We start from the raw sequence: 108542 nt of genomic DNA, 5'->3' as shown, positions 1-108542 counted from the left end.
CCAGCAGCCGCAGTGACGGTGCCGTGGGGGGGTCAGCCGGGGCCAGCCCCACGGGGCACCGCAGTGCGGGGCCCTGCAGGCTGTGGGACCGTGGATGGAGGATGTGAAACTGGGTGAGCTGCAGCACAGCCCACAGCGGCCTTCCTGCTGCAGGCAGCGGTCAGGGCTGCTGGAGAGCGAGGGCTTCTGCTGGATTCTGCAATCACGGTCGCTCACGGAGCCTCACAGCCTGGCTGCCCTGACTAGCCAGGCACAGGGGGTCAGGCCACAGCCCCCGGCTCGGGGTGCCCGGTGTCTCACAAGCCAGCCCCGTGCATGTGGGGAAAGCCTGCGCTATCTGGGAGAAGCCAGGGGAAGCTGGAGAGGAGAAGCAGCCCCTCAGCCCAGCTGGCAGAACCCTCGCTGCTCTTGTGGAAGTGCTGAGTGCCTCTGCAGCTGGTGGTGCAGGGGGTGCTGCTGGTGCAGCTCGCGCAGAACAGAGTCCTGGGCAGGGCTTGGGATGGGCAGCGGGGGCTGGGGGTTGGTGAGCGTGTGCTGCAGGACAGAGCTGCAGTGCTGCTGCTGGTGAAACGTGCTGTGGAAAAACAGTTTCCAGGGAGACTGGCACTGACCGTGCCCGGGGGCTGCAGCAGCCCTTGGTGCAGAGCCGTGCTGAGGCGTTGCAGTGTTCCTCGACGTGACCACCCAGGCAGTGCTCAGCCGTGGGAAGGCAACTCAAGAAAACCTTTCTACGCACTTTTCCCCACAACTTCCTCAAGAAGTGGAAATGGCTTGAACGTGGCTTGCAGGTGACTGTGACACCGCTTTGGGGCCGGGGGACCCCTGCCTGGCTGCAGGAGGTGCCCCACGAGGCAGCCGAGCCAACCTGGGCTGAGCTGCAGCTGGAGGCTCTGCGGTGGCAGCGCAGCACAGCTGAGGTGAGGAAGGGGCCCGGGCTCCTGCAGGGACAAATCCTGATGGTGCAAGGCCCTGGTGCCTGGCCGCTGGGAGAGGTGCAGGAGCTGGGGGCTGCCCAGCAGCTCTGGGGCTGTGTGCTGGAGTCAGCCTCAAACACGGGGGACCGGCAGGGAGGGGAGGAAGCGCAGGAAATCTCGCAATGGCTGTATGGTCAGCACAGGGTTTCCTGTTCCTCTCTGGGAGCCGGAGCTGCGCCAGGTCCAGATTGCACCGGCCCCAGCCCCGGGAGCACACCGGCGCCAGCTCCGCGGCCGGGACCTCGCGGCACGCACAGGTTGGAGGGAAGGGGACCCCTTTGCGGGGCTGGGGGGGGTCACAGTCCTGTTCTTCTGCGGGGTTTTAGTCTGTGCGGGGACATCCTGCCCTGCATGGAGCCAGGCTCCAGCACCCTCCTACTCCTGGCTGTGCCCTCTCTGATGGGCTGCGCACCCTGGGGCCAGGCCTGGGCTGAATTCGGCTCCTGCTGGCCATGCCGCAGTTCTGTGTGCAGGGACACGTCCAGGCTTGGCACTGTCCCCCGTGGCTCAGTGCCCTGTCCCCCTCTTGCTGGCCTCCTGCCCGTGCCCTGGCCCCTGGGTGCTGTCCTGCCCCAGTGTGCCCAGCTGCCCCCGGCACGGGCACAGGGAGTGGGGCAGGATAGGGCCAGAGCAGCCGGAGCCCCATGGGGCCGGTGCTCCCGGCCTCGCGGCACACGGCAGAGCGGGGCTGGATTTTGACCCCACGCTTCCTCCTCCCTGGCATTGCCCCCGCCGCGGGCCCCGACTGCTGCGGCATGTTGGGCGCACACAGCCCTCCCAGCTGCTTCAATATGCCTTTTGCAAGGCAGATTGTGGAGGGTGTGGGTGACTCTGCCCCCCGCTGCGGGGCTGCCCCGGGCACCGCATGCCTGCTGCGGGGAGATGGGCGAGGGGAGGCAAAGGGCCCTGCCCACAGGTGAGTTCCACGCGGAGCACAGGGTGGCAGCTGCATCTCAGGCTGCCCTGCTGCTCTGCAGCCTCGTCCCAGGAGGACCACGGTGCCATGGGCTTCGGGCCGGAGCTGTGGTGCCCGCAGGGGCACAGCGCGCTGCTGCGGCTGCAGGACAGTGAGCTGCGCCTGCTGGAGCTGATGAAGAAGTGGATGTCACAGCGGGCCAAGAGTGATCGGGAGTACGCGGGGATGTTGCACCACATGCTGTCCCAGCTGGAGAAGCAGGAGGGCTCTGGGCAGCTCCGTGCTGGTGACCACGGAGGCCAGATCGGGGAGGTAGGGACAGCAGGGTGCAGGTGCACACCCCACAGACCCGGCGCGTTGCCAGAGGGTGGCCGTCACTGCTCTGTCCCTGATTCCCTGTCCCTGCAGTCGTGGTGGGTGCTGGTGAACCAGACGGAGATGCTGAGCCAGACCCTGCGGCGGCACGCAGAGGAGCTGGCGGCGGGGCCGCTGGCCAAGCTGAGCCTGCTCATCCGCGACAAGCAGCAGCTCCGCAAGGCTTTCACCGAGCAGTGGCAGCAGCTCAGCCAGGAGTACACCCGGGTAGGCAGGACCCTGTGTGAGTGGCTGGGGGGCTCGGGCCCTTGCCCCGGCCCCGCTCCCTGAGGGTGCCTCGTCCTGCAGACCACCCAGCAGGAGATGGAGAAGCTGAAGGCGCAGTACCGCAGCCTGGTGCGTGACAGCACCCAGGCCAAGCGCAAGTACCAGGAGGCCAGTAAAGGTGGGTGGCAGCCCCGTACTGTCCTGACACATCCCCCAGCCTTGTCCTGCCGTGCCCTCTTCTCCCCAGTCCCCGGTTCTCCTCGGGCCACACCGCGGGATCAGGGATGCCTGGAGCCACGGCAGCCCCATGGGACCCGTGGGCACAACCTCGGTGGGCCTGGGAGCTTGGGGGGATGCACTGGGAGCTGTGGTGCCGGGGCAGCGGGTGCCCCCATGGCCTCTCCTCGCAGACAGGGAGAGGGAAAAGGCGAAGGAGAAGTACGTGCGCAGCCTCTGGAAGCTCTACGCCCTGCACAACCAGTACGTGCTGGCTGTGCAGGCAGCCGCGCTGCACCACCACCACCACTACCAGCGGGCACTGCCCAGCCTGCACGAGTCCCTCTACAGCCTGCAGCAGGAGATGGTCCTCACTCTGTAAGAGCCCTGCCGCCCCTCCGGGCACCCCCTTGCTTCTGCACCCCCGTTCCCCTCCAGACCCAGCAACGCTCCCTCCCCCTGCTGGAGTCCCCAGCAGCACAGGCGCTGTCCTTGCCCCGTTGCCTGTGCCACACACGCCCGTCCCCTGGCACCAGAGCCATTGCGGACAGGGCAGCTCGGGGCCCTTCCCCAGCACCTCATGAGGGGCAGGGGCTGTGGGGACACTGGGACCAGGTGGCCTGGGCAGTGCGGGGCCAAGCCTGGGCTGCGGGGGTGCGGGAGGCCGGGCAGCCCCCAGCACCCGTGTGCCCGCAGGAAGGAGATACTGGGGGAGTACTACAGCATCAGCAGCCTGGTGCAGGAGGACGTGCTGGCCATACACCAGGAAATGGCCCGTGCTATCGAAGCGATCGACCCTGCCACGGAGTACAGCAGCTTTGTCCAGTGCCACAGGTAGAGATGGTGCGGCCGCGGGCACCGCACCGGGTACGGCCCTGCGGGGGTGGGCACCGAGCGGAGCAGAGGGCAGCTCTGTGCCCGGTGCCCGCAGGTACGGCAGCGAGGTGCCGCCAGCCGTCACCTTTGACGAAAACCTGCTGGAGGAGACGGAGAGCCTGGCGCCAGGGGAGCTGCAGCTGAACGAGCTGACCGTTGAGAGTGTCCAGCACTCGTGAGTGGGGCCGGACCGCGGGCGGGGGGCAGGCTGGGGGGCTCATGGCTCGGCACCCACCCAACACACACATCTCTTGCAGCCTGACGTCCATCGAGGAGGAGCTGGCGGCCACCACCGAGACTGTGAGCAGCAAGGAGCAGCGGGTGCGGGAGCTGCAGGCTGAGATCCAGGGCGAGGAGCAGGGGCTGAGGCCTGGGGAGCGGTGAGGTGCAGGGGGGGTGGCGGGGCGGGGGCTGAGGTGGCAGGGGCTGACCCCGCTGCATCCCGTCCCCAGGGTGCACTTGCTGAGCAAGCGCCAGGGGCTGCAGGAGGCCCAGCAGCAGCTCCAGAGCTGCCAATGCACCCAGACCAAGCTTCAGGCGCAGCGGGATGTGCTGGCCAACAAGCTGGCGGAGCTGGGCTCCGGAGACCCCCTGCCTGCCCTGCCCCTGCAGGAGGACCGGCACTCGGTCTCCTCCGTGGTGAGTCCTCCCCACAGTGCTCCGGGAGATGTGGGGCTGGGTGACACCGGGTTCTGGCAGCCCCACGCAGGGTGCCTGCAGGGGAACAGCTCACACGTTTCCCCAGGAGCAGGAACGCAGCGGGGCCACTGCGCTGGAGACCCTCAAGAACCACATCTCGGGCATCTTCAGCCCCAAGTTCTCGGTGAGACCCTGGGCACCTCCAGCCACCCTGCCCTGCCCAGCCACCTTGCCAAACCTCCCAGACCTTCAGATCCCCCTGCCCTCTCCTGTCGTGCCCCACAGCCCTGCTCCACGTTGCTCTCCAGCCCCTCTCCCCACCCTGCACGAACCCCTCTGGACCCTGCTCTCCCTGCCCCTGGGGGAATGACCGGTCTTGCTCTGTCCCTGTCCAGCTGCCACCCCCCGTGCCCCTCATCCCGGAGGTGCAGAAGCCGCTGTGCCAGCAGGTCTGGTACCACGGGGCCATCCCACGCTCAGAGGTGCAGGAGCTGCTGAGCTGTAGTGGGGACTTCCTGGTGCGGGAGAGCCAGGGGAAGCAGGAGTATGTGCTCAGCGTGCTGTGGGACGGGCAGCCCCGGCACTTCATCATCCAGGCTGCCGACGTGAGTGACCGCAGGCAGGGGTGGCACTGGGAGCGGCCCCTGCAGTGGGCAGATGTCGGGGCCCTGCCTGTGCAGCCACAGGACCCTGGTGTTAATGCACAGGATGTGTGTGTGCGGCTGCGAGCTGTGTGCATGTCCTTGCACGGACCAAGCACGGAGCACGAGCTGTGAGCCTGCATCGTGCGTGTGAATGCACGCTTGTGCTGCGTGTGTGTGTGCGTGTACCCCCATGCATGCACTCCCCCGGGTGTGCACCTCACGCGTGCACGCAGGCACGACCCCGCAGCCTCCCCTCCCTGCAGAACTTGTACCGGCTGGAGGGAGACGGCTTCCCCACCATCCCGCTGCTCATCGACCACCTCCTGCACAGCCAGCAGCCCATCACCCGCAAGAGCGGGATCGTCCTGGCCAGGGCCGTGCCCAAGGTGAGGGTGGGCAGCGGGAGCAGGCGAGAGCCCTGCGCAGGGCGTAGCCCCGGCCCCTTCCAGCTGCAGTGACTCATCTCTGCATGAGGGAGCTGCAGGAGCAGGAGGGGATGTGGGCTGGGGCGGCTCGCTGACCTCGGTGTCTGCTGCCTGCAGGACAAGTGGGTGCTCAACCACGAGGACGTGCTGCTGGGGGAGCGCATCGGCCGGGTGAGCTGGGGTGCGAGGGTGCCAGCGGGAGGGCAGGGCTGGCCGCGGGTGCGCTGTGGCAGGCTCGGGCGGTGCATCCGTGTCTCTCGGCAGGGTAACTTTGGGGAGGTGTTCAGCGGCCGCCTGCGTGCTGACAACACCCCCGTGGCTGTGAAATCCTGCCGGGAAACCCTGCCACCTGAGCTCAAGGCCAAATTCCTGCAGGAAGCCAGGTCTGTGTGACCGTCATGCTTGTCCTGGCCCATTTGTCTGTCCTGAGGTCTCGGTGCTGCCCAAACCCCACTGGGATTCAGCATCCCTCCGGCTGGGGGCTGTGTCCCTGCACCAGCCGGGCACAGCATCCTTGGGATGCAGGCGGTGATGGAGCTGGTGGGGGCAGCTGGGTCCCCGTGTGCCCACGGTGCTGCTCACTGTCCCCACAGGATCCTCAAACAGTATAACCACCCCAACATAGTCCGGCTCATCGGCGTCTGCACCCAGAAGCAGCCCATTTACATCGTCATGGAGCTGGTGCAGGGTGAGCAGCCCCATCCTGCGGTCCCTGGTGCATGTGTGGGGGCTCGCCCCAGTGCAAGCGTGTGAGCTCGCTGCACGGGGCTGGGATGGCCGCCTGCCAGCTCTGTGCTGCTCGGTGCAGGGGGGGACTTCCTGAGCTTCCTGCGCAGCGAGGGGCCCCACCTGAAGGTGAAGGAGCTGATCAAGATGACGGAGAACGCTGCAGCAGGCATGGAGTACCTGGAGAGCAAGCGCTGCATCCACAGGTGGGCTGGGGGGGCCGCGGGGGCCGGGCAGGGCAGGGGCAGCTGGCCCCCCCCCTGGTCCTGGGGACAGCTGGGTGCAGGGCTGACAGCTCCGAGCCGCCCCAGGGACCTGGCTGCCCGCAACTGCCTGGTGACCGAGAAGAACGTCCTGAAAATCAGCGACTTCGGGATGTCGCGGGAGGAGGAGGATGGGATCTACGCCTCCACGGGAGGCATGAAGCAGATCCCTGTGAAGTGGACTGCCCCCGAGGCACTGAATTACGGTACGGGCAGCACCGGGCACGGCCTGGGACCTACACAGCATTCGGGGAGGGAAAGGGGGAGGCTGTGCCGGGGGACCCGGGAGTCTGGGGGGCACTGCCCGGCACCCCACGCGTGGTGCTGGGGTGGGAGGCAGGCAGAGCCGGGCACCCGGTGGGGCGGTGGTGACGTGGGTGCCCCCCACCACTCGCCGCCCGGCCCGCGCCGTGTCCCCAGGCCGATACAGCTCGGAGAGCGACGTCTGGAGCTTCGGCATCCTGCTGTGGGAGGCCTTCAGCCTGGGCGCCGTCCCCTACGCCAACCTCAGCAACCAGCAGACCCGCGAGGCCGTGGAGCAGGGTGAGGGCGGCGGCGGGGCCGCGGGTCCCCCCCCCCCCCAGCCGGGACCTCCGGGGCCGCGGGGGCCGGGGCCGGTGCCGCGGCCGGCCCGACCCCAGCGCTGCCCCCCGCAGGCGTGCGGCTGGAGCCCCCCGAGCAGTGCCCCGAGGAGCTGTACCGCCTGATGCTGCGCTGCTGGGACTACGACCCCCGCCGGCGGCCCAGCTTCAGCGCCGTGCACCAGGAGCTCATCGCCATCCGCAAGCGGCACCGCTGAGGGGCAGCTCCGCGGCCGGGACCCCCCGGGGCGGCGGGGGCCGGGGGCGGCGGCGGGCGCGGGCGGGCGGCTCCGGGCAATAAACGTGGGCTCCGCAGCGCTGCGTCTGTCCTGGGCACGGGGCGCGGGGCACCGGGCGGGGAACGCGGGGGGCGGCCGCTCGGGCCCGGGGTCGCGGAGCTCCACCGGCGGCGGGGCGGGGGCCGGGGCCGGGGCCGGGGCCGTGCGGGCGGGGCGGGGCGGGGCGGGGCCGGGCCCATCGCGGCCGCGGCAGGCGGCGGGGCCCGGGCGGGGCGAGCGGCGGGGCCGGGCCGCGGAGCCGCGCAGGGTAAGAGCGCAGCGGGGGGGCAGCCCCGGGCCGGGAGCCCCCGCGCCCCTCCGCCCCCCCCCCCCGCCCCCGGGCCGCGCCGAGCCCCCCGCGGCCTGCCCGGCCCCGCCCGCTCCGCTCCGCTCGGCGCCGCCTTCCCCAGCGCAGCCCCCGGCCTGCTCCGGGCCGCCCCCGGCTCCCCCCGGCTCCCCCGGCCTGCAACGGGCCCGGCTCCTCCCGGTTCCCCCCCCCGGGCCGCCCGTCGCGGGGCCGGGCCCCAGCAGCCCCCCGGGGCCGTTCCGCCGGCGCCGCCCGGTGTCGCTGCCGGTCCCCGCATCGCGCCCGGCGGGCACGGGGCGGCCGCTCCCGGTGCGCCCCCCCCCCGCAGGCCCGGCCCCGCGGCCCTCCGGGATGAAGCTGAAGAAGCAGGTGACGGTGTGCGGCGCTGCCATCTTCTGCGTGGCCGTCTTCTCCCTCTACCTGATGCTGGACCGGGTGCAGCACGACCCCGCGCGCCACCAGAGCGGCGGCAACTTCCCCAGGGTGAGCGGCGGGCGCGGGGCGGCCCAGGGCCGGGCTGGCTGCGGGGCCCGGCGCCAGGCCCGGAGCTCGGGGCAGGGCTCGTTCCCCGCTGCCGAGAGCCCGCGAGCGGGGCCGGAGCCGTGCCGGAAGCCCCGAGCCGGGGCAGCGCGCTCACCGCGGCGCCCGTGTCCCCAGAGCCAGATCTCGGTGCTGCAGAACCGCATCGAGCAGCTGGAGCAGCTGCTGGAGGAGAACCACGAGATCATCAGCCACATCAAGGACTCGGTGCTGGAGCTCACGGCCCACGCGGAGGGGCAGCCGGCGCCGCCCCGGCACCCACCCAACAGCTCCTGGGCGCTGCCCCCTGAGAGTCGCCCCAGCTTCCTCTCCGTGTCCCCGCAGGACTGCCAGTTTGCCCTGGGGGGCAAGGGCCAGAGCCCAGACCTGCAGGTGAGGGGCTGGGGTCTCGGCGCAGCAGCGAGCACAGGGGGCGAGGGGCCCAGCCCTGTGATGGCGAGGGGATGTGCAGCAGGGTGCCTGCAGGCACCTGCCCGGTCCGGTGCCTGCCCCCTGAGCTCGCTGTCCCCTGGCAGATGCTGGCCGTGTACTCCCTGCTGCCCTTTGACAACCAGGATGGCGGGGTGTGGAAGCAGGGCTTCGATATCACCTATGAGCCCAATGAGTGGGACGCTGAGCCCCTGCAGGTGTTTGTGGTGCCGCACTCCCACAATGACCCCGGTGAGCAGAGGCAGCACGTGTTCCCCCAGCCCCTGCCCTGCTGGCTGGGGAGGGCTGGGCCCCGCTCAGTGACCCCCCACGTGTGCTGGCAGGCTGGATCAAGACATTTGACAAGTACTACTATGACCAGACGCAGCACATCCTCAACAGCATGGTGCTGAAGATGCAGGAGGACCCCCGCCGGCGCTTCATCTGGTCTGAGATCTCCTTCTTCTCCAAGTGGTGGGACAACATCAGTGCCCAGAAGCGAGCTGCGGTGCGGAGGTAGGGCTGCCCCGGCTGCCGGGCTCTGCTGCCTGGAGGAGGTGCTGGGTGTGGGTGAGGGGGGCGTAAGGGAAGGGCCCTTTGCCCCCTGGACTCGGCTCTGGCTGCAGCGTGGTGTCCGTGGGCTCCACGCAGCTCCCCACAGGAGCATGGGGAGAGTGTGGGCATCGCACCACAGCTGGCAATCGCAGAGGCTGCTGCCGAGAGCCAGGTGGCTCCAGGAGAGGGGGAGGCTCTGCCATGGGTACGTGGCTGACTGCAGGGCCCTGCCCCGAGCTGACCACGTCCCTGGTGCGTGTTTCTCGCAGGCTGGTTGGGAACGGGCAGCTGGAGATGGTGACGGGTGGCTGGGTGATGCCCGACGAGGCCAATTCCCACTACTTCGCCATGATCGACCAGCTGATCGAGGGGCACCAGTGGCTGGAGAAGAACATCGGTGAGAGCTGGGTGGGCTGCAGGGGTGCTGGCTGGGGGCGCTGCTCACAAGAGGTGCTGACGGGTCTCTGTGCCCCCAGGCGTGACGCCGCGGTCGGGCTGGGCCGTTGACCCCTTTGGGTACAGCTCCACCATGCCCTACCTGCTGAAGCGCTCCAACCTGACGGGCATGCTCATCCAGCGCGTGCACTACGCCGTCAAGAAGCACTTTGCTGCCACGCAGAACCTGGAGTTCATGTGGAGACAGGCGTGGGGTGAGGGCTGCGGGAGGTGACCGCAGCAGCGGACCTGCCTGGGGTGGGTGGCAGCAGAGGAAAGTTGCTGAACACTTCCCTATGTGGCCAGGGAGCTGAGTGCCGGGAGGCAATGCCTCTGCCCTGCAGTGGGCAGCCCCAGGGGGACCCCCAAATGTGCCAGTGCCTGGTGCTCGGCAAACTTGTGTGCTGGGTCTGCTCTGCCCCTCCTTGGTGTGCCCTGCGCCCTCTGCTAGGGGCCAGGTGAGGGAGAGCCTCTGCTGATGCTCATCTGTCCTCGGTCCTGCAGACCCAGACTCCAGCACTGACATCTTCTGCCACATGATGCCCTTCTACAGCTATGACGTGCCCCATACCTGCGGGCCCGATCCCAAGATCTGCTGCCAGTTCGACTTCAAGCGCCTGCCAGGCGGCCGGATCAACTGCCCGTGGAAGGTGCCGCCCCGCGCCATCACCGAGGCCAACGTGGCAGAGCGGTGAGTGCGGCGAGGGCAGGGCGAGCGGCTCCGAGCCCCGCAGCCCGGCCTCCGGCAGCCAGCCTCACGCCCTGGCCCCGTGGCAGAGCCCAGCTGCTGCTGGACCAGTACCGCAAGAAGTCCAAGCTGTACCGCAGCAAGGTGCTGCTGGTGCCCCTGGGGGACGACTTCCGCTACGACAAGCCGCAGGAGTGGGACGCTCAGTTCCTCAACTACCAGCGCATCTTTGACTTCCTCAACTCCCAGCCCCATCTCCACGTGCAGGTCGGTGCCGGGAGCTTTGGGGCCGCCGAAGGGCCCCGTGTGCCTGGGGCAGCCTGGGCAGGGGTGCGCAGAGCGGGGAGGGGTGTGGGGCTCCCCGCAGCACTCAGAGCTGCGTGTGCTGTCCCGCAGGCGCAGTTCGGGACGCTGTCCGACTACTTCGATGCCCTCTACAAGAAGGTGGGCATTGTGCCGGGCATGAAGCCGCCTGGGTTCCCAGTGCTGAGTGGCGATTTCTTCTCCTACGCGGACCGGGAGGATCACTACTGGACGGGCTACTTCACCTCCCGGCCTTTCTACAAGAGCCTGGACCGCGTGCTGGAGACCCACCTCCGGTGAGGGGAAGCAGGCTGGGGCCCTGGGGCAGGGGTGGTGCGTGGGGCACGGGGTGCAGGATGGTGCTGGCCGGGTGGCACCCGCAGCCCCAGCCTTTGCCCTGGCCTGTGCCCAGACACCGGTGTGCTGGGGATGGCCCAGGCACAGCTCAGGGGGGTGATGCTTCTGCCCTGCTGGCACTGAGGCTGCCTGTGCCAGCTGCTCCTTTCCTCTCATCTGCGTTCTGGCCCCGTGGGGCCCGGGGGTGCTGGCGGGTCCTGGGTGACTCTGTCCCTGCGCAGGGGGGCAGAGATCCTGTACAGCCTGGCGCTCGCCCACGCTCGCCGTGCCGGTGCCGACAGCCGCTACCCGCTGTCTGACTACGCCCTGCTGACCAACGCCCGCCGCAACCTGGGGCTCTTCCAGCACCACGACGCCATCACGGGCACCGCCAAGGAGGCCGTGGTGGTCGACTATGGAGTCCGGTGCGTGCGGGTGGCTGCGGCACAGCCCGGGGGCACGGCTGGGGGCTGGTGGGTGCGGGGCTGGGCGTGCCGGCTGCGCCCCAGCGGGATGTGGGGGCGGTGTAGGGGGATGCTGGGAGGGGGCAGAGGGCATGGTCCTGGGTGTCTCACTCTGCCCACTGCTCCAGGCTGCTGCACTCCCTCTCGAGCCTCAAACGCGTCATCATCAACGCTGCGCACTACCTGGTGCTGGGGGACAAGGACGCCTACCGCTACGACCCCGCCGCCCCCTTCCTCAGCACGGTGAGCAGCTCCCTGCCCCGAGGCTCCCCACGTCCCAGCCTCGTGCTGGGGTCTCCGTGCCCTTCCCCATGCGGCACAGCACCGCTTGCCCACCTGCTGCTGGTCAGGGCCCTGGGGGAGCTGCCCCAGCCCCAGGCTGCACCCCTGGCCAGGCGGGCTGAGGGCGGTGGGGACGCCGTGGCTGACCTGCTGCTTCCCCTAGGACGACACACGCCTCAACCAGGACTCGCTCCCAGAGAGAACAGTCATCAAGCTGGGCGCCTCGCCACGGTAGGGCTGCACGCGGGGCTGTGGGCTGCCTCCTCCTGTCCAGCAGCGGGGTCTTGTGGGGGCAGCGGGAGGCGATGGGGGGACCACGTGCAGGGGCACTTGGGGCTCTGTGAAGCAGCCTTTGTGTGTGCAGCTCGGGGGGTGCTGTGGAGCACAGGGTGTGAGGGGTGCCGTGGGGCTGGGGGTGGCTGTCCTGGTGCATCTCTGCCCTGCAGATTCCTGGTTGTGTTCAACCCGCTGGAGCAGGAGCGCCTGAGCGTCGTGCCGGTGCTGGTGGACACCCCGCATGTGCGCGTGCTGTCTGAGGAGGGGCAGCCCCTGCCTGCCCAGCTCACTGCCCAGTGGGGCTCCGCCACCAACATGGTGCCCGACGTCTACCAGGTATGGGTGCCCCGCCGCCCACTGCCGCCCCTGTCCTCACCCTGCACAGCCCTTGTGTGCCAGCCTCCTGCCCTCACACGCCGACACGCCATCAGAGTGTTCCTGCACCACAGCAGGAGCTCCCATGGCACGCAAGACCCCAGACTCCCACACACATCCACCACCACAGAGACCCCAAAAGTGGGGCCCGTGTGCTGCTGGCAGCCAGCAGGTTGGCTGCCCGCCAGGGAAGCCCTCGGTCACGTCTCCCTGCCGCCCACAGGTCTCCGTGCTGGCCCGCCTGCCCGCGCTGGGGCTGCGTGTGCTGCAGCTGCAGAAGTCCTTTGATGGCCAAGCCGTGCTGAAGTCCTCCGTGCGCCTGTACCTGCATGGCCGGGACCTGCCCGTGCACAAGCAGGAGGCTGTACCTGTGCACGTCTTCCCGACCGCTCCTGACGACTTCTGCCTGGAGAACCAGCACCTGCGGGCCTGCTTCTCGGGGCACTCAGGCCTGCTGCAGGCAAGCACAGGGCCTGGGGGTGGCACGGAGGTGAAGGAGGGCAGGGTGCACAGCTCTGCCTCGGGCAGGCTGCGCTCACTGCCCTGCCGGCCCGCACCCTGCAGAGCCTCCGCCGAGCTGGGGAGGAGCGGGAGCAGAGGGTGAGCAGCGAGTTCCTTGTCTACGGCACCAGGACCTCCAAGGACAAAAGTGGAGCCTATCTCTTCCTGCCCGATGGCGAGGCCAAGGTATGGGGGCCTCCTCTGGGAGCCTGGCCGGCGGCTGTGCAAAAGCCATGGGACAGTCCTGGAGGCAGCAGCCTCACTGCAGCCTCCTCCCCCCACAGCCTTACACACCCAAGGAGCCCCCAGTTGTGCGAGTGACGGAGGGACCCTTCTTCTCAGAGGTTTCCAGCTACTACCAGCACGTCCAGACCGTGGTGCGGCTTTACAACGTGCCAGGTGGGACAAGTGGGGCTGTGCCAGGGCGCTCCCCAGCCCGGGGCCACTGGCCGAGGCTCCCTGCAGTGCCCAGCCGCTCACTGCTGGCCCACAGGGGTGGAGGGCCTGTCCCTGGACGTGTCTTGCCTGGTGGACATCCGTGACCACGTCAACAAGGAGCTGGCCTTGCGCTTCAGCACGGACATCGAGAGCGAGGACACCTTCTTCACAGACCTCAACGGCTTCCAGGTGTGCCAGCAGCCCGGGGAGGGACGGCAGCTGCCCGCGGGGGCAGTGCTTTGCCCCCCAGCCCCTGACCCCCGGCCCTCGACAGATCCAGCCCCGCAGGTACCAGCAGAAGCTGCCGCTGCAGGCCAATTTCTACCCCATGCCCGCCATGGCCTACATCCAGGACATGCAGAGCCGCCTGACGCTGCACACAGCCCAGGCCCTGGGGGTCTCCAGCCTCAGCAGCGGTGAGCCGGGGCTGGGGGCTGTGCCACCGGGGGGCTTGGGGGGCTGCTGGCGGCTACTAACGTCCGGGGCTCGGGGCCCGCTCTCCGTAGGCCAGCTGGAGGTGATCCTGGACCGGCGCCTCATGCAGGATGACAACCGGGGCCTGGGCCAAGGGCTGAAGGACAACAAGCGGACCTGCAACCGCTTCCGCCTCCTCCTGGAGCGCCGCGCCACTGCCAACAAGGTGCGTGGGCTGGGGGCGCCACGGGACTTTGGGGGTCAGGGGCAGCGCTGCTGGGGAGCAGAGCCCAGCCCTGCCTCGGGACGCTGGGGGACGGTGGTGCACACAGAGCCGCGGGTGCAGCCGGGTGTGGGGTGCCCTCCCTGCACCTCACGGCCGTCCCGGCCACCACGCTGGCACTGCAGAGGGACGGGGCCGTGCCCAGAGCGGGAGGTGTGCGGGGAGGGCAGGACTGCGCGGCGGGGTCTGCCCCGCGTGTGGGGGCACGGAGCCCTCGTAATCACCGTGTTCTCATCCCATCCCTCGTTGCTCTCGATCCACGCACCATTTCACCCACTCAGAGCTCCAGCTTCTTTTCCAAACTGGCCTCCGTGTTTAAAGCTTTGGGCTTCCCTGGCGCCAGGACTGGCAGCCCAGAGGTAACGGCCGGCCCGGCCCTGCCGCCCCCTGTCTCGTGCAGTAGCTGCTAGCGACTAGCCAGGCCCTAGCGGGCTCGTAGCCTCACCAGAGCCCAGCCGGAACCACGCAGGCCATGTGGCGAGGCTGCTCTTTGGGTGCTGGGGAAGGAGGGGCCGTGCCTGGAGGCTCTGGGTGCCCGGTGCCGGGGGGTGCCTGTCCTCTGGGTGCCGTCGGGGAGGCCAAAAGGAGCGGGAGGCCCCGCAGGCCCTGGCGGGCTGTGCCTGGCCCCGCAGCCACCTGGCTCGTGCTGACTGCTTGCTCTTTGCCAGGCGCAGGATGGCCGCCCGGTCAGCTTCCCCTCCCTGCTGAGCCACATCACCTCCATGCACCTGAACGCCGAGGCCCTGGTCCTGCCGGTGGCCCAGGAGAAGCCAGCCCCGCCGGCCCTGCGCTCCTTCACGCCCCTTGCTGCCACCGTCCCCTGTGACTTCCACATCCTCAACCTGCGGACGCTGCAGGCAGAGGTGAGCCGTGGGCAGGTGGCGGGGGGCTCGCAGGGGTCCCCAGCACCGTGCCTCACGGCCCCGCTCCCAGCAGGACGACTCGCTCCCCTCGGCCGAGGCAGCCCTGATCCTGCACCGCAAAGGCTTTGACTGCAGCCTGGAGGCCAGGAACCTGGGGTTTAACTGCACCACCACCCAGGGCAAGGTAGGAGCTGCCGCCTGCACCCTCGTGGGGTCAGAGCTGGGCTGTGGCACCCTGGCACATCTGGCACCAGGCCTGCCTCGAGCATCCTGGGCTCCTGCCAAGCCAGGATTGGGGTGGGAGGGAGGGCCCCCCCCGAAGCCTAGAACCCGTAGCAGTTCAAGGGTCCCACAACGAAGGAGGCAGTCCCGCTCTGCCCCTTTTGCAGGCAAAGCTGGAGGACACTGGTTTTGCAGGAAGGGGGACTGGGGTCTGGAATGGGCCCTGCACCCTCCGATGCAGGAGGGGAAAGCCTGGGCTGGGTCAGTGCAGGAAGCCAGGCGCCTGTGCCACTCGCCCTCCTGCTCTCTCCCTAGCTGGCGCTGGGCAGCCTGTTCCAGGGGCTGGAGCTTGGCTCCCTGCAGCCCACCTCGCTCACCCTGATGTACCCGCTGGGCACGGCCTCCAACAGCACCGCCATCCGCCTGGACCCCATGGAAATCGCCACTTTCCGCGTCCGCCTGGGGTAGCGTGTCCCGCGGCGGGGAGGAGCAGACTGGCTGTGCGCTGCTGGAGCAGCCGCCGAGCCCCGCAGAGGCTGCGCCGGCAGGCCCGTGGCAGGCAGGAGGTGCCGGACCTGCGCAGGCTGCTGCCTTCTTAATTTATTAGTCCTGTGTTCTCAGATAGATTTCGGACAGTGAGCTGCTGCGGCAGGGCTGCGCGGAGGCTGCTGAATGCTGCCTGGTGCAGAGGGCGCAGGCTGGGCGCTGCTCTGAGCGGAGCAGGGCTGGCGGGGCAGCGGGACCGGCCGCGGTGTGCCCGCCGTGCAGCCCTGGGGCAGGGGCCCTGCTGGCGCCTGGGCTCCCACGGACCGGCAGGGCAGCACGTGGGCTGGCAGCGGCCTGGCCGGGCAGGCGCTATGGACTGGAGACTGAGCTCGCCTGGAGCTTGTAGGAAACATGAGGCTGTTTCCAGGAGCCCCGGCCTGTGTCTGCTTTGTGGTTCTCGCACCAGTGGCGCTGGGCAGCAGGAGGGGGGCTCTGCGGGTAGAGGCTCTGGGCTGTGCCCTGCGCCCAGGTGGGCTGGGAGGGCTGCGGGCGGCTGGTGCTGTGCCTGCTCTGCACTACGGGGCCCCTGTCCTGCCCCTCTCCCCCAGCTGAGCAGGGTGGGGAGCCCTCGGAGCTCATTCCCTGGTGGCATGGCCTGGACAGCCATGCGCAAAGACAAGACAGTGCCAGGGTGAGCCTGCCCATCTGGGGATCGCCCAGACTGCTTGTGTGTATGAGCTGGTGGCAGTGCCAAAGCGCCTCGGGTCTGTGGTGGCTCAGAGGCTGCGGGAAGCCGTGTTGCGTCCTGGTTGCTGTGGATGCTGCACTCCCCTGCCCCCCCCGGGGCTAATTATTACTGCTGGAGCACCGGTGGGCTGGGCTGCGGCACCCTGGGGAGGGCTGGGGGAGGAGGTGGTGCCGTCTGAGCTCCGTCTCGCTTTCCTTGCACCCCCCAGGCTCAGCCACGCGCAGCCACAGCAGCGACGAGGGGCAGAGCAGCTGGAGGCAGCGTGCCATGGGCACAGGGCAGCACGCCCCTCGCACCACCGCTGCTCAGGGTCTGGCTCAGGGTCCCCGGCTGTGGGGCACATGGTGCCGGGGGGCGGGCGGGAGCTGGCCGGGTCCTGCCCCTCTGCAGGGCACACGTGTGTGCCCACAGTGGCTCTGTCAGAGCCTGGCTAATGGCACAGCTGGCCAGGGGCCAGGCTGCTGCCTGCTGGGGCTCTCCTGCTGCCCGAGGGGCTGCGGCACATCCTGCCCACTGCCCCACAGCCACGGTGTGCTTGCCCTGTGCCCGTCTGGCCTGCAGCCCTCAGCCTCCAGCCGGGAGCCCGAGCAGGGCTGAGGTGCCCGGTGAGGGCTGCTGGACCTGCTGCCAGGTGGGGATGGTGCCTCCGGTCCCGGTGCTTGGCCCTGGAGAAGCTCATTAGCGATGCTCCCGCCTCCTGCCCGCGGTCCCTGCGGAGCGGGGCAGTGAGTGCAGGAGGCTCTAATGGCTCCACGAGGCTCCTGATGGGCCGCAATGGAGGCGGGAGCAGGAGGGGCTGTGGTTTCTGCCTCAGACAGCGCCGGAGCTGCCTCTGCCCAGGGATGGCGGGGAAGATGCCGGGTGGGCTCCTGCTCCGGCTGCTCCTCGCCGCTGCTCTGTGCCCCGGCATCCTCGGGACAGGTACGGCCCCTTTGCCCCTGCTCCCTGAGGCAGGGGCAGGCACTGCCCGTCCTCCCCCTCTTGGCTGGGACCACGTCCCCTGGGCTGCTCCCCGCCATCCCCAGCTGGAGGCTGTGCGGTCAGGGCGGGGAGGCGGTGGTCCGTGCTGGGGATGGGAGCCAGGGGTGGTGGTGCCGGAGCTGGTCCCGCTGCAGCACAGCTGTGGGGCGAGAGGCGCTGCCCTTGTGGGGCAGGAGGGAACAGGGAGACCAGCGTTGGGCTGCCGGGCTGGGCATTGCCCTCCCCTCCTGCTCGTGCCCTTCCCTGGGAGCGTGCCGGTGCCGCAGCCCCGTGCCCACCGCTCCTGCCGCAGCCTCGGTGCAGAACCTGCACCTCTGCGAGGGCTACGCCGGCCCCGACGGCCGCTACCACCCCGGCTTCTACTGCCCACGCCTGACCGACCCGGCCACGCACCGGTACTGCTGCCGGCCCAGCCCCCACGCCCTCAAGTCCTGCTGCTCACAGGGGGCCGTGGAGGCCCTCACCGGGGTGAACCTCTCCAGCCTCCCCGTGCCTGGCCTCCTCCGGTGAGCGGGGCCGGGAGGGGCGGCGGGGGCTGCGGTGTGGGCAGCACAGCCCTGGGGGGGGGCTGGCCCTTGGGGGTGCCTGGTGCTGAGCTGCCCCCGGTGCCCCCGGTGCTGAGCCGCCCCCGCCCGCAGGAACCCCCTGGCCCTGCCCTTCGTGGGGCTCTACGGGCTCCTCGTCCTCGTCCTCATGGCCCTCGACCTCGTCCACTTCTACCGCACCAAGCGCTGCAGCCTCGGCCGCCTCCTGCCCTGCGGCCGCTGCCCCCCCCGCGGCTCCCCGGCCCCCGGGGGGCTCCTGGCGCCCGGCCCCGCAGCCCCGGCCCCCCGCGCTCCCGGGGGGGCAGCGTAGGGGTCCCGGTGGCTGCTGCTTCTGGGGGACCCGAGGGCTGGGGGGGCGGCACTAGGGGGTGGGGGGGTCGGGGGGGCAGTGGGGTCACAGGGGGTGGGGGCACGGGGGCGTTACCGGGGGCACCGGGGGTCGCGCGGGGTCAGCGGGGGTCGCGGGGGGGCCCCGCCCTGCGCTGGCACCTCCGGGCCGCGGGGGGGCGCTGGGGGCTGCGCCCGGCCCGGCCCCGGCCCCGCCCCCCTCCCCTCCCCTCCCGTCACGTGACGCGGGCGGCGGCGTCCGGGTTCCCCGGGCGATCGGCGGTGACGTCACAGCGCGGCCGGAGCGGCCATGGAGGAGGCGGTGAGGGGGGGACGGGGACGGGACAGGGACGGGAGGGGAGCGGGGACGGGGACGGGAACGGACAGGACGGGACGGGACGGGAGGGGAGGGGACCGGGACCGGGACCGGGACTGGGGACGGGATCGGGATGAATTTGGGGCAGGACGGGACGGGACAGGACCGGGACGGGAACGGGACGGGACGGGGCGGAATGGGAACGGACGGGACGGAAGGGGACGGGACGGGACGGGACCGGGATCGGGATCGGGATCGGGATCGGGATCGGGCTGGATTCGGGACGGGCCGGGGCCGGGGCCGGGATCGGGATCCGGATCGGGATCGGGGACGTGGACGGGACCGGGATCGGGATCGGACTGGATTCGGGGCGGCACCGGGCGGGCCGGGCCGGGCGGGGCCGGGCTCGGGCCGTGTCGGGGGAGCGGTGCCGGTCGCGGCCCCGTGCCCTGGTGCCAGGCGCTGCCGTGGCAGGTGTCCGCGGGGCGGCTGCGGGCGGAGGGCAACGCGCTGTTCCAGGCCGGGCAGCACCGCGCCGCCCTGGCCGCCTACACGCGGGCGCTGAGCCTCGACTGCAGCGGGCCCGAGCGCGCCGTGCTGCACCGCAACCGAGCCGCCTGCCACCTCAAACTGGTGCGTGGGGACGGGACGGGACGGGGTGGGATGGGGTGGGACGGGACGGGATGGGCTGGGACGGGACGGGATGGGCTGGGCCGTGCTGGGCTGCCCTGGGCCGTCCCGGGCCATCCTGTGCTGCCGGCTGGGCCGGGCAGGGCTGGGCACCCTGCACAGCCGGCTGGGTGCCCGCACAGCGCCGCCAGCCCCCGGGCCAGGCACTGATCCCTCCTCTCGCCCCTTCCCCTGCCCCCAGCCCCCGGCTGTCTCTGTCCCATCTCCCCACGGGGCCGCTGTCCCCAGCCGGGGCATGCAGCCACCCCGGGTCTGCCCACCAGCCTTTGATTTCCAGTCACAAACCATGCCTGGAGCAGGGGAAAGCACCGAGAGCCTCAGGGGCTCAGAGGGGCAGGGAGCACCGCCACAGCGGGCACACGGAGAGCACGGGGCCTTAGAGCTCCTTGGAGACCCCCCGAGGGCTGTGCTCTGGGAAGGGCAGGGCACACAACCTCTGGTCCCCAGCTCCCAGTGACACTGTTTCCCCCCCCAGCCTCCCCCAGCTATTTCCCTGCTCTTCTCTCAGCGCTGGGTGCAGCAGGCGGGGTGAATGCAGCCTGCACGGACGGTGTGCCAGGTGCCCCCTTCTCACCCGCTCTCTCCCTGCAGGAGGACTATGCCGAGGCGGAGGCTGATGCGTCTAAAGGTACTGCCAGGGGTAGCCGGCAGGGACTGGCCGCTGTGTGCCACCTGCCAAGGCAGCCCGGGGCACGCCAGGGGCTTTGCGATCGCTCCCTTGCTCTCCTGCAGCCATTGAAGCCGACGGCCGGGACACGAAGGCGCTGTTCCGCCGAAGCCAGGCGCTGCAGAAGCTGGGCCGCTTGGACCAGGCTATCAGCGACCTGCAGAGGTGCATCAGCCTGGAGCCCAAGAACAAGGCCTTCCAGGAGGCCTTGCGCGCCCTGGGGAGCAGCATGCACGAGAAGGTGAGGGGGAAGGTGCTGTGGGGCGGCTGCTGCTGTGCATCCCTGCGGGTGCGGTGGGTGAAGGGGGAGCAAGGGCTGAGCTGCTCTTTCTGGTCTGTCTCAGATGAAGACCATGTCCTGCACGGACTCAAAGGTGGAGCAGATGTTCCAGATCTTGCTGGATCCTGAAGAAAAAGATGCCGACAAGAAGCAGAAGGTCTGAGCTCCAGGGAACGGGGGGCAACATGACTTGGGTGTTGGGCAAGGAGTGGAGGAATCATGCCTAGGTCGGCACTGCTGGCTGCGCTGTGCTGTCCTGGGAGCCCAGGCTTCCTGCCAGCAGAACACGCTCCCTGGAGACTGGGAGCGGGGCTGGGTGCCTGTGGCTGCCCCGTGGGCTCCCACATGAGGTTCGCTGTGTGCAGGGAGTCTGTTCTGGAGGGCGGGTGACCCAAACGTGCCTCTCTTCTCCCAGGCGGCGCAGAACCTGATTGTGCTGGCACGAGAGGAGGCTGGAGCAGAGAAAATCTTCCAAAGCGATGGTGTGCGGCTGCTGACGCAGCTGCTTGACACGGCCAAGGCTGACTTGATGCTGGCAGCCCTGCGCACCCTGGTGGGGCTGTGCTCCGGGCACCGCTCCCGGGTAGGTGCCGCGGGAGCTCGGTCCTCCTGCGTGTGGGGACCACGGGGACATCTGTGCTGGGCAGGCTCTGAAGTACGGTGGGCTGGGGAGCACCGATGGCCTTTGCCTGTGTTGTGCTGTAGCCCTGCAGCTGAACAGCAGAGCTCTAAGCTGTCACCTGCCAGGCCTGAGCTGTGAGAGCCTTGTTGTGGAGGGGAACAGCTCTCAGAAGATGCTGGGGAGTGCCGGGTTTTCCCCCAAAGTCCCCAGCAGGCGCCTGTGCTTGTACCTGCAGACCATGGCCATCCTGGCGGAGCTGGGGGCCCCGCGCCTCTCAGCAGTGCTGGGTGTGGAGCACGAGCAGGTTTCCCTGGCTGCCTGCAACCTTCTGCACGTCATGTTCGATTCCCTGAGGGAGGGACTGCAGAAGGACTTCCGTGGCAAGGAGGACGCGGTGGTGCTGGGTGAGTGGCTGCTGCCCCAGCTGGTGTGGGGAGGCGCTGAGCTGTGGTGGGTTCTGCTGCTCCCTGCCTCTGGGCCTGGATTTACACGGGCTTGAGCTGGGGGTCAGGATCCCCCGATCCCAGCAGCTCCTGCTGGCCTTACTGTGATGGGGTGAGGGCTGTGTGCAGGGCACTGACCGCTGGCCCTGTCTCCCCTGGAAGATTCCTCCAAGGACCTGAAACTGCTGATCAAGGACCTCCTGGAGCTGCTGCCTCTGGAAGGGGCCTCTGCGCACGGCCGTGACAACGCCCTCAACCTGCTCATCAAGGTGGTGCCCAGGAAGTCGCCGAAGGAGACCAACAACAGCATGAGCCTCTGGGTGATCGACCAGGGTGAGTGAAACAGCCTGCAGCATCCCGCTGGGCCGTCACACCCCTCTGCCTGGGGCGACGCGTGCCTTGGCTCTGCAGGACCGAGGTGCCTGCGCGTCCCATTTTGCTCCTCGCTGGGTGCCTGAGCTCTGTGTCCTCCTAGGCCTGAAGAAGATTCTGGAGGTGGGCAGCACAGTGTGCGGAGCCCCGGGCAGCCTGCCCGTGACAGAGAACACCCGGATGAGCGCTTCGGTCCTACTGAGCAAGCTTTACGAGGACCTGAAGTGCGACGCTGAGAGGGAGAACTTCCACCACTTGTGCGAGGACTACGTGAGGTGAGCCCGGGGCAGAGGAGGGCTCCGTCCTGTGCAGCCAGGAGCATTCTGCTGCTGTCCCTGCCTCCGCTGGGAGTGGCAGCACCCTGTTCCCAGGCTTCTTGCTTTTAGTGGTAAAAGCCAAGTGCAGAGCAGCAGGGACCTGCCATGCCGCTGGTCCGGCAGGGCAGCACGGCGTGAGGCTGGTGGGGATCAGCCTTATCCCTCCTGGCCTTCTTCCCCTGCAGGAGCTGGTTTGAGGGGCACGAGCTGGCCGGGAAGCTGCGGGCCATACAGACGGTGTCGTGCCTGCTGCAGGGCCCCTCAGACGCTGGGAACAGGGTGCTGGAGCTGGAGGGGATCATGGACAGCGTGCTGTCCCTCTGCGCCTCCGTCTGCGAGGCCCACCAGCTGGTGGCGGTGGAGGCGCTGATCCACGCTGCTGACAAGGCCAAGCGCGCGTCCTTCATCACGGCCAACGGCGTCAGCCTGCTCAAGGAGATCTACAAGCACAGCGAGAGGGACAGCATCCGCATCCGGGCGCTGGTGGTGAGCGCGGCAGGGCAGGAGGAGCACCAGTGCGTGGGGCTGGGGGGCTGCGGCGGCCCGTGGTGCCATCCTGTCCCCGCTGGGGGGCTGCCACGGGGGCTCTGCGGCCTCCAGCCCTGACGCTCTGCTCCTCACAGGGGCTCTGCAAGCTGGGGTCTGCCGGAGGCACTGACTTCAGCATGAAGCAGTTTGCTGAGGGCTCCACGATGAAGTTAGCCAAGCAGTGCCGCAAGTGAGTGCCGAGGACGGCGGGGTGCGCTGGGGGCAGGAGCCCTGCAGGGAGGGCTCACGGGGCCGTCTCGCAGGTGGCTGTGCAATGAGGCGATCGACGCGGGCACGCGGCGCTGGGCTGTGGAGGGCCTGGCCTACCTCACTTTTGATGCAGATGTCAAGGAGGAGTTCGTGGAGGACAAGGCAGCGATGCAGGCCATGTTCCAGCTGGCCAAGGTGGGCGCTGAGCGCCGTGGGGGGAACGTGCCCGAGTGCCCCTCCTGATGGAGGGGGTTGGGGCTCCTCCTGCGGGGCTGTGGCTGGGGTGTGCACAGGGCTCTGGTGGTGCTGAGCGGGCTCAAGCCCTGCTCTGTGCTGTGTCACGGGTGCGACAAGCGTCCCATTTCCCCTGCAGTCGGAGGACAGGAGCGTGCTCTATGCAGTTGCCTCCACGCTGGTGAACTGCACCAACAGCTACGACCACGAGGAGCCAGACCCCCAGATGCTGGAGCTGGCCAAGTACGCCAAGCAGCACATTCCAGAGCAGCACCCCAAGGTGAGGGGGGGAATGATCGCAGGAGCTGTGGGGAGCCTTGGCCCCACGGGACAGCGGGGGGCTGGGACAGAGCCTGGCCAGGGACGGGGAGTCCGGAGATACCATTCTGGTGCCTTTGGGGTGATGGCCTCGGGGCTGGGCAGCAGGAGGCGGTGGCAGGTCGGGTGCTGGCTCTGACTGGAGCGGTGCCCCTGCCCGGGACAGGACAAGCCGGACTTTGTGAAGCGGCGGGTGCGCAAGCTGCTGACGGCTGGCGTGGTGTCAGCCCTGGCCTGCATGGTGAAGAGCGAGAACCCGGCACTCACCAACTCCTGCCGGGAGCTGATCTCCAGGTACAGGGGGCAGGGGCAGGGGTGTGGGAGCTGCCCTCTGAGGCTGCTGGCACCCTCCTGCAAACTTAGTGCCTGTGGTGAGCCCGGGCTTCTAGGAGCAGGGGGGTGTCTGGCACAGCCTGGGCCCGCTGCTGGTATCGGGGTGGCACTGGCAGCCACCACAGCAGGTTCCAGACTCCGTCTGCTCCTGCCCTGTCTGCAGGGTGTTCCTGGCCCTCGTGGCGGAGGCAGAGGACCGAGGCGGTGTGGTTGCACAGGGAGGAGGCAAGGTGAGGTGGTGGGTGCCGCGGTGCCCCCAGCCCGTTCCATGGGGAGGGCTGGGGCTGTGACCAGCTGTGGGACAGGCTGATGCATCTCCATCTGCAGGCTCTCATCCCGCTGTCCCTGGAGGGCACTGAGGTGGGACAGACCAAGGCGGCTCAGGCCCTGGCGAAGATCACCATCACCTCCAACCCAGAGATGGCGTTTCCTGGGGAGCGGGTCAGTGTCACCACCGAGGGGCAGGCTGCCACGCTGCGCAGGGCGTGGAGGGGACAGCCGGGGGTTGCAGGGGTCAGAGAGGGCTGTGGGGGGGCCTCGACGCTCCTTCTGTGCCCGAATTGCTGCAGCCAGGCACGTCTGCTCTGGGGAGGCGTCGGGCTGAGCAGCACAGGGAGGGCTGCGGGGCAGGGGCTGCCATGGTCGCTGGGAGCCGGCTTTGGCTCCTCGTTTCCCCTTGCGGCAGGGCTTGGCAGCCCAGGAGATGGAGGCCTGAGGGGTGGCAATCTGAGTTTGACCTTCCTCGGGAAGGAGGCAAAAGCCCCTGGTGGTTTCCCCAATGGCCTGATTGTCCAGGCCTGGCCACAAGGAGGTTTTGCCTTTCTGCTAGGTCTAGAGTCCCTGCCCCCAGGTTTGAGCCCTGCACTGCTCTTTCCACAGATCTACGAGGTGGTGCGGCCCCTGGTCAGCCTTCTGCACCTCCAGCGCACAGGCCTGGAGAACTTTGAGGGGCTGATGGCGTTAACCAACCTGGCTGGCATCAGCGAGAGGCTGCGGTAGGGGCAGTGGGGCCAAGGCCCAGCTCTTCTAGGCGGGGGGTGAGGGGGACCCAGGTCCAGATGGGTGCTGCCCTGGCCAAAAGTGGTGCGGGGGTAGCACCAAGGGGCAAGGAGTGCTCACCCCTGGCCTGCTGCAGGCAGAAGATCCTGAAGGAGAAGGCTGTGCCCATGATCGAGGGCTACATGTTTGAGGAGCACGAGCTGATCCGGCTGGCTGCCACCGAGTGCATGTGCAACATGGCCATGAGCAAGGAGGTGAGGGCCGTGCCGCGCTGAGCCAGCGGCTGCTTGCCCTGGGCTGCTGGCCACCTCCCTCCCTGCTGCCTGCAGGTGCAGGAGCTGTTCCTGGCCGAGGACAGCGACCGGCTGAAGCTGATGGTCCTGTACAGCGGGGAGGAGGATGAGAAGCTGCGGCGGGCAGCCTCGGGGACCCTGGCCATGCTGACCGCGCTGCATCCCCCCATCTGCAAGAGGATCCCGCAGGTGGTGAGTACCCAGGGCAGGGGCAGCCTCATGTGCCCCTCACCCCGCGTGCTGGGGCTGGCTGTGGGCTGGGGGCCCGCTGCCATACGGCACCCAGGGGTGCGGTGCTGTGGCTGCCCACGGTGCTGAGCGCCCCGCTCTGCCCGCAGACGGTGCACTGGCTGGAGATCCTGCAGGCGCTGCTGCTCAGCCCCAGCACGGAGCTGCAGCACCGCGGGGCCGTGGTGGTGATGAACATGATGGCGGCCGAGCGCGGCGTGGCGGAGCAGCTCATCGCCAGCGAGATGCTGGAGATCCTCTCGGTGCTGGCCAAGGACCGCGACAAGCCGCGCGTGGCGCAGGCGGCGCAGGAGGCGCTGGCGCAGGCGGTGTCTTACGGCCTCATCAAGCCCGGCCCCGGCCAGGACTGAGCCCGGGCCCGGGCCCTGCCCTGCACACGCTGCTCCGGGCTTGCGCTCACCGCACGCACCGCGCCGCACCGGGACCGACCGGGGGCCGCCCGCTGGGACCGGGCCGGGCCCCCCCCCGCCCGCTGCCGCCGCGTCCCGGGGTGAGGGGGGGGAGGACGGGGCCCAGCGCCACCTCCGCCACTGCCAGTGCCTTAACGGGGGCGGCACCGGGGGCACCGCGCTGAAGCTGCTCCTGGGCGGCGGCGCCGCCTCCGCGTCTGTCTGCGGCTGCCCGACGGGGGGGGGCCCGGTGCTGCCCCTCCCATCCCCGCCCCGTCCTCCCCGCCCCGCCATGGCGGCCCCGCGCCGCTCCTGGCTCGTGTTCGGCTTCAGCGCCGAGGAGGCGGCGGGGGAGCCGTCGCCGGGCCCGGGGCCGCGCCGCCTGGAGCCGGGCCCCGAGGGGATCGAGGGGATCCGCCGCGTGTGGCCCGCCTGGAGCTACGCCGTGCTGGACACCGGTGAGCGGCCCCCCGGGGCGGCCGGCACGGGGATGCTGCCGGGCCACCCCGGGCCCCCTCCCGGCCCCGGAGCCCCCCGGAGCCCCGGCGGGCGCTGAGCCGCTGCTCCCGCAGGCGCGGGGCTGGAGGTGCTCGGCGCGGGGCTGCGGCGGCGGCTGCCGGCGGGGTGCGCGGAGGCGCTGCCGTCCGAGACGCACGTCCTGCTGCTGCGGCGGGGACGGGGACGGGGACGGGGACCGGGGGCGGCGGCCGAGGCCTGGCCGCGGGCGGCGGCGCTGCGGGGGGAGCTGCGGGGAGCCCCCGCCTGGCGCCGGGCCCTGCCGCCGGGCCCCCGCCGCCCCCCGCTGCCGCTGCTGCCCGGCGGCTTCGCGGTGCCCCGGCCGCCCTTCTTCTGCGAGCTGCCCCCGGCCCCGCCGCTCCGCGCCCTGGCGCTGGGCCACGAGCACGTCCTGGCGCTCGGGGCCAACGGCGAGGTCTACGGCTGGGGCGGCGGCAGGTGAGCGCCGGGGGGGGGTCTGGGGGCCGGGGGGGTCGCGCCGGTGGCCGGGGTGCAGGTGAGGGGTGCTGGTGGTGGTGGGGGGGCCCGCAGCTGGTAGCATGCAGGTGGAGGCAGGGTTCAGGGCTCCGGTGTCGCCAGCACGCTAAAAAGGTGCCGCACTGCGTGGGCAGCCAGCCGAGCGAGCAGCACGCACACCCGCCAGCACTTCAAGGGCTGTTCTTCATGCTGCTGCACATAAATACTGTGCTACAAGTAACTCTCGAGTCTTGGTTCTTGATTACGTGCAACTGGTCCTGAGCAGCAGCCCTGCGAGCTGCCCCCTGCCCCCCGTGCTGCTCGGGCTCGGGGCAGAGGCTGTCCCGGTCCCTTCCCTCGTGCCCCCTGTCAGGGCTGGCAGTGGGGAGGCACCTGGGGGTGCAGCAGGGACAGAGGCACTCGGGTTCTGGCCTGGCCCTCTCTGCTCAGTGTTCCTAGGCCGTGCCTTCAGGCCTCAGGTGCAGTGGGGACCAGTGGGTTGTCTGCAATATTTTTCCCTGTTGGTACTGGCTTTGCTATTTGTACCCAAGTCTGGCGTTTCCCATACTATTACCTGGGCAGGCTCAGCCTGGTGTGTTGTTGCTGATGCTGTGACATCAGCCTGGTGCCACCGGCCTTACAGGACTCCCTGAAAGTCCCTGCGGGCACTGGTCTCACCCTGTCTGTGCGGGGTTTGCCACAGGCAGCACCTGGGTCTGTCCCCATTGAGTCCAACCACATGGGTGGCCTCGGGGTCACGCTGCCAGCCCCGTGCTTGGTGAATGTGTCTGGGTACGGCCGTGCGCCCCCAGCCCCGAGCAGACGTTACCAGCACAGCTGTGGGGTCGGGGTGTCGGTGGGCGATCTGCCCTGACCATGTTAATTGCCAATTACAGATAGTTACAGGGCAGAAGGGGTAAGTTAGCGATCTCCTTGCTGCTTACGTGAAACAAAGCCAACAAAGATTAAAGCAGAGCTGTGCAAACTGGAGTGTCTTCCTCCCTCGGTATTGCCGATGTGCTCGGGTGCATTTTGTTTCCCAGCCTCAGGTCGCTGGTGTTTGGGGGCTGTTGTCACGGCCGGCGGGTTGTCATAGCAAACAGCATTAGATCAGCCCTTACATTTACAGATATTGCCATATTGCCATCGTTCTTGCCTTCTTTCTTTACCTTTAAAGGAAAGGTTTACACACCTCACTTGCTGTCATGTATTTCAGGATTAACTTTTTGCAGACACTAAATGCCATGGTTAAGCTTTGGTTACTAGAAAAGTATGAGATGCCTCTCGTACTTCTTTGTGCCTCTTCCTTCAGCGTTAGGGCTCTGCTGAATAATGCCGTAGCTGTTAGTCACGGGGCCCTCCAGCCTTCAGGGACGCTTGCTTAAAGCAGCCCTCAGCTCCCCAGCAGTTTTCCCCTTTCCCTGCTGGTGCTAACCCCGCTGTGCCAGCACCTGCAGCCTTGCAGGTTAAGTTCCTGACATGCAAATCAGCTCAGACATAAATGACACAGCAGGGGCACGTTCGTTATGTCACAGTTGTGCCATGCGTCGTTCCCTTGCGCGTAGTTACTGCACCATGCAGCCCCCCAGTCCCGGCTGTGTACCACCAGCAGCCGTGCCCCGGCCTCCCAGTGCCGGCTGTGGCCCTCGCGCTGCCGCACAGCCGGGGGGCAGCAGGAGCCCGGGGGGCGTCGGGGCTGCAGGCACCGGGTGCGGGAGGTGCCCGTCTGTCTGCCCGCGTACGTCTCCCCACAGGCACGGGCAGCTCGGCCACGGGGGCCTGGAGTCGGAGCAGCAGCCGCGGCTGGTGGAAGCCCTGGCCGGCGTGCCAATGCGGGCGGTGGCGGCGGGCGGGTGGCACTCGGCCAGCATCAGCGGTGAGGGGCTGGGGGTGGGGGGTGGCCGTGCTGGCAGCGCGGGGCTGGCTGCCCCATATGGTCCCGGGCAGGGCCAGTGCTGGTGCCTGGTACCCTCGAGCACTCGGCCGCTGCCGCGGGGTCCGAGCTGTGCCCTGACCAGGGCCGCCCCATGCGTGCTTGCAGAGGGGGGGGACCTCTACATGTGGGGCTGGAACGAATCGGGCCAGCTGGCGCTGCCCTCCAAGGTGGTGGCAGAGGAGCAGGACCAGGATGAGGACGCAGACACAGGTGAGGATGCTGCTGGGTGCAGCGAGGCCATGCCCAGCCCCTGGGATGGCGCGGCCAGGGCTGAGCGCCGCTGTTCTCAGGGGCTGCGGAGCCGCGGCCCCCCCGGGAGCAGCCGGGCGCCGCCTTCATTTCCATCCAGGCGTTCCCGGCCCTGCTGGACCTGCCCCAGGACGTGGAGGTTGGTGCCGTCAGCTGCGGGTCCCGGCACACAGCTGCAGTCACACGTGAGTGCCCGGTGGGTGGGGGAAGCAGCCCCGGTGCTGGGGGCGATGCCGGCTGATGGGCGCTGTCCTGGTTGCAGGAGATGGCGAGCTCTACACCTGGGGCTGGGGTAAGCAAGGCTTCTGCTCCGTGATGGCCCGGTGTGACCTGCTGGTTGCCTTGCCGCTTTGATTGCTGGCTGTTAATGCTTTATTTGGACTGCTCCCCTTCCATCCCTGCCCAGGGGATGAAATCCCTCCTGTGGGCCCCGTCACACAGCTGCTGTGTCTGCAGGTAAATACGGGCAGCTGGGCCATGGGGACAACACCAGCTCTGACCGGCCCCGGCGCGTGGAGCACCTGGTGGCAGAGGGGCTGCGGGCCCAGGAGGTGGTGTGCGGGCCCTGGAACACCTACGTGTGCGTGCTGGAGCAGTGAGGGGCACGAGGCTGTCCCACAACCATCGCTGTGTGCATGGAGCAAAGGAAGACAGAGGAAAGCTCTGCTCCTGCCCCACGGAGCAGCCCTCGGCCCTTGGAGGTCGGGCAGAGGCTGGGCAGACACCGTGGGTGGGTTCCCCCCCCCAGGACCACAGCTCAGGCTGAGGAGCTGTGCTGCTGCCTCAGGCAGCTGGGGTTGCATTAGTGATAAAGACAGAACAGGACTACATGGATTTATTAAATCTCTTTTTGTAACAGCTGCGGTAGTGCTTCGCGTTGCGTACACATACAGGTGCCCAGCTGCTCCAGCCCCTATGGGCACAGGCAAGAAGGCAGGGGCTGAAGAGCCAGGCCCAGCCCTCTCCCCCTCCCAGCCTCCAGGGTGATGCTGGAGGAGCCTTCGGTCACCCCAACAACCACACAAACAGCAGGGCTATATACATGGATACGCATTATTCCCATAAACAGTATATACAGAGTTACAGAGCAAGGGAACAGAACCTGGGGAATAAATAACAGCAAGTGGGGGAGTGTAGTGACAACAAGGTGCAAATTAGTTCTGATCAGGGACAGACACACATACAGAGCTTCATTAACAAAAGGTGCAAACGGGCCCCCACCAGCACGTCGTACCGCCAAGCCATGCGCTGTTCTGCCCAGGAGCAGCGGGCGAGAAAGGGCAGGCAGGCGATGGGGTGCACGTGCAGGGGGACAGGCAGCCCCTCACCAGGGGCTCGGGGATGGGCAAAGGGGAATCGGCCACCTGAGGGCTCCAGGGGGCAGCTGCAGTGCCCAGCGTGGGGGAGTAAAACCCTCAGGCACAAGCCCAGGCTGCAGCAGTCCGCGGGGGCCAAGGGAGGCTGCTTAGAGGAACCTCAGCTAAAGCAAGCCCTAGCTAAAGCATGGCTGCTGTGCTGTTAAGGAAGAGCTGGGTAGATAATACCTACAGATATATGGAAGGTTAAAAAAAAAAAAGCCTTTGGTAAGAGGCACCAAGGCCAGCTCTCTGCACTAGGTCCTGTCTGTCCCAGAGCACACCCGGCAAGGCAGAGCCCTGCCACCTCACCCCACTGCCCAGCCAGGCTCCTGCAGAAGCCACCACCCGCTGCTACGCTACCCCAAGTTTGTTCTCAGTCTTTAATCACAAACAGTCACAAGAATTCCCCAAATAAAAGCAAAAATGTTAGAAGTGTCCTTTTCCTTCCCCTGCCCTCGCAGGCAGAGGGGGGGGGGCGGCCAGACTAATGCTGGGCCCTAGCTAAAAGCCAAGCCGAGGGCAGGGCCTGCCCCGGGCCTGGGCGCTGCGGGAGCGCTCCCCCGGGGCAGGGACTCACTGCGGCTGCGCAGGGCCAGAGCCGGGGGCAGCGCCTCAGCAGTAGGCGGTGGTGGTGGTGGAGTTGAGCACGCGGGAGCTGGTGTCACACCTGGAAGCCTTTGAAAGTTCGCGCTGTGGACACAAGAAGCAGGAGACGGGGGGTGAGGGCCGGGGGCCGCAGGCGGTGCTGGTGCTCCGGGGCAGCGGCTTTAGGCCACGCTGTGCCCCTGCTGGGCAGAGACAGCAGCCGACACCCCCCCTGCTTCAGGACAGGGCAGGAAGGCAGCTCTCGGCAGCTGGGAAAGATCCCTGAGGCTCCCAGGAGCAAGAGCCCTGGGCCTGGAGCCTCATCCCTCCCTCCTGCAGCTGGCAGCTCGCCGCCTGTCCTGGGAAGCGCTTCCAGATCAGCGGGACAGCGAGGGAGCAGGCTGGCAGGGCAGGAGCACAGGCAGGCTGCAAGCCTATGTGCAAGCAGTGCAGGAAGGGAGCGCTGCCTCTGCCCAGCACAGCAGGGTGCAGCCAGCACCCTGCCTCCCTCCCTCCCTCCCCAGGGGCTGCCACAGGCACAGGATCAGGGCCTGATGAGGAACCCCCAGCGCTGGCTCTGTTCCCAGCAGGAAGGGATGCTCCTGGGCATCAGGAGAAGCTAAAGCCTGGGCTCAGTGAGGGCTAAGGGAAGGGCAGAGGCCTCCAGCCAGCAAAGCTCCATCCACCAGCAAAGACCAACCCCCCCCCCCAGCACCCACCTCCCCCAGGGAGCTCCCCAGCTCCACTCCCCCAGCTCGGCTCAGGCCAGCAGGAGGTGGGACAAGGCAGGGTCCCTCGGGAGGCTGAGCTCAGGGGCACAGCAAGCCAGTCAAGGCGAGCATGCAGGGGCTGAGGCCATGCAGGCAGTGGGAAAAGGACCCGGGGGCAAGCAGGACCCTCCCGCCTCTCTCCCAGCAACCAGGTTAGGACAGCGACAGAGCGCTGCTGCTGCCAGCTGCCCGCGCCCAGGAAACACCGCATCAAACCCCGGGGCTCAGCGCTCGGCTCAGGCAGCTGGGGACAGGCCCAGCTCCAGAGAGCAGCCACGCCACTGGAGCAGGGCTGTGCCGGGAGGCCTGGCACAGGGACACACCGCAGGCAGGGCCTGGCTCCTGCACGGGCTCGGGGGCTGCCCTGGGCAGCAGAACTCCTCTCGTCTCCATCTGTTCCCCCCGGGGCTGCTCAGGGCCACGCAGGATGCGAGCGGTGCTTGGCCTCAGCCCCCCAACCTCAGCGCTGAGTTCCTGCCGTGCAGCCCCCACCCGGTGCCGGGGGCGCTGGCAGGAGCAGGCGCTCTGTGCGGCGGGGGCCGCGGGGCTGTGGGAGGGGGCGCAGGCCCCGCGCGGCCGGGGGGAGGCAGGTTTAGAAGAGGTGAATTACCGCAAACTCAGAATAGGTGCTGGCAACAGAACTAACGCTGTAGTTACGCTGGGCAGGGGCTGTGGGGGTGCACCCACCGCTCAGGGTGGTTCCGTTCAGCTGCGACACGTTCTCCTTGTTCTGCTCCCTGTGTCCTGGCCGGGGGGGCTTCAAAGCCACGCGGCTGGGGGTCCGAGCCTGACCAAACTGCTGGAATGGAAGACAGGAGGCATGACCCGAGGGGGCTGGAAGCCTGTGCTAGCCTTGCTGCTCTGCAGTACTGGAGGAACACCAACCTCCAGCAACCCTTCGTGGTCTGGGGCCCAATTCTGACCCAGGACACATAGGTCAGGTAATGAAGACCACCCCCCCCCCCCAAGCTTCAGGCTTGGCCCAGACACCCACCAGAAATCTGGGCTAGGGGGAGTCTTCCTGAATGCTGCCCACCCTCCTTTTCCCCCAGGCTGTGCTGGCCCCACAGAGATCCCACCAGCCGTGCAGCTGCCCAGCTGGGGCTAGGACCAACGAGCAGCCTGTATGCCCCTGGAGCCTGGCAGGGGAGGCAGGTGAAGCAGCGTGGCACGGCAGGGCTCCCCAGCCCCCCTGCAGGTAGGGACGCCCCAGAAGGGCCCTCACCTTCCCTCCGGAGGGCGGCAGCCGGGAGGTCGGTGAGTGGTAGAGAGTTGCCCCAAAGGCCGAACGAACAGTGCTGTTGGGGGTGGCGCTGGAGATGGAAGTGGTGTTGAGCTGGGGGAAAGCAGAGCACGAGGTGAGGGGGGAGGAAGCCGGGGCTGTGCCACACCAGGAAAGCCACCGTGGAAGCACCAGCTGCACGGGGCCCTCCAGCTCCGGGGCACCCCAACAAGTCCCACCGCCCCCATGGAGAGACGTGCCCGCAGTCTGGCCCCATTCCTGCTTCCCTTACACTGCTGCAACACCCCTGAGCCCTTCTGGCACCTTTGAGAGAATGAACCCAGAGGTGGGGCTCTGAGCACCACACGCACTACGTCGTGCCAGCACTCAAGTGCCGGCAGGGTCCCAGCCTCGCACTCTGCCCGGTGTGGACAGTTTACCTTCCTTACTTTGCCAGGCGTGTGTGGGGTGAGCACGCGACGCTTGACGGGTGTCCGCGGGGTGCTCCCGTACATCATCTCTGCCTCGATCTGGCGGCTTTTCTTCAGGTGCTGCGTGAGAGAGCTGCGCTCACCACCCCGAGCAGAGGAGCAGCGGGGAGCTGGCTGCTCCGCTCTGGGTCACTGCCCAGTGCCAGGGCAAAGGCAGGCTTCTGCTGGTGGGCAGCAGCCCTGCAGCCAGAAGCAGGTACTTCGGGGGAGATTTACAGGTAGCCAGAGCCAAGCCAGAGTCCTGGTGCAGCTGAGGCCAAGAAAAATGCTCAGCACACAGACACCAGCAGCAGCAGACACCAGTTTTGGTAAGGAAGGTGACCACGTACAGAGCCAGCAGGAAGAGAAGACCCCCGTCTCCCTAGGGAGCTGCCAGCAGCAGATGGGGAGCCTGGGGCTGGGGCAATTCTCGCCCCCTGAGCGGGGCTGGGCCACCAACAGCCTGGAGCCAGAAGAGGCTCCTCGAGGCCAGGAGAGCACATTCAGCTCTGCACTCACCCGCTCCTGCTTCTCCTTCTCTTTCTCCATGCGGTACAGCTGCCACTGCTCCGCCACATACTCCATGAACTGCTGCCCCTTCACCAGGAAAGCGTCCTCATGCTCCTGCTCCCAGGCCTGGACCCTGCTCTCCAGCTCCTCCTGCAGCTGATGGGGACACACGGGCAGTGTCAGGAGGCTGCCCCCTGAGATACTCCTTGCTGGCTCTAAGTGCTCCACTTCTCCTTGGTCACTGCTACATGTGCCTACCCAGAACTGCAGCTCCTTCTCCTCCCTCCAGGTCTGAACCTACCTTGGAAAGCATCTTCTGCAGCTTTGCTCGCTGCTTCTCTTCTTTCAGCAGGCTCCCCCCCCGGTTGGCAAAGCGGTTGGGGTCGGTTGTTTTCCTCTAGCATAGAAAAAGGAGGTGAGGAGAGAGGCAGGCACGGAGCCCAGCCTCACTGCACAGTGCTCCCTGCAGCACAGCCCCGCACAGCACAGCCAGCTCTTCACCATAAGTTGTCCTGGTGCTCTGACACAGCGCCCCATCCCCTCACCAAGCTCCTAGGGCTCCCCCCCACCTCCCCGCTCCCTCAAGGACACTGCACACCAGAGCAGAGGCCTACAGCGCCCAGAGACCTGCCCGAGCAATACCTCCAGCTCCAGGAACAGCTTCCAGTTCTCCTCCCATTTCTGGACGGCCTCAAACAGCTCCTTGTGTGTTTCATAGTAGTTCTTCATCCTCCCCACCTCAGCATCGTGGAGCTGGAGCAGGGTCTCTGTGTAGTCCTCTGGAGAGATACAACAGCGCGTTCAGGAGGCAGGCAGGGACCCGGCACCACATCCAGCAGCACTTCCCTGCAGCCGGTCTGCTGGCAGGCAGCCTGCAGCTCCCCCAGGGGAGTCTGAGAGCCAGCACCCACCATCATAATAGGGGCTGAAGCCTTCTCTCTGCTCCTGGCTGTAGAAGCATTTATCCCAGTACTCAGCTAGCTCCACCCGGATTGCCTGGATCACAGACTTCATGTTCTGCAGCTTCAGCTCCTCCAGACGGTCCACTTCTAGCTGCAGCTGCCGTGAGACCAGAGCACAGGCTCAGAAGGCAGCAAGAGCAGAACTGGATTCATGTTCTGTGTAAGCTGAGTTCTAACGAGCCAGTCACCAGCCCCAGCTCCCAGCTCCTCCACCTGCGAGGGCAGGCTTTGGCTCACAGCACAGACTGCTGGAAGCTGCCCCTGCACTCCGGCTGAGCAAACGCACGTGCAACCCAGAGCTGCTGCTCCCCTGCCCTCCCCCCTCCAGAGACAGCAGGACGGTCCTTAGGTCCTTACAGCTTTCCTGGTTTTGGCTCTGGATCCGGTCATGTGCACTGCGAAGGACTCCCTCTCCTCCTCAGGAACCTGCAGCCTGTCCCAAAGCGCAGTGATCCTGGATCGCAGCTCCACGCACACGGCCTCGTTCAGGGACCGCCGGGCCTCCAGCTGCAGCAGGGAGAGCGGGGTCAGCACCAGAACGGCCCGATGCTAACCAGGCAGGCTGTTGGCCCTGCTGCAGCCAGCAGAGCAGCCCGTTCATCCTCCTACATCTCCATGCAAGAGCTCCTAGCAGGAGGTTCTAACACAACGCGGTTACTGAGCGCAGAGCAGCCACGCTCTGTGTCACGCTGCCAGGCAGCCTCCACAGCCCCAGCAAGGCTGCCTCGAGGTGCCAACGTACCTGCTGCAGCAGGTTCTGGAGGGCAGCAATGTTGTCTGTGGACAAGCAGAAGGCTTCCTCGTCCTCACACACCACCTCCCGCTCAAAGCTCGTGTCCGGGGTGTGGTCCAGCTCCTCCATGCAGAGGATGACTTGCCGCTTGATACTGACAAACTGCTCCCGCCTTCGCTCCTGCAGGTGACGAGCCCCGTGAGAAGCCCGTGGGCACCGTCCCCACCCCCCCAGGGAGACCTCGCCCGCCCCCCGCTCACCTTCTCGGCGCTCAGGGAGGCCAAGTGGCGCCGGTAGCGGTCCAGCTCCTCCAGGCTGGGCACGGCGTTGCTGTCGATGCCAAACGGGGACACGCAGAGGATGTCGCACAGGTCTTGGTCTTGTTCTTGCAGAGCTTTCAGCTCCTGCTGCCTGTCCCTCTTCTGCTTTAACATCACTTGCACGCGGGTGCGTAAATCCTTCTCCATCTGCAGGATGGTGCTTTCCTCCTCTGCCTAGGACAGACCAGAAAACCACTCTCCTCCACAGCTCTTGCAGTCCTGACTCACACCCAGGGCTCCTTAAGCATAAAGCGAGGGACACAGCCCCCAGCTCTGAGCAAAGTTCCCCAGGGAGGTGCAAACGCAGCAGCAAGGCTCAAAACACGGTGCTGCGAGGCACCGGGCCCTCTCACAGCCACCTCCCAGCACCGGGGCTGCAGGGACCCACCCAGCCTTTGGCCCCACCGAGCTTTTCGGAGTTTTGGGTGCGCCTGCATGGGGAGCCCACGCCCCGTCAGGACCCCGGGCCGAGCCCCGTCAGAGCCCCGCGGTGCCCACCTCGAAGGGGTCGAGGCGCAGCTCCCGGCACAGCGCGTCCAGCTCCTTGCGGCACAGGGCGATGCTCTTCAGGAGCCGCTCCTTCAGGCTCTCCTCCTCCGCCACCATCATGTCCAGCAGGCCCTGCGCCGGGCACGGGCACCGTCAGAGGCGGCCACCGGGATGGGGGGGGGGGGGGGACAGGAGGGGCGGCCCGGGGGCTCACCTTGATGTGCTTCTTCACCACGTCGGTGCGCTCCAGGCGCTGCTCCTCGGGGATGCCGATCTCCTCCCAGATGTCCCGCAGCGCCGCCAGCGCGCGGTTCAGGCACGACACGGCCTCGGCCGCCAGCACCTCGCTGCGGGCACCGGCACGGCCCCGGCACGGCGTCAGCGGGGGCACCGGGACCGGGACCGGCACCACGGCCACCGCCCGGCCCCTCCCGCCGCGCCCCCCGGTCCCGGTCCCGGTCTCCGCCCCGCCGCCCGCCGCCCCCCGGTCCCCTTGTCCCGGTCCCCTTGTCCCGGTCCCGGTCCCTCCCGCCGCGGTCCCGGTGCCGCCGCCCCCACCTCTTCCTCATGGCCGCTCTCCGCCCGCCGCCCGCCGGTGCCGGGATTCAAACTGGCAGCCGGCGGCGCTGATTGGCCGCAGCCCCGCGGCCGCGTCACGCCGAGCCCCGCCCTCAACCGCCGCCCGGCCCCGCCCCAAGCCGGCCGCCGACCAATAGCGGCGAGAAGCCGCCGCGGCCGCCAACCAATCGCGAGCCGGATCGGCTCCGTCCGCTCTCGCGGGACCCCGCCCCCCCCCAGGGAGGAGGCTCCGCGGCCGCCACGTGACCCCTCCCGGCGGCGCTCCCGACTCCGGGCGGCGCCCCGGCGTCACGGCGCATGCGCGCGCAGCAGTCAGGAGGAGGCGGGGCGGGGCGGGGGAGGGGCGGTTTATTTGGGGGGGGGGGGTTGGGGGGGGGTCAGCTGCGGGGCTCCGCCATCGCCTCCATCAGGCGGCCGCTGCTGGTCACGGCCGTGGTCAGGAAGATGAAGCGGCACCCTGCGGGACAAGGGACACGGGGACAGGGCACGGGGCTCAGCGCACAGCCCCCAGCCCCGCGCCGTGCCCCCACCCCCCCGTACCTCTGTCCCGGCCCAGGAAGCGCAGCGCCGCCATCTCGGAGCAGGTGCAGCCGCCCAGGAACACGGCCAGCACCGTGCGGCCCCCGGCCCGGCCCGGCCCCGCCTCGGCACCGCCACCTGCAACGCACGGAGACAGCGGGGTCCCGGCCCCCCCCCCCCTCACAGCCCCCCAGCCCCTGCCCTACCTGCCTCCGAGAACTCGGGGCCGCCCAGCAGCCGCAGCACCTCCTCCAGGCCCTGCCAGCCCCTGCGCTCCAGCACCTGCCGAAGGGAGCGGATCACGGCCTGCACGCACCGGGGGGCACCGGGGGGCAGCGGGGGCCCGAGGCCGGGCTCCCCCCGGGGTGCTCGGTGCCCGCCCCCCGCCCCGGGCCCACCTGCTCGATGAGCTTGCAGCTCAGGGGGGTGTAGGCGCCGCTGAAGACGTAGGCCATGTCCCGGGGCACCTTCAGGTCGTACTCGCCGTCCAGACGGGGGATCTGCGGGGACGCGGTGCTTGCTGTGGGGCGGCAGAGCTGGCCCCGCATCATGCCCCATGCCACACACGGCACGGCCCTTGCAGCAGGGGTGAGGCGAGCCAGGCACCCAGCAGCAGCCCCAGGGTGTGACAGAGCCAGGGGGAGCAGAGCTCTGTGGCAGGCCAGGGCACAGGCCGGGCACAGCTCTCCGGCCAGCAGCGGGCAGCCCAGCAGCCCCCCGAGCACGTACCAAGCCCAGCTTCTTGCTTATGGCTCGGAAATTGCTCTTCCTGGCCAAGGAATTAAACGCGTCTGTGATCTTTCCTGGAAAAGAAGACAAAAGCAGCTCAGAGCCCCGGGACGTGGTGCAGCAGCTGCCAGCTGGGGCCCGGTGGCTGTGCAGGCACCAGGGTCTGGCAGAGAAGGGGCAGCAGAGGCAGCACCAGCCCCGGGACTGCCCCCAGCCCTGCCGTGGGCTGCCCTGCCCCGTGGCTCCCCATGGCTCTGGCTCTCACCCGCCGCTCGGTCTGTCACCAGCTTGCTGACCCTGCTCTCCACAGCCGTCAGGGTCTCCCCAGCTGCCTGCTCGGTCAGCAGCCCGATGCGCTTCAGGTTGTGGAAGGTCAGCAAGTGCTCGGGCCCGTAGCTCTGGGGAGGGGTCACTGGGATCAGCGCGGAGCCCCAGCTGCCAGCACACATGAGGCAGCAACGTGGCACCTCCGTGGGGACAGACAGGAGCCCCAGGAGGCTGCTTAGGGCACCCTGTGGGGCAGGCAGAGCCCCTGGCTCACACCAACCCCTGCAGGCAGCCAGCACATCCCCGGGGAGCACTGCAGCGTGGTGCCCTATGGCAAGCAGCAGGCAGGCAGCGATGCCCCGTCCTGTGCTCGCCCTGCGGGGGGCCCCCAGCAGGCTCACCTGCAGGTACTGGGTCTTTAGGGAGCGGTAGTCTTTGGGGTTGAGACCTGTGGGGACAGGGCACTGCTGTGAGCTGAGCCCGAGGCCCGTGGCACTGCCCCCAGTGCAGCCAGCCCCTCTCACCGTTCTCCGTGATGGACAGCAGGCACATGAGGCGCAGGCTCTCGATGGGGGACACCTGTGTGGGGACAGGCTGTGAGCGGGCTGCCAGCCCCTGCGTGTCCCCGGGCACGGCCTGCCCCGCGGCACGGCTCTCACCTGCCGGTCGATGTGCTCCTCGATGAAGCTGGTGCTCTCGCGGATGTCGAAACCCTCCAGCAGAGCTGTGCGGGGGCAGAGGCAGAGTCATTTCACCCATTCCCAGGGCTCTCACTGCCTGGCTGAGGTGGGGTCTCAGCTCAGCCTCCCTGCCTGAACCCCGTGGGGAGGGGAAGGCTTGTGATGCTGGGCTGCCTGCCCAGCCACGTGTCAGCCCTGCAAGGACGTGGCTTGACCCTGCTTAAGACCTCAACACCCACCCCAACACGAACAGTCTGTAAGGGGCACCCAGGCTGTGAGACAGCCCAGATGTGGGGCACTGGGGCTGGGGGAGCCGGGGGGTGATGACAGACACGGAACCATGCTCACAGTGCTCAGCCTTGATCATCTCCTGGAAGTCCTGCTTGGTTTTCTTTTTCATGATGGACTCGCAGGCACCAATATCTGCACAGCCAAGAGTTTTACGCTTTGGGGGTGTAACGGGCTCCATGTACAGCTCATCCCCCGAGCCCCACTGCAGAGCTCTGCATGCACCAACAGCCCCTGCTGCCTGCCCGCTGCTCAGACCCTTTGCCCCCCCCTCCCGCGGGCTGGCAACCCCCCCGCTGCCCCAGCACCTACGCAGGCTCAGCAGACGATGCTCCTGTTTCAGTCCCTTCAGTTCCTGGGAGACGAAGTTCTTCATCTGCTTGATGTCCATGCCACGGCGCCGCTGCAAAAGAGCATCGTGGCAGTGAGGCGGCTGCGGAGGGAGGCACCGGGGGTGCCCGCGCGGCCGGGTGGGACTCACGTCGTATTGTGCCTGCAGGTTGCGAGACTTCTGGCTCAGGAAGCCAAACACGCTGGAGAAGTGCTCGTTCCGGATCTGGCTGAAGACCTGCAGAGAGCACCGCAGCTCCTGCACACCCGACCCACCAATACCTGCACCCCAGGCCCAGCGGCTCCGTTCCCTGCTCAGCCCCCTCCCGGTGCCCCGCGCAGCGCCAGCGTGACCCACTGCCACCACGGCACGTGGGCAGGACTCACTTTGTCCTGGGCATTGAGCAGCACCTTAACGCTCTTGTCCGAGGAGGTGACTTCTGGCCCAAAATCCACGCTGCCTGCAGAGAAGGATGAAGAGTAGTGGAGTCACAGACTGGATCACAGACCGACAGAACGGCCCCACGTCACCCCGCTGCTGCCCTGCGACCTACCGCACTTGATGCGGAAGGTGTCGTCCACCAGCCCCTCGTACACCATCTGGGAGCACAGCGCCGTGACGTAGTCCGTGTCTGCAATGAGATCCGGCCGCTGTCCGGCTGCCTCCTGCCCTGTGTGCGTGGGCAGCCCCCAGCGCTCCCCCTGCCAGGCCCTGGCTGCAGCCTGCCACAGCCCCCACCTCTGTCTATGAGGAAGATGTTCCCGATCTCCGGATTCCTGCCCTGGCTGTCGCTCTCACTCTCCTCCTCCAGGTCCCGCCACAGCTCATAGCACATCTGCAAGAGGAAAAGCACGCCAGTGCCTGTGGCAGAGCTGCGCCCTGCTCCTGCTGAGGGCTGGTGCCAACGCAGCCTCCCCGGGGCACACGGCAGGCACCTCTGGCCAGGGCAGCGTGAGCCCTGCGGCTGCACCCACCTTGGCGCACCTCCCGATCCCGTAGGCCCTGCTGAACGGCCCGTACAGGGAGTTCAGCAACTGCAGGGCTCGAGCAACCGAGTTGATCCAGCGGTGATCTCCCTCCTGCAGGGAGCACGGGAGCATCGGGGAGGGGCTCTGGGCAGGCCAGGTTGGAAAAGGCTGAGTGCATCGGGAGCTGGGCTGGGGCTGGGGGAGCCGTGGGCTCGGCCCCACTCCACACGCAGGGGAACACGCCAGGTGCCCAGAGCCACCCAGGGAGGGCTGGAGGGGGCAGCACAGGGGAGCTGTGTGCCGAGAGGTGGAGGCACTGCAGCCCACCTGAGCAGCTCCCCAGGCAAAATCCACCCCAGGACAATAGAGTCCTGCAGCAAGGGGCTGAGAGGGACACCACGCATTGACTCCCCACACAAAGATCTTTTGTCCTAGGCCCAAGAGGTGAGTGCAGGGAAGGCTGCCGTCCTGCAGGGCAGCATCCTGGCAGGATCGTCCTACTGACCAAGAAGTAGTCGCGAAAGAACTCGGGCAGCTCCATGCTGATGATGTCCTCATCCAGGGGGAGCAGGTAGAAGGACCACTCATCGCAGGTGACATCTGAGCGCGGGACAGGGAAAGGCAGCAGTCACCAGCCCCCCGCAGGAACAGCCCCAGGAGGCCCGGCAGCCCCACGCACAGAGGGGGAGAACAGAGAGACGGGGCCTTCCCAGGGGAATCACTCCCTTCTTCCCCCGAGGCAGGGACAAGGCCATCTCTCTCCCTGAGCACAAGGCAGAGGCGCTGATGCCGTGCCGTGCACACCCCGCCTGCAGCAGGCAGCCTCGCGTGGCCCTGCGGCTGCTGCCCCGGCTCCAGGCCCTGCCAGCCTGGGGTGCCCGCAGCGGGGTTCCCTTGGGGTGCTGCGGTGTCAGAGCCGCCACCAGCCAGCCCCCGGGGCAGGGGGGTGGCTGCAGGCAGCACGGTCCCACTCACCGCCGAAGACTCCCTCTTCCTCCAGCACCATCTCACAGGCATAGAACTGCAAGGCAGGAGGAGGCCCTCAGCCAGGCGAGCTGCCAGCGGCACACAGGGCGCTCTCCTTCCCGGACACCCCCCCCCCCCATCTGCTTTAGTGAGACATTTCTGGGGGGAAAGCAGGGGGCTGGACAGGCACAGCGTGACAGGGTGCTGGTGGAAGAAACAGCAGCCACTGACCTTCTGGGGGCTGAAGATGATCTTGTACTTGCGGCTCCGGCCTGACATCTTGTCAGCGTTGACAATATCTGCAGACAGAGCGCTTGCAGCCCCCACGGACAGAGACCACCCACCGCCCCCACCGGGCACAATGCCCCTGTAGGACAAGCTCCGGGGTCCTGCTCCTCACTGGACCCGAAAGACCTCAGGCAGGAATCAAAACCCTGGGAGCGGGGCCAGCTGACAGCCCGGCAAGGGCAGCCTGCGGGGCTGGAAGGGCCTGCGGGAGCTGGCCCGGTACCGGTGCGCACAGCCCCGGCTGCAGCCCGCGCAGTGTGGGATGCGCCACGTGCCCCTCACCATCACTGCTGACCCTCCTGGGGAGGCCCCACGGCAGCCCCCAGCTCAGCACAGAGCGGGGGGCACCCCCTGCCAGCAGGTGGCCGATGGCTGCCCACCAGGCTCCCTGCACTCACCGGCGATGTACTTCATCGTCTTCACCCGCGGCCGGACGAGGAAGCAGAGCCTGAGCGGAGGAACAGGGGCGTGAGAGCCGTGGGTGCACGGCCCTGCCTGCCCCGGCCCCATTCCCTGCGGCAGCTCCGCACTGAGGCCCGAGCGGGCCCGGGGAGGCAAACCCCAAGCTGGCGAGCGGACGGGGCACCGGCCCCCCTCCGCCTCTCGGTGCCGCTCTGCCCGGGGCAGGGGCCGCACTCACTGGTCGCTGGTGCTGAGTGCGGGCCGGCTCTCCACCTTGTACAGCTTGTCCACCTCGTGCTGCTGCAGGGCGAGGCGCGGGGCTGTCAGCGGGGAGCTGTCAGCGGCACCCCCGCACCCGGCCGCCCGCCCCGCGGTACCTTCAGGATGGAGACGTTGGCGATGCGGTCCAGGGGGCTCATCAGGTCGGCCTCGATGAAAAGGTCCTTCCTCCCGGGGAGCTGCACGATGGCAGGAGCGGGGTGGGCGCTGCCTGGGGCTGCACTGGGCCCCAGCCTCGGCCGTGCCCGCCCGGGACGGCGCCATGCCCCCACTGCCAGCTCCACCACCCCCCGGTCCCGGTCCTGGTCCGTGTCTTGGTCCCAGTGCCAGCCCCGCTGCCTCCCAGTCCCGGCACCCGCCGCCCCCCGGTCTTTGCCCTGATCCCGCTGCCCTCCTGGTACCGGTCCCGCTCCCACCGCCACCCCCCGGTCCCGGTCCCGGTCCCGGTGCGGCCGGACCTGCTCCAGCAGGTAGATGAGCTGGTCCCGCGCCAGGCGCTTCAGGATGCCGAAGTCGGGCGGCTCGGGCACATCGTGGCGGGTGGCCGAGGCCATGGCGGGGCCGGCGCCAGCCCCGGACCGGACCCCGCCGCCCGGAGCCCCCCTCCCGGAGCGGAAGCGGCTGTGGGCACGGCGGCCCCGAGCCGTTTATGGCCGCCCCGTTTCAGGGCTCCTCCGGGCCGCGCTCCCCCAGCAGCCGCCCCAGCGCCGCCCCCAGCGGCGGGCACGGCCCCGGCAGCGCGCGCTGCTCCGACCCGGCACCGGATCCGCCGCTTCCGCCGCCCCGGCCCGGCCCCGACCCCGAGCACCCCGCGGGCACCCAGCCCGTCCCGGTGCCGGTCCCGAGCCGTGGCCCAGCCGCAGCAGCTGGGCGCGGGGCAGCCCCGTGCCGGCCCTCAGCTCCTGCCCCCCCCCCCGCCAGCTCGGGCAGCGCCGTGGCCGCGTCCCCCCCCCCCCCCCCGTGGAGCCGCCTCCGGCAGCGGCGCCGCCCCGGAGCCCACGGGAAATGCGCAGAGAGAGCGGGCGGAGCCGGGCCCCGTTCAACCGTTTATTGCGAGCCGGGGCCCCAGGCGCGGGGCAGGCGGTACAGCAGCGTGCCGTCGGGGGCGCGCACCTCCAGCCCGCCCTGCGGAGCCGGGCCCGGGGCCGGCGGGGAGGCGGCGGCGCGCAGCGCTCGGGCGTCCTGGCGCAGGCGGCGGTGCGGCGGGGGGCAGCCCCGGCCCCGCAGCACCCTGCGCACCACGTCGGGGCTGACACCGAAGCCCCGGGCCAGGCGCTGCAGCGGCCACTCCTCGGGCAGCTCCCGCCGCAGGAACCTGCGGGCACGGGCACGGTCACCGGCAGCCGCCCCCCCCCCGGTCCCGTCCCGTCCCGTCCCGCCCCGTCCCTCCCGGCGCTCACCGCATCTGCTCCATGGCCTGCCAGCTCAGCGTGCGCTCGGGGGCTCCGCGCCCCTCGCCCAGCTCCCGCCGCAGCCGCTGCAGCCGCGCCGCTGCTCGCCGCCTCCGCGCCCTGCGGGGAGAGACGTGAGCGGTCCCCGCGGCCCCGGTCCCGGCCCCAGCCCGGCCCCGGCCCCGCCGCCCCGCACCTCTCGGCCTCCTCCAGCGCCGCGTCCGGCGGCTCCGGGTCCCCGGGCCACGCCGCCGCCGCCGCCCGCCGCGGGGCCCCGGCCAGGAGCGCGGCCGCCCGCAGCCCGCGCCGCAGCAGCGCCGCCATGGCCCGAGCGGGAGGGGCGGCCCCGGGGGGGGGGGGGGCGGCGCGGCGGTGCCGGGGGCCGGGGGCTCGGTGCCGGCCCTGCCCGGGTCAGGGCCGTGCGGGGCGGGCAGCGGGAGCCGGGCCGGGCATCCTCAGCCGGCTGCTGCGCAGCTCGGAGGGGGCAGGAATCGCCTCTGCCCCTCACCGGTCACTGATGTGAGCAGAACCAAAGCAGGGTAAGGCGTACTCACAGCCTGCAGCCTTGTTTCTGGCTCCAGGGAGCTGCTGGGCGCTCAGCGGCAGTGCCCTGGTTTTGGGGCAGGGCTGGGTCACCCCTGGCGTCTGTGCAGCCTGGCTCCGCGGGCAGCCCCCGTCCCGCGGCTGGAGGCTGTGCTGCGCCTTGGGCTGCTCACGGCAGGGGATGCTCTGGCCTCGAACCGAGAGGGTGCACACGGCGGCAGGGGCAGAGCCCTGGCCGGCTGGCGGCTGGGCCCTGGCACTGGGCTTGTGCGTGAACGAGTGCCCCAAGGGCCGGACGGCACCTCCCAGGAGCGAGAGGGGGATGAGAGTCACCAGGCTGCAGGCCTTCTGTCCCTGGAGTGCGTCCCAGAGAAACTGCGACTGGAAGGAAAGAAAGCAGCCGCAGCTTAGCTCTGGAGGCCTTGGCAAGAGGCAGGAAGGAAAAATCTTCCCCAGTCACCTACAGGTGCTCACTAAAGCGTCTTGTTGCACTCCCTCCCCAAGTTCAGCATGCTCACAGTCTCAGATTCAAATTATCTAAGGGGTCAGTGCAGCTGCCCGTCTGATCTGCCTGCAGCAGTGCTCAGGCTCCCAGACTCTGCCCATAACATTGCTCTGAGCTGGAGTGGGATTTGCGGAAAGAAATGCCAGAGCTGGCTGGGGAGACTTCAGTGATGAAGGATCTGACCCAGCCCCAAATAATGCTTTGCTGCTGGAAAAGTGTGTCCAGAGTTTAGACAGCTAGCACCAGTAGCCTGCTTTGGGAATTGGCTTGGTAGCCAGGACTCAGCTTGAGACAATCAAACAGATCTGCTTTAAGGCTAGGTCCATCCCCAGGTTCCCCTGGTGCAATCCTCTGCTGGGCACCCGGAGATAATCCAGGACGTGACCGCAGCAAAGCCAAGGGTTCACGCTATAGCACGCTCTTGCAGAGCGAGGATGACTGTGAAGGGGGAGCCCTGCACCGAGGGCTGAGCTCTGTGGTGTTTCCAGCACGGGCACTAACAGCATCAGAACACGTGTACTGGACTCATCACCTTCCCTAGGAGGGGGCTTGTGTAATGCAGAGGGCAAATAATTTAGGGAGAGGCATTGTCTGCAGTGCAGAATACACTGAAAGACTTTTTTTTAGACATTTCCACGCTTCCCTTCAGTCCCTCTTTGTTCTGTTTACTTCATCGGGCTCCTAGTGGTTTAATGCTCCTAGCATGTTAGTGTCCCTAGCTTGTAAGAACTCCTTCCTAGGAGTTCATCTTATTTAGTCAGGAGATTCATGTTACGGCCCTGAAGGAGCAGCCCAGGCTGTGCTGCATGTTGGGGACAGCAGTGTCCGCAAGGCACTATGACCACAGCCTGTTCTTTGGAATAGCAACGAGCAACATCTTCTGGGGAAAGGTGCCCGGGGGCTCTGTGCAGGTGACTGGCATGGCCCCCATGCACCCACTTGGAAAGAGACAAAGTCACAGAACTATAGGAAAACCCAAGGACCCAGACACTACGTTGGATCTCATTTAACTGAGCCACACCAAAGACACTCAGTGCCCACGATTCACTCCTCACGATCCTCCCGGGAATGACTTGTCTCTTATGTTGGCCTTGCAGGACGGACCTGGGCAATCTTCAGTTACCTGGATCTTGGAGGTAACAGGAGAGGATCTCTGGGTGTCAGTCGACCTATCAGTTGTGGGGAGCAGCCGGGAGAGCTGATTCGTGATGCCCAGGCCTCGGATGAGGTTCTTGCGCTTCCGAAGAGCATTCACTCTTTTCTTCTCCTCATCCTCCACAATATCCTGGGGTTGCATGGAGTCATACTGCACTTGCTATATCTCAGGAAAGAAACACACAAGTTACAGCAAAGGTGAAGCCGTAGTAATGGGCAAGGGAGACAAAGCCACAGATTGCTCCGAGCCCTAAAAGAGTTTCAGACTTTGGGGTGGAGTGGGATGGAGATCCCAGTGGGAGGCGCTGCAAGGTAGGACAACACTGGTGCTTACAAGTGCCTCCCAGCACAAGTTCTCAACCCTCTGGACTTCACGGAGGGGAGTTCCAGCCTTGTACTTTTGTTCCTCAGGAGACACGCGCCCACGGCTCTGTTCCAAGAGCCCTGCTAGTGCCTTTGAGAGACCCATGGGTGAGCACTGACTAGAACAAAGTACCTTTTTATCCTGCGTCTCGGTGCTTCTGGAGGTGAGGTGGGTTATAGAAGCTGTGGTTTTGTTGGGGATCTGGGGTTTGTCCATGGCTAACTCTCCCTGCAGCTCTTCTTTCCTCTCTTTTTTCTTCTTCCTGGTAACAGCCTCTAACTTGTCTTTCTTCATGCGGATTTCCTCCAGTTGCTGCCTGCCATAGAAGAACTGCCTTGATCACTGGTTCCATAACAGCAAAACACTGCAAAGACTTCAACCTGAGGACATTTTGCTGTAGTCAGGAGTTCTGTAGTGAATAGATCATAATGGAAATGTGCTAAGAAGTGGGAGAGGAGTGCTGCTAAGAGAGAGACTACTGTACTCCACTGCTGTAAGAAATGCCCATGAATTAGGCTGGGACTGCCAGCAGGGTGGGAAGGGTGGAGGACGCTTTCAGTATGTGTCTCCAGAGTCTCAAAGTCAGTGGAATATTGCATTTGCCTCTCAGAGGTACGCACTAAAGAGGCTGCTTTGCCATGGCAACAGCACATGCAGACTCTCCTCCTTCCAGCTCTCCCCAGCTTACTTACAGCTGGTAACCAACAGGAGTCACTCCCAAGAAGGGATCAGAAGCGAGTGGTCTCTGTTCCGCCCCTGTGTAATGTGAGGGGTGGGTTTTCTGCGGGAGCAATGTACCTGGCACACTCCTCTCGTGCTTTGGATGATACCGTTTCCTGGAAGAGAGAGCTGCTCTGCTTGAAAAATGGCTCGTACTTGTCTGTTCCACACGCTGGGTAGATGCGCCGGTAGCTGCCCAGGTGCGAGTTCTCGTACTCCTCTGCCTGGGACAGCCACGCTGCCTGGTTGCTCTCTAACTCCTCGCGTCTGCAAACCAGGAGAAAGCACAGGCAGGCAGGGAGCTGCGATGGGAGACTCCATTATTTTTACTGCCCAAGAGACAAAGGGCCTGGCTAGCTTTGTCCCCGTCTTTCCCCATCTGGGAGCCCGTTTCGCACAGAGTCACTGCAGGGAACCAGCACAACCCACACTTCTTCATCCTCTACAAGCAGAATGCTGGTGAGGTATTTTCAGGTGCCTCCCCTGCTCCAGGCTCACAACCTGCCCCTCAGCCTTTTCAACCCAATTAATAGGGCAGTTCAGTCACAATGTGCCTGTACAAGGAATGCCTGCTACTCCGCATTGGGCTGGGAGATCTTCACGCCAGCAGGGAGCTTGGGGCAGCCGAGGGACATGCCGTGTGCAGGGCTGACACGCTCAGCTTCTCCAGCCTGTAGTTACCCCGGGTCTCATTGAAATGGGAGCTGGAGGGAGTTCCTGCCTTGCCCTGTGTGGCAGGAAAAGCCCGGGCAGCAGGCTCATCTCCAATGGCCTCGGGCAGCCATGTGGATTCATGATCATGAAAGGACACGCAGACAAAGAAGGGTGGGAAAACCCTCAGCCCTGGGAAAGGAGCCCTGCTCTGGAGAAGGGCCCTGTGGCCCGGGGTGCTCCCAGCCCCTGCAGCAGTGCTGCAGTCTGTCCTGTGAGCGTCACTGTAAGCCCGGGCATGCTGGCACGGTCTGACGGCAACACAAGGACGTGAGGAGCAGGCACAGCTCCATGGGGAAGGTTGTAAGGCCAGAGGCCAGAGCACGGGGAGCCTCAGATCTCCTCGCACCCGGGGACCGGTCCTGGCTCTTCCCATCCACGGTGCAGATGGCTTGGGGGATCTCTTCTCAGAGGCCCTGTGGTGCCCCAGCCCCTGGAAGCTTCATTGTCACATCCTGGCTCTCCTCACCAGGGGCCTGCAGCACCGTGCAGAAGAGCAATACCTGGATACCCGGGGAGCCTGATGGCTCTGGAGCAGCCGTTCCTTTGCCCGCTGTCTGTCTTCTTCCAGCACTTTCCTCTTGTTACAGGCATGCACGTTTATTAAGTTGATGGTGTCGCAGAGAAGAGCATCCTTCACCTCACGGTCCAGGCGAGTGTCCGTGGTGAAGCTGGGAGAGTGGTTCACCTGCCAAAACAAGCAGCTGGTCGAACCTGGCAACTCCCAGCAGCAGGACACCAACTCCCAGACCGTGCTGCCAGCTGCAGGCTTGCTGGCCCCAGCCTGCCTCCCTGTACACTTTCCATCAACCATCGAATATCCTGAGCTGGAAGGGACCCACCAGGATCGAGCCCAACTGATGCTCTCCCCTGTAACAGCGACAGAAAGCGGGAGGCTGCCCGCAGTGTCTGGTCCTGTCCCTCTGCCCCTTCTGCAGTGTGATGCTCATCCCCACCGCAGGCCGTTCAGCTCCTATACCCCACAGGACTGCAAGAGCAGGGCAGCTATCATAAATTCAGGATGCTGCTACAGATCAAGGAGCTCTAAGACTCAGGAAACTCCCTGTTGTTAGAGAGGGTGTACAGGGAGCAGGTTCTTAGATCTGGTGAATTGAGGTTGCTTAGCCTGCAGCAGGTTGCTTGGCCACTTGTCTTCTCAGACTGTTTAATGTTGTGAGCGAGGTGGCCCAGTTTAGTCAAAGAAGTTCTGTTCATCCCACCACCCCTTCTTCTGGAGCTTTCCCCAGACAAGCAAGCTCTCAGCTGTCTGCTGCTTCAACGCAGCAGGAGACTTTTCCTCACCTCTAGCAGCCAAGGTTTCAGGTTTCTGTCTAGCAAAATATCAAAACCCAGTATCTCGAAGCAGGCACAGCTAGTAGTGTGGTTAGGAAAGCAGCTTTGGTAATTGTGCTTCACCACAGGGTAAGCTGAAATAAGAGTCTTTATAATAATATCTTCAATATCTTCCCAGAGTTTTGTTGTGTTGTAGCTGTTAGCCATCATCCAAGCATTCAGGGTAGAGAGTTTCCTGTGTGGGGGACAGGAGATGGTAAGAGCTCAGCTGTGGTACCATGTTTCTCCCAAGAAAGATGGAAGTAAACCAATGTCCCCAACACAGCTTTCCTGCAGGGTGTGCACCAGGCATCGTGGTACCTGAACGAGACAATACCTCTTACTGCCCATCGTGTCATCCTGGATGAAGTTTGCATTACGTTTGTTGATAGCATAATTGGTCAAATGCATGCAGATATCACCCTGAGAGAGGAACCGCAAGAGACCTTTCATTAACTCTCAGCTGCAGTGTAAACAGAAACAACAGCCCCATTAGCACTAACCTAGCCGCCAGCCTCACCCACCCCTGCCTCCTCTCTCTCCGTGTCAGTGGCTTGCAGCAAGGAGTGAATTATGCTGGTGATCCATTCTCTAGACAGAAGTTAGAGCAAACAGAGCTCTACCTGCTCCCTACCACTGTCCTGTCTCTTGGGGGAGAGCATGGGAGTAAGCCCCACAGATGCCATTCCAGTTGCGGCCCCACCAGAAAACAAGGGACTCCTCAGGGCAGAAGCTGCAGCATGATTTTGCAGATTCTTCCTCTTCTTTTATTCATCCAAAGCAAAAGACCTCTCCAATACATAAATGTACTGGAGAGAGGGAGGGAGTACAAATACGCAGCTCTGGGAGAAGTGGGCACATAGTCAGAAACCCAGGGTGTCTCACACCAGCCCGTGGCCAGAACGCAGCAATCCAACACTAGAGTCTGTCTTCCTCTGGGATTTTATAGGATATGGACCCCTACCTAGAGATGGGCATGGGTATGGTCTACAGCTTTCTTTCCCTGTTCTCCTTCCTGTCTTTCCTAGGCTGTTCCACTACCACCAGGTAATTCTCAGGTCCCTCTTCTACGTGAAGCACAGGCAGACACAGAAAGGTGCAGACCTGAGAATGCCCACAGAGGCAAGAAGCAGTAGCAGTGTTGCCCAGAGATGTTGTGGAGTCTCCATCTGTGCGAGATTTCAACACCTAATTGGGTGAAACTCAGAGAAACCAGATCTGAATTTATTGTTGACCCAGTTTAGAGCAGAATGTGGGACTCAAGAACATCCAACGTTCCTCCAAATCTGAACACCTCTCAGATTCTGTGATAATGCCAGTAAACAGCCCAGACGTGGGACCTGGGAGTAGATCTGCTTCAGACACTCCCAAAATAACTTCTGTGGGGAGGAGATGCAGAGGGAGGGGAGAAGAGGAAAGAAAGAAAGCTGAGTCCCATAAAATGCACCAGTACCCGCCTTATCGGGTTCTGGAATGCCCCTAGGACAAACTAGGGTCTAAAAACTATAGATACTATGTGAGTTTTTTGTAAACCTCCCTTTTTTACCAGGTTTCTCCTGCTGGGATCGATGTACCTCATGGTGGCAAACCGGGCCAGACCCTCCTTGTAGACAAAAATCCTCAGCGGGTCACAAGATGTGACCAGCACATAGATACGCATGTCAAATTTAAAGCCATCAATAAGGAAAGGCTGTGAGAAAAAAGGCAGGAGCAAGCATGAGATAAAGGAACATTGCTAGGCGTGCCGCGGATTCCTGGAGGTCAGCTGCTCTGCGTGCACTGCTGGTGCCACTTCCTGGCAGCTCAGCAGCGAGGAGAAGGGCGAGCTTTTGCTTTGCTGCACTGCAGCCACACCGGTGCCCGTGGCAGATTCAGGAGACATGGGGCAAAGGACACAGGGAGGAGGCAGGGAGCTGGAAGAGCTAAGAAGTTGCAATCCTCCACCTGTATTTCAAGACGATCTCCATTACCTTAGAGATATACTGCTGGCAGATCATGTGCTCTCCGTGTTTGATCTCCTCTGCATTACGTGTTATGAAGATGCCTCTCCCCTGGCAGCCACTGTCTGGCTTGCAGATGAACGTTCTGTTTTTCCTCCTGCGCCTGTAGGCCTGGAAGTCTCCGTAGCTGTACAACGGAGGGGTGACTGTTACAAGCTGCAGAAAGAGAGCCCCTCACCTCTCTGATAACATTTGGATATTCACACTATGGCGCTGTGGGGCTGAGCTCACGTATCATGCTACATGGCTGATCTTCAAGAGCAGCTCCACTGGGAGCACGATGCCTTGAAGCGTCAGGCCCACACGGCAGTTAATTATTTTGCTCTTGAGGGAGGAACCCAGTCTCTATACCGGGCACCACATTTAAGGGAAATGGGGAGGCAAACAGGACAAATCCCAGAAAACAGTGCCAAGAACAATCAGAGTCCAGGAAACGCAACCTGGAAAGGCAGACTGAGAGAACTAGGTCAGTCTTCCCCAGAAAGGAGAGGACTGAGAGGACCTGTACCAACAGCCTTCCTGGACCTGGTCCTATTAGCAAAACCCAGCAAACCACTGGGCCAGTGCCTACAGGAGAAGTACTAAAGTGCTGATATTTCAGCAAAGGTGCTTTAGGTCAGATATTAAGAAAACCATCATAAACGTGAGGAGAGTTCAGCTGCAGAACGTATCTCGGAAGCCCTACTTTACGTCTTTCAGGAAATGCCACGAATAAAATCTGTCTGAAAACGGGTATCTTATCTCCTTACACCACCCAAACTTACGAGTGCTCTTTGGCATCCTTCAGCTACACTTCTGTGATTGTTTGCCTGTGTATTATCAGCGAGGCCGGGCCTTCTGCCCCAAACTTCGAATAACATGATGATGGTTTACATATAACTGTACCCGTATTTTGTTTAGCATGACGACCTGCACTCTCAGTATCCTCTGCCATGACACAGCATGCTTCTCTGTTACCTCTCCTGTTCCCAGTGAGCTGATGATCCTCAGAAGCACAGGTATTACGCTTCCCACCTAGCCCAGTGCCCTTTGTCCTTCAGGGTGGGTCCCTCTTCTGAGATTTAGCCCTTTGGCCTGCAACCTGCCAAGCAGCAAGGCGTGTGTTGTAGCAGGTGCTACTCCACAGCCTATTTCAGTCTAATCAGGATTAAAGATGTGTGAAACTAGAAATGGGTCTCGGTGCCCTGTTCAGATCCAGGGAAGGTTACGAAGGCGCAGGCCAAGACACGAAATCTCAGAGAGGCCCCCCACGTCCAAGCCCTATCTGTCAAGCATAGACCTTCCCACTTCCTATTTCACACCCCCGTTCTCTGCTGCAGTAATGTGTATCACTCACTCAGCTGGCAGGCACCAAGTACGGGGAAAAATATTGTACTCCTTGGGGAAGAGTCTGAGCATGCGGTTAAGGTTGCGAGCCAACAAGTTCTTACGGCAGATCTCTATCATGCCAGGAAAATGGTTGATTTTCTGAAAGAGGTGCAGAAGAAAAAGAGAATCATCACTGATAGTCCTTGAGACCCAGAGACAGCCAGTGTATGAAGAAAGAAGCAGCAGAACGGGAAGCCAGGCGAGCAGTTGCCTTGAACGTCTGCCCAAGGATAAGATTACACTAGAACCGCTTTATCTGAACTTCACCAGTGTGATTTATCTGCTCGTTCCATCTCAGCCCTGAAGCTCTCCCTTCCTAAAATATTGCATCTTGTGGAAGGGAGCAGTTTGTCCAGAAGAACCATTTATTTCACCCTACATTAAAGAGGCTGGCAACTTTCCAGTTCGTGCTACTGACTGAACTGTTGCTGAGGGCACCAAATCAGAGACACAACAGAAGCAGTGGCTGCTGAACCTGCGCGCTCTGGGACCAACACCGATAAGGAGGGCGCACGGGTGCTTGTTTAGACACTTCTGGTTTGTTCTGCAACGCTTTGTTCCGCTAACCCTCTCTCACCCTCCTTTCCTGAGCTCTTCCTGCTGGGTGCCCTTTACACGGGGGTGTTTACCTGAAACCGTTTCATTTCCATGACACGCTCCAGAGAGACCGAGCAGTCCGTCCAGTACAGCGTCCATTCTTCGTTTTCTCCCACTTCTTTCAGCCCGCAGCACCGTGCAGCACGTCGCACTGTACCAAAGAAAGCGTGTGACAAGGCGCCAGCAGAGGATGTAAATGCCCGGGACTGTTAAACCCCCAGACTAAACAGGAGCTAAACAAAGCTCTGCGGGCTGCACTGCCACCCGCACAGGTGACGAGGTCTCGGTGGGACCCTGCAGGAGGCACCGCAGCCACCAGCTGTACCACGCTAACTCACTACAGACCCTGACCGCAAGTACACTGGGGAACATCGTCCCTGTAAGCCCTCCCGCTGTGGGGTCCCAGAGCACCCCCTGGATTACAGCAGGCTTGCATCTGCCACGTGTTTGATGCCACACAGGCAGATATGAGTCTTCTGAGGACTGCCACACCACCTCCTGTGGGGATCCTCATCCACCTCCTGTCACCAAACCGCGCGTAGCCCTAGGAGGAACAGGCGCTGCCTGTCGCTCTGTGTAAAACAGTGCTCCTTGCACAGCCAGCCTTCAGCTGACCACAGCTAAAGGCTGTGACTTTCAGCAGTGCATATGTGGTTGCAGTGCAAGAGTAGTCATTAGCAAATTGACTAATAACATCTGTCCAATCGTTCCTTTAAGATACAGCTTGTGGCAGCCAAGAAGAGCAAGACGAGGAGCAGGAACCAGTTACCCAGAGCACGTCACTGGAGACGAATGGCAAGGAGATGTTGCAGGCACTGATCCAGCCTGTTCCACCACCCGCTTCAAGTTAAGCTGTTCACAGAGCTCGCTTCGTCTCCCCAAGCACGGGTACCAGTCCCGCTTTACGACTGCCCCCAGCCGAACCTGTCTCTCTGATCCAAGCAGAGGCCTGGCGAATGCAGGTGTATGGGGTGGTGAGAGCTTGCAGTGCTGCCTGATTTGGGTCTCTTTAAGCACTGAGCACCTTGGCCCAAAGTGCAGGATTTTTACAGGAGTTACAAACAATAAATGCATGAAACAAAAGCAACCATGCAGCAGAAATTCAACACCAGCACTCCTCGCTGGCCAACTGGGCATCCGAGGAGCTCGCTGCGGGTGGGTTTCATCCAAAGGGGCACTTGGCAGCGCCCCAACCTTACCGCGGTGCCCCGGCCTTACCGCTCTCGTACTTGCAGGTGGTCAGGTTGATGGACGGGACGCTGGAATTGAAAGAGAGCAAACAAGAGCTGCTCAGTGCGCGACCAGAGCCCGTCTGAGACTGGGTGGGCAGGAGGGGGCCGCTTCACCCGAATGTCACCCGAATGTCACCCGTGCCCCACGGAGCGTGTGGGCTCTGTGCAGGGACCAGCACGGCCCTGGGGGGCTGCGAGGTGACCTGGTCCCGACCACGGGGTGTTCCCAGGCGTCACGTCGGGGAGATTTGGTGGTCGCGGAGCTCCTGCTCCGTGCTGGAGGGGCCCCAGAGGCCTCACCGGGGCAGGGCCCAGCCGGCACCTCGCGTCCTGCCCTGCTGCGGGGGGCACACGGGCACCGCGCCCCGGGACAGACACCAGGACACGGGGCGTGAACCGACAGGCTTTATGTGCGCGGCCGCGGGCAGCACGGACGGACCGACGGACAGACGGACAGACGGACTGATGGACGGACCGACGGGTGGACAGACAGACGGACCGACGGACGGACAGACCGCCCCGCGCCGCCCCCTCCCGCCGCACTCGCCTGCGCTTCTTCCGCTTCCCCCGCGGCCCCGTGCCCGTGCCGGACGGGGGGGTCCCGGCGGCGCCGTGCCCGTGCCCGGTGCCGGTGCCGGGGGCCGGGGCCCGGCTCCCGCCCGCAGCCCCCGCGGCCGCGCCCCCCCCGCCCGCCTCCATGGCGCCGCTGCGGGGCCGCCGCCGTCTCCATGGCGACGCCCCCCCCCCCCCCCGCAACCATCGAGAGGCGGGCACGTGGGCGGGCGGTCACGTGTCCCGGGAGGGGTCACGTGTCCCGCGGCGTGCCGGGCAGCAGCTCCCGCAGCAGGCGGCGCAGCTCGGGCTCGGGCAGCAGCGGGCGGCGCAGGGCGCGCAGCGCCTCGGCCTCCGACAGCGCCGCGAAGGGGGCGGCGGCCGGCAGGGGCAGGTACCCGGCCAGCTCGCACAGCGCCACGGCCGGCACCGCCTCGTCGGGCCCCTCGGGCTCCTCGAAGCTCGGCCGCCGCGCCCACAGCAGCACCCGCAGCCCCGCGGCCGCCGCCCCCCCCGCCGGCGGCGCTCCCCGCGTGGCGAACACGTTGTAGGCCAGGCCCCGCGCCGCCAGCCCGGCCGCCAGCCCGCACACCGCCTCCGCCACGGCCCGCAGCTCGGCGCCCGCCGTGTAGAACAGCAGCGCGGGCGCCGGCACGTCCCGCAGCAGGGCCGGGCCCCCCTCGGGGAGCAGCGGCTCGGCGGGCGCCGACTCGACGCGCAGCGGGTGGGCCAGGTAGAAGGCGTGCAGGTGCAGGTGGTTGACGGAGGCCGAGGCGCCCAGGCTGTTGAAGCCCACGCGGAAGCCGGGCTGGGTGCTGAGCAGCACGGCCTCCAGCCCGAAGCGCAGCAGCTGCGGGGTGAGCGCCTGCGGCAGCCCCAGCGCCGGCTCGGGCAGCAGCAGGACGTGGCCGCGCTCCAGCGGGCTGACGTTGATGGCCACCAGCACGCGGTCCAGGGGCGGCGGGTCGCCCCCCGAGCGGCGCCGCAGGCGCAGCAGCACCTCCCCGGGCCGGATCCGCGTGAAGTTGAACTGCTGCGGGTCGAAGGGCTGCGTCAGGCTGCAGATGGCCTGCGGCGGCCGGCGCTGCGTGGCGCGCTGCGGGTTGAGCTGTGCCACCAGCCCCATGGCGCCGGGCAGCACGCGCGTGGGCAGCTCCTCGAGGCGGTAGCGGAACAGGCCCCGCGCCATGCGGTCCTGCCATGCGCCCAGCAGGGCCCGGTCGAAGCGGGACGGCGCGGTGCCGGGCCAGGAGACCCCCTGCAGCTCGAACTCGTCCTCCCCGTACACGAAGTCCTCGGGCTCGGGGATGTCCGGTGGCCCCGGCTGGTCCTTGCTGCACGGCCCCGGCTGCTCCCCGCTGCTCGCCGCCGCCATGCTCGGTGCCGCCGGGACCTGCTGGGGGAGAGGGGGGGGCGGCCGGGTGAGCGCCGCGGTGCCAGGGCCGGCCCCGTGCCCCGAGCTGCCCCCGGTGCCGGTGTCCCGGTGTCCCGGTGCCGGTCCCCCCGCCCCTTCCCCACGTGCCGCGCGGTACCGGAGGTGGGGCGGGGCGGGGCGGGGGGGGCGTTGCCATGGCAGCGGCAGTGACGTGGAGGCGGAAGCGGCACCGGCGGCATGGGGGGCGCGGGCAGCCTGCTGCACAGGGAGGCGCTGCGCGAGTACCAGGTGGGGGCGGCACCGGGGGTCACCGGGACCGGGGGAGGTTGAGACCGGGGGCACCGGGACCGGGGGGTGCAGGGGAGGGGGCCGAGGGGGCTCCGGGACCGGGGGGCGCAGGGGATGGGGCCGGGTTCGAGGCGGAGGGGACGGGACCGGGGGGTTCCGGGGACCCCGGGGGGAAGCCGGGGCCGGGCTCGGGTCCCCGCCGAGGGCCCGGGGCCGCCCGGTGGCGGAGCTGACGCGCGCTGTGCCCGCAGGAGCTGACCTTCCTGAGCAAGCAGGAGATCCTGCTGTGAGTGCCCGGGCCGAGGGGGGGCTCCGCTGCGGGAGGGGGGCTGCCCCGGGGCAGGGGGGGGGGGGGCGGCGAGGTTGGCCCGGGGCCGGGCAGAGCCGTTTCCCTGCCCGCGGGGTGCCGGCGGCTCGGTGCGAAGGTCGCTGGGTGCGGCCGCCCCGGGCACGGTGCCCGGTTAGAGCGGGGCCGCCCGGGGCACGCGGGGGACGGGCGGCGGGGCCGGGTCCTCGCCCCCCGGGGCCGGTGCCGGGAGCCGGTGCTGGCCCCGCGCTGCCCCCGGCCCGGGGGCTGCCCCCGCACAGAGCCGCTCTTGTTCTTGCCTCCTCAAGTGCCTACAAGAGGTTCAGTGAGCTGCTGCCAAAGGAGCAGAGGGACAATGCCTGCTCCCGGCGTGTTCCCAAGAGCCGCATCCTGACGCTGCCCGAGCTGCGGGTACGGAGCCTGGCGGCAGCGGGACCCCGCGCTGCTCCCCGGGGGGCTGCATCTGGGCAGGGCAGCGCTCACCCCTCGGGACCCCCGTGGTGCCCACGCTCAGTCCTTGCCGTGCTGCTCTGACTGACACTCGGGCAGCATATCGCCCACCCCATATCAGCTGTGCCCACAGTTGGATCCTTCGTCCCCATTGTGCCACTGGGCTGAGGGCCCTGCTGCCTGGGGTGGCACAGCTGCACTGTGCGCCATGGCCTGGTGGCAGCGTGGGGCTCCCCGGGTGTGCGGGGCAGTGCTCTGCGGGGCCTGGCACCTGTGGGAGCCTGCCCTGAGCCCCCCCATCTCGGCAGGCAAACCCCTTCCAGCACCGGATCTGCAGGGTCTTCTCCACCTCGGAGGAGGGGGACGACAGCATGTCCTTTGAAGACTTCCTCGACATGCTGAGTGTCTTCAGCGACTCCGCCACCCCGGATATCAAATCCCACTACGCTTTCCGCATCTTTGGTAACTCGAGGGGCAGACGCAGTGTTCTGGGATCCTCCCCCCGTGGCTGGGGACAGCCTGCGAGGGCCGGCAGGGCCCTCAGGGTGCCCACAGCAGCGGCAGCTTTAGGGACTCCCTGCGGGGACCATGCATTCGGCAGGGCGTGCGTAAGATGTGCAGTGCAGGGTCGCTGTGCCTGCAGGTCATCCAGGCCCCCCCTTCCCTAAGCATGAGTGCTTCTGACTCGAGGCACGGGGGCCCTGCCGAGATGTAACTTTCCTCTCCCCAAAGACTTTGACGAGGATGGGACTCTGTCCAGAAAGGACCTGGAGAAGCTGGTCAACTGCTTGACGGGGCAAGGCGAGGAGGTGTCTCTGAGCAACGCGGAGATGGAGCAGCTCATCCAGAACGTGAGGACCGTCAGGCTGGGCAGGGGTCGCTGCATGGTCCTGGCCACGCAGAGCTCACTGCTTTTCTCTCTCCCCTGCAGATCCTGGAGGAGTCAGACATCGACAAGGACGGCACCATCAACCTCTCTGAGTTCCAGCACGTTGTCTCCCGCTCCCCGGACTTTGTCAGGTACCGTGGCCTGCAGCGGTGCAGTCCCAGGGGGCTCTCTCTGGGGCTAGCCCACCCCGACTGCTGTGCTGGCTTTGGGGCAGAGCTCTCATGGGAACAAGCCTATCCCTCACGAGGTCTCCTGTAACAGTGAAGGGAACTTCATGCCATGATAACTCTGTAGAGGCCTCTGGCACAGGGTGATGTGTCCCTAGAGCACAGGCTGCTCGCACACCACCCGCTTGCAGCACCGTGAGGAGATGCAGAACTTGTCGTGTCTCTTGCAGCTCCTTCAAGATCGTCCTGTGAGAGCCCTGCAGCTCTCCAGCAGAACTGCTTCTCCAGCTACCACAGCTCTTCATGGTCTCAGACATTTCCTCTTCCAGTGAGCAGGGCGGCAGAGGGCCCTGCGCCTCACCAGCCTGGCAGTACCACAGTGCCTTAGGCAGGACTCTGCTCCTGCTCCCTTCCGATGCCCAGCAGGCGTCCGCAGGGCTCTGCAGCCGATGAGTGGTCCTGGGACGCTGCCTTCCACGGTCCCGGGCATGTCCACCAGACCAGGCAGCAGCTCTGCTGCCCCAGGATCAGATTTTAGCCCTTCATAAGCACAGCTCTGCGGTGGGTTGGGGCAGGCACAGAGGTGCTCCTGGCTGCGGCCACGCTGCACCAAGCACAGCCCCCCCACCGCCCACAGCACCAGTTTGTGCCTTCCACTGCTCTTCCTCGGGGCCTTCCTGCACAACAGGGATTCTTCTAAGAAACAATCCACCTCAGATGCAATGTCCCAGCAGCCATGCTGTCCTCGTGCCACTCCGGAGCTGCCCCTCGCTGCTTGGAGGGCTGGCCCCGGGGCAGCAGGAGCCGCAGCCGCACTCTGCCGCAGCATCAGCGCGCTCAGGGTCTGGGTTTCCTTTTCTTTTCCTCTCTGCCCCTCCTCGGGCTCGCATTCAGCTCAGCATGGTGCAAGGAGCGCCTGGCCTCTTCCTCTCTGTGCTCTGGAGAGGACAAATAAAGGGCTCTGGTTTCACCCTCTGCCTGGCCCTGCTGCTTTTGTCTCGCCCCAGGGGATGGAGGAGGGGGGGGCAGCCCCCGGCGCTGCAGGACCGCTGCCATGAGGGGTGCTGGGGACACGGCCTCCTGCCAGGCCCCTCTGCGTGTGCCAGCCGCAGCTCCCAGGGATGGGAACGGGTCCTGTGGGGGGCCAGGCGCTGCCGGGGAACACCTCCACCCTCGGGGGGCACCTCCACCCTCGGGGGGACGCCTCCCTCCTCGGGAGCACCAGCAGCTGTTTCCCAGCGCGCTCAGCGGGCGCTGCACAAAGAGCTCGGCTCTTAAGCAGGAGGCACAAAAGGAAATCCAGGGCAGGCAGCTACCTTTGGGGCGAGCAGCGCCGGGGCTTTGTGTCTGTTCATCCAGCGGGCTTCGCCCTGGCCGGCTGCCAGCCGCTGCAACGGCCCCGTGCGGGGAGCCCGCGGCTCCCGGCCTCCCCCAGCGCTGCGCCTGGTGCTGCTGGAGCCTGGCCCCGGCTCGCAGACGTTTCTCACGTCCCAGCTCCTCGCTCCCGGCGGTGCCGGCCCTTCCAGCTCAGTGCCCCGCAGCGCTGATGGTATCTGCCAGCCGCGGCCTGCGGCCCCAGGGGCTGCGTCTGCTGGCACGGCACCAGCCGACGCCTCCGGTGGCTTTTCTGATGTCCCAGAACAGGCTGGGCAGGAAGCTGGGCGCGCTGGGCCGGCCGGGAGCGAGGCAGTGCTGGTCCCGGGGGGGGATCCTGCCCCAGCACGCCAGCTTGGTGCAGAGCTCGCTGCTTCCCAGGCGCGAGGGCTGATGAGTGGCGCTGTGCTGTGCGCAGGGTCCTTGCCCCAGCACCATGTCCCTGTGCCACAGCCGGGTCCCTCTGGGGGTCTGGTCCCAGCTCTGGGCACAGCCCCCGGCCCCGCCAGCCGCAGCAGCACACACGCGTACAAAGGAGACACCAGAACTTTATGTAAAAACCACAGACATTTCTGCACACGCACATCGGGGAGCGCAGGGGCGAGGGGCCTGGGCCCTGCCAGCCCTGCACGGGGTGGGCTCTGCTGCCTGCTGCCCCCCCCCCCCCTCCCCAGGACACAATTCACATTTTCAACATATTAAAACCGAACCAAGCACGGACACACAGCACATGCCGCGGGGCCGCTGCGCTCTGGCACCACCCGGCCGCATGCGTGGCTCTGAGTCCCGCAGTGGGACGTCACAGTGAGTCAGGGTTTGGGGGGCTGCGGCCGACCCCCCCCACCCTCTGCATAGACGGGTCCTGGGCTGCGCCGGCAGCCCGTGCCGGGCACCGTGTCCGTCCCGCGGCAGGGATGCGGGAGGAATCCCGCCCGTCCCTGGAAGGCACGCGATGCCCCTCCACGCTGGGAGCCCCTAGACCCATCCCAGGGCGTGGGGTTGGAGCTGAGGTGGTGCCCGGGCAGCCCCCGGGGGGCCCCAGCAGCTGAGCACGTGGCGTGGCGGGCGCGGGCTCCGGGCATGCACACACAGACGAACACCGATCCCAGCCGCGGCACCGCGGGCCGGCGAGGCTCAGCAGAGCAGAGGCAGTCGTGCGCAAGGGGGCTGGGCTCTCAGCCCCCGTCACACCACCGAGTCCTGGATCTCAGAGCCCAGGCGCACCCGGGGTCTTTGGCAGGCTGGAGACACCTCCACGAAGCTGTCCCGGACGTGGAGGGGCCTCTTCTCCGACTCGGAGAAGGTGCGCGTGGTGCCCGGGGGCTCGTGCACGGGGGTGCTGACGATGTAGTTGTCCTGCAGGGCCTGGTAGCCCTTGTGCTCGGGCACGGCGCTGGGCAGGCTGCTGCCATTCAGGGGCAGGCTCTCCACCGGCTTGCGGGGCGGCTTCTGGTGCCGGCCGGGGTCTGCGGGCTCCAGCAAGGCTTTCATGCCGTCGCGGTGCCGGTGCAGGAGGAAGAGGGCCAGCACGAGCACGGCCGTGGCGAAGAGCACGCACATCACCAGGAACTCGGTCCAGTAGGTCTTGCCCTCCAGCCGGGCTGCGGCACTGCCCACCGCCGAGGTGCTCCGCGAGGTGCTGACGGCCTCCAGCGCATCCCGGCCGGCGGACACCTTGCTGCCGGCCTCCAGGGGCCCGTGGGTCAGCTCCTGCACGCCCACGCAGTAGCTGGCCATCAGCTTGCGGAAGCCTTCCTCCAGCGACCAGCACTCGTAGGTGCCCGCGCGCTCGGGGCTGCCCACCAGGATGAGGGCCCCCTCGGGCAGCACCAGGTAGGAGGCGTTGACGGGGGCTCCGTTGTGCAGCCAGCGCCGCGAGGCCAGGTTGGAGAGCAGGCGGCAGGGCAGCGGGCGCACCGCGTTAGGAGGCAGCTGGATCTGCTGGCACGGGGTGTGCGAGGCTGCGGGGAGACAACCCGCGGGGACGTCAGCGAGGCCGCGGGACCCTGCTGCTGGGGGTGCTGGGGGGGCCAAGCGGGGGCCTGGGGCCGGCAGCAGCCCCTGCCCCAGCGCAGCGCCCCGGCAGCATCTCACCTGGGGTCAGAAGGATGCGGGGACGGGGCTGGGACACGTTGGCCGACTGGCAGAGCCGCTCCGTGTCAGCGCCTTCGATGTCCTGGGCCCAGAGCCTGGGGCAGAGGAAGGGGGTGAGGCACTGGGGGCTGCAGGGGGCTGGGTGCAGCTCTTCCCGGGGCACAGCACTTACTGGGGGTGCGCCGAAGGGTGCAGGGCGGTGCTGCGGCAGGCGCCATGGCTCCAGGCGCAGAAGGGGTCCCGCGCCAGCACGCACTCGCCGCAGCTGCGGTACAGGCTGCAGTTGGCAAAGGGCACCTGAGCCACCACCGTGTAGGAGGCTGCGTACACCAGGCCCTGCAGTGGGGAGGCAGGAGGGGGGCAGCGTCACGGCCCCGGCCCCAACACCTGCAGCAGGGCCGGACCCCAGCCCCCCGGGGCTCCCCAGCCTTGGGCTCGGAGTCACAGCTCCTAGCACAGCGGGGGCCTGGCAAGGAGGGAGAAAGGGATCCCCAAACCACGAGCAGATCCCTGCCCCTCGCAACACCTCCCCTTGCTCCAACCCCACAGCGCCCGTGCCCGGCCCCTGCCTGGTCGTGGTCCAGCAGCAGCTGCAGAACGGGCTGCCCGGCGGGGAAGAGGTGGATCTCCTCGATGATGTGCACCCTGTGGTTCACATGCACAGCCTTGTGCAAGCGGCCGTCGTCTGTGAACACAAGGGCTGTGCTGAGTGGGGCTGAGGACACGCAGCTCCCATCCCATCCCATCGCATCCAGCCCCCATCTGCACCCACCCGTGCCCAGGAAGAGGACGTCGTAGGTGCCATGGAGGCCCTGCGCGCGGTGGACGCCGATCTGCTGGTAGCGCAGGTGGCTCTGCAGCAGCAGGGGCTGGCTCCGGACGGGGCTGTCCATCAGGAAATGGTCCTTGATGAAGTTCAGCACCCGGTCCGGCATCTGGAGGGACGAGTTGATCTTCATGTGCCGCGTGTGGCTGGTGATGCACTGGGGAGGGAGATGGGGGTCAGCCAGGGTGTGAGCAGAGGGTGGCCCTGCTGCCACTGCCAGGAGCCAGGATGGAGGTGGGGGCGGGCGCAGGGGCTGCCCCATCCTGCAGTTATTGTGCCCAGGGGCACGTACCGTGCCTGGACGGGGCTCCGGCACGGGGCTGGTGTCTGTGTACCACTGCTGTGTCTCGCGGTTCACCTCCTTGTAGAGCCCGCTGAAGGCCCTCTGCACGCTGCGGATGGGGAAGGCGCACACCGCCGAGCTGCCCAGGCCACCCTTGTTCCTGGGGAGAGGTGAAGCCCACGGCAGGATCAGGCACCGCGGCTCCGCTGAGCCTCACACGCCTCTGGGAACCCAGGGGGGGCGAGAACCGACCCCGCTGCCCCCCGCGGCCCCCACGCCGCTCACCACTGCGAGGTGAAGACCCCGTAGAAGACCGTCTCCCTCCAGCGCAGCTCCCCCGGCGTGAGCACGAAGACGTCCTGCAGCACGTTGAAGGGGAAGCCGTCCTCGGGGTGCGAGCACAGCAGCTGTGCCTTCAGGAAGGTCGTCCACCGCCTCTGCAGCACCCGCTCCCCGCCCTGGTCCCCCTGTGCAGGCACCGGGGGTCAGGGCAGGGCACGATGGCTCCGCTGCCCCACGGGGGAGCCCCACGGGGACACCCCCATGCTGCAGAGCCCCGGGGCTGGCTGAGGGGACAGGGGCTCTGTCTGTCCATGCGGCAGTGCTGAGGCTCTGGCCAGAGCAGCCCCAGAGCTGGGGAGGCACGAGCAAAGCAGCGTGCACAGAAGGGAAATGCAGTCCAGGAGGACGGGTTTGTGTCCCCTACATCGGGGGGCACAGGAGGCAGGGAGGGGCTGCTGCTACCCGTGGGGCAAACAGCAGCAACAAGCGTGAGCGAGGCTGGGCACTGTGGAGCTGTGACTGCCCCGGAGGGCTCTCCTGCAGGTGCTGGTCCCTTCCCAGGGATGGACACGTGCAGGGAGGTCCCACATCCCTCCCCCTGCCCGCATCAGCGACACCCTGGGCACATCCTCCCCACGTGTGCCCCCGCTGCCCCACGCTCACCTTGCACACGCGTGCGATGCGTGAGACGATGGTGTTCTCGAAGTAGTCGAACTCCTTGCCAGTCTCGCTGAAGAAGAAGTACACCTTGTCGTCGTCGCCCTCGGGGTTGCCGGCAGGCAGGCTCTCCCGCAGGTAGGCTGAGCCCACGAAGACTGGGTCTGGGGGCACAGGCGCCTTCAGCACCACCCCGTCCCCATCCCCGTCCCCGCTCCTCCCCAGCCCAGGGCCGATGACCCGACGTCTGTCCCGGCCCCCCTCACCCTGCAGCCAGTTGAGGGAGTTCTCCGTCTTGAGGGCGATGCGGCTCTCCTGGCTGCGGTAGATGGTGGGCTCGTTGCCCTGGAAGTTGCTGACGGTGCCGGCATAGAGCTCGCCGTCTGCCAGGGAGAGGCTCCTGCTGGGACCCGGCACAGACACGGGACCCGCTCCCACCGGGGCTGCCCATGCCCGGCCGGGGTTCGTCCCGCCGCAGAGGCCGGGGGAGCGCGTGCCTTACCGACCATGACGGCGGTGGACCGGTACTCGGGGTCGAAGGGGCAGCGTCCCTTCCCATCTTCCAGCAGCACCCTTCCCGACGCATCTCGCTCCAGGCTGAAGCGCTGCACGTTCTGCATGGGGACGGGGCTGTGAGCACGGCACGGTGCCCACCTCCCACCCCGGGGACTTGTGGCCCCGCAGGGCCCCCCGGCACCCTCCCCATGCTCACAATGTAGGCGCAGGCGGGGCTGAAGGCGCAGGTCCCGCAGGTGTAGAGGTGGGTGCTGTTCAGCTGCAGCAGCATCTTGATGTAGTTGTGACAGTCCCTCTGCAGGAGGAGGACAGGGCTCAGCCACCACGCCTGCAGGTGCGGCGCACGGGGCACTGCCCGCCCCAGGCAGCACAACCTGCTGGGCTCACCTGGGGGTCCTTGCCCTTGAACACGCACTGCCTCTTCTTCTCCTCATCCGCACCCCACAGCAGCTGCAGAGAGGGGACAGTCACTGGGAGCCCCCGTCACCGGCTGGCCCCCTGACACCCCTCCTGGGGCTGGCAGAGCTTGGCCCCAGTGCCAGTGTCCTCCCTTGGCTCCATCCCACGAGGAGCAGCAGCCGCTTGGGGCTGAGCACCCACTGCCAGCACAGCCGGGGCAGCAGCCTCCTCGCTGTCCCAGCTGGCTGCAAAAAGCACCAGGTCTTGCACAGAACCCTTGCCAAACTTGGGCTCGGTGCCCCCAGCCCTCCCCGGGGCTCCGTGGTCCTGGGGGGCTCTGCACGGGCTCACCCTGCGGGCCGGGGCTCCGGGCTGGAAGTGGCTGGTGTTGACGGCGAAGAGCACCTCGCGCGCCCCCAGGTAGAGGGTGCCGCCGTCCGGGCTCAGCAGCAGCGCCGTGTAGTTGGACACGCCGGGCACCGTGAAGCGCTGCACGACCCGCTCGGCAGAGTCTGCGGGGGACAGCGAGGGATCAGCACCGCGCACGCTGCTCCGGGCTGCGCGCACCACACCGACCCCCGCTGCGGCCGTGACTCGAGGCAGAAAGCAGCAGACTTTGAGAGGGGGCAGCTCCCCTCGCCCCTCGCTGAGGGAGCTGGCAGCATGGGCTGCGCTGGCTGAACCACATCCTTCTGTACACCCGGAAAACCACCAACGGCTGCAATGTCTGTACTGCTGGGAGCACGGGCTGCAGCATCCTGGCCCCCGGGGACAGCCCTGGGGCGCACAGCGCTGCAGGCACTCTGCCCAGCACAGGGCAGCACAGCCCCTCAGGGCTCGGCCCTGCGGCCAGCCCTGGGGGGACCCCCTCCCGCAGAGCCCCCCTGGCACTGCCCCAGCCGCTGCCCGCTCCGGCCCCGGGCAGAGGCAGCGTCTGAGTCAGGCGAGCGCCTGTCCCGCGTGGGTGGCCTTGCCCCGGAAGCCCTTCCTCTCGCGCCAGCAGCCCTCTGATTCAGACGGCCTGGCTGTGTCAGTGGGACACGTCGGGCTGACTCACGCTGCCAACTCCCTCACCCCTGACCCACAGCTCCCCGGGGATGCCCCGACCTGCCCGGCCCCCAGCTCAGTGCCAGCCACCGCACGGACTCTGTCCGGTGCGCTCGGGTGCTGGCAGCGCTGCCGGGGCAGGGCCCTGCTCCTCTCCCTGCTCTGCTGCTGCCACCACGGCACGGGGGGGGCACAAGAGAGCCCCACAGGGACACAGCGCTCCCAACCCTGATCCCCACCTGCTGCGCCTGACAAGCACCCTGGACTCCCTCCCCAGGAGGCATGGCACGGCGTGGAGCTGCACGGCACAGCCCTTCCCTGATCCCGGCAGCCTGGGCACAGTCCAGGGCACCTGGCCCAGTGCCTGCCCTCTGACGCTGCCTCCCTTGTGGCAGCACGGAGGGAAGGATGTCCCGGGGAGCCACATCCTGCCAGGGGGTCCCGTGCCCGGGTCTCGGGGCTATGCCACCCGTGGCAGGTGCAGCGCAGCCAGCAGAGGGGCAGCGGCAGCCCCTGCACCCCGCAGAGCTCTCCCAGCCTGGGAGCTCTGGAGCCTGTGCTGGCTGCCAGGGGGACCTGTTAGGACAAGACCTGCTTCTTCCAGACAAACCTGCTGGAGGCACATCCAGCCGCTCAAGGGGAGCAGCTTGCCTGCTCCTCCCCCCTGCCAACCGCAAGCCCCACACAGGAGCCACTTGCAGATGCACGACGCTGCAGGCACCCCCTGCCCGCTCCTGCAGTGGCACCGGGGGGATCTAGGTCAGGCCCCCTAGGTTCTCCCCACAGCCCCGAGCCCAGGCTGCAGCCTCTGCCAAAACAGCCTCTGCAGGAGGGCAGAGCTGGGCCAGAACCGGTCTGTGCAGGCACGGTGTGGCACGGCACGGTGTGGCAAGGCACGGAGCCGAGCTGGGCTGTCCCGCTGGCTCCGGGGGCTCCCATCCATCCCAACCCACTCAGCAGGTCCCAGATCTGCTGGTGCCACCACAACTGTGGCCAGCGGTCACGGGAGCACGTGGCAGGGCCACGTCCACGCCAATGAACCACAGCGCACGGAGCCAGAGAGCGCTCCCGTGCCAGAACCATCCTGACCCAAAGCCACCGCGCCCTCCCCAGCTGTCCCCAGCCGGGAGCCAGCGTGGGACAGGCACCGCTCGCCAACGGCAGCTGGATTTAGCCACCTCTGGGAGCCCAGCGAGCCTCAACACTTGTGGGCTGCCCACGCCACAGCCTCAGTGCCGGCCGATGGAGCTGGGCCCATGGCTGCTGGTGCCAACCCGAGCTGCCCCCAGGAGCAGGATGCTGACCCCCCCGATGTCAGCCGGTGGCACATGGCCCCAGGCAGCAGCCAGGAGGGACTCTGCAGGGCGAGGGGGGGCTCTGCCTGCCAGGACCCCACTTGCCCTGGGCCACCCCTCCCCAGCCCCTTCCCCAGCCCAGTCCAGGGCCAGGGGGTCCCAGAGCACCTGGGGCCGGGCACGGCGAGGGGCTGCGCACACCCCCAGCCGTGAGGGGGGTCCTGCAGGCACCCTGGCTGCCGTGGCAGGGCTGGAGCTGCACGGAGTGCCAACATGCACAGCCCCTGTGGCCAGCTCGCCCCCTCCCACACTCACGCACCTCATGCGCCGGGGTCAAGAGCACCCTGCCCCAGCTCCATGCTCCCTGACTACCGTGCCTGCAGCCCGGGGGCTCTGCCCCATCCCCACCACGCAGCCCCTGCTGCTCCCCGTGTGTCCGTGCTGCCGGCAGCCCCCGGAGCACAGCGAGCCCCGGCTTGCCAGGCTGGCTGGGAGGGAGCTGTGCAGGCTCAGCACCCCGCGGGCTGTCACAAGGCGTTTCCACGCCGGGGCGGCAGGGCCGGCTCCGTCCCACGGCCGGGGGAGGCCAACCCCTGTCCCGGTCCCGGTCCCAGTCCCGGTCCCGGCCGAGCGGGCGGGGGCAGCCCGCGCCCCCCAGGGGCAGCCGTCGGGCACGGCGAGATGCTCGGGGCAGCCCCGCCGCCGCGGCTCCCCCCCGCGCTCCCGGACGGGGTCCCGGGGGTGCCGGCGGGGGGGTGCCCGGCCAGCCCCCGGGCCCGCCCCGCCCGCCCCCCCCACGCAGCCCCGTCGGACACTCACCGTAGGGCAGGCTGACCCGCGGCACCGGCTCCTGCGCCGCCGAGAGCAGCAGCGCCGCCAGCACCGAGTGCGCCAGGACGGGCAGCGCCGGGCGCGGAGCCATGGCGAGCCGAGCCGGGCCGAGCCGAGCCGGGCCGGGCCGGGCCTCCGCGGCGTCCCGCGAAGCCGCCCCGGGCGCTGCAGACCTGTGGGGAGAGAGGGGCTGAGCGGCACGGCTCGGCTCGGCTCGGCACCGGGCACCGCCCCCCGCCCGCCCCGGCCCGCCCCGGCCCGCGGGGCTCCCCGCCCGCTCGGGCACCGGCACCGGGCGCAGCGCCCAGTCCAGCCCTGCCCAGCCGAGCCCAGCCCCGCGGAGCCTTCCCCGCCCCGCCGGGACCCGCTGCTGGGCACCGCCGCCCCCCGGGGAGGGGGCACCGGCACCGGCACCGGCACCGTGCCGCCAGCTTCCCCGGCTGCGCCCCGGGGCCGCCCGCCCGCGCTCCCGGCATATCCCAGCACCCGCTGCCCTGCCGGGGCCGCAGCATCCCCGGGGCAAAGCTCCCGGCCGCCGGTGTCCGCGGGGGGCGGCTCCGGGCAGCACGGGGCAGGGGCGCTGCCCCCCCGACGGGCCGCCCCCGGGGGCAGGCTGCCCAGCGGGACCCGCTCCCAGCCCCGCGGTGTGCGGGGCCGTGTGTGGCGGGGGGGGGCTCGCCACCCCCTCACAAAAGCACCCGCAGACCCCCAGAGAACCGCCGCGCTCGTCCAGCGGTTGCCATGGAAATGCGTTATTAATGACAGCTGCTTATTTTGCCATGGCAACGGGGGGGAAAGGGAAAAGGGTCTCTGCTCGGCAGCCCTCCCGGGGTCGAGGCCCGCCCAGACACTTTGCTCCTATGCCTGGGGCAGAGCCCCTGGCTGCCCGCTGGGCCAGCCCCAGCCCTGCACCCCTGGGCCATCGCCCCCCCACTGGCAGGGGCCCTCATGCGAGCCCCCTGCCCGGGAGGTACCCCAAAATCCTGGCAGGGCCGTACCCCGCTTCCACGCTCTGCCAGTGGGACATGGCCGGAGGGTGCCCACTCCAGGGCCGAACGGGGCTCCCAGTGCCTGGGGCTACCAGCGGGGCCCCTGCCTCCCTCCCTGGCTCGGCTCCATCCCCGCTCCCGCTGTGGCCGCAGTCCCTTCCTGGGCACGGGCCAGGGCTGTACCCCACCTGCCTTATCAGCACCCTTTGCCCGGGAAGCGCCACAGACAGGGCCGTGATTCTGCGTCACAGGGCTGGGCAGCACCACGCTGCGTGGGGTGGGAGGGTGGACGTTCACCCCTGCAGCGATGCCCCCCCTGCCTGCTGCAACCCCGGGGATCCCCGCGGGGGCTCTGGGGACCTGAGCATTGCCTGCGCGTGGCCACGGGAGCGCAGTGCCAACCCCCTGGCGTGACGGCACGCAGCAGTGGGAACCCCCGGGGGGAGGATGGCCGCTTTCAGGCCAGGCGGGCAGGGCAGGGTGGGCAGGGTGGGCAGGACTGGCCGGGCAGGGCAGGCAGGGTGCCCCGGTGCAGGCTGCCTGGCCGGGCAGGAGCAGGGCAGCGGGGCGAGTCCGGAGCCTGCGCCTTTAAGCGCCTGCCGGCGGCGAGCCTGGAACAGCTCCCCAGCCCGCTGCTGGCAGCCCGGCCTGTTTACGACAAACTCCCATTTATCTCCTCCGCCTGCCCACGCAGGCTGCCAGCGCGGGGCAGCGCGAGGGGCACCCTGCAGCACCGTGCCCCTCGCTCGGCGCGCAGGCGCAGCGGCCGGGCGGGCATGTGCGTGCCTGCGTGCCCTGCACGGCTCTGCCCGTACCTGCACGCACATGTGCGGCCGCCCTGCCAGCCCTCCCGCCCCTCCACCTGCAACAGCGGTTAGGGATGGGGAAATTGCTCGGGGTGTCGGGCCCGGGCAGCACCAAAACCCGTGGCCTAGGGTCAACTGGCAGGCACGCTGGTGGTTTTTGCACCAAATTCCCACGCTGAAGCCCTCCGCCCTGCTCCCGCAGTTGGCTGGGAAGGCGGCGCAGAGCCGTGCTGCTGCCTGCGAGGAGCTGGGGCCAGGGCCGCCCCGCCGCCGCTGCCTGCGTGCTCAAACCCTGCTCATCAACCTGCCCCGGCACGGGCACGGCACAGGCACGTCCCCTGCTTGGAGACTCCAGCCGTGCTTACACACAGCCTACACACGGCGCGCACGCCCCCAGCTCGGCTCCCTCCTGGCGGCTGCCAGACAGCACCAGGCCGTCCTCGCAAGACCCCCTCCTCCCCCCAGCCGCGCACACAGGCGGAGCGGGAGCGCGCTCGCACGCACACCTGCAGCCGTGCACGCTGCCGGGCCCTGCTGATTCACGCACAGATGCTCCCAGCCCCAGCTGCTCAGCGCCAGCAGCTCAGAGGAGGACGCGTGTCCTGCTGGAGCGGGGCCGCCTCGGGCGGCACAGCCGCGGTCAGCACGGCGGGGGGAGCGAGGAGCACGCACGCCTGCTCTGCTTCGCTGCACGCCGGCAGGCAGCGGGGAAGAGGCCCCGCTCGGGACCAGGGGCTGCGGCAGCTTCCAGCCGCAGGGCAGGAGGGGCACCCTGGGCCCAGGGCCCCTGGGCATCTTCCCTGTTCCGCAGGCACCGGCCGTGTCCCGTGCCGAGCTGGGGGCCTCCCAAGGGGCTGCAGCCCTGCTCCCACCTGCCTGTCCCTGTGCCCCATGCCTCCCTAGCTAGATCTGGCCCCACCACCTGGACGTCCCCTCTCTTTGTCTAGGTGCTGGCCCCACGCTGCCCTGCAGCATCACCTTTGGCCCTGTGGCAGGGGCCCTCCGGACCCTACAAAATGGAGCCGTCCCCCCATTCCCTCACCTCATTCTCCTGTGCGGTCTGTGTGCCTGCTGTTCTGTGCTGCTGACCTGTGAGGCTGCAGGACACATGGGACACAACGCTCAGCCCCAGCTGCTTGTTGAGACACCAAGCACCCCTTGGAGGGCTGGGACCTGGTGGTCTCTGAGCCTAGGCACTTCTGCTCCCGGGAGTGCAGGAATCAAGGGGCCCTGGCTCAGGGATGTGTGACCCCTTCCCAGCCACCCCTGGCCCCACAGAGTTTAGGCCAGTGCTGGTGTTCTTTGGCCTCGCTCCCCCTACCCCACAGCAGCTCCCTTCACTGTGGTGCTCCCTGTGGGAAAAGGGGGCCCCTGACCTCACGACCTGTGTGGCCCCCGCTTTCCCAGTGCCCCCAAACCCAGAGGCTGCAGAGGTACCTAACACCACTGGGAGCAGCCGGCACGCCTGGGACACGCAGCACGCGTGCAGCCTGCAGGCATCCCGGCACTGTGCACACACGCACACACGTGGCACACGCAGCACACACGCGTGCCCCATACCTGACACCGAGCGAGCGCACACGCCTCCTTACAAGAAACCGAGATGTCTGTCCAGAACACTTCCTCGGGCAAGCACCGTGCGTACCGCGCGCCGACACACATGTAAACACACGCAGGGTGGATTAGGGGAGGCACACACCCCACCCTGCAAACACTCACACCTGGGAACGCCCCCGGTGAGCACAGCCCCACGCTCTGGGGCGGGCAGCCGTCCTCACACGTAGCCCTGAGTGCTCCTGCTCCCTGCACACGCAGCCACACGCATGCTGCACGGATACACACACTGAATATACACACTGATACACACTGATATACACACGGATACACACCGAATATACACACCGATATACACACCGATATACACACGGATACACACGCACACTGCACGCACACTGCACACACACAGGCCCTCTGCCACCCCCGCGGCAAACCCAGGGCAGTGGCCGCCCCTGCACACACACACAGCGTGTGGGAGCCCCGTGCAAGTGGCCGCCCGCAGCCTTGCACACCCCGTGCACGTACACACCTCCCCCCGCACACAAGGGCTCCCCCAGCAGCGCGCACATCCCCCCGCACGCCCCTCCCGTGCACACCCCCTTGCACACTCACACTCACACACACACAAACGTCTCTCACACACACAAATGCACACACACTAGCACACACACACTCACACACACTCACTCACACACTCACCCCCCCGCGCCCCGCCGCCCTCTCCCCGCCGCTTACCGGCTCCGGGCGCGGCGCGGCGGGACCCGCCTGCAGCGCGGGGCGGCTCCGGGGCTCCCCGCCCGCGGCGGGGCGCGGGGCGGCTCCGGCTGCTCCGCCCGCCGCTCGCAACAAAGGGCCGCCCCGCCCGGCCGCCCCCGCCCGCGGCTCCGCCACCGGCAGCGCTGCCGCCGTCCCGCCCGGCCGGGGCTCGGGGGCGGGGGGCCGGGAGGGGGCGGGCGTTGCTCCTGCCTCGGGGGGCTGAAGCCGGGGCAGCCCCGGCCCCGGGGCGCAGCAGGGGGTACCCCAGCTCAAGGCGCGGGGGGTCCCCGGGGGTTCCCGGGGTGGGGGGTCCCCGGCACGATGCCGCTCGCCCCAGCAGCACGGCGCTCAGCAGAGCCCGGGGCCGGTGGGCAGCGGGGCTCTGCGGGGTCCTGCAGCATGGGTGATGCTGGGGGCCCTGCCCGGGGAGAGAGCCTGCGGCCCCCATACTGGGGCAGCCCCAGCAGCAGGGGTGTTGGTGCTGCGCGGTGGGTGCAGGACACCAGGTACAAGTGTGTGTGGCTGCAGGCGTTGCCGTGAGGCCCTGGTGGCAATGTGCAGCTCTGGGTGCTCTGCAGCAGCACGTGGCTGCAGGTGGCTGCTCCGTGGCACACGGCTGGAGGCTGCTGGCTGGGTGCCATCGGTGAGCAGAGCCCATGGGGATCCACGGGCCTGGGCTGGTGCTTAGGGCGGCTGCAGTGGGGGCCCCTGCTCAGCCCAGGGGCAGGCAGCGTGGGAGCAGCCAGGCACTGGGGGAGGCACAGAGCAGGAGCTGAACCACAGGGGTGAGGGGAGCTGGGCACACGGCTGTGCCCCGGCATGGGGGTCCAGTGGGCTGAGCGCCCCCCAGCCTGTGGGCAGAGCTGTGGCAGCAGCACCGGCCCTGCAGGGAGCCGGCGCTGTGCTGTGAGTGAGCACCAAGCTGCTGCCCAGCGCTGGGCCAGGCAGGGACACGGGGCCAGCCAGCCTCAGCCCTGCACCTCCAGGCTCCCCGTCCTCCTTTGTGGAGGTTCCACTTGTGTTTTCAGCTGTGCCATGTCCCCAGGCGCCACCATCTGCTCTGCCTGATGTCACGCCGCGTCCCTGGGGTGGCCGTGCTGCCCTGCACCGCGTGGCCCTGGCTGCCCCTAGCCAGTGGGGATGGGGTCCCTGCAGCTGCTGCCTCTGTGCAGCCCCTGGGCCCTCGGGTGGGGGGGTGAGGTGTGGGGTTGCTGTATGGGGGCAAAGACAGCTCCCCTTCCCTCCCTGGACCCTTGCTATTTCTCTGGCTGGGCTCTCGGTGCCCCAAAATGCTGGAGTCAGCCCCCTGCACGCGCTGCTCCCCACGCAGGGCTGGCTGGAGCCCGTCCCTGGCCCCCACAGCGAGCCCGGCCAGCCCGCACAGACCCTCCTGGGGCCACCCAGCTGCGGGGGGAGCTGCTCTGGCAGCAGCCCGGGGCGTGTGGGCTGGGCTCCGGCCAGGGATGCCTCCTTTGTTCAAAGGCAGCCCTTCCCTGGGCCCGTGCCACATGGCTGCTCCGTCAGCACGGCCGGAGCCTGCACGCCCGGGGCCGCGCTGTCCTGACCTCGTCCCTGCAAGAGCCCGGTCACGGGGAGGCTGCGACCGCAGGCTTGGCAGGGCTGCAGCCGGTGCCGTGGGGCAGCCCCGGGCCCTGCGCTGGGGTAATGCTGCTGCCCCCCTGCTGTGGGGCAGCCCCACGGCGCTGTCCCTGCGGCTGCAGGGCTGGGTGCAGGGCAGGGTGCTGTGGGAGGGTGGTGGGACCCAGCTCCCATACGCTGCCCCGGAGCAGCGGCCCCCCGCAGCTGGCAGCCCGTGGGCTGCGGCTCTGGTTAATGTTAAAGCCAACAGACGTCAGCGCCGGGCCCTGCCTCCTCCCCGCAGCCCCTCTGCTTGGGGCTGGTGCCTGTTTTGCTTTCCTTCCCCGAGCGGGACCTGCCCGGCCCCCGCAGCTAAAAAAAGCCGCTGGCCTGGCCCGTGCATGCAGGGACAGCAGCGCTCTGGGCCCCTGCACCCCTCCCGGCCCCCGTGCACGCTCTGGGGGTGTCCCGGGGCGCGTCTCCCCCCCGGTGCTGGGGTCAGGCCAGGCGAGGCTGGTGGAGGTGGCAGCGGCTGCGTGTCCCGCTTGGCCCGTCCGCCCTGCGTCACGAGCTGGCAGCGCGCACACCGCTGGTTTCTCTCTATGTAGGGAAAGCCAGAGCGCCCAGCCCCGGGCTGAGCTGGCAGCGGGTGCCCTGCCCGGCCCAGCCATGCGGGAGCCACGTCCCCTGCCCGCGGAGGGCACGGGCACCCCCTTGCGCCGCCAGAGACGCACGGAGGCGAGGGGCTAGCTGTGTGCCGGGGGTGCCCCGGCCGAGGGGGGGCCGTACCAGCACTGCCCGCCAGCCCTTGCCCGGTGAAAGCCGATCCCCGGCCGCCGGTCACCTTGTGCTTTGGCACCGGTTGCGCCCGGCGTGCAGGAACACCCCCCCGTCCCCCAAACGCCCCCTCCCGTCCCCACGGTGCCTCCCCGGCGGGGTCCTCTCTGCGCACCCCTGTAGGGCCGTCGGGTGGATGCCGGGGGGGGGCTGCGGGCTGCGGGACGGCGGCGGCTCCCCCCGACCCCAAGCCGGACCCCGCACGGGCCCCTCCGGGGCCGGCTTTGGGGGGGGGGGGGGCCGGGCGCAGGCGCTCTCGCACCTCCCCGGGGCGGGGCGAGCCGCGTCCCCGCTCCGCCGGCCCCGCTCCGCCGCCCGCCGCGTCCGCCCCGTCGCGCCCCGCCATGGCCGCCCGCTACCTCCGAGCCGTCCCGGCGCTGAGCCGCGCCGCCGGGCTGCCCCGCTGCCCCCCCGCCGCCGCCGCCGCCGCCGCCGTGCTGGGACCCTCGGGGCCGCGGCGACACTGTGAGTGCGCGTGACCTTGGCCCGGGGGGCGCGCGGCGGGGGCGCGCCCGGTGTCCTTGGGGCGGAGAGGGCGGGCGGGGCAGCGGGGGGGGGGGGGGGCACGGCGCGGCCCGGCTCGGCTCGGCTCGGCTCGGGGGGCACGGCGCGGGGGGCACGGCGCGGTTTGGCACGGCTCGGCTGGGCTGCGGGGACGCGGCGCGGTTTGGCACGGCTCGGGGCGCGCTGGCTCGGCACGGCTCGGCCCCGGCGCCGTGCGCAGCCGGCCCCACCCCCAGCACGGTCCGACCCGTGCCCCTGCGGCCCCGATTTTAGGGGGGGGGGAATCGTGCCCGGAACTGCGGGCGGCCCCGGGGGGCTGCACGGGGCCAGGCCCGGTCCCACGCGGGGTTCTGCACCCCACTTGCACCCGGGTCCGGCCGCGGTCCCATATGAAGTTTTGCACCCCCAGCTGCACCAGGGTCCCGCCCTGAGTGGGGTTTGCACCCGGGTCGTGTCCAGCCCCGGTCCCACGCAGGGTTTTGCAGCCCAGCACCCCGACCCGCACCCTGGTGGGCTTTGTGCCCCGATCTGTGGCCACCCCCGTGGAGGCTTGCCCTGAGGCTGGTCCTGGTCCCAGGCAAAGTTTTGCACCCGAATTTGCACCCGGGTCCAGCCCCAGGAGGGGTTTGCAGCTGGGCTGTGTGGGTCCCACGGGGGGGCTCTGTGCCCCGACCTGCCCCCGGGGCCGGGTGTGCGCCCCTGAGCCGTGCCCCCCCTGCCCAGATGCCGACAAGAGGATCAAGGTGGCCAACCCGGTGGTGGAGATGGACGGAGACGAGATGACGCGCATCATCTGGGCCTTCATCAAGGAGAAGGTAGCGGGGGCCCGGCGGGGGGGCGCGGGGCCGGGCCCCTCCCTGCCGTACGGGAAATGGGCGGGCGCTGCACGCGCGGGGCTGGCGGGTGCCGTGCAGGGAACAGGTGGTCCCTGCCCTCTGCCCTCCGTCTGTCTGTCTGTCTGTCCGCGTGTCTGTCTGTCTGCAGGAAGCAGCTGGTGCAACCCGTGAGCCTTCCGGTGGAAGGAGGGCCCCGGGGAGGGGGGTGAATCGGGCGGGGGGCTGGGGCTGGCCATACCACGGTGCCTGCCCCGGCTCTGACGTGCTCCTGCCCCCCCAGCTGATCCTGCCCAACGTGGACGTCCAGCTGAAGTATTTCGACCTGGGCCTGCCGCACCGGGACAAGACAGATGACCAGGTCACCATCGACTCGGCGCTGGCCACCCAGAAGTACAGCGTGGCCGTCAAGTGTGCCACCATCACTCCGGACGAAGCCAGGGTGGAAGGTGGGCAGGGGGCGAGGGGATGGGGCTGAGCCCCTGCTGCAGGGGGGGGGCTGGCGGCGGGGGCTGGCAGAACCCACGGCACTGGGGGTTGGGGGGGCTGTGTGCTGTGCCGGGCTGTGCCTGGTGTCCCACACCTCACCTCGCTGCGTGCCAGAGTTCAAGCTGAAGAAGATGTGGAAGAGCCCCAACGGGACCATCCGGAACATCCTGGGCGGGACGGTGTTCCGGGAGCCCATCATCTGCAAGAACATCCCCCGCCTGGTGCCCGGCTGGACCAAGCCCATCACCATCGGCAGGCATGCCCACGGCGACCAGGTGAGCCTGCGGGGCGGCTGGCGCAGCCCCCAGGGGTGCCCGCAGCCCCCCCCGGCCCTGCAGTGACACCCCGTGCCGCCCCTGCAGTACAAAGCCACCGACTTCGTGGTGAACAAGTCCGGGACGTTCAAGATGGTCTTCACGCCGAAGGACGGCAGCGGGGTGAAGGAGTGGGAGGTGTACAACTTCCCCGGCGGCGGCGTGGGCATGGGCATGTACAACACAGACGAGGTACTGGCGGGGGGCATTGGGGTCCTGAGGGCTGGCACGGCCCTGCTGTGGGCTCGTGGCCAGGCTGGCAGGGTGGGGGTCCCACAGCGCTGCGGGACAGCCAAGGAACCCGGGTCCCTGCTGACCGCAGCGTCTGCACCCGTTTGTTGCAGTCCATCTCGGGCTTCGCTCACAGCTGCTTCCAGTACGCCATCCAGAAGAAGTGGCCTCTCTACATGAGCACCAAGAACACCATCCTCAAAGCCTACGACGGGCGCTTCAAAGACCTCTTCCAGGAGATCTTCGATAAGTACGGACCTGGCCGGGCTGCTGGGGCTGCTCTGCATGGAGCTGGGGGGGGGCAGCCGCCTGCCCCTGCTGGGGGGGCTCTGGGGCCTGGGGAGGGGGCCCCACACCCCGCGACACTCACGCCTGCTGACAGCCGCTCTGGCTCCCAGGCACTACAAGACGGAGTTCGACAAGCTGAAGATCTGGTACGAGCACCGGCTGATCGACGACATGGTGGCCCAGGTGCTAAAGTCCTCCGGAGGCTTTGTCTGGGCGTGCAAGAACTACGACGGGGACGTCCAGTCAGATATCCTGGCCCAAGGTAGTGCCGGGGCTGCTGGGGGGGGAATTGGGAGGGGGTGGCTGGGGGGGCGCCGCCACCCGCCTGGGGCCACCCTGACCCCGTCCCACCGCAGGTTTCGGCTCCCTGGGGCTGATGACCTCCGTCCTGGTGTGTCCGGACGGGAAGACCATCGAGGCAGAGGCTGCCCACGGCACCGTCACGCGCCACTACCGGGAGCACCAGAAGGTGGGTGTGCGGCCCCCGCAGCCCCGGGGAGAGCTGCCCCGGCCCGGCCGCTGACGGGGGCTCTCTGCGTGCAGGGCCGGCCCACCAGCACCAACCCCATCGCCAGCATCTTCGCCTGGACGCGTGGGCTGGAGCACAGGGGCAAGCTGGACAGTAACCCAGAGCTGATCAAGTGAGCGGGGTGGGGTGGGGTGGGGTGGTTTGGGGGTGCCCCCAGGGTGGCCCCGTCCCACCCGAGCCCTGCTGGTGCCGGACACTGCGGGACACGGGGCCCCACGCTGTGGCTGCCGGTGACCCCGCTGCCCCCCAGGTTTGCTCAGACGCTGGAGAAGGTCTGCGTTGAGACTGTGGAGAGTGGGACGATGACGAAGGATCTGGCAGGCTGCATTCACGGGCTTGCCAAGTAAGTGTGGCTTACGGGGCGGAGGGGTGTACAGGGAGCGTGTGCCACGAAGGCAAGCTCGCCCTCTGGGGCGGCCGCAGGACGGGCACCGGGGGCTGGCCGGCCTCTGGGGACACTGGGCATCTATTTACGGCTCGCCCTGGTCGGGCGGTGGCTGTGGCTGGGCAGGGAGCCACGTCCCGCTGCGGGGGCTCCTCTCCCCGCGGGCGGCCAGCTGGCGCTGCGTGGGCAGGGACGGGCAGGGCGCTTGCCCCCCCGGGACCCCCCCAGCCCTTCCCCGCACCCTTCTCTCGCAGCGTGAAGCTGAACGAGCACTTTGTGAACACCACCGACTTCCTGGATGCCATCAAGAACAACTTGGACAAGGCCCTGGGCAAGAAGTAGAAGAGGCTCCCCCTGGGCGGGGGTCCGCGTGTGCTGCCCAGCCTTTACCTCATTTTTAACAGGATAGCGAGCCAGCGCCGCCTCTAGCTCACTGACACGGCTCAGGAACATTGGAATCATTTTTATAAGCAGTTTTCCTACGAGTGTTTTTAAAGCCTTTCTAGCAGGGGTTTGTAGGAAGGGGGTGGGGGGGGGGTGGGCTGCCCTTCACCGTACTGTACTTTCTGTAACCTCTGACCTCATGGTGCCAAACAGCTATTAAACACGTCACCGAGGCACGCGTGGTGGTGGCACGGCTTGCGGGGGGGGGGCACGGGCACGCGGGGGGCTCGCCGCCCGGCCACGTCCTCCCTGCCCGGGCGCAGGAGGCAGCCAGCAGCTAAAGAATATTCATTTATTTAGAATTATTGCTAAACAACTCTTCAAACCAAAGAGATCAACAAAAATAAACACAGTAGGGCTTTGCACAAGGGGCAGGTGAAGCACTCTGCGGGCACAAGGCGGGCACGCCGGGGGGTGCGGGGCGGCACCAGCCCCCGTGCGGCACAGCTGGGGGTGCTCCTGGGGGTGCTCCTGGGGGTGCTCCTGGGGGTGCTCCTCGCACCGCTCCCGCTGGCACCAGCGCTTTTTGGTAACGGGACAGAGGTAGCTTGTGGGGGATGCGCCGCGCTGTGCGGGAGCAAGGGGCGGGCGTGGGGAGGGGGCTGCGCCGTGGGGGGCTCCAGGCTGGGGGGAGGCTGCTGCCACCTCCACCCTGTGCCACAACTCGGGGGGGCTGCAGCCGGGGGGTGAGGCTAGGGCTGGGGCTGGGTGGTGGCACCAGGCCCCTGGAGGCAGGCAGATGGCAGCGCCTCTGCGCTGCTGCAGCAGGAGGAACCCCCCCAGGCCACAGGGAAAGCCGCTGGCCCCCGCACGTGCCCTGCTCCGGGAAGTGTGGCTGTGGGGAGGCTGCGATCACTGCGTGCCCCAGGGCTGCTGCAGCCTCCCTGGGCTGGCTGGGGCTGTGCCCCGCACTGGGAGCGAGCTGTTCCCTGCCTGCTCCCTCCCCGGGCAGCAGGGTCCCCGTCCCCGTCCCCACCGGTGCCACTTCTGCCTCCGTCACTCCTTGGGCTCGGTTCTCCCCCACAGCACCTGGGACCCCGTCAGGCAAACCAGCATCCCGGGGCTGCGTTCCCAGAGCAAAAACCTTCCTGAGCCCCGGTCTGGAGAAGCTCACGGGGGCGAGGAGCGCCGGCAGTGCGTACAGCAGCTTTGGTGCGTTAGTGCAGGCGGGCACGGCCTCCCGCGGGCAGCAGGAGCCCCCTGGGTGCTCTGCCCGCCCCGCGCCCCTCCGCCGCCTGCGCTGCTCGCAGCTTCACAGATCACACACGTTACACAGGTTTACAAAGAACATTGGTTGAAGGAAACTGAACTCAGTGAAAAGATAAATCCAACCACGCGGCACATCTGAAAAAAATAAATTACTTTCAAAATACCATCATTTGCTCAAGTTGAACAGGGTTTGCCTTCCTTTAAATACATCGCTCGCTAAAGCTGCTCTATACTCAGAGCTGCTGCTTCCACTGAGCTTTGCAATTAGTTTGTAAGAAAATATTCTGTTTTGTATGTGCCCTGTGGCCTCTCTTGGCTTGCCACAGCTTTGCCTGTACCAGCTCGCAGCTGATGCCAGAACGGCTCTCCCTGCCGAGGAGCCGGGGATGAGCGGGCGCTGCGGCACAGCCGCCTCCCTCCGGGCTTCCTGCAGGCAGAGGGGCTCCTGCGCTGCTGGGCGCATGGGGGGTGCTGGGCTGGTGCCGCAGCCGAGCAGGGAGGACCCAGGAGGTAGAATCACAAATAATGCTCGTCGTCTTCTGGGATGTGCCCTCCCCTGCCCGCAGCTTGGAGTGCGCTGGGTGCTGGGCTACAGGCAAGGGGAAGATTGGGGCGAGGTCCTGGCTTCCCACCCCGCAGCGGGGCGGGTGGGAGGGCAGGAGGACGGGCAGGAGGACAGGCAGGACGGCGCTGGGCAGGGGAGCTGCGTGCAGCTCGGGAGCTACTTCTCCAGGGCGGATGGGGGAGACGGGGCCCCGAGCAGGAACAGCCCCCGTTGGTGGCAAGAGCTTGCCCAGGCTTCTGCAGCTCTCAAAGTGTGCTGGAGCCTCGTCGGCTTGGCGTGCCTGCTCCAAGTGCCTGAGGCAAGCAGCGACCTCTGCCCTGCAGCACCTCCAGCCTCCACCCAGCACAGCCTGCAGGACATCCCCGTCTCTGCCCGGCTGCAGCCTGCCCCTCTCCAGCGGGTCTGCCTGGGCGCCGAGCCCGCGGGCAGCAGCAGCTCCTCTTACCACTCGAGGTCCACGCAGGCCAGCGGCCGCCCTCCTCCAGCCTGCTGCGGGCCGGCCGGCCCCCCGGCTTGGCTACAACATGTTGTAGTACGCCATCTCCTTCATGGCCTGCTCCGCCAGTGCACTCTCGTCCGGGGGGTTGCCGACCCCTCCGTAGCCGTAAGAGTTCTCCTCCTCGAAGTCTTCCATCTCCTGCTGGCCGTCCAGCTCGGCGTGCTCAGCCCCGGCCAGGTCCATCATGGGGTCTAGGGGACAGCGCCCACACGGTGTCAGCCCTGCCCCGTGGTGCTGGTGCTCCACGCGTGGCCCTGCGGCACCCTCCCCACCGCAGCACCCACTGGGTGTTCCCCAGAGGTGCCGCGGCACAGCCCGGAGCCCGCAGCACACCGAGGGACACCACAGCACCCAGCCTGCGGTGGGCAGGGCCAGCTACCGGCCACAGCCTCCGGCCCCACCTGCACCTACCTTGGCTGTCCAGGCTGATGTCCATCACCCCGTGCTTGACCTTCATGTGCCGGCTCAGGTTGCCCTTCAGGTTGAACTTGCTGGAGCAGTAGGGACACTTGAAGGGCTTGCTCCCAGCGTGCAGGTGCATGTGGCCCAGCAGGTTGTACATGCGGTTAAAGGACTTCCCACAAACCTACAACAACGTTCCTGGGGTTAGCGAGGGTTCTCCTGCTGCCCCCCGCCCCCCAGCAAGGGCTGAGCAGCAGGCATTGCCCCTGCCGGGCAGCACTGCCTCGGGGACGTGGGCTCTGCAGACCTGACCTTGCTCCCGGGTCCCCAACTGACTCCACGGATGTCCAAGACTAATGGGGCTGCCCCCCTCCCTCCCCCTGCCTTTCATGGGAGGCCTCGAGGATGACCTGCTGGTGTTTCTGTGAAGCCCACACTCGTGAAACCCTGCATGTGTAGCACTGCTTAGAGGCAGGCAGGAATTGCCCTCCTCGGGCAGCCGTCCCCGCTCCCTCGTCCCGAGCCACTGCCTGCCTGCTGCACGGCTCAGGCAGCGCAGGACGAGCTGTTTGCCCGTGCAAACAGAGGGAGGCATCACAAAACTGCATTCGTTTGGCTGAGGGCTCAGCCCAGCCCCGGCTGGCACCTCTCCAGGAGCAGAGAGCAGCGCCAGGACGGCTCCCCCGCCGTACCTTGCATTTGAACGGCTTCACCGGTGAGTGCACAATCATGTGGGTCTTGAGCGTCTGCTTCTGCACAAACGTCTTGAAGCAGATGTGGCACTGGTACGGACGGACGCTGGTGTGGATGAGCATGTGGCGCTTCATGTTGGCCTGCAGGGTGAACTCCCGGCCGCACACCTCGCACTTGAACTCCTTCACGCCCTGGAGGGGTTGCAGCACGGGGTGAGCGCGGGCAGGGCTCTGCTGCGGCAGCTCCGGCTGCACCCTGCCGGCCGGGGCGCACGGGGGGGTCCCGAGCAGAGCCTCCTGAGGCACAGGGATGGGAGCTGAGCTTCAGTGACTGCCGGCTGGAGCCAGCCGCGATGGGAGGTTTTCCCTAACCAGCCCTCCTGCACCTTCCCAAAGCATTTCCTGACTCTTTCTCCCTGCGTATTCTGTGAGCAGCGCTGGTGCTGCCAAGAGCCTGGGGCCGTCCCCTCCCGCTGCCTGGGACCCCAACTCCGCCACACAGCAGGCAGCCCCCACCCCTCCTTGTCTCACACATCACCGCTTGGTCCCCCTGGGAAAGTGTTCCCAGCACTTGGAAAATCCAGCACTGTGTGCTGCTGGGGCGACACCGAGAGCAGCTCGGCCAAGGGGCAGGAAGGAGCCATCAGGAGAGCACAGCCCCACTGCAGCCCACGCTGCGGTGCGGCACCTCGGTGAGCCCTGCCCGAGCCCCCAGCATGCGGGAGGTGGGCTGTGGGGGGAGCTGGGCACAAGGAGACCCGGCTGCCAGGCTCTGCCCTCTGGCTGGCCGGGCAATTGCTCCCCCGTGAAAGAGCCCCTGAGAAACAGCAGAGCCCTCGGTCAGACCCACTGTGGGGCCAGCGCACTGGCCAGCACCCAGCACAGGTTTGAAAGCCCCCTTCCCGGGGGAGGGAAACCCCCAGGCCATCCCCTGACACCCTGCCTGCACGATGACTGCAGTTTCTCTCCCATTTAAGGAGCTGTAGTGAATGCTACCCGGCCCACCAGCACCCATCCCCGGGGCCAACGCCTCTCCCCGGGGCACAGCAAAAGCAGCAGCCCTGGGGCGCTCGATGCGCCGCACGCCCGGCCCCGGCACCTACCTTGTGGGTGAGCGAGTGCTGCTTGAGGTGGTGGATCTGGCTGAACTCCATGCCGCACTCGGTGCAGACGAAGGGCCGGACGTTCTGGTGCTTCAGCATGTGGTTCTGCAGCTGGCTGCGGTAGTGGAAGGACTTGCTGCACTCCAGGCACTGGTAGAGCGTGGGGCCCTGGTGCGTGGCGAGGTGCCGCTTCAGCTGGGTGAGCGTGGAGAAGTCCAGCCCGCACTCCACGCAGACGTGGCAGCGGCCGCTCTCGTGCTTCACCTCGTGCGCCTTCAGCTCGCTGGGGTAGGCGAAGCCCCTGCCGCAGAAGCGGCAGCTGTAGGGCTTGATGTCGGTGTGCAGCAGCATGTGCCGCTTCAGGTGGCTGGTCTGCGTGAACGCCTTGCTGCACACCTCGCACTTGTGCGGCCGCGTGCCCTGGTGGGTCAGCAGGTGGGTCTGCAGGTGGCTGGGCTGCTTGAAGAGCTTGTTGCAGTGCGGGCAGGAGTGCGGCTTGATGCCGTTGTGGCCCAGGATGTGGGTCACCAGGTTGTACTTGGAGGTGTAGGACTTCTCGCACATGCGGCACTGCCAGCGCTTCTGGCGGTCCCCCGCCTCCACCAGGTAGGAGTCGTCGATCTGCACGTTGATGTCCAGCCGGTCCAGCTGCGCCTTCTTGTTGCGCTCGCTGTTGGCGCCCGCCGCGTCCCCCTCGAGCTCCCCGGGCTCCTGCCACGAGAAGCCCTGCTCGCTCTTCACCTGCTCGGGGGACGCGGGCGCCTCGGCCTCGCCGGGGGACGGGGCGCCCGCCTCGAAGGTGCACTCGGTCTGCGGGGTGCCGGCGGTGCTGCCCTCCGCCGTGCCCGCCGGGTCGGGCTCGCCGTGGTGCGGCTCGTAGCTCTCCGAGGACTGGCGCGTGTGCCGGCGCAGGTGCCGCAGGCGGCGGGGCTTCCTGCTGAAGGAGCTGAGGTCGATCATCTTCACGGCGCTGCTCTGCACCGTCTTCTCCTGGCTGGGGTCCGGGAAGGCGGGCGGGAGCTTGTGCTGCAGCTCGCCCTTGTCTTCCCCGGGGACGGACACTTCGTACACCACCTCCTCCTCCACCTCGGCCTTCTCACGCTTGACCTTGGGCACCAGCCTCACAGGAGGCCGCTTCCTCCTCCGGGCATGCTTCTCCAAGGAGGACTCTGCCTCCAGGGCTTCCTCCTCCTGCCCGTCCCCCGCTGCCTGCCCGTCGCCCTCCGGCTCCTCGGGCTCCCCTCCCGCCGCCTCGGGCAGTTCTCCTCCCAGCCCCGGGAAGAAGCCGGCGGGGCTGACGGTGGCCCCGAGCAGCTCATTGTCGGACACCAAGCCCAGCACCGCCGCCTGTGCCAGGGAGAGCACCACCACGGCGTCCGTCTGGGTCCCACACTCGGTGAAGCGATCCATTTCTCACCGCTGCCTATGCTGTCATGGCTGGGGAAGGAGAGGGACGGACGTTAGTTAGCCTTCCTCGGGGCTCCCTCCCACCCTGCGCAGCCCGACAGCCAGACTGCTCTGGTAAAGGCTCGTTTCAGCACGGACTGACCTATTTGGTGATCACCGTCCCCAATACCCCCCCCAGACTGAACACGGGCATTTCCAGAGCTGGTCCCGGGCTCTGTGCGCCCTGGGACGCGTGGGGCTGTGCAGCTCCAGGGGTCCCACGTGAGACACCTGCAGCAAGGGCCAGGGACCAGGCTGCAGCAGGGAGGCACAGCCCAGGACCCGCCGTTGGCCCTGCTGGCTAGGTTACAGACCCTGTGGTTTGAGGTCTGGGCTCCCTGTGCCCCTCAGAGCAGAATTTCCCATGGACAGGCTCCCGTGCAATTCAGGGTCAGGCTGGGAAAGCCAAAGGTGCCCCTTTCCTGAGTTCTTTGCAGGAAAGATGCAGCAGCAAAGGGCACGGGGACACAGGGCCCAAATCCTCCTCCCTGGGAACATTTTGAGCTGACAACTACCAGGCCCACGAGTCCGAGTGAAACGCACTGCGGAGGCTCCAGGTTGGTGCAGGGCTGGTGCTTGTGGTGCACTCGCCTGGCACAGGCTGCCCCAGCTCTGCCGTGCCCCCACCACCCCAAGACCCTTCCATCCTCCTTTCGTTGCCATTCGAGCACATCCTCGCCCCTTTTTTTCGTTTCCATTAATGCCTTTCCCCAGCAGTAAGCACGCCAGACTCCAGCAGCTTTCCCTCAGATTTTATGTTTCCATTTTTCCTGCCTTCCTCCCCCCTGCAGTAGCACTGGGCCTATACAGCCTGCTTACGGGCAGATTTATGAGATCCCTCACAGAGCCAGGGCTACAGAGTTGGTTAAAATCATTGCAAAAATCACAGATCTCCAGGGCATTGCTGTGAATGCACCTGGGCCCAGAGAACCGTCCCCCCCACCCTCTGGGAGGGCCTGCAACAGGATCCTGCAGGATTCCTAGAGCTATTAATAATTCCATCTATTTCCAGGAAGAAAGTCAAATAATTGCTTACAAATGGCACAAAGCACTGCTCGTGTACACGGGGAGGAGTGCACCGCGGTGCGACTGGCTGGTGGCACAGCCTGCTCGGGTTTGTTGGCAACACAAGCTCTTCCGAGCAAGTCGTTTTGAGAGAAATAACGCACGGCCACAGAGCGAGGGACGAACGGTGCGGACGGGGCTGCAGGCAGCAGCCTGTCCTCTGCACCAGGCGTGCAGCCACAGGGCACGGTCAGCACGCAAGGGAGCGGTTTCAATTCTTCTGTTTGCTCCGTGGCACCATTCTGGTGACGAGCGAGGGGAAGGAAAGGCAGACGGTGGCGTTCGCACTGGTGCCACGCATGGCACCGGCCAGTTCGGGACACCCGGACTGGAAAGGTCACACAGCCACCAACCGTGGGGCTGCGGGGCCACGCGAACCCCGGTCCACGCAGCGCTGCCTCCACTTGTCCCGGCCCCAGAGCCTGCGGGGTGCAGCCCTGGCCCCACACGGACAGACCCACGGCCCCACGTGGCCCCGTGCCCGGCCGGTCCCGGGGGACCCGCAGCAGCCAGGGCTGAGTCACCCTGGAGGGGGAAGAGAGCCTCGTGGGGAGCCCCCGCTCCTTACCGTGCGCACTTCCCGGTGAAAACCAGGAGCAACCTGCACCCAGCAGCGGGCAGCACCTGCTCGAGCTCAGGATTTAAGGAGGCAGCCAGGAGCGGGTTCAGAACCACCTGGGGAGCTGGGACAGCGAAGCACTGGGGAGCGGTGGCAGGGGAGGAGCGCGGGACATCACCTGCGGGACGCTCAGACCCCAGAGCTCTGTCTGCTGGCAGTGCTGGCTGGGAGAAGCCGCGGCTGGGAAGCAGCAAGGGAGGATCTCAGACAAAGCAAAAGAGAAAGTGGGAGAGAGAAGTGGGAGAGACGCTTAAAGAGGCAGGCAGGGCTGGGAACAGGAGCAGCCCAACAGCGGGCGGGGAAAGCAGAAGTGCCAGCTGCCAAACGCGCTTAGCTTGGGGCATCCTGCGCTAGCGTGGGGGCATCCTGGGCGCTCTGGTTTGTGAGGACTGAAACAAGCCCTGAGAGGTGCCCGCGCACGCAGCCCACTCGAGCCCTGCTCCCCGTGCCTGGCCTTGGAGACAGCTGGGCATGGCCACGCTGCCGCTGCAGCTCCGGTGTCCCCAGCAGAGCTGGGGGGAGCTGTGCATCGCCCCCGGGCTGGCATCGCCCGGAGCAGCCCCCCCGGAGCAGCCCCCCCGGAGCAGCCCTTGGAGCCTGGTACGGCCGGGCAGGGCAGCGCTGGGGGAGCTGCCCCCGAGTGAAGCAGAGGAGGCCACGGCTTCCTCCTGCAGTGGAGAACGTCCTTCTAAATATAATTACTTCTGCAGCTACAACAAAGAGGAATCCTACGGGGGAAGTAAAACAGGAATAAACTCTAAACCAGATGATGTCGCAGTCCCTGGAGCACCTGCAAGACTTGAAAGTGGCAGCTGTGGGCTAACCAACCGCTGCCCTTCCCGGAGCGCAGAAGCCCCGCTGTCCGGTTATCGGCCTCGCTGCGGCAGGGGAACGGCCGCTGTCCCGGCCGCCTGGTTGGGGTGCAGGGCTGGGCACCAGCTGCCCGCTCCGTGCATCCTCCCATGTCCGCGCTGCGCCCACAGCACACATCCTCCTGGGGAGGGAGAAGTGATGGGGGAGGCAAACCAGCCGGCTGGAGAGCAGGAAGAGGAAGCCCGGGGGAGAGATGAGACCTCGCTGGGCACAGCCATGGCCACAGCCTCGCCGTGTGCTCAGCACGGGCACTGCTGGGCTCAGGGATGGGAGCAGGCACCCCTGGGCCCACGGTGTGGGGTGTGGGAGCTCACCTGCAGCACTGAGCAGGACAAGTCAGTGCTGCGTGGGAAGCTGACACCACAGCCCTGTCCAGAACCCCCCCAGTACCCCAGTGGGCACGTGGGAGCTCTGCTGGGAGCTCGACCCCTTCCCTGTCCTCCGTCTGCCTGCAGTGCCCCCAGCACCGGCCAGGCTTCTCCAGCCCCCAGAGCCCCCCGACCCACCAGACAGCATGGGGGGAGTGCAGGGAGCCGGCTGTGCCGCTGGGCAGGGGGTGGTGGTGGTGGGGAAATCACAGCAGACACCTCCTGCGCTCCCCTCAGCGCCAGCCTGCAGTGCTGCTCCGGAGGATGCGCAGCGCGGATGAGCCTCCTCTCTCCGGCGTGGGTGGAGTTTTTGTGGACGTGCCGTGGTCTCCACACCCTGCATCACTCCGCTGCTCCCGTCTCCCACGCGCACGCTCCCTCCGCCGAGCTCAGCTGGATGCTTGGCTTACAGCGAGCGCCTCGGTGGGGTGCACGGCTACCGGAGAGAGCCGCACAACAGAACTCACCCCTGCAAAAACATCCCCTGCCTTTTTGCGCGGACAGGAGGGATTCTCACTTCCGTGCTCCCTGCTCCAATTTCCCCGGTCACGCCGTGCTCAGCAGCCCCCTGCCGAGCCGCGGGGCCGGGCTGGCCGGAGGGCGCCGCGGCAGGAAGCACGAAGCCGGGGCTTGGAATGACAGCAGCTTCCCGGAAGGAACATGGGCGCAGTGCTGCTGGCTTCGAGACCTGCTAATGCAATTCCTGCTCCAAGTAAGGAAGCTAAAAACAAGAGGCAGCTCCCCAGGGCCCCGGTCTGGGCAGGAAAGCCAGGGTCCCTTCCCTCAGTGCTGGCAAGAGGAGCCAGGGAGACCGGAAAGCAGGAAAAGCTGTTCTGATCAGTTTTTCTTTTTGTTTTCTTCCTCATTTGGGGGCCAGTGCAGCAATTTCTATCTATTTCCCACATGGACTGGACGTCTCTTCCAGTCCCCTTAGGATCCTGCTTTCTCCAAGGGGCAATTTCTCCACAGCCATTTATCACTCGGGACAATGAATGCCCACCCATCTCCTCTGGCCGTGTTCTGCAGCCGTGCTGTGGTCACGCCGCCCGGCTCAGGGCAGGAACCGGGGGCTCCCGGTGCCCTGGCAGTGCCGGCGTGCAGGCACCGTGCTGGTGTGGCACCGTGCCGGGACGGTGCCGGCCGCTGGGACGGCTCTGCCTCCGAGTATAGCACCACGAGGCAGAGGCTGAGCGGCTGACGCACACGCACGCGCTCCTGAGACCAGCACTCGTGTGTTTAAATAGCAAAACGAAACCCAGGAAAAAAAAACAAAACAACAGCCCTAAGACAGAGGCCTTCAGAATAAAGTAAATTATAAAGTAAATTACAGATTCCTATCTGCAGCACTCCGAGAAAGGGGACGAGCGCCGCTCCTCTGGGGTTCCAGGGCAAAAGCAAAAGCTGTGTGTGTGGTACGCAAACCTTTGCATTTGCTCTGTCAAACGTTCAAGCCCTTGTGCATAAGACTGAGCTTTGCTATTCAAAGGAGAGCAAGGCCGCAACAGTCAGCAGAGCTGCTGAGGCAGCTGCACAAACACCGCGCCGAGAGGGAAGTGGGGGATCAGACAAATGCTTTTGTTTCACTTCCTTGCTCTCACTTCCCTCTTCAGCCTTCTCGAAGGCCTTGCAGAGCGGGCTGGACGCGCTGTCTCCCGACATACTGGCAAGGCTGGGCCAGGCATTCCCAGCTCCTTGCAGGGATGCTCGGACGCTCCCCGTGGCCGCAGCCCGACCCTCTCCTCCCCAGGGAGCTGCTGCCAGCTCCGGCCCCCAGGGCCCCGTCCCGCAGCGCGCTGCTCGGCCCCTGCTGCACAGCTGCACTGAAGGCAGGGGAAGGAAAATCACCAGAAATTGGTTGTCCCTCCCGGCTGCGCCAGCACAGCAGCAGCTGGGCTGCTGCCGAGCCCCAGCTGCTCGTGGCCGGGGAGACGTGCAGGCAGCAGGGATGGGGATGGTGCTTGCCTCAAGGTGCCGGCACAAGTCCCAGCGCCAACCCAGTGCCACCAGGCTGGTGCAGGGCGATTTAACCCCACTGTTTGGTGCAAAAGGTGAGCCCTGCACAGGGCCCTGTGCTTTGGTGCCACCCCTAAGGGGTGGGTAGGAGCTTGCCAGTGGGACCAGCTCGTCCCCTGCCCGTGGGGGCTGCCTGTGCCAGGGGTGCAGGTCCTCCCGACGGGCACGGTGACTGCGTTACCACCCGCCCCCTCTGCACTTCTCCGTGCTGACTTCCCTAACCCCGTTCCTGATGACTGCTTCTTGAGTTCGGATCATCCGCCTGTCCCACTTCCCCCAGCTCAGAAAAACAGGAAATGGATTAAATGTGCCTGAATATTGATCCCAGCAGCAACACGAGAGCAACTTCTCCGCAGCCCCGGCTCCGGTCTCCAAGTCCCTCCCGCGGAGGTACCGGCAGGCCCGGCCCTCGCCCAGCTGCAGCAGTTCCTGCCCGCGTGCCGAGCTGGGAACCAAATGCTCGCCTGGGCTTGCATCAAAGCCCCGAGTTCGGGTTTACGTGCTCTCCAGCTCATTTGCTGATCGAGGCACTCGCCCGCCTGTACTTTTCCCACACCCGAAGTTACACAAATGCACTTGTGAATGTCTCCTCTGAAAACCACAAGTGCTGGTGTTCCCCTCTTCCCTCTCGTCCCTGCCTCCACCGACGGTCATGCTTCTTCTTTCCCATGGCAGATTGGGGAAGGACGCACCTGGGGCCGGCGGCAGTTCCTGCTCCTGTTCTTCTGGGTTTTCCGACATTTTCTTTCATGCTCTCCTCCCTCTCCTGGGGGGCTTTGTCTGGGTGTGATCTGCTCTCCCCCAGTGTCAGCACGGGCTGGAGGAATCCAGCTGCCCCCCCGCATTTCGCTGCTCCTCTCGCCCCAGCCCCTGCCCATCAGCCTCCTCGGAGCCTTGCCATTTCTTACCGACCGCCTGCTCCTTAGGTGATTAAAACTGTTTTTTAGAGAGCTGCCACTTCCTTATGCCATCTAACTTCTATTTACCCCTGTTCCTTTGTGTTTAATCACTCAAGCACCTGGCTCTTACCTGCAGCCCCTTACAGGTTCTCCTCCTGCAGCACTTGGCACCACGGCCCCTTCCTTGCCTCTGGTACACTTCTTGCTGGATTCCAGCTCTTTCAGGAGCTGCACCAGGCTGAGTCATTTGCTGCTGAACACTTTTGCTTTCCTTTCTCTGCTTTAACCTCCTTGGTTTCCCCTGACCTCTCCTGAGCTGTTCCAGCACCATGGGCAGTCCCAGGCAGCTCCGGCACCAGGGCTCGGTGGCAGCTCGGGGGCTCCGAAACGCCCCCAGTGCTACGTGGAGCAGCCCTGGGCAGCCTGTGTAAATCCCACCAGCAAACATACACGGCCTGCCCGGGGCCTCCCCGACACTAGAAGGGGAGCAGGGGGAGCAGAGGCTCTGTGATTGACCTCACGGCCCCTGGGCAGCCGAGGAGCCCCAAGTCCTCCTTGTTACCCCTCCTGCACGGTGCTGGGGCGGTGGGCGCTGCACTGCTGGGGCTGGTGGTGGCCAAAACCCCATCCCCTGTGCGTGTCGGGGCGTCAGGGCTCTGCGGCAGTCGGCAAATGGCTAATTGGTAGGTCTTGAGTATCTGTGAGAAGAGCTCCGAGTTTATTTTCTTTGTCTTTTAAAAGAAGCTTTCAGTCAAGTTTGATAAAGGAGAAATCAGTCTTTCATCTTTTCTTTTTTTCTGTGTGTGGTTTTCCCATAAAGCTGCTTAAAACACCCATAAAAATTTTAAGCTGAAAAATATATTTTTTATCTGAAAATCACAACGAACAACTGAAATGATTCATAAAACTGACCCAGAACACTTGTTCTGTACCAGGCCTGAGGATTTATGAGGTCACCTTGGTTTCAGCCGCATGCTGAGCGAGGGCTGAGTGACAAAAGAATGGCTGGGGTCTCCTATTCTCTGCCCAGCCCACAAAAGCGTTCCCATGCAGGACAATCAATCTAACACCGCGGCAAGGCGAAGTTGCTTCCATGCCTAAATCCTGGTGTAAATCAAAGCCAGAGCGTCCGCCTCGTTTCTAAAGCCTCCGTGACCAGCCCGGACGGAACCAAAGAAGGTGCACGGAGGGTTTAGTGTTTGTACGGAGAGAAGTGGCAGGGTGGGGGCGATTACAGAACGGGGGGCACGGTGCTTGGAGGATGAACACGAGCTGCTGGGCACGGGGCGGTCGGCTCCAGGCGCCCCGGGGTGAGCTCCCCACCGCCTGCACCCAGCCCCGCAGCCCGGCCTGTGGGAGCGCAGCGCCGAACCCCGCAGCGCTCTGCCCGGAGCCTCCCTCCTGTCGGCATCTGGGTCAGCACTAAAAATACCGCCCCTCTGCCCGCGACTGACATCCCATGCAAATAAACCAGGCTGTGAGCTCAGGAACGAGCCCAAGTTCTGAGCAGCGGGAAGGAGGGCGCGTTCGGCTGGATTGCTGCCTACCAAAGTCGTCACTTCTAAAGAAAGCAAAACAATTCCTAAAGTCATTCGGTCAGTGTCTCCAAGTTAGGTATCGCCCAACTCAGTTTTTTTAAGGAAAACTTGCATTAACTAGTTCTCTAGAAAAAAAGATAACACCCACTTACTGCGAGTTGATTAGAAAGCAGAACCGCTCCCTGCACGCAGACACTTTCTGATGAGGACAGCCCAACGTGACAGCACGCGGAGCGTTCTGCCTGGAAGAATTATCCTCTTTGGGGGCTTTCACTTCAAAAACAAGGACACAACCTACCACTCGCACTGTGACAAAGGCACCTTTTTTGGTAAGAGGAGGTGAAAAAAACAAGTTGGGGAAAAAGATGAGTGTATGCCTGCGTGACAGACGGTGCGTCAGGAAGGAAGTGGATCTCCTTGCCAGATCACGTTAAAAGCCACCGCTAATCAATCTTTTGGTCATTCTGCTGGTGACTCTTGCCGCGATGGTTACACGCAGAGGTGAGAGTGAACATTAACGGGCTCGTAGCCTCCGGATCTCTGGCACACTCTGGCTGGAGGGGAAGAAGGAGGGCTTTTTAAAGACCTGCACAGAACCGGGGAGGCGCACGGCCCGGAGCTGCCAGCTCTCGCCCCATGAGGCTGAGGAGCCAGGACCCGGTGCAGGGCCAGCACCTGGAGCTGGGGGCACAGCACCAGGGCAGCACTGGGAGCTGCAGCGGCAGCACTGGGAGCACTGGGAGCCGTGTCAGCTTGCCGTGGGGAGCGGGGCCACGACCCAGACCGCTCCCGCACTGCCCTGGGCAGCGGGGCAGGACCCCCACCAGGCCCCCCCGCCCCCATCGCCGAGCCCCCCACCCCTGCGCCCCGCCCCCAGCACCCTCCATCCCCACTCCTCCATCGCTCCCTCATTCTTCCCGTTTCCCTGGCAACCCCTATCTGGGCGCTGTGGATCTGTCCTCTGCCTCCCTCTTATCTCTCTCCTTTCTCTTTCATCTATCTCCTAATCTCCCTCTGTATTCCAAACCTCTGTCCTTTGCTTGCTTGCTTTCTCTCGCGCTTTTCATCTCCTCCAATGTCTTCTTTATCTCTGGGTTACAATTATTTGAATCTCACTCAAAAAAAAAAAAAAAAATCCACTCCATTAACCGCTGTGGCACCAGCCAGCTCCGGCTCCTCTGGCAGCCCGGCTGCGCTGCTCAGGACCCCTGCCCCTACCAGAGGCTCCTGGCCGGGTCCCCAAACACACACCCCGCCTGCTGGAAACAACCACGGAGCTGCCATGCTCGCAGGCAAGGCCCTTCCTCAAAACCCTTCAAACAAAGGGAAAGCAGAATTTCAATCTTGTGCTACAAGATGTTCAGGATTGGGCAATTAGAGCCAACTTGCAAACTGCCTGCAGGGTTCACTTGCCCATGTTTTGCTGCAGTGCTGCAGTTGGAAGAGCCCCCACTTTGCTTTATGTTCACCGCACGTGCTTTTCACTGAGACCCTCTGCTTTGCTGGAGGAGCACGGCCACTTGCACACCCTGCGGTTTTGTCCTGCTCTCTGCAGGACCGCGCTGCCCGGCCGCTGTGCTCCTCTCGAGCTCCATCCTCCAGCCCTCCTCCAACACAAAACGAGAGGTGGCCGCTCCGGTCCAACCTGTGCTCCTACACTAGACTGTTCCTCAACTTCTGCTTTATTTTAGAGCAGCTGGGGAGACCATAATTAATGGGGAAAATGGTAGCGCAGAGGGAGAGCAGGGATTTTCCTTGCTCTTTGCAGTTCACCTGCTTGATGAACTTCTGGCGTTTCGCTGCCCAGCAGAACAAGGTCTGTCTCTTGCTTAGGAGACCAAAAGGACCCCACCGTGACGCTCACCAGCCCCATCTCCATCAGGTTTGAGCGCGGTGCCTTTCCATGGCAAACGGGGACCAGGCTTGGCCCCTCGGCAGAGAGGCAGCTCTGCCGCACAGCCCGGCTCTTCCCAAGGGCTGCTTTTCGGCCGCCCAACGCTCCCCTTCCACACGAAGCTGAGGCGTTCTCCCCATCCCCACCCATCTGTCTCTTCCCCCACCTGAACAGGCAGAACTCTCCTGGGATCCCCAGGGCTTATTGCCGTGCCATGTTTTAAATGGTCGCTGCTCACCTGTACAGTAGCACCAGCAACATTGGCAGCAGGCAAATTGTACCGAGCTGCTGCTGGGAGCTGCCGCGGGCGAGGGCAGCGCCACCGGGGCGAGGGAGCGGCACCGCTCCCCATCCAGCCTGGCCTTGCTGCCTGCGTGCAGAGCGGGGAGACGGCACGGGGTGATGGTACAGGGAGATGGCACAGGGAAATGGCACAGGGAGATGGCAAGGGCATGCAGCCCGCAGTGCCCAGTGCCACCCCAGCCCCATGTGCGCAGGCTGGGCGCTGGGTGCGTGCCGGTGCCGTGGCACTGGGGGGTGCCTGGACCCAACCACCAGCAGCACGCTGCACCGGGCTCCCTGCAGCAGGTTCCTGAGGGAAATCACCCTGTTCTTTGGAAAACAGTTTTTGCTTTTAAGTGAAATAAACAGGGAAAGAGAGACTTTCAAGTTCCTCCTTGCTGTAACGACTTCTCTTCTACATACTCTTTCCTCTCTGAAAATAGAAGAGCTATTCAAAAAAGATGCGAAAAGAAAAAAGGAACTGAATAGAGGAAAGAGGAAAGAAAAAATGGAGCCCCAAGGGGGAGGAGAAAAACAGAATGAAAAGACAGCAAAAGTAAAGAAAAGGGATGAAAAATAAAGGAGGGGGAAGAGAGAGACAGACAGAGAAGCTTTGAAAAGAAAGAATGCTTCTAGCCTGAATACAGTGTGCATGAAAAAAAGAGCGCTTGAAAAGAAACAGCCACATGAAATGACCTCTCATTCACAGACTGTGCCAATCACGACGACAATGTAAATCCTTTCTTCTTTTTTACATTCTCTCTCTTTCCAGTGGGGGCAGAGGGAAAAGGAAGAAAGGAGAGTTAATTCTCAGCACAGCAGAAAATAAATCTGGTCTTTTCTAACTCCCTGAAAGAAACGCTGAGCTACTTTTAAAAATACTTCTCCTAGTAATCACACATGCAGATATGTAAAAAACAGCAAATGAAATTCTGAGTTTCTGCAAGGAAGACTCTCACTCGTACAGTCCCCGGTGAAAATAACAGCAGAGAAAACAAATCTGCAAAACCAAACGCTTCCATGAAGGCAATCAGCATCACAGATCTGGGTCAAGAAGCAAAGGAATGGGAGGAGATGTTCTGGGCAGGCAGAACCCAGGGGCCTGATCCTGAGCCTGCTCTGTGGGGGCACCCTGTGGGGCTGGGGGTGCACAGGACTGGTGCTCCCCGCGTCTGCAGGAGCTGGGGAGAGGCCGTGGTGCCCGGCCAGCTGGGAGCAGAGCGTGCAGCAAGAGCTGGCGGCAGCGGGCCAGGCACACACTGGTGCTGTGCTTCTCCCAGTGCCAGCGGGTCCCATTTTGGGTCCCATTTTGGGTCCCCCTTTGGGTCCCACTTTGTTCAGTGCCACCAGCAGTGGCGGGGGACTCACGGCCTGTTGGGTGCGGAGACGTTCCCAGACTGAAAAGCATAGTACGGAGAGAGGCATTGTAAGCCAGGACAAAGGGAGAATAAAAACGCAGCGAGGAGACAATAATGGAAGTGGAGTCAGCAAGGAGAAAACTGCAGGCCTGCTGGAGCAGGACCTGCAGCACGGCCCCACAGAGAAGGCGAGAAGCCCAGCAGCAGCAGCAGCAGCAGCAGCGTGCCTGTGTTATGGGGAGGGACGATGGCCAGCTGGGTGCAGTGGCGATGCCATAGGCAGCACACACTGAGCCCAGCTCTGGAGAGGCACGGAGCTGTTCTGCTGGCACCCACCAGGGTGCTGGGGCTCCGGGAGGGCACCCACTGACAGCGGGGACCTTGGTGAGGGGCGATGGAGTGCTGGGTTCAAGGAACTGACACGCGGGGACGAGCACCCTTCTGTGTCTGGTCTGGCAAGTGGCTGTAAAAGGGAAAAACGGCCCAAACGGTACAAGGTGGGATGTGCCCCATCCAGAAAGTGCAGCGGGGGCCTGATGTGATACCACAGCCCCTCTGAGGAAGAGGCCCGGACAAGACAACTGCAGCACAAAGACGTCACTCTCGAGGCTGTTGCTGCCATTTTCCCTACAAACAATTTTGGCTTTTGTGTCCTGCGCACGGGGCTGCCGGGTCTGGATCTGGCTGCTCCCCTCCTGCCCCGGGCCGCATCCTGTACCCAGCCGAGCCCAGTGGGGGCACAGAAGCTGCCCAGACCCGTTAGCAGCAGGGGGAAAGTTGTGAACAGGTAGTCAATGACCAGAGGGAAGGTGATAGCTACTGAACACAGATGGTTTTGCTGACGAGTCCAGTCTCCATACACCGAACAATGGCTGGCCAGGAAACATCCCCCCGAGCTGCAGCTACCAAGTATTTCTGCTCTTACTTCTGCTAAGGGAAGGAACCAGAGCCATCTGTGACCCCGGGACTGAAAAGGGACGAGAACTTCAGCACAGCATTCAATACAGCCATGTAAAACTTTCTTCTGCTTTTCAAACTGCTGCTTTGGGTGTTTAGGGCACACGGTCTGCCCGAGCCCCGAGGGGCCGGGATGTTCCTCTTGGTGGCCACAGAGCCACAGGTGGCCCTCGGCAGAAGAACAGCCGGCTGGTCCCTGTGGGGATGCCACGCCACCTGTCCCCAAGGATGCCACCCGTCCCCAGGGATGCCAGCCCTGCCCAGATTGTGACTGGGAAGCCCCCAGCTGCTGGTGCTGAGGACACGGACGGGCTCCATCCCAAGGGACCTCGTGTCTGTGTCTGGGACACGCGGCAGCAGGGAGGCGCAGCACAGCTGGGGCCTGCACAGCATGGTAAAGTGTCTGGGAGGTTTTAATTCGAGGGTGCTAGTTAACACCAGCCTGGATATTCCTTCACAAGCAGAACTTCTGAAATCTGCTCTTGTTCAGAAAGAACAGAGGAGCAGCGGCCTCGCGGGGTCCCCGAGCACAGCACCAGCTGCCACGGGTTCATCGCAGCAAGGCAGACATCCCGCGGCAGCCCTGGCTGGGCAGAGCGTGGCCAGGATAGCAGCGGAAAGCCTGGCTTCCCAGCGCAGTTTCGCAAAGAATCATCTCAAGCACACAAAATCTTCCCCTACAGAACTCGCAGGTGCCACCAGTCACGTGGGCTGGAGATGTTAAATAACAAACACATCAAGTGTATTTTTCTGTAACCCATAGATAAAAGGAGGAGGGAAAATCACAGAGCTTTCTCGCAGCAAGCGTGCAGGAACACGAGAGCAGCTTGACTTCTTCCTATTCACACAAGGCGTCAGCCCTGTGGGAAAGCCCCGGTTCTGATTTCTCTAACAGCAATGTTGTTGGACATGTTGCACCATTTTAGGAGCAAAACTGATTGCTCAGTGGCAAACGCCACATTATTTTCAGATCCGCAAGGTGAAAAACGTTTCAGATCCTTTTCTGAGTAGGGGAGCAGTTTGGAAAAGTGAGCGTTCGGTGTTTGGAGAGCCCTTCCCAGGGACTGCCGGAGCGGTGAGCACCAGGCGGGGGGCGTCCGCTGCCCCCACGAAACCACAGCTCGGGACTGACCCGGGGAAGGATTTTGCTAAGCCAGATGCAGAAAGTGTAACGTCCCCCAGCAGCGCTGGCCATAAGGGGCCAAGTGGTGGCTCGCACCACGCCAGCGGGGGCATGGGAGGGTGGCCGGCGGGCAAGTGGCCCTGACGCTGCTCCACCCGCAGCCTCACCGATCAGCCCTGATCCACAGCTCCAAGGGACCCCCAGACACCGAGCCCGCTCACCGACAGCGACCGGCAGGTGTTGTATTGACTAAGCCTTGCCCTGGCAAATCTGGGATCTCACAGCCAGCAGCGCTCTGCCTGCCGTTATCTCCGAGAGCACAACAACTGCTCTCGTGCACGCTGGGTCCGAGCAGGGTGACCGCTGCTCCTAACTGCACTTGTGTATGTTGGGGGTTCCAGCAAGGAATGTTCCTAATGCACTATCTTGCTTTTATTTTATCAAAGTTCAGCAAACACATTCGCAAGCACCTGTGTGTGCGCTCACGTGGGCCTCTTGCAAAAAAATCCTCTCTAAGCCTCTGCCTAGGGCCAGAGATGGTGGCTTCTTTCTCGAATCTCTTAGCCCAGAGAAGCAGCACTGTGGGAGGACAAAGCAAGTGTGTTTCAAAATACTGAACTTTGTCATTAAAGGAAGAAAAAAACCTCCAGCATGGAGCCTCACCTAACACAGATAAAAAGTTCGAAACGGTGACAGGTAAAATTCAAGCCACTGAAGTCAGAGTGACTGATATGGAAAACACCTCTCCCAAGCTGGAAGGCATTGTTTCTGCCCTAATGAAGGATAATAAATGTATGGCAGACACAGATGGATGGTGCTTCAGAAAATAAAGGCTGTATATGTAATTTAAGACTATTTGAGAGTCTAGGAGAGAATGAAGTTGGGAGATTTTTTTTTTAAGCTGAGCTACTTTTTCCTCTACTTCAGATACATCAGTGAGGAACCTTTTGGGTTATCTCTGCAGAAAGACTCACTGGCATAAAGGGCTCCACATCTGACTTCTTTCACATTTCTGATGACTTCAGGGGAGCGGAAATTTAGATTCAGAAACGTGACTCCTGCAGTGTATCGGATTCTCAGATTTAAATATCTGACAGCGGAGGAGGAGAGCTGTCCTGAGCTGCATCTCTGCTCCTGTGCAGCTCTGCACACACTCAGCTCCCTGCGTGTGCCCCAGACACCCCCCGCTGTAGCCCCCCCAGTGCAGCGCCCCCGGCCCTGGGGCACCCACCAATGCCGGACCCCAGCCCATGGCACCGCCGCCTCTCCTGCACAGACACCTCGTGGTGCGTGGCCGTGGGGCCAGGCCTGGTTCTCCTGGCGGGGAGGCGGAGGTGCTAGCAGCGCCCTTCTGCAGGGTGTTCATTGCCGGCTCGGAAAGAAGCTCCCAGCCGCTTTCAGGCACTATTGCACGTGTGTTCCTCTGCGTGCTGACACGCTGCGGGCTCACCAGCCCTCCTAGCTGCCGCGTGGACTGAAATTTCACACCAGAGCTGCACATTTCTCTACGTGTTTGCACGGATCCAGAGGCAGCGCTGCGCACCGCTCCTGTGTGGGTCCCCTCCTGCAGCACCCATGGCTGCACGCTGCTCCTGCCACTCCACACCAGCACCGGGCCTGGCAGTGCCCGAGCTGGGGGCACTGGGGTGCTCGGGGTACTTGGCACAGCCTCAGCGTGCCACCAAGGCCACCCGCTGTGCTCACACGAAGCTGTGTGCTCCGGGCACTTAAAGGATGGAAAGCCCAGAAAAATCTGCCCGCAGTGAAACGAATATTTGGGACAAGAGGGAATGGCCTCAAGTTGCACCAGGGGAGGTTCAGGTTGGAAATTAGGAGAAAATTCTTCTCAGAAAGAGCGGTCAGGCATTGGGACGGGTTGCCCAGGGAGGTGGTGGAATCATCGTCCCTGGGGGTGTTCAAGGGAAGGTTGGACGTGGTGCTTGGGGACACGAGTGGTGGTAGGGGGTGGCTGCACGAGATGAGCTTGGAGGGCTTTTCCAAGCTTAATGATTCTGGGGCCACTTGTGCCCCACAGCACCCACACCAAGGGGCTGGCGGTGCCCCTGGCAGCTCCCCATTGCCCCCCACCCGGCCCCACGCAGCCCCCCCAGCCCCACGCAGCCCGGAGCAGAGGGAGCTGAGCTGGGAGCGGGTGGCAGTGCCAGCCCCGCACCACACGGGCAGAGCTCGCTGGCTAACGGCATGGAAAATGCAGCGGATAAGCTGCTGGCCGTGCTGGGGGGAGGCTGGAAACGTTTGTATTTTACTAGTCTTTATAAATATTTGATACCTTTTATACCATGGCCACAAGGCTGCTTTTATCTAACGCATTTTCCCCTTGCTTTGGCAACTGTAAGGGCCTGCTTGAACTACCTCCAGTCCGCATTTTCAAAACAATATGCATAATTGCTATATTTTGCACTCTTTCTTCTTACAGCAAGAAAGTCCTATAAATATACAGAATATTCAACTGTTGAAATAATTTGCTTATATGTGTCCCTTGTTGATAATCATAAAATGAAACAAAACCACTCAAACCCCCCCAATAAATCAAGGCTTACTCTCTGCAGATGAGTTCTGCAATTACCCTGATGGGCTTCTGAAGCACATGCTGAATGGCCAAAGCATAAAACAGGGAAGGAGAAGAAGAAATTCAACAAAGGGGCTTGGCACCACTGACAAAAAGGCTCCACAGTTCTGTCTTCTGGACAGTAATTTTCCCCTGGAGCACGCCAGTGCCTACAAGCTCAGGCCCTCAGCCCGCAGCCCCCTGGGGAAGCAGCCGGGGGCTGAGCGGTGGCCACGCACGGGCACAGGCTGCAGGACGAGGAGCTCCGTAACCACACAACAGCCAACAGGAACGTGTTACCGGCAGCTACAGGGGGCTGACAAGAGGCAAACAAAGAAGGACAGGTCAATCAATGCCTGAAAATTATAACTCTCCGGTGGTGCAGAGAAATGAGATTGCAATCAGCCACGTACGGAGCTATTGAAGTTCAAGCCTTGTGCTGACCTGTTTGCACATGGCTGGAGGGCGAGCGCTGGAGAGCGGCAAGGCTTCCATCAGGGACCAGCACGAGCCTCACCATCTTTGTTTGGGTCCAGCTCCCCAGAATATCCCTTCTTAAATAACAATTTGTGTTTCCCAACAGCAGCTGGCTAGACCAGGCCTGGGACACACCCGGCAAAGCTCAGCACCTTCTTACCCAGACCCTGAGGAGGCCACGGACCGGCAGGGATGGCGCCTGCCTGCCTCCTGCACGGCCCGGCTCTGGTCAGCAAGCCATGGCCAAAATTTCCATTCAGCTCTGTCCCCAGCACTAACATCTGAGCCCTGGCTGGCACCTGCAAGTGGGAAGCAGCAGGAGAGCTGAGACAGAGCCGCGGTGACACTGTGCCAGAAAGATAAGGCGAAGGAGAGGAATGGGTAGAGCGCTGAACGGCCGCACGTCAGAGCACCAGCATCCTTCTCTTACTCATTGAGAGAAAGAGAACAGCATATTAAATTTTAAACAAAGGCCTCCCCATGGGAAAACCTCCAAACACCGTCCTCCAGCTCTCTTTTATTTCCAGCCCTGCTCGTGCTGAGCTCACACGAGCCGAGGCACCGCTCTAGAACGAAACCCGCAGCTGGATGGAGCCGGGGCGCTGCAACGGGGACCCTGCGAACCCCAACCTCTGCTGGGGGAGTGAGGGCAGGAGGGGAAAGAAATGGGGAGCCCCTGGAGAAATGAACATAGGAGAGAAAAGAACAGGGAAAGGAGGGACCTTGATAAATGCCAGAGAAGCACTGGAGAACGATGCAGTGCTGAGAGAAGGGGCAGAGAGGGGAGAAGCGACCTGGCCACATGGTGCAGGTGCACTGGGAAGTGCTGCTGCTGCCAAACAGGACAGCCAAACCCAGGGGACAGATGCACCCCAGGGATGGACATACCCCAGGGCTGCCAGCACTCAGCCCCTGCCAGCTGCTGGCTTCTGCCTCAGCTGCTCCTGGCCTCATCCCGTGAGCCCCGGGACCTCCCCACGTACCACTGCGGGACTGTCCGGGGCACGGTGCAGGCGTGGAACCGGGCTTTCATACGGACAAGCCACGCAAGTAAAGCCCTGAACATGTCCATGCGCTGCTTCCTAGTCAACGTCCATCCCTCCCCAAAACTGGCACGCTGAGATAGAAGCTGTAGAGCACAGACTGGCGTTCCCTAGGTCAAAGCTCCCGGTGCCTGCCATGTGCCTGGCTGCAAGCAGCATGGAAGCACGCTGGTTGTGGTGGCACACAGAGCATGCTGCAGAGCCACTGGAAAAAGATGAAGAATAGAGTTTTGATTTTAACTGAATTTACTCATTTCAGTTGCTCTGTGTCACAGAATTAATTTAAAATACAGTTGCCCTGCAACTCACTTTTCTTGCTGCAGTACTGAAGCCTCAAAGCACACCCAGCCATTCCATTTTTAAGCTGTTTTCAGGCCAGCATGGTGCTGCTGGGCACTTCTACCAGCCTGGGGTTTGGAGCTGCCACTGCTGCCCCAGCCACCCCACTCCGTGCTGCCCCACGCCACGGCCCCAGCCCCCAGCTCCTCTTCATCAGCCTCACCTTGCACAAGGCTCCTGGCCCGACAGCGCAGCCCCAACCTGCTCCGCTCACCTCTACCGCCCACCCGTCTGCCCAACCACCGCCGTCCCAAAGCTGCAGGAACTGCAGCTGGCAAATGTTCTCCACCAAAACTCGTCTCCTTGCACGTCTGCCTTCCCCAGCACTGCACGGCGGGGAGGAGCAGGGCAGCACTGTGCATCCCCTGCTCTGCACGACCCTACTTCACAGGCAGCTGGCGTCCTGCCCTCCTGTGCTCCACTTTCCCAAGAAGAAAATTCCGCTGCACGGGGGCCCTCCCGGGCTGCCACCCTCCTGCCGTCCCGCCCGCGTTCCCGGCCATGGCTGCACACCGAAGCCCTTCCCCTGCCTGAGCTGCCAGCAGCAATGCTCAGGTCCGCTTTGTGGTTTAATTTAGTTAACTTTTAACCTCAGAAGGTGACAAATAGTTACAAAATTTCTTCCTTTGTACATTATTTCTCAGCTACTGACTTGGAATTTCCTCTGCCACTGCGCTCCCCGTCACGCGGTGCGGATTCCCTAGTTCCGAGTAACTTCTGGAACATAACTAACGAATTTAACCGTGGAAAGGGCTTCACTCATGTGCCCACCTCCCTGCCCACACCAGCCAGACGCTGCTTAGCCCCGCAGTGCCCGCACCCTCGCCGTGGTAATTTACCTCCATTTACCTCGGTTTAATTTCGCATCTTGCCTCTGCAGTGCCTCTTGCGCTCCCCCAGTTACTGGACTACTTCACTTTTTACTCCCAAACTATGCGAGATTTATAAAATTCCAGATGAACTTTCTACAAGCTTTTTCCTCTCCCCACGCAGAAGTAATTCAGACACCGCCCTTCTACCTCAGTTTCTCTGTTATGAAACTAGAGGTGGCCTGGGAGGGAAGGGAGAGTGGGAAGTTAGGTTTCTTCTTCCCACTTGAGAACATTCACAGAAACTCAGAAGACCTGACGTTTAAAAAGGAGAAGCTTCCCGCCCGCTCACTTCTCCTTTACTAAAAAGACTATGATATCTTGTGAAGACCGTTACACAAACGGGGAGGGAAATGGGAGGACGGCGTTATCACAAGCGCTACGAGGAAGCTGTGTACTTTCCAAAGAAGTTTTGAGGCAGGCTGCTTACATGTTGTTTCTATTTCTGTTGTTAAAATGCTCTATTGTCATTCAAATGACTGTCAGACAGCTGAGAGCAAAGACCACCATGGGGAAAATTTAAAATCACCCTCTGTCCCCTTCAATTTAAAGTTTGAGAAAGAAAATGCATTGCTTGCTCATTCTCCAAGCAGGCCTCCATCAAAATCAAGGGGAAGAAGAGTGATGGTTGCTTAATTACTCAAATAAAAAATCCTCCACGATTCACACTCCAGTGAGAGTACTCCTGAACACCACCCTGTATTTCACTCCATTGCCGTACACATTTGAAAGACATTATTTTTTTAGGGAACCGCAGCTAGAGGCAGGCAGGCTGAGTTGGCCCTGCCTCTCCGAGCACCAAAGTCACCGTGTGGTACCACGGCGTGGTTGTGAGAAGGACCCAGGGTGGGAGTGAGAGCAGTGCGCAGGGGTGGAAGAGGGAAATGCAAATTGGCAGGACAGGGAAAAGCCCCTCACAACTCGATCCCAGCCCCGTGTCTCAAGGTCCAGCTGCGCTGGAAGGCAAAAGTCCCACGGGGACGGGGGCTGCCAGCCACCCCAGGCAAGGCAGAAAGGAGACGACTGCAGCTCCTCGAACACATCTGAGCCACCCAGTGACTTTCTTCCAGCCAAAGCTGCGGCTGTCTCCATGGCAAGCCAGCCCTGTGCAGGTATTTTGAGACATTTCATTTGCTGCCATCAGTGTTCGTGTGGCCACAGCACCCCTGTCTCAGGCTGGGTGGGCTCTGTGGGCACAGGACAAAGCTGTGGTTCCTGTCTGCCTGTGCTTAACAGCTTGCAGGATGAGATGTAAAAGGTCAAGGAAAACCAAAAACCCATGGCAGGTAGTGGAGGGAAAGGGAAGCAATGGTCATAAAACTGTAGGAAAGGCTCTGATCCAGCCAGGCAGCAGCAGCATGCACAACTCTCTGCTTACTCTGCCTCCCTTCCTTATTCTTTTGGCCCTGATTTGGCAAAATATCCAAGTACACGACTGCTCCAGCTGAAATTAAGACTGCTTCAGCAGATGTTGAATTGGAGCCTACCTCGCAGCACCAGTAAGCATACAGAGACACGGCCTGGATCAGCACAGCACGTTTGCCTCTAACGCTCACTTTGGGTCCTATGCTGGCATGCTCCTTGCAGTACAAACCCATTGTATTGCCTGCTCATTAACATTTCTAGCTGTTCGGTACAGGACAACATTTGTGCTCATCCCTCCCCACACTGTTTCCTAACCTAATTTATAAACAAAAAGCCTTCTTTGCATTTTAGTCCAATAAAACCAACTAAAAATATCTTCTCAGAGATTAACCCAACCCTAGCAATGTCAAAAGAAACAAGCAGCCCCTTTACTTGGGCACCGTGGAAGAAGGCTCTCCCTCTATCCACCACAGGCACCTACTTCTGAGCCCCTGAGTTCCCTCCTAAGATCAGGTTGGGAATGTTTCTCGGTGTGTATCTGAGCCCAAGTTACTATAATCTAACACACCCCTTTACAGGGAGATAGGGTGATCAGTGTTCACAGAGGGCATTCATTTAAGCCTGCTGGTAGAACAAGCAGCCTCAGCATCATACTTACTTAGCCCCTATCTCTGGTGGCTCTCAGTTACAAGAACTTGCCAGACTCCCATGACTGCTCCCTGCGAGTGGGGGGGCGCGCTCCCATGCCTCTGCTGACAGGGAACGCGGTGCCACAGCTGCTGTTCCTCAGTTCACTGCCCGAAGGCCGTTATCCCCAAAGGGCTGCGCAGGGGGTGGTGAAACCAGTGCCCCTGCTCATGACTTCCCTGAGGTTTCCCCGGGAGCACCGTGCTTTTAGGGTCTCCCACTAACCTAAGGCACGTTCATAGCAAGGTGACGGCCAGGCCAGACGGCCTGCACAAACCAGACTGGAACGGTGCTTACTGGAACCGCAGAGCGCACCAGCTCATCAGGCTGGTTCACATCAGTGACACCCAGCAGCAAACGAGCTGAACTCGTCCCTGCTGCGCGGGGCAGCGTCCTCCCGCCTGCAGCCCCGGGACGGGTTGTGCGGCCGGGCGCTGGGCGCGGTGAGAAGTTCGGCTCCTCGGATGCCATCTTCCCCTTGCATCATCCCACCTTCCCTTCCCACACGGAGTGCTGACAAAGGAGCTACTAATGATTGACTAATTAATTAATTGTAACTAATTCAACCGCCGCATCCTGCTGATTCTCAGGAGCTACCAAGGGGCCGCACAAAGTTCCGAGAGCCGCTCTCCCTGGCCCGAAGCGCGACCGAGCTGGCACTGCCCGGACACAGCCGGGGGCCCGGGCCCGGCCCCTCCCGCGGCTCCGCAGCCCCCGGGACGCCGGGGCACAAAAGGAGCGAAGCCCCGGGGTCCGCCCGGCCCGGGGGTGGCCTCTCCCTCCCCGGCACGGCTCCCCGGGGATCCCCGGTTATTGCCCCTCCCGCCCCCGGGGCCCGTCCCTTCTCGCCGGAGGTGCCGGTGGGCGCCCCGCAGGTCCCCACCCGGGCAGCGGCGGCGGCTCGGCCGCCACCCCCAGCAGCCCCGCGACCGCTCCCAAACTCGGGGCAGCCTCGCCGGGGGAAGGCGCCTCCGTGCCCCCCCCGGCGCCCCGTGCCGGCCCCGCGCAGCGCCTACCTGCCGGCTCTCCTCGCCCCTCGGGGCCGCGCGGTGCAGCCGCAGCCCCGCGGCTCCCCCCGGACACCGGCGCGGGACGAGCGGGTGACAGGCGGGGGCGGGGGGGGGGGACGGCGACGACACTCGCGACAGCGCCGCGCGCGCTGCCAGCCGCGACCGGCCCCGGGGGCGCGGGGGGGGGTCCCGGCAGCGCCCCCCCCTCCCCCGCCGCGCGGCCCCGGCCACGCGCGTTCCCGGCACGCCCCCCCCCTCCCCCCGCTCCCGCACCCGCACCCCCCCGGCCTCCCCCGGCCGCCGCGCCCGGTGCCGGTGCGGGGTCCCGGTGCGGGGTCCCGGTGCGGGGCCGCCGCCCCCCGCCGCTCCCTCCTCAACAGGTACGTGAGCGGAGCGGCCCCGCACCGAGCCGGGCCGAGCCGTGCCGGGCCGCCCCCGGCCCCTCTCCCCTCCCCGCCCCGCCGCAAGTTTGGCGGCCCCGCGGCCGCGGAGAAAGTTTGCGAGCGGCGGCGGCGAAACTTGTGGGCGAGGAGCGGGGCGGGCGGACCCACGTGCGGACCGGGCACCGCCGGCGCCCCGCTCCCTCCCTCCCTGCCGCCGCCATCGCTCCCGGCCGGGCGCGGGGAAGGTGGAAGCGGGCGGGCGGGCGACATGTTGGCGGCCCCGGCCGCGGGCCTGCGGCCCCGGGGGCGCGGGGCGGCGGGGACTCACCGTGCGCTCCCGCGGCGGCTCCGCAGGGCGCGGGGCGGCGGCGGCGGCGGCTGCGGGCCCGTGGGCCCGGCGCTGGGCGCGCAGGAAGGAAGGAAGGAGGGAATGAGGCAGGCTGACGTGAAGGGATGCAAAACAGCTCCTCCTAACTCGGCCGGGAGCGAGGAGCGCGGCGGCGGCGGCGGGGCCCTTTATCTCGCCGCCGTGCCCCCGCGTCCCCCCCGCCGCGCCCGGACAAGTTTCCCGGGCTCCGAGCGGCTCCGAGCGGCCCCGCGCCCCCCGCCCGGCCCGCTCCGGCCGCCGGCTCTGCCCGGAGCCGGGCCCGCCCCCGGCACCGGCCGCGGGGAACAAAGCTGCGGGGCGCGGCTCGCCCGCCGGGGCCGCGACGCTGCCGGGAGCGGGGGCGGCCGCCGACCGCCGGGACCCCCGCGCCGAGCCCGGGCCGGCGCTGGCCGCGACCACCTGTGGCGGAGCGGCCCCGGCCCGCGGGGCGCAGCGGGAGAGCGAGCAGCCGCCGCCGGCGGCCCCGGCCCCGGGCGTGCGTGGGGACGCGCCCCCCGTGTGCGGGGCCTGCTGCCCGCCGGGGCTCCGGGGGCCGCTGCCGTGCTCCCCGGCCGGGGGCACAGCACCGCACGTGGCTGCCCGTGGGGCTCGCCCCCGGCGCGCGTCCCCCGAGCCCTGCCCTGGCGCCGGGCGGCAGCCGGGCATCGCCGTCCTGTCCGCACGGTGGGGCCCTCGGGCCGGGGTGTACCGCGGGGAGCTCGGCTCTCCCCTGAAGGGAAGGCCGGCCGCCCCTCGGTGGGCAGAATTTCCCGTATTCCCCAAACCCCAAAGCATGCCGTGGTTGGGGGTTGCTGTTCAGGCCCCCTGGAGGTGGCAGGGGTGGGTGGAGGGGCTCTGGGGAGCGGGAGGGGGCTGCAGTGGCAGGAAGGGGGCACAGGGTGGTGGCAAGGAGTGGTGATGGCTGCCAGGCCCCTTGTGGCTGCTGCCAGGGGACAGGGGCTGCGATGGGAGAGGAGGAGGAGGTGAGGGTCTCCTCCTGCAGGGAGCAATGGAAGAAGGAGCGAAGGCAGCAGGGATTCAGCTGATGCATGTGAAGGCAGAGACTCATCTCCATGGAAGCAGAGGGAGCTGGACAGACTAATCACAGCGACGAGTTTGTCTGAAAATGCAGTCCTTTGTCTCGCAGACAGACTTTTCATTTTCATTATTTTTTTGTGTGTGTTCTTAGGTGAAAACTGGTGTTGCCAATACACCTAAACTCTCAGTGATCACGGTTATCACTTCACATATCTACAGTGCTTGTGGAGTGCTGGTCCAGCAACCCTGGATGATCATTTCTGCTCTCTGACTGGCCTGGTTCAAAGCTCTGCCAGAAACCAGACCCATCTGATGGAAATATTCATGGCACTGACACTCTCCTCCTTGTGCTTGCAATCCTTGCTCACTGCGTGGGCTTTGTTAAGGATGGAATTTGCCTGTGCAAATATTTGCAAATATTAAAGGATCACCAGTAGGGCTGAAGCAGACTGGTGTCCCCCCGCGCAGTACAGGGGGCGCAGAAGTGGCTGGGGAAGGATGGGGACGCTCGCACAAGTGGCGCAGAGATGGCAGCGGTGGGCACGGGGCAAGTACGGGTGGCCCAGACCAGGAAGGGCGCTGGGGCAGGAGGGGCAGCGGCTGGGGAGCCAGGCGGCCTGCTGGGGAGCAGCCCCTCGGCCAATCGGCGTGCGCGGACAGGGGCCCCTGGGCAGCGGCAGCCAATGGCGCCCTGCGGACACGATCCGGCAGCGCCCTGGCAGCCCCGCCGCAGCCGTGGGGCCCGCGGTGGTGTCACCCTGCTGGGCCGCGGAGCTGCACCGCAGCCGCTCGCTCACTGCCCCTCCTCAAAGAAACGGGGAGAAGGTACGATGGAAAAGGGCTCCAGGGTTGAGATAAGGACAGGGAGGTTGCTCACCAATTACTGTCATGGGCAAACCAGACTCAGCATAGGGAGATTAATGTAATTTATTGCCTATTACTAACAGACTAGTGCGGTGAGAAACTGAAAGCAAAGGACCCCCCCCATCCATCCTACCTCCTCTCCCTGAGTAGTGCAGGGGAACAGAGATTGGCGGACAGGCTGTAACACTTTATCTGCCACTCCTTCATGGTCCCTCTCTGCCCTTGCTCCCCATGGGGTCCCTCCCACGGGATGCTGTCCTTCCTGAACTGAGCCTGCGGGGGCTGCCCACAGGCAGCAGCTCTTCAAGCACTGCTCCCACATGGCTCCATCCCACGGGGTCCATCCCTCAGGAACAAACTGCTCCAGCATGGGTCCCCCACAGGTGGCAGCTCCCCCCAGACCTCCTGCTCCTGCGGGGGCTCTCCATGGGCCGCAGCCCCCTCCAAGCCACATCCACCTGGTCCACCGGGGGCTCCTCCACTGCAGAACTTTTGCTCTGGTGCCTG

General features: G+C 65.6%; 14 protein-coding genes across 37 annotated transcripts; 7 read left to right on the top strand and 7 right to left on the bottom strand.

The window, feature by feature from the left end:
- The first annotated feature begins 1131 nt into the window (after window positions 1-1131).
- Window positions 1132-7224, top strand: FES (FES proto-oncogene, tyrosine kinase). Of its 2 annotated transcripts, XM_082769249.1 has the most exons (19): window positions 1132-1231; window positions 1952-2202; window positions 2299-2472; window positions 2554-2650; window positions 2883-3066; window positions 3385-3522; window positions 3620-3739; window positions 3822-3944; window positions 4017-4203; window positions 4310-4387; window positions 4599-4808; window positions 5111-5233; window positions 5390-5443; window positions 5537-5655; window positions 5866-5960; window positions 6081-6204; window positions 6310-6467; window positions 6682-6804; window positions 6918-7224. In XM_082769249.1, exons 2-19 carry the CDS (start codon window positions 1978-1980, stop codon window positions 7058-7060), a joined length of 2475 nt encoding a protein of 824 aa, XP_082625375.1. In that variant the 5' UTR covers window positions 1132-1231; window positions 1952-1977; the 3' UTR covers window positions 7061-7224. The 2 variants fall into 2 exon arrangements, with proteins under 2 accessions (XP_082625375.1, XP_082625374.1); XM_082769248.1 differs by having other exon boundaries at window positions 6682-7098.
- A 205-nt stretch (window positions 7225-7429) lies between these two features.
- MAN2A2 (mannosidase alpha class 2A member 2) lies at window positions 7430-15717 on the top strand. 5 transcript variants are annotated; one of them, XM_082768811.1, is made up of 23 exons: window positions 7430-7910; window positions 8085-8339; window positions 8483-8627; window positions 8720-8891; window positions 9200-9327; window positions 9407-9580; window positions 9870-10056; window positions 10143-10320; window positions 10450-10652; window positions 10935-11117; window positions 11285-11399; window positions 11602-11669; window positions 11885-12050; window positions 12313-12549; window positions 12654-12776; window positions 12875-12989; window positions 13084-13217; window positions 13303-13444; window positions 13535-13668; window positions 14007-14084; window positions 14394-14588; window positions 14662-14772; window positions 15126-15717. In XM_082768811.1, the coding sequence occupies exons 1-23, from the start codon at window positions 7779-7781 to the stop codon at window positions 15276-15278; spliced, it is 3528 nt and encodes a 1175-aa protein (XP_082624937.1). In that variant the 5' UTR covers window positions 7430-7778; the 3' UTR covers window positions 15279-15717. The 5 variants fall into 5 exon arrangements, with proteins under 5 accessions (XP_082624937.1, XP_082624933.1, XP_082624934.1 ...); XM_082768808.1 differs by lacking the exon at window positions 14007-14084 and having other exon boundaries at window positions 7431-7910; window positions 14659-14772; XM_082768809.1 differs by lacking the exon at window positions 14007-14084 and having other exon boundaries at window positions 7433-7910.
- A 229-nt stretch (window positions 15718-15946) lies between these two features.
- Window positions 15947-17880, top strand: LOC309882271 (protein shisa-like-1a; the record flags this gene model as incomplete). The annotated part of the gene is made up of 3 exons (XM_082769176.1): window positions 15947-15987; window positions 17292-17531; window positions 17664-17880. 3 exons carry the CDS (start codon window positions 15947-15949, stop codon window positions 17878-17880), a joined length of 498 nt encoding a protein of 165 aa, XP_082625302.1.
- Window positions 17881-18149: 269 nt separating this feature from the next.
- UNC45A (unc-45 myosin chaperone A) lies at window positions 18150-25424 on the top strand. The gene is made up of 20 exons (XM_082769465.1): window positions 18150-18219; window positions 18688-18846; window positions 19495-19531; window positions 19636-19811; window positions 19915-20007; window positions 20266-20433; window positions 20708-20876; window positions 21078-21248; window positions 21391-21562; window positions 21790-22090; window positions 22228-22322; window positions 22396-22537; window positions 22716-22856; window positions 23061-23188; window positions 23391-23457; window positions 23555-23668; window positions 24107-24222; window positions 24363-24480; window positions 24556-24711; window positions 24858-25424. The coding sequence occupies exons 1-20, from the start codon at window positions 18208-18210 to the stop codon at window positions 25116-25118; spliced, it is 2796 nt and encodes a 931-aa protein (XP_082625591.1). The 5' UTR covers window positions 18150-18207; the 3' UTR covers window positions 25119-25424.
- A 16-nt stretch (window positions 25425-25440) lies between these two features.
- Window positions 25441-29172, top strand: RCCD1 (RCC1 domain containing 1). 2 transcript variants are annotated; one of them, XM_082769474.1, is made up of 7 exons: window positions 25441-25615; window positions 25730-26111; window positions 27884-28005; window positions 28171-28275; window positions 28356-28499; window positions 28577-28606; window positions 28771-29172. In XM_082769474.1, exons 1-7 carry the CDS (start codon window positions 25450-25452, stop codon window positions 28911-28913), a joined length of 1092 nt encoding a protein of 363 aa, XP_082625600.1. In that variant the 5' UTR covers window positions 25441-25449; the 3' UTR covers window positions 28914-29172. The 2 variants fall into 2 exon arrangements, with proteins under 2 accessions (XP_082625600.1, XP_082625601.1); XM_082769475.1 differs by lacking the exon at window positions 28577-28606.
- Window positions 29173-29318: 146 nt separating this feature from the next.
- PRC1 (protein regulator of cytokinesis 1) lies at window positions 29319-36369 on the bottom strand. Of its 7 annotated transcripts, none has more exons than XM_082769467.1 (14): window positions 36292-36369; window positions 35948-36080; window positions 35743-35865; window positions 35185-35418; window positions 34934-35104; window positions 34549-34698; window positions 34141-34288; window positions 33872-34008; window positions 33531-33626; window positions 33239-33385; window positions 32690-32800; window positions 32253-32363; window positions 31638-31826; window positions 29319-30362 (listed from the first exon to the last, which is right to left on the bottom strand). In XM_082769467.1, exons 1-14 carry the CDS (start codon window positions 36300-36302, stop codon window positions 30285-30287), a joined length of 1839 nt encoding a protein of 612 aa, XP_082625593.1. In that variant the 5' UTR covers window positions 36303-36369; the 3' UTR covers window positions 29319-30284. The 7 variants fall into 7 exon arrangements, with proteins under 7 accessions (XP_082625593.1, XP_082625597.1, XP_082625598.1 ...); XM_082769471.1 differs by having other exon boundaries at window positions 31674-31826; XM_082769472.1 differs by having other exon boundaries at window positions 31715-31826.
- Window positions 36370-36607: 238 nt separating this feature from the next.
- Window positions 36608-42907, bottom strand: VPS33B (VPS33B late endosome and lysosome associated). Its single transcript, XM_082769466.1, has 23 exons — window positions 42488-42907; window positions 42128-42208; window positions 41989-42050; window positions 41747-41796; window positions 41292-41359; window positions 41070-41115; window positions 40600-40694; window positions 40101-40205; window positions 39865-39961; window positions 39680-39757; window positions 39513-39586; window positions 39277-39363; window positions 39108-39198; window positions 38856-38930; window positions 38487-38551; window positions 38352-38406; window positions 38229-38275; window positions 37826-37958; window positions 37561-37634; window positions 37230-37331; window positions 37038-37113; window positions 36853-36969; window positions 36608-36769 (listed from the first exon to the last, which is right to left on the bottom strand). Exons 1-23 carry the CDS (start codon window positions 42581-42583, stop codon window positions 36690-36692), a joined length of 1854 nt encoding a protein of 617 aa, XP_082625592.1. The 5' UTR covers window positions 42584-42907; the 3' UTR covers window positions 36608-36689.
- Window positions 42908-43063: 156 nt separating this feature from the next.
- NGRN (neugrin, neurite outgrowth associated) lies at window positions 43064-43777 on the bottom strand. Its single transcript, XM_082768793.1, has 3 exons — window positions 43617-43777; window positions 43430-43540; window positions 43064-43344 (listed from the first exon to the last, which is right to left on the bottom strand). The coding sequence occupies exons 1-3, from the start codon at window positions 43742-43744 to the stop codon at window positions 43077-43079; spliced, it is 507 nt and encodes a 168-aa protein (XP_082624919.1). The 5' UTR covers window positions 43745-43777; the 3' UTR covers window positions 43064-43076.
- A 44-nt stretch (window positions 43778-43821) lies between these two features.
- On the bottom strand, window positions 43822-53977 carry TTLL13 (tubulin tyrosine ligase like 13). 5 transcript variants are annotated; one of them, XM_082768789.1, is made up of 12 exons: window positions 53934-53977; window positions 53485-53664; window positions 52748-52866; window positions 52087-52217; window positions 50721-50877; window positions 49088-49173; window positions 48721-48946; window positions 47922-48106; window positions 46786-46974; window positions 46120-46303; window positions 45592-45783; window positions 43823-44344 (listed from the first exon to the last, which is right to left on the bottom strand). In XM_082768789.1, the coding sequence occupies exons 3-12, from the start codon at window positions 52766-52768 to the stop codon at window positions 43925-43927; spliced, it is 1791 nt and encodes a 596-aa protein (XP_082624915.1). In that variant the 5' UTR covers window positions 52769-52866; window positions 53485-53664; window positions 53934-53977; the 3' UTR covers window positions 43823-43924. The 5 variants fall into 5 exon arrangements, with proteins under 5 accessions (XP_082624914.1, XP_082624915.1, XP_082624916.1 ...); XM_082768788.1 differs by lacking the exon at window positions 53485-53664 and having other exon boundaries at window positions 43822-44344; window positions 53934-53971; XM_082768790.1 differs by lacking the exon at window positions 53934-53977 and having other exon boundaries at window positions 53485-53735.
- Window positions 53978-54500: 523 nt separating this feature from the next.
- Window positions 54501-55987, bottom strand: GDPGP1 (GDP-D-glucose phosphorylase 1). Its single transcript, XM_082769649.1, has one exon. The coding sequence runs from the start codon at window positions 55872-55874 to the stop codon at window positions 54753-54755; it is 1122 nt and encodes a 373-aa protein (XP_082625775.1). The 5' UTR covers window positions 55875-55987; the 3' UTR covers window positions 54501-54752.
- Window positions 55988-56067: 80 nt separating this feature from the next.
- Window positions 56068-58945, top strand: CIB1 (calcium and integrin binding 1). The gene is made up of 7 exons (XM_082769591.1): window positions 56068-56162; window positions 56414-56448; window positions 56778-56880; window positions 57228-57381; window positions 57652-57770; window positions 57851-57939; window positions 58206-58945. Exons 1-7 carry the CDS (start codon window positions 56112-56114, stop codon window positions 58225-58227), a joined length of 573 nt encoding a protein of 190 aa, XP_082625717.1. The 5' UTR covers window positions 56068-56111; the 3' UTR covers window positions 58228-58945.
- An 848-nt stretch (window positions 58946-59793) lies between these two features.
- SEMA4B (semaphorin 4B) lies at window positions 59794-71749 on the bottom strand. Its single transcript, XM_082769552.1, has 15 exons — window positions 71667-71749; window positions 67568-67752; window positions 64758-64918; window positions 64395-64457; window positions 64204-64302; window positions 63994-64105; window positions 63758-63874; window positions 63498-63655; window positions 62838-63019; window positions 62562-62712; window positions 62216-62426; window positions 62013-62128; window positions 61616-61779; window positions 61444-61538; window positions 59794-61310 (listed from the first exon to the last, which is right to left on the bottom strand). The coding sequence occupies exons 2-15, from the start codon at window positions 67668-67670 to the stop codon at window positions 60535-60537; spliced, it is 2508 nt and encodes an 835-aa protein (XP_082625678.1). The 5' UTR covers window positions 67671-67752; window positions 71667-71749; the 3' UTR covers window positions 59794-60534.
- A 2641-nt stretch (window positions 71750-74390) lies between these two features.
- IDH2 (isocitrate dehydrogenase (NADP(+)) 2) lies at window positions 74391-78213 on the top strand. Its single transcript, XM_082769628.1, has 11 exons — window positions 74391-74567; window positions 75330-75421; window positions 75723-75888; window positions 76043-76203; window positions 76291-76434; window positions 76587-76723; window positions 76872-77023; window positions 77118-77230; window positions 77305-77402; window positions 77541-77633; window positions 77930-78213. The coding sequence occupies exons 1-11, from the start codon at window positions 74447-74449 to the stop codon at window positions 78015-78017; spliced, it is 1365 nt and encodes a 454-aa protein (XP_082625754.1). The 5' UTR covers window positions 74391-74446; the 3' UTR covers window positions 78018-78213.
- Window positions 78214-78397: 184 nt separating this feature from the next.
- On the bottom strand, window positions 78398-106928 carry ZNF710 (zinc finger protein 710). Of its 8 annotated transcripts, none has more exons than XM_082769620.1 (5): window positions 106095-106928; window positions 82590-84026; window positions 81487-81783; window positions 80804-80978; window positions 78398-80583 (listed from the first exon to the last, which is right to left on the bottom strand). In XM_082769620.1, the coding sequence occupies exons 2-5, from the start codon at window positions 83997-83999 to the stop codon at window positions 80411-80413; spliced, it is 2055 nt and encodes a 684-aa protein (XP_082625746.1). In that variant the 5' UTR covers window positions 84000-84026; window positions 106095-106928; the 3' UTR covers window positions 78398-80410. The 8 variants fall into 8 exon arrangements, with proteins under 8 accessions (XP_082625746.1, XP_082625753.1, XP_082625749.1 ...); XM_082769627.1 differs by having other exon boundaries at window positions 81487-81678; window positions 106095-106924; XM_082769623.1 differs by lacking the exon at window positions 106095-106928 and adding an exon at window positions 105390-105533.
- Window positions 106929-108542: the final 1614 nt, after the last annotated feature.

The sequence above is a fragment of the Aythya marila genome (genome assembly GCF_965140915.1).
Source record: "Aythya marila genome assembly, chromosome: 11".
Taxonomy (NCBI): domain Eukaryota; kingdom Metazoa; phylum Chordata; class Aves; order Anseriformes; family Anatidae; genus Aythya; species Aythya marila.
The sequence above is the reverse complement of the archived record's forward strand: the minus strand, read 5'-3'. Positions and strand labels throughout refer to the sequence as shown.

What these genes read in the sequence shown, in the direction of transcription:
- UNC45A (XM_082769465.1), top strand. An exon ending in GGAGGACGCGGTGGTGCTGG is followed by an intron (nt 20,877 to 21,077) that starts GTGAGTGGCTGC and finishes CTCCCCTGGAAG; the next exon opens with ATTCCTCCAAGGACCTGAAA. An exon ending in CCATGTTCCAGCTGGCCAAG is followed by an intron (nt 22,538 to 22,715) that starts GTGGGCGCTGAG and finishes TTTCCCCTGCAG; the next exon opens with TCGGAGGACAGGAGCGTGCT.
- RCCD1 (XM_082769474.1), top strand. Translation starts at nt 25,450, where the DNA reads ATGGCGGCCCCGCGCCGCTCCTGGCTCGTGTTCGGCTTCAGCGCCGAG. An exon ending in CTACGCCGTGCTGGACACCG is followed by an intron (nt 25,616 to 25,729) that starts GTGAGCGGCCCC and finishes CTGCTCCCGCAG; the next exon opens with GCGCGGGGCTGGAGGTGCTC. An exon ending in GCACTCGGCCAGCATCAGCG is followed by an intron (nt 28,006 to 28,170) that starts GTGAGGGGCTGG and finishes GCGTGCTTGCAG; the next exon opens with AGGGGGGGGACCTCTACATG.
- VPS33B (XM_082769466.1), bottom strand. Translation starts at nt 42,583, where the DNA reads ATGGCCTCGGCCACCCGCCACGATGTGCCCGAGCCGCCCGACTTCGGC. An exon ending in CATCTTCCTCATAGACAGAG is followed by an intron (nt 39,758 to 39,864) that starts GTGGGGGCTGTG and finishes ATCTCATTGCAG; the next exon opens with ACACGGACTACGTCACGGCG. An exon ending in ACCTGCAGGCACAATACGAC is followed by an intron (nt 39,199 to 39,276) that starts GTGAGTCCCACC and finishes GCTCTTTTGCAG; the next exon opens with CGGCGCCGTGGCATGGACAT.
- FES (XM_082769248.1), top strand. Translation starts at nt 1,978, where the DNA reads ATGGGCTTCGGGCCGGAGCTGTGGTGCCCGCAGGGGCACAGCGCGCTG. An exon ending in AGCTTTGTCCAGTGCCACAG is followed by an intron (nt 3,523 to 3,619) that starts GTAGAGATGGTG and finishes CGGTGCCCGCAG; the next exon opens with GTACGGCAGCGAGGTGCCGC. An exon ending in GGCACTCGGTCTCCTCCGTG is followed by an intron (nt 4,204 to 4,309) that starts GTGAGTCCTCCC and finishes ACGTTTCCCCAG; the next exon opens with GAGCAGGAACGCAGCGGGGC.
- IDH2 (XM_082769628.1), top strand. Translation starts at nt 74,447, where the DNA reads ATGGCCGCCCGCTACCTCCGAGCCGTCCCGGCGCTGAGCCGCGCCGCC. An exon ending in GGACGAAGCCAGGGTGGAAG is followed by an intron (nt 75,889 to 76,042) that starts GTGGGCAGGGGG and finishes GCTGCGTGCCAG; the next exon opens with AGTTCAAGCTGAAGAAGATG. An exon ending in TGCATTCACGGGCTTGCCAA is followed by an intron (nt 77,634 to 77,929) that starts GTAAGTGTGGCT and finishes CTTCTCTCGCAG; the next exon opens with CGTGAAGCTGAACGAGCACT.
- MAN2A2 (XM_082768807.1), top strand. Translation starts at nt 7,779, where the DNA reads ATGAAGCTGAAGAAGCAGGTGACGGTGTGCGGCGCTGCCATCTTCTGC. An exon ending in GCACTCCCACAATGACCCCG is followed by an intron (nt 8,628 to 8,719) that starts GTGAGCAGAGGC and finishes GTGTGCTGGCAG; the next exon opens with GCTGGATCAAGACATTTGAC. An exon ending in GCGGCTTTACAACGTGCCAG is followed by an intron (nt 12,990 to 13,083) that starts GTGGGACAAGTG and finishes GCTGGCCCACAG; the next exon opens with GGGTGGAGGGCCTGTCCCTG.
- PRC1 (XM_082769467.1), bottom strand. An exon ending in TGCGCCTCGACCCCTTCGAG is followed by an intron (nt 35,419 to 35,742) that starts GTGGGCACCGCG and finishes GGTCTGTCCTAG; the next exon opens with GCAGAGGAGGAAAGCACCAT. An exon ending in AGAAGGAGAAGCAGGAGCGG is followed by an intron (nt 32,801 to 33,238) that starts GTGAGTGCAGAG and finishes TCTCTCACGCAG; the next exon opens with CACCTGAAGAAAAGCCGCCA.
- SEMA4B (XM_082769552.1), bottom strand. Translation starts at nt 67,670, where the DNA reads ATGGCTCCGCGCCCGGCGCTGCCCGTCCTGGCGCACTCGGTGCTGGCG. An exon ending in GCGGGTCAGCCTGCCCTACG is followed by an intron (nt 64,919 to 67,567) that starts GTGAGTGTCCGA and finishes TGTCCCCCGCAG; the next exon opens with ACTCTGCCGAGCGGGTCGTG. An exon ending in GCCCCGCCTGCGCCTACATT is followed by an intron (nt 64,106 to 64,203) that starts GTGAGCATGGGG and finishes GTCCCCATGCAG; the next exon opens with AACGTGCAGCGCTTCAGCCT.
- CIB1 (XM_082769591.1), top strand. Translation starts at nt 56,112, where the DNA reads ATGGGGGGCGCGGGCAGCCTGCTGCACAGGGAGGCGCTGCGCGAGTAC. An exon ending in CTACGCTTTCCGCATCTTTG is followed by an intron (nt 57,382 to 57,651) that starts GTAACTCGAGGG and finishes CTCTCCCCAAAG; the next exon opens with ACTTTGACGAGGATGGGACT. An exon ending in CGCTCCCCGGACTTTGTCAG is followed by an intron (nt 57,940 to 58,205) that starts GTACCGTGGCCT and finishes TGTCTCTTGCAG; the next exon opens with CTCCTTCAAGATCGTCCTGT.
- NGRN (XM_082768793.1), bottom strand. Translation starts at nt 43,744, where the DNA reads ATGGCGGCGCTGCTGCGGCGCGGGCTGCGGGCGGCCGCGCTCCTGGCC. An exon ending in GCGCTGGAGGAGGCCGAGAG is followed by an intron (nt 43,541 to 43,616) that starts GTGCGGGGCGGC and finishes CTCTCCCCGCAG; the next exon opens with GGCGCGGAGGCGGCGAGCAG. An exon ending in CAGGCCATGGAGCAGATGCG is followed by an intron (nt 43,345 to 43,429) that starts GTGAGCGCCGGG and finishes CCGTGCCCGCAG; the next exon opens with GTTCCTGCGGCGGGAGCTGC.
- ZNF710 (XM_082769620.1), bottom strand. Translation starts at nt 83,999, where the DNA reads ATGGATCGCTTCACCGAGTGTGGGACCCAGACGGACGCCGTGGTGGTG. An exon ending in AGCACTCGCTCACCCACAAG is followed by an intron (nt 81,784 to 82,589) that starts GTAGGTGCCGGG and finishes CCTGTGCCTCAG; the next exon opens with GAGGCTCTGCTCGGGACCCC. An exon ending in CATCAGCCTGGACAGCCAAG is followed by an intron (nt 80,584 to 80,803) that starts GTAGGTGCAGGT and finishes GCTGTCCCCTAG; the next exon opens with ACCCCATGATGGACCTGGCC.
- GDPGP1 (XM_082769649.1), bottom strand. Translation starts at nt 55,874, where the DNA reads ATGGCGGCGGCGAGCAGCGGGGAGCAGCCGGGGCCGTGCAGCAAGGAC.
- TTLL13 (XM_082768789.1), bottom strand. Translation starts at nt 52,768, where the DNA reads ATGGAAATGAAACGGTTTCAG. An exon ending in GACACGATGGGCAGTAAGAG is followed by an intron (nt 48,947 to 49,087) that starts GTATTGTCTCGT and finishes TCCCCCACACAG; the next exon opens with GAAACTCTCTACCCTGAATG. An exon ending in TGAAACCTTGGCTGCTAGAG is followed by an intron (nt 48,107 to 48,720) that starts GTGAGGAAAAGT and finishes TTGTTTTGGCAG; the next exon opens with GTGAACCACTCTCCCAGCTT.